Consider the following 142,923-nt stretch of genomic DNA (forward strand, 5'->3'; position numbering starts at 1 on the left):
TTTCCCAGAAAGACATCAGGGATGTAATGGCAAGGTCACTGGTGCTGGGGGAGGAGGCCTGCGGCGGCAGACAGCCGGGAAGGGAGAGACCACCCCCTCCCCTACCATTAGTTAAAAGAACAACTAGCGGGGTCTACACAGTTTTCTCCCCAGTTATACATAAAGCCTCTGCCCTGCCATCTGTTCGTCGGGCCTCGGCCTCAAAGGAACCAGGGAGAACCTCCAGCACCACGGGCCCTGAGCCCAGTGGAGTTTCGCCAGCCTTACCGGGTGGCGGGAGCCGAGCCCCCCAAATAGTCTTCCTAGAGGATCAAGCGATGAGGCAAATGATTGAAATGATGGGTGCTAGCGCTAAGCTAGGTGAGGGAGAAGAGAGGAGTGGGGAAGAGAAAGGTTTCTTTACATGATTGTTACGGAGCGGGTAATTGCCCTCACAGCCATTATGGCATTAACTATTATTTCAATAAATGTGAGGAGCATTGCTGAGGTGAAAAAGAGGACCGATGTTTTAAACTCTCTGGCTGGAATGAAGGCGGATATTATTTGTTTGCAGGAGTGTGGCATCCCGTTCCAAAAAGAATATAAAGATCTCCGGGACACTTGGACCCTAGGAGAATCCTTCTGGTCGGGGTCCAATGTGTCCCGAGCGGACGGGATTGCCGTACTCCTGAAAAACCCCTTCATAACAGTTAAAACATTTAAGGTAATAGAGGCGGGCAGACTGGCCAGCCTCGATTTTAAATACAAGGGGGCTGTATTGAGGCTGGTCAATGTCTATGCCCCCACCAGCCAGAGAGAGAGAGTCCTCTTTCTCCCTCAGCTACGCCCGCTCCTGATCGGCACCTTGCCAGTTATCATTTCAGGTGATTTCAACTGTGCTCTGAGGGATGTAGACCGGAGTAAGCCCCGCAACGATAGATCCAGCAGGGACCTCGCTGCGTTCGTGGAGGACTTTGAACTCTGCGACGCAGGTCGGGACCTGGTCCCCTTGTTCACCTGGGTGAGTTCTTCTGGCTCCTCCTTCTCCAGGATAGATCTCGTCCTCCTCAGCAAGCCACTGGAGAGGACCGCCATGTCTTCGGAGGCGGTCTTCTTTTCAGACCACAGGCTCCTGACGACAGAGGTGCTCATTCCGAGCACACGGGAGTCGGGGCCTGGGGTCTGGAAGCTCAACACCTCTCTGCTCGATGACCCTCGTGTGATTAAGACCTTTAGCAGACGCCTCGAGGAGTGGAGGACCCTGAAGGACCTTTTTGATTCTCCCATAGAGTGGTGGGAGATGATGAAGAAAAGAACCAAGGGCTACTTCATTCAGCTGGGGAAACGGAAAGCTCGCGAGAGGCGGGCGAGATATTCCCATCTAAACGGCCGCCTCCAGCGCCTGAGTCTTTTACAGCTCAGAGGCTTCGACCTAGCTGAGGAGGTGGCCCGGGTCAAACTGAGTCTCTCCGCCCTCTATCGGGAGGAGCAAGAGAAGATCAAGGTCCTTTCCAGGGTCCGTATCATGGAGGACGATGAGAAATGCAGCCGCTTCTTCTTCAAGAAAACGAAGGAGAGGCGGCCTGCAATGTCCTCCATGATCGACTCCTCGGGGCAAGAGGTGGAGGGCAGAGAGGCTGTTGAGACAGTGGTGCGGGATTTCTACAGGGAGTTGTACGACCAGAAGGTGGTGGATCAAAATCTGATCCATCACTTTCTGTCCCTGTTGGAGTCCCGCAATGAGGGGGACGAGGAGGAGGAGGAGGATCCAGAGATCACCACCACTGAACTCTCCCAGGTGATAAAGAGTCTTAACTCTGGAAGGACACCGGGTCCCGACGGGATCCCTGCTGAGTTCTATAAGATCTTTTGGGAGGTGCTTAAGGAAGATCTGGGCCAGGTCCTGGGGTCGATGTACAGAGAGGGCAGATTGGCCCCTTCGATGAAGAAGAGTATCCTCTCCCTTCTTCACAAGAAGGGAGACACGAAAGATCTGAGGAACTGGCGGCCAGTCAGCCTCCTGTGCACCGACTACAAGATTCTGGCCAAAGCACTGACGCTCCGGCTGCAGCGGCCACTCCCTCAAGTCGTGGGTCCCGACCAGGTCTGTGGTGCCCGGGGGAGATCGGCGGCCGACAACGCCATGCTGCTCGGGGATGTCGTGGCCTACTCGAACGAGAGAGGGCTTCCCCTGGTCCTAATCAGCTTGGACCAGGAGAAAGCCTTCGACAGAGTGGGCCACGAATACCTGCAGCTTGTTATGGAGGGGATGGGTCTCGCTCTTGGCCTGAGGAAGTGGGTCAAGATCATCTACAGCGGCCTAAGCAGCAGGGTCCTTGTGAACCGCCACCTGACCGAACCATTTCCGGTCAGGTCGGGGGTCCGGCCGGGTTGTCCCCTGTCGGCCCTGCTGTACGTCCTCTGCTTGGAGCCGTTCATGCAGGCGATCCGCCGGGACGTCCGGGTGACAGGTTTCCATCTCCCGGGTTCCGGCGGAGAGCAACTGAAGGCCCTGGCCTATATGGACGACGTGGCCGTGGTCTGCACGGACGCTCCGTCCGTGGCCAGGGTCGAGGAACTGCTGGACGGCTTCTGCAGGGCGACGGGGGCCGCTGTGAATAAGGCCAAGAGCGAGATCTACCTCTCCAGGGCATGGCCTGTCGGCCGGGGCCCGCCGACCGTGTTCCCTGTGAAGCCGTCTATCAAGGTTCTGGGCATCACGATCGACGGGACCAACACGGGCACCCGGAGCTGGGAGGAGGCCATAGCGAAGGTCCAACGGAAGATCCACGGCTGGAGCACAAGGACCTTGACGATGGCTGGTAAGGTGCTGGTCGTAAAGGCCATCCTCTTCCCGATACTCCTCTACGTAGGAATGATCTTCCCCCCAGACAAGGTCATCGCAAAACTAGTGACCCGAATTATATTTCGGTTTGTCTGGGGGAGCAAAATGGAGAGGCTGAAAAGAGTGCAGATGGTGAAGGGTACCCTGGATGGAGGCAGGGGGGTCCCGGACGTTGTGCGGCTGATAAAGGCGCAGGGGCTGGCCTATGTGGTCAAGAACATCCAGGCTGCTGGCAAGAAAGTGAGTTTCATGAACCGCTTTTATTTTGCCAGCAGCCTGAGACCATTCGGCCTCTGCGCCATGGATAACACCAGGCCGCACTCGTGGGATCCCCCGCCGTTCTACAGGGCGCTCCGAGCCTTTGCGCTCGAAGTAGGCCTCCATAAAGTCGTGCTGGCCTCCTGGGATTATAAGACCATCTGTAGTCAGATGAGATCTGCCCAGGAGACCAGCCGGATAGAAGATTTCCCTCCCGAAACCTGCCGGTTTATCTGGGCTAACGCTACGCACGTTTGTCTCACGAATACGCAGAAAGATGTCTCCTGGATGGCTGTGAGTCGGTGTCTCCCCACCCGAGTGTTCATGCACAGAAGGGGCATAGCTCCTTATGACACCTGCCCCTATAAGGGTTGCCTGGGGAAGGAGACGGAGGCTCACATCTTTAGTGAGTGCCCCTCCGCCCACAGGGTCTGGCTCCTGTTTTCTCCGTTCCTCCACAGGTTTGCCGTTCCTGCGCGGGTGACCGCCCAGCAGATCCTGTACGGTCCGGCCAGGGGAATATCAACATCTACCCTGAGGTGCTGGTGGCGTGTCGTCTGCGCAGTGAAGCAGGCACTGTGGGAGGGACGGAACATCTGTCTGTTCAACAAGCAGGAGCTGGACCCGATCGTCATCGCGCGGAGGGGCATGGTGTTCGTAAGAGACTATGTCAATCTGGAGGTCCATCAGAGGGGCAAGGAGGAAGCCTATAAGAACTGGCGTATACAAGATCTGGGGGAGCTCAGGATCCCATGATGGGACCCACCTCCGGGGACGGTCAGTTCCCCCTGCTGGAGCCCGAGTCCAAGATCTTTTAAAGATTTTATGGATGATTGTTTTTAAAAAAGATTTTAAAAATGAATCTTAATTGTTTTTAAAGATTTAGTTGTTTTTAAATCACATTGTTTAGGGTTTTTGGTATAGTTTTGTTATATTCTTTTGTCAAATACATTGACCGTTTTGGGTTTAATTTAAAATGCATTGGACCTTTTTTGTTTGTTTTTTATTTTTTCCTTTTTAATTGTTTCTTTATTTTGTTCAATGCATTTTCAGTTATTTTCAATGTATTTGACCTTTATGTTGGTGAGCAGTTTTTGCTTTTATCACGTTTGTTTTGTTGTTTTGGGCACGTTTAATTTGAAGTTAATTGTTTTGTTCTTTGTTAAAATCACAGATTTTAAAAATTTTAAGTGATTTTAAGGATTGATATTTTAATGATTTTAATCACAAGTATTAAAAAAATTGAATTGTTTTTATTTTATGAAATGAAAAATACTAAATTCAATAAAAAAAAAAAAAAAGTGTTTGGTCTCTCTGACCCCGAGGAGGAGCGGGCGGGCCGAGCTGCACTGCGGCTGCGCGGCCATTGATGACCGTTCCTCCCTCTGGGGCTGGAGGAAGGGGGCGCTTACTGAGTGGTCAGACTCTTTACTCTCGTCAATAACAGAGCGGCTGTGTTTGTTCTGCACACTGCGCTGCATCAGGAAGGGACACCAGTCTGGCCGCTTAGGAAGCCTGAGCCGCTGCGCATCACTGTCACCTGTTTTGGTGCGAGTGAAAGTGACAGCAGGACACCCCCAACAAGGGAATGGTTTTGCAGGTGGTGGCCACACACAATTGCTCTCTCCTTATCCTTCCTGAGTGGTCAGACTCTTTATTCTCGTCAAACTCAGAGGGAAACCAATCAAAACTACCAGGGCTATACAGTTCTGTACTAATTAAACATTATTAAAGGGTTGTAAAGCTACTTAATCTAATATGAACTGATTAAATGGCCCATTTTCTGATTACACTGTAAAGTATAAAGCTGTTGCAGCATGAAGGGAACTTCAATTGCATTAACTTCCATGTCTCCACTGCTGAAGACTTAATCTGTATTGGTACAGAAGGTTGCCTATTGGAGCAATTTAACACTAGCCAAGTAGCAGCGAAATGGTTATCCTCTTCTAAGTAGACATGCTAGATCTGTGACACGTGCACATACCACGTGCACATCCCATGTTCGTTTGTATTTGTTCTCTTAGTGATTCGTGATTTTAACAAACATCATTAATTATGTATTATAACATTCCGTTAGATGTACGTAAATGATGTAATTGCACTCATATGAAAGTTTACAATAGTATACGATGGTATACTATTGGATGTACTATGGTACATGTTTCTGTATCATGGTACTGTATGGTACAATGTGAATCGTGTACCATGGTGTACCATGGTATACAATGGTATGTACTATGGTATGTTACATTACTTTATAGTACTATGGTACAATATATAAAATGTACCATAGTAAAATACCTTGAACACCATAGGTGTTAATGTGCACATGGTACATGTCCACACCAGGTGGATCAAGAGACCAGAACAATTCAATGTCAACCTGTGCATTTACAAAAAGCTATTTGGACCACACTTAATTGTTTATTTAAGAGATGCTATTTTTTTTACGTTATGCACTCTCTCAAAATGAACTTAGTTACTAATATAAATTATTAATAAACCAGATATATTAATACAAACCAAGCAAGACACACTAATCTGTTTTAAGTGATATTTAGTACATCTGTAAAAGTTGAAAGGGTTGACAAATACAGTGTTAATGTTAAGTTTCACTGGTCGCCAAATTCAAATCACTGGTATAAAGTTAAGTCCTAATTCAGAGGTCATCTCTAGTCCATTTCAAACAATGGCATCTTAATAATGTGGAGAAATCTGTCATGCTGCAAAAGGATGCATTTTGCTTCAATTTCTTTTGATGTACACACCATCAACTCATGCGTGGTCTGAACCTAAACCAAGAACTTTGAAATATGTACATTAATAGCAGAATCATAAATAGTACATTGATTCTGCACCTTGGCCAACTTCTGGTAAAATATTAGCAGCTCTGAACAAGAGCATTCCTCTACACACTGACATGCTGTTCGGACCACCACAAAAGAAGAAATTACTCCATAGGACTGTTGTGTAGCTATGACAGAATTATTCCTGTTGTAACCTACTCCATATTCTTGAGTTGCTAGTAATTTCTTGAAAACAATACAATGCTTGTAAACGCAAGCAAGACTATTCTGCAGGTAACAATTATGTACAGTATTTTTCTCTAATGCCACCTTTTCACTGGCAGACAGTTGTCTTTTCATACCCTTTTCCAGGGTAACTATATCACCATTAATGTAGTTTGCCATGTTTGTCAGAGGAACATAACTGGTCAGTCTTTAGAAAAGGCGGCTTGCTTCTCTGGATGCACTGAGTCACCACTGCGTATAATTATTTGCTATGCAAAGAAATTCCTTAAGATTTGACAAGGCACTGCTTGTGTTCTACAGAATAAATCAAGCAATTTTCATTGGTACTTTCATACACAAATGCTGAGTTGGCCCGTAATAGACCCCGATCCCTAGCACTTTGTGTGAGATGCACAAGCAAATGAGAATAATAAGAACAGTGCTCTGGAATTTGTGACACAAAATAAATGAGACACAATTCTGTGCAGTTCAGCTGATCTTGAATGGTCACACAAGAGAGGAGAATATGAAGAGCGCACACAAGAAGCATCCAATGGTTATAAAACCTTCTCTGTAAAATATTTTTCAAAATCACTGGAGAATACAGGAGAAGAAATGCTCTCCATTCGGTCGCTTTCCAAAAATGTATTTCGGAAAGTGGTCTTGGATTACATCTCACTTCATTAGGTGGCTGAATGTTGAGCATTTCATCATCAAGAACCCTTAAATCCAAAGGCTGCAAATGGAACTCTTCTTCAAGATATTCAGGATCAACCCATAGATTTGTGAACAGCCAAACAACACCAAGGCACACTGATTGCATATAGTCTGGTACAAATCCATTAATTATGTCAAAAGAAGGTAACACAAGTAGGGTCCTAGCACCTTTGACACTCAGCTTGATCATTGTTACTTTCTAATACTGTTTCAACCATTTCAATTGTGCCAGCCATTGTTCTCTGTGGTGGTTCTTCAGAAGTCAGAGGGTACACGCTTGCGTAACTCTTCCCTTTTGCAACAACTGTCCCTTCATGACAACAGAAGCCACAGCCATATGCTCCATTAAACTGTTTAAAATTGTGAACCATGGCACGTGCAACCGCATCACAAACACATATTAGTGCACGCACTCTGCTAGTATGCTGATGTCCATTCTTATCTATCCCAGCAAAGCCATCAGCATGTAAACTCTGTAGTTCTGAAACAAACGGAGTAACATACGTGTCAATGCATGGCTTTTGTCTTCCAAACCACAACGTATGCAGCACAACATTACTACGTCTGTCTTTCAAAGTCAACTCATTCACTGTGCACAAAATAGGCCATATTGAGTACTGTGAAGACTTGAACACAGGGCTACCATCACAGTTGAATGAAATAGTGATGTTGTCTTGATTTTCAACAAACTCTCCCTGCTCTTTGTACAGATTTCCAGTACTGATGTCACATGTCTCAGCATCAGGTCGAAAATGAGACCTTATTGATGTTTGACACAAGATATTTTAAGTTGTGGAGCTAGTGGCATAACCCAAAAATTGTTTGCTAACTTGAGTAGTCCCTGTTTGTTCACTGCACAATTACAGGCCTGACGATGGTCCTTTGGATCTCTACTAAGATATTCTAAACACTTTGGGCAGTAAAAGTGGACTTCTGCAGTCAGGTTAAAAAATGCCTTATCCAAAAACCATTTTGTTTTTGGTACACATCCTGGTGCTACAGTATTTAATAAATCCAGTATGTCTTTTAAAGCTACACCAGACAAGCCATGTCTCAAAGAAAATGCCATCAGCAGGGCCAGAAAGTTGTCCCTGCAAAGATTTTTTTTTTTTTTTTTAAATGCACACAAATATAAAAAACCCGTATAGCATAATCACTGGGTCAATGTATTTAAAACAAACAAAAACCACACATTTGCATTAAGTATTTTTGCATTTGGTATTCTACCAAAAAACAAAAACAGAAAAAAGTCAGATATTCTTTATGGATTGTGCTTTTTCTCAGAGACCTCTATTCAGTTTTATTTTTGCAACTGATAATACTATAAATTAATTATAAATGGCATCACTACCTCCATGGCTTCATTTGGTTCCAAGTGGATAGTATTTTCATCCTCTTGTGTCGTAGGCACATCATAGTTACCTCGTGCAACCTACAAATGTACAGAAACATCTCAGATTAATCATTTTTACCACCATGAAGAGATCTGCACTTAGTATCATGCTTGACTAAAAGGTCAAATATACTTAATTACTTACTGGGTCATTGTAGTCTAGGAATACTGGTAATTATCCATCATTAAACTAATTTATGGCATCTTCTTCATCAGTAAGGACAAGATCACCTGATGATCCATCCTCTGCAGCAGCAGTGCGTACAAGTAACACTGACAGAGCGCCAATAGGACGAATACAGGAGCTGGAAATACATGTACATCACATGAAATGCATGTACAAATGCATTGATATGGAAATATTTTAAGAAAACTTTTACTGATTCCTCAGAAAAAGTTTTGATCATTATTTTAATTATTTTCAATTATTTCCAGACAGAAAACAATATTTAAAATTTAAAAAATATATAAATATATATATATATATATATATATATATATATATATATATATATTGCAAATAACATTAATTTGCAATTAAGTTAGAGCAGGTGTACAGCCTAAAAAATAGCATTGCTTGCTCATCAGCCTGTTTAGTAGTTATAGTAAATATTGATCAATTAGTTGTTATTGACATGCATTGCTGGATAATGAGGTATGGTTTCTGTGTCCAATATTTATATTGTGTTTTGCAGTCTCCTCATCAGGCTTTCATTACACAGTCACTGAGGGGCCGCTGCTCTAAGGTGTCTGCTGCGAGATACACCACCGATCTTCTGCACGGCCTGTACACAACCAAGCATATGGCATCCCGGTGCATGGCTGGGGGCACATCCTGCAAAACTGTTGGTGACGCCAAGCCAGCCTTACCATGAGAGGAAGGTGTTGCTATAATTGGTAAATCAGAAATGTATTCTTTACATAGAATAACCATTCAAATGTACATACTTTTCTCAAAGGTACTAAAATAAGTATTGAAAATTAGTAACAGAAATTCATATATATATATATCATCCCTGATGAAAGGTTCCCATGGTGCATGTTTAGTCCTTGGAATGGCATCTGCTACGAAAGTTAATAAGAAAAACATGTTTTAATAATAGTATTTTCACAGTTATTGTGGTTTTACCTTAATTTCCCCATGTTTCCTACGATTATAACATGCCTTCACTGTGTGTCAGACTTCTTTTTATTCTTGTCAAAATCAGATTGAAACTAATGAAAACTGTTGGTTGTCCCGTTATGTGATACATAGTTAGAAAACGTCATTAATTATGTATTATAGCACTCCGTTAGATGTATATAATTGACGTGATTGCAGTAGTTTAAGGTACATTTCTTCGTATGTTTATTTTAGTTAGTTAACAGTACAACTGTGTTGATGTGTGTTGACACTGGGGTACAATGCCGCGCTGAAGGGTCCAGTCCCGGCGCACACAGGCGCTGCGTCCCGCCACTGCCAAACACGTGTTCATTACATGTAACATAACATGCAAACCTATTGTTATAAATCGAGTTAGAAAACTTTTTGCCCTCCTTATGTATCAGATTGTTTTGGTTTTGTTTTTTATTTTATGGTTTTATTAGTTTTATGATTTATCTGATGCATTTTCAGTGAATTTAAATGTATTTGACCATATTGTTTATTTGTTTAATGGTTTTATTTGGCAGTATTGCCCTTAATCGCAAGTTTATTTGATTTATTGCACATGTTTATTTGAGTTCATGTATTTTGTTTAAGTTAATCACTGTAAGATTTTAAAAATGTTAAGTGATTTTAGGGATTGATTTAATTTTTTTTAAGTATTAAAGTATTAACATTTTGAATGTCTTTATTTTATTGAAATGTAAAATACTTTACCTAATAAAACAGTATTTTACTTAAACGATTAAACACGTAATATATGGAGGCATTTTGCAAGTAGTGTGGGGGGTAATTCAATTTATATAGGCAGTCTGACATGCGCAGAGACACAGCAGCACCACGTGTTCTTTAGCGCTCACTTTGCACAGGTAACTCAGAGTGGACATTTTGATAGAAAACTCTTTATCCCCGTAAATCAATAAACGCATCATATATACCGTGGGATTTTGTAGTGTTTGGAGTAATTCCCTTTAGAATATATTCAGTGTGTATGCAAATGATTTACCGCGTTGCCTTGTGGGATTTCACAAAAAGATAAGTACGTGTAAACCTTCTACTGGTGAGATCGACGTTTTGTACAGACTTTGAATGACTTGACTTGTCTGTCTTTGTAAAGTCAGTTTAGGGAAGAAAAGCGCGGCTGCTAAAACGTCACACCGTCAGCGGCGCAGACAGAGCGGCTCAGCGGGCGCTGTGGCCGCGGGGCGGCTGGTAAGACTATACTTTCAGGGATCATTTCTATAGTGCGTGACTTGAGAAATGCGTTTCTAAAGTGTTTGGTCTCTCTGACCCCGAGGAGGAGCCGTAGCGCCCCCTTCTGAGCGCGAAGCGGGCCGAGCTGCACTGCGGCTGCGCGGCCATTGATGACCGTTCCTCCCTCTGGGGCTGGAGGAAGGGGGCGCTTTCTGAGTGGTCAGACTCTTTACTCTCGTCAATAACAGAGCGGCTGTGTTTGCTCTGCGCTGCCTCAGGAAGGGACACCAGTCCGGCCGCTTAGGAAGCCTGAGCCGCTGCGCATCACTGGCACCTGTTTTGGTGCGAGTGGAAGTGACAGCAGGACACCCCCAACAAGGGAATGCTTTTGCAGGTGGTGGCCGCACACAATTGCTCTCTCCTTATCCTTCCTGAGTGGTCAGACTCTTTATTCTCGTCATAATCAGACTCAGATTCTTATGTCTAGTTATATAGTACTTCCGAAACAATCATTAACAAGTGTCTCAGTTTTGAATAGATTTACAGATTTCTTTTTAGAGCACTTTACTCGCATTACTATATCTATATATGTATCTGTTGTTTCTTTTCATGTTGGAAGTTTGTACACGAATATTCCACATGAAGGTGGTTTGGAGGCGCTATCATATTATTTTGAACCCCAAAAGATTACATTCCTATGCATTTTCTATTAAAAATAACGGAATTTGTCTTGAAGTCCAACTATTTCTTGTTCAATAACAAGTATTATTTATAATCTCAGGGTACAGCCATGGGTTCGTCATTTGCCCCAAAATATGCAAATGTATATTTGGGTTATTGGGGAAAACAATATATTAATGATCGTTCCTCCAATCCACTATTACGAATTGTTTATTTAAGGAAAAGCTATATTGGTGATATAATTTTACTGTGGACTGGTTCTGCAGATGATTTGATGGTGTTAAGCAATTATATACAATACTCATCACACTTTGAAATTTACTATGGAATATAGTCAAAATGAATTGCATTTTTTAGATTTGAATATTTCCATAAATACTGATGGACATTTAATATGTCAATTTTTCGGAAACCCACTGCCCGAAATAGATCTTACATGCTCATCCGAAATATATGATTAAAAACATACCCTATGGTCAATTCACATGCCTTCAAAGAATATGTGGCAATGAGTCTGATTATGAATGTAAAGCTAAAGATCTCCAGAATCGGTTTCAGTTAAGGGGTTACAAAAGTGACAAACGAAGAGAAATTTAAAAATAGGTATATCAGAACATAAAGCTGCTATTCGCAATAACAATATGGACTATGCTATAGCCAGACATTATAAAAAAAAAAGAATCATGGGTCAGCCTCTAGTTTGACATTTGTGGCAATTGAAAAAATAGCAGAATAACATTAAGCGTTTGCTAAACAGAGAAGCGTTTTGGATTTTCACTGTAAAAGCAATGGAACCATATGGGTTAAATGAAACCCTGGATCTTAGTTCTTTTTTGTGAATGGATAAGTTTTGGGAAAAATGTATTGTTCAGATTTGATTCTTTCATGTGGAATATGGTGAGTGATCATGTTTATATGAAAATGAATTGTCATTATTGTTGGGATGTAATTGATATTAACGTTTTTATTATCTTTCCAATAGTAGGATCAATATATCAAAACTATGCAGTCTATGTCTTAATTACAATGGATATTGGAATTTGATTTAACTGATTGACAAGATTGGGTAGGATAGTGGTTTATAAGATTTGTATGTTTAATATACTGTGATATGGCCAATGTATATATGATAATTGTTTTGCACTTGTTTGTAACTAAAATAACTTGATAATTTGATGGAATGTAATTATTGGGTGAGGGTGGGTTTAATTTCTTAATTGACTTTTTAATTGTTATTTAAAAGACACCTGTTGGGTGATTGTGGAGGATACCCGATGAAGACACATCGGTGTCGAAAAGCGTTGTGAGTGATTCAATAAAATTAAATTGTAAAAATATAAAAGTCTGGTCTAAATAACTAATAGTACGGCTACAAAATTTATTTTTCTTTATATATGTATAGTCACTGAATATGTACTGGTGTGTAATGCACATGTCATCAGTGGTGTCGTAACAGTGGAATGGAATATGACGCATGCTGTGTGCGGTCCAGTCTGACATGCGCAGAGACACAGCAGCACCACGTGTTCTTTAGCGCTCACTTTGCACAGGTAACTCAGAGTGGACATTTTGATAGAAAACTCTTTATCCCCGTAAATCAATAAACGCATCATATATACCGTGGGATTTTGTAGTGTTTGGAGTAATTCCCTTTAGAATATATTCAGTGTGTATGCAAATGATTTACCGCGTTGCCTTGTGGGATTTTACAAAAAGATAAGTACATGTAAACCTTCTACTGGTGAGATCGACGTTTTGTACAGACTTTGAATGACTTGACTTGTCTGTCTTTGTAAAGTCAGTTTAGGGAAGAAAAGCGCGGCTGATAAAACGTCACACCGTCAGCGGCGCAGACAGAGCGGCTCAGCGGGCGCTGTGGCCGCGGGGCGGCTGGTAAGACTATACTTTCAGGGATCATTTCTATAGTGCGTGACTTGAGAAATGCGTTTCTAAAGTGTTTGGTCTCTCTGACCCCGAGGAGGAGCCGTAGCGCCCCCTTCTGAGCGCGAAGCGGGCCGAGCTGCACTGCGGCTGCGCGGCCATTGATGACCGTTCCTCCCTCTGGGGCTGGAGGAAGGGGGCGCTTTCTGAGTGGTCAGACTCTTTACTCTCGTCAATAACAGAGCGGCTGTGTTTGCTCTGCGCTGCCTCAGGAAGGGACACCAGTCCGGCCGCTTAGGAAGCCTGAGCCGCTGCGCATCACTGGCACCTGTTTTGGTGCGAGTGGAAGTGACAGCAGGACACCCCCAACAAGGGAATGCTTTTGCAGGTGGTGGCCGCACACAATTGCTCTCTCCTTATCCTTCCTGAGTGGTCAGACTCTTTATTCTCGTCATAATCAGACTCAGATTCTTATGTCTAGTTATATAGTACTTCCGAAACAATCATTAACAAGTGTCTCAGTTTTGAATAGATTTACAGATTTCTTTTTAGAGCACTTTACTCGCATTACTATATCTATATATGTATCTGTTGTTTCTTTTCATGTTGGAAGTTTGTACACGAATATTCCACATGAAGGTGGTTTGGAGGCGCTATCATATTATTTTGAACCCCAAAAGATTACATTCCTATGCATTTTCTATTAAAAATAACGGAATTTGTCTTGAAGTCCAACTATTTCTTGTTCAATAACAAGTATTATTTATAATCTCAGGGTACAGCCATGGGTTCGTCATTTGCCCCAAAATATGCAAATGTATATTTGGGTTATTGGGGAAAACAATATATTAATGATCGTTCCTCCAATCCACTATTACGAATTGTTTATTTAAGGAAAAGCTATATTGGTGATATAATTTTACTGTGGACTGGTTCTGCAGATGATTTGATGGTGTTAAGCAATTATATACAATACTCATCACACTTTGAAATTTACTATGGAATATAGTCAAAATGAATTGCATTTTTTAGATTTGAATATTTCCATAAATACTGATGGACATTTAATATGTCAATTTTTCGGAAACCCACTGCCCGAAATAGATCTTACATGCTCATCCGAAATATATGATTAAAAACATACCCTATGGTCAATTCACATGCCTTCAAAGAATATGTGGCAATGAGTCTGATTATGAATGTAAAGCTAAAGATCTCCAGAATCGGTTTCAGTTAAGGGGTTACAAAAGTGACAAACGAAGAGAAATTTAAAAATAGGTATATCAGAACATAAAGCTGCTATTCGCAATAACAATATGGACTATGCTATAGCCAGACATTATAAAAAAAAAAGAATCATGGGTCAGCCTCTAGTTTGACATTTGTGGCAATTGAAAAAATAGCAGAATAACATTAAGCGTTTGCTAAACAGAGAAGCGTTTTGGATTTTCACTGTAAAAGCAATGGAACCATATGGGTTAAATGAAACCCTGGATCTTAGTTCTTTTTTGTGAATGGATAAGTTTTGGGAAAAATGTATTGTTCAGATTTGATTCTTTCATGTGGAATATGGTGAGTGATCATGTTTATATGAAAATGAATTGTCATTATTGTTGGGATGTAATTGATATTAACGTTTTTATTATCTTTCCAATAGTAGGATCAATATATCAAAACTATGCAGTCTATGTCTTAATTACAATGGATATTGGAATTTGATTTAACTGATTGACAAGATTGGGTAGGATAGTGGTTTATAAGATTTGTATGTTTAATATACTGTGATATGGCCAATGTATATATGATAATTGTTTTGCACTTGTTTGTAACTAAAATAACTTGATAATTTGATGGAATGTAATTATTGGGTGAGGGTGGGTTTAATTTCTTAATTGACTTTTTAATTGTTATTTAAAAGACACCTGTTGGGTGATTGTGGAGGATACCCGATGAAGACACATCGGTGTCGAAAAGCGTTGTGAGTGATTCAATAAAATTAAATTGTAAAAATATAAAAGTCTGGTCTAAATAACTAATAGTACGGCTACAAAATTTATTTTTCTTTATATATGTATAGTCACTGAATATGTACTGGTGTGTAATGCACATGTCATCAGTGGTGTCGTAACAGTGGAATGGAATATGACGCATGCTGTGTGCGGTCCAGTCTGACATGCGCAGAGACACAGCAGCACCACGTGTTCTTTAGCGCTCACTTTGCACAGGTAACTCAGAGTGGACATTTTGATAGAAAACTCTTTATCCCCGTAAATCAATAAACGCATCATATATACCGTGGGATTTTGTAGTGTTTGGAGTAATTCCCTTTAGAATATATTCAGTGTGTATGCAAATGATTTACCGCGTTGCCTTGTGGGATTTTACAAAAAGATAAGTACATGTAAACCTTCTACTGGTGAGATCGACGTTTTGTACAGACTTTGAATGACTTGACTTGTCTGTCTTTGTAAAGTCAGTTTAGGGAAGAAAAGCGCGGCTGATAAAACGTCACACCGTCAGCGGCGCAGACAGAGCGGCTCAGCGGGCGCTGTGGCCGCGGGGCGGCTGGTAAGACTATACTTTCAGGGATCATTTCTATAGTGCGTGACTTGAGAAATGCGTTTCTAAAGTGTTTGGTCTCTCTGACCCCGAGGAGGAGCCGTAGCGCCCCCTTCTGAGCGCGAAGCGGGCCGAGCTGCACTGCGGCTGCGCGGCCATTGATGACCGTTCCTCCCTCTGGGGCTGGAGGAAGGGGGCGCTTTCTGAGTGGTCAGACTCTTTACTCTCGTCAATAACAGAGCGGCTGTGTTTGCTCTGCGCTGCCTCAGGAAGGGACACCAGTCCGGCCGCTTAGGAAGCCTGAGCCGCTGCGCATCACTGGCACCTGTTTTGGTGCGAGTGGAAGTGACAGCAGGACACCCCCAACAAGGGAATGCTTTTGCAGGTGGTGGCCGCACACAATTGCTCTCTCCTTATCCTTCCTGACTGGTCAGACTCTTTATTCTCGTCATAATCAGACTCAGATTCTTATGTCTAGTTATATAGTACTTCCGAAACAATCATTAACAAGTGTCTCAGTTTTGAATAGATTTACAGATTTCTTTTTAGAGCACTTTACTCGCATTACTATATCTATATATGTATCTGTTGTTTCTTTTCATGTTGGAAGTTTGTACACGAATATTCCACATGAAGGTGGTTTGGAGGCGCTATCATATTATTTTGAACCCCAAAAGATTACATTCCTATGCATTTTCTATTAAAAATAACGGAATTTGTCTTGAAGTCCAACTATTTCTTGTTCAATAACAAGTATTATTTATAATCTCAGGGTACAGCCATGGGTTCGTCATTTGCCCCAAAATATGCAAATGTATATTTGGGTTATTGGGGAAAACAATATATTAATGATCGTTCCTCCAATCCACTATTACGAATTGTTTATTTAAGGAAAAGCTATATTGGTGATATAATTTTACTGTGGACTGGTTCTGCAGATGATTTGATGGTGTTAAGCAATTATATACAATACTCATCACACTTTGAAATTTACTATGGAATATAGTCAAAATGAATTGCATTTTTTAGATTTGAATATTTCCATAAATACTGATGGACATTTAATATGTCAATTTTTCGGAAACCCACTGCCCGAAATAGATCTTACATGCTCATCCGAAATATATGATTAAAAACATACCCTATGGTCAATTCACATGCCTTCAAAGAATATGTGGCAATGAGTCTGATTATGAATGTAAAGCTAAAGATCTCCAGAATCGGTTTCAGTTAAGGGGTTACAAAAGTGACAAACGAAGAGAAATTTAAAAATAGGTATATCAGAACATAAAGCTGCTATTCGCAATAACAATATGGACTATGCTATAGCCAGACATTATAAAAAAAAAAGAATCATGGGTCAGCCTCTAGTTTGACATTTGTGGCAATTGAAAAAATAGCAGAATAACATTAAGCGTTTGCTAAACAGAGAAGCGTTTTGGATTTTCACTGTAAAAGCAATGGAACCATATGGGTTAAATGAAACCCTGGATCTTAGTTCTTTTTTGTGAATGGATAAGTTTTGGGAAAAATGTATTGTTCAGATTTGATTCTTTCATGTGGAATATGGTGAGTGATCATGTTTATATGAAAATGAATTGTCATTATTGTTGGGATGTAATTGATATTAACGTTTTTATTATCTTTCCAATAGTAGGATCAATATATCAAAACTATGCAGTCTATGTCTTAATTACAATGGATATTGGAATTTGATTTAACTGATTGACAAGATTGGGTAGGATAGTGGTTTATAAGATTTGTATGTTTAATATACTGTGATATGGCCAATGTATATATGATAATTGTTTTGCACTTGTTTGTAACTAAAATAACTTGATAATTTGATGGAATGTAATTATTGGGTGAGGGTGGGTTTAATTTCTTAATTGACTTTTTAATTGTTATTTAAAAGACACCTGTTGGGTGATTGTGGAGGATACCCGATGAAGACACATCGGTGTCGAAAAGCGTTGTGAGTGATTCAATAAAATTAAATTGTAAAAATATAAAAGTCTGGTCTAAATAACTAATAGTACGGCTACAAAATTTATTTTTCTTTATATATGTATAGTCACTGAATATGTACTGGTGTGTAATGCACATGTCATCAGTGGTGTCGTAACAGTGGAATGGAATATGACGCATGCTGTGTGCGGTCCAGTCTGACATGCGCAGAGACACAGCAGCACCACGTGTTCTTTAGCGCTCACTTTGCACAGGTAACTCAGAGTGGACATTTTGATAGAAAACTCTTTATCCCCGTAAATCAATAAACGCATCATATATACCGTGGGATTTTGTAGTGTTTGGAGTAATTCCCTTTAGAATATATTCAGTGTGTATGCAAATGATTTACCGCGTTGCCTTGTGGGATTTTACAAAAAGATAAGTACATGTAAACCTTCTACTGGTGAGATCGACGTTTTGTACAGACTTTGAATGACTTGACTTGTCTGTCTTTGTAAAGTCAGTTTAGGGAAGAAAAGCGCGGCTGATAAAACGTCACACCGTCAGCGGCGCAGACAGAGCGGCTCAGCGGGCGCTGTGGCCGCGGGGCGGCTGGTAAGACTATACTTTCAGGGATCATTTCTATAGTGCGTGACTTGAGAAATGCGTTTCTAAAGTGTTTGGTCTCTCTGACCCCGAGGAGGAGCCGTAGCGCCCCCTTCTGAGCGCGAAGCGGGCCGAGCTGCACTGCGGCTGCGCGGCCATTGATGACCGTTCCTCCCTCTGGGGCTGGAGGAAGGGGGCGCTTTCTGAGTGGTCAGACTCTTTACTCTCGTCAATAACAGAGCGGCTGTGTTTGCTCTGCGCTGCCTCAGGAAGGGACACCAGTCCGGCCGCTTAGGAAGCCTGAGCCGCTGCGCATCACTGGCACCTGTTTTGGTGCGAGTGGAAGTGACAGCAGGACACCCCCAACAAGGGAATGCTTTTGCAGGTGGTGGCCGCACACAATTGCTCTCTCCTTATCCTTCCTGACTGGTCAGACTCTTTATTCTCGTCATAATCAGACTCAGATTCTTATGTCTAGTTATATAGTACTTCCGAAACAATCATTAACAAGTGTCTCAGTTTTGAATAGATTTACAGATTTCTTTTTAGAGCACTTTACTCGCATTACTATATCTATATATGTATCTGTTGTTTCTTTTCATGTTGGAAGTTTGTACACGAATATTCCACATGAAGGTGGTTTGGAGGCGCTATCATATTATTTTGAACCCCAAAAGATTACATTCCTATGCATTTTCTATTAAAAATAACGGAATTTGTCTTGAAGTCCAACTATTTCTTGTTCAATAACAAGTATTATTTATAATCTCAGGGTACAGCCATGGGTTCGTCATTTGCCCCAAAATATGCAAATGTATATTTGGGTTATTGGGGAAAACAATATATTAATGATCGTTCCTCCAATCCACTATTACGAATTGTTTATTTAAGGAAAAGCTATATTGGTGATATAATTTTACTGTGGACTGGTTCTGCAGATGATTTGATGGTGTTAAGCAATTATATACAATACTCATCACACTTTGAAATTTACTATGGAATATAGTCAAAATGAATTGCATTTTTTAGATTTGAATATTTCCATAAATACTGATGGACATTTAATATGTCAATTTTTCGGAAACCCACTGCCCGAAATAGATCTTACATGCTCATCCGAAATATATGATTAAAAACATACCCTATGGTCAATTCACATGCCTTCAAAGAATATGTGGCAATGAGTCTGATTATGAATGTAAAGCTAAAGATCTCCAGAATCGGTTTCAGTTAAGGGGTTACAAAAGTGACAAACGAAGAGAAATTTAAAAATAGGTATATCAGAACATAAAGCTGCTATTCGCAATAACAATATGGACTATGCTATAGCCAGACATTATTAAAAAAAAAGAATCATGGGTCAGCCTCTAGTTTGACATTTGTGGCAATTGAAAAAATAGCAGAATAACATTAAGCGTTTGCTAAACAGAGAAGCGTTTTGGATTTTCACTGTAAAAGCAATGGAACCATATGGGTTAAATGAAACCCTGGATCTTAGTTCTTTTTTGTGAATGGATAAGTTTTGGGAAAAATGTATTGTTCAGATTTGATTCTTTCATGTGGAATATGGTGAGTGATCATGTTTATATGAAAATGAATTGTCATTATTGTTGGGATGTAATTGATATTAACGTTTTTATTATCTTTCCAATAGTAGGATCAATATATCAAAACTATGCAGTCTATGTCTTAATTACAATGGATATTGGAATTTGATTTAACTGATTGACAAGATTGGGTAGGATAGTGGTTTATAAGATTTGTATGTTTAATATACTGTGATATGGCCAATGTATATATGATAATTGTTTTGCACTTGTTTGTAACTAAAATAACTTGATAATTTGATGGAATGTAATTATTGGGTGAGGGTGGGTTTAATTTCTTAATTGACTTTTTAATTGTTATTTAAAAGACACCTGTTGGGTGATTGTGGAGGATACCCGATGAAGACACATCGGTGTCGAAAAGCGTTGTGAGTGATTCAATAAAATTAAATTGTAAAAATATAAAAGTCTGGTCTAAATAACTAATAGTACGGCTACAAAATTTATTTTTCTTTATATATGTATAGTCACTGAATATGTACTGGTGTGTAATGCACATGTCATCAGTGGTGTCGTAACAGTGGAATGGAATATGACGCATGCTGTGTGCGGTCCAGTCTGACATGCGCAGAGACACAGCAGCACCACGTGTTCTTTAGCGCTCACTTTGCACAGGTAACTCAGAGTGGACATTTTGATAGAAAACTCTTTATCCCCGTAAATCAATAAACGCATCATATATACCGTGGGATTTTGTAGTGTTTGGAGTAATTCCCTTTAGAATATATTCAGTGTGTATGCAAATGATTTACCGCGTTGCCTTGTGGGATTTTACAAAAAGATAAGTACATGTAAACCTTCTACTGGTGAGATCGACGTTTTGTACAGACTTTGAATGACTTGACTTGTCTGTCTTTGTAAAGTCAGTTTAGGGAAGAAAAGCGCGGCTGATAAAACGTCACACCGTCAGCGGCGCAGACAGAGCGGCTCAGCGGGCGCTGTGGCCGCGGGGCGGCTGGTAAGACTATACTTTCAGGGATCATTTCTATAGTGCGTGACTTGAGAAATGCGTTTCTAAAGTGTTTGGTCTCTCTGACCCCGAGGAGGAGCCGTAGCGCCCCCTTCTGAGCGCGAAGCGGGCCGAGCTGCACTGCGGCTGCGCGGCCATTGATGACCGTTCCTCCCTCTGGGGCTGGAGGAAGGGGGCGCTTTCTGAGTGGTCAGACTCTTTACTCTCGTCAATAACAGAGCGGCTGTGTTTGCTCTGCGCTGCCTCAGGAAGGGACACCAGTCCGGCCGCTTAGGAAGCCTGAGCCGCTGCGCATCACTGGCACCTGTTTTGGTGCGAGTGGAAGTGACAGCAGGACACCCCCAACAAGGGAATGCTTTTGCAGGTGGTGGCCACACACAATTGCTCTCTCCTTATCCTTCCTGAGTGGTCAGACTCTTTATTCTCGTCAAAATCAGATGGAAACCAATCACAACTACCAGGGCTATACAGTTCTGTACTAATTAAACATTATTAAAGGGTTGCATGCTGGTTGCATGAGACGGTACCAGACGCAATGAGGGTCTCCATTTTGTTCTCAATGAATTACACAATGTACAGTAAAGATTTTGATCTTTAATATATTTTATTCATCAAGATCCTATGTGTGATTTAAGTGTTCCCTTAATTTTTTTAGCAGTGTAGTTAATGTATGAACTATTCACAATCTCAGAAACATAAAAATAAATCAATTATCTTTTGTGCAATAAATTCCTAGACACTAATGAACATTTTTTTAACATGTTTAAAACATATAAATGTAAATGAAAATTGAATTAAAAAAATGTAATTATGTTTTCATCATGAACAAAACAAATGGATATACTGTAAGACTCATATAAAGTAGCTTTTTGTTCCAGTTCCAAATTCCAGTGTACATAAGAAAGTTTACAAGGTCATTCGACTCATCATGTTCTTTTGGTGTCCATTAATAACTAAGTGATCCATGTATCACTTTTAGAAAGATTATTATATTTCACAGACTTACAATTGTTACATATTTTACACAAATCAGCTGGGTTTTAATTAGCACAATCACTGGGATCTACTGCAGAGTCCAGAGCCCTGACCATTACTCCATTTTGCTGCTTTAATATACTTGTTTCAGGCTACTACACAAGCAGTCTCTATTGATTAATAGAATGATAGAATGATTGTCAACATCTTCTGTGGTGGGTGCTCCCTTGCAGCATTGCTTTACAGACTATACTTCTCTTAAATGTGTGGTTTCGGAGGATAGTCAATTATCTCATACACGTGGCCTTGGGCAGTTGCAGAATCCTCCTGCGTATTCCCTGCTAGGCCCTGCATCCACTGGCTAGAGTAGTTCCCATCTCCCTGTGGAGGTGAGGCTTCATACAGTGAGTTGAGCCTGACGATGGAGTATGCCTCTGCTGGGACCTCAGCCTGGCCTGCCCCCTGCTTCTCAGCCCTGTTCTGGTCTGTCAGCTGTGACACTGAGTAGGTCCCTGGAACCATCTGCAGGTCCTTTCTCCCAACAACATAGGGGAAACCTGTGCACAGAGAAAGAACACTCTCAGACAGGGAACTGTATACTCTGTGCTTGGATTAACTAGTTTAAATCATACTGACGTACAGGTGTATAATGGAAGCACGCTGCTCACTGTTTTATCTTCATGTTAGGATGCAGCAGAAACAATCTGAAAGCTTATATGGTTGTCATGGCATTGCCCCCTTTTTCAGATGTCGCTATTGGTGAATGCCTTGTAGGGCAAGATGATGTCATATAGGGCATTTATTTATCACATTACATCTCAGTAAAATTTAAATATTGTTTAAAACATTTGCAAAAAATAAACAAAGCAAGAAAGAAAAGCTCAGGGAACAAGAAAGCCAGTTGTTGTCTGGGATGTGTAATTCACCTCTCCATAGATTGTTTTTTAATGGAATGCACTTCACACAGGTGTTCAAATTCAACAGATAATGCAAAAACTGATTGCAATGAGTTTATGGGAGGCACAATACAACAGGTTTTCTGCTGGAGAGAACAGCAGTCCTGGGATTGAGCCCAGGGGTCCCTGTGAATGATTGAAACAAGTGGTAACAAATTATAATTAAAATCGCTTTAGAAAGAATACAAATAATAATACGGAAAAGCTCTGACACATCGGAGTAGAAATGCATTATCTTGTACTTAAACATATGGTCTCTGAAACTAACAAAAAAAGTGTAGGTTATCTAACTGCCACAAAACACACCGTGAGCGTTCTCATCGCTCCTGCAGTCTCATATAGGTTTTGAAAATACTGGACTCACCCCTGACAGCGACTACCTTCTTCCTCATAAACAAAAAGGTGACCGCAACACAGAGAGCCACTGGTAGCAAAACACCCAGAACATACAGAGGTACAAACTTGTTTCCTGAGGAAGGAAATACAGATATTTATTAAACTGAATCTGGTGAGAAATATACTGTCCTTCAGGGGTATATTTATTTTAGTTGGCAGTTCTTATGTGTATCTTTGAAGCCATGACATCAGTGACTATTACAACAATGGGCAGGGTTCTATGAAAAGTTTCATCCGCCTGCTAACAGCAAACTAGCAAACCTGCCTGTGGTATCAGTTATATTCCTGATCATGATAAAGCAGCAACTGACAAAAATATGAAGCTGCCTCCGAGAACAGGTTTGTAGATTCCTATTAGCAGGTCGGTCAAAGCTTCATTTAAGCTGACCCAAGATTTCAAATACATCTATGTCTTAGCTTTATTGTTATAACAGACTGCCCTTATTACGGAGAACACGGGGCATATATATGGGCTCTTGTGCATCCAAACTCCCTGTATAGAAACAGTGTGCAAATGATATGCTTAACAGGAGATTGGGTAAGAGACAAGTATGATGCAACTCTAGCATTTACTGTGGCAAAAAAAATAAAAATCTCCTGACTGTATATACAATAATAATAAGACGCTGAGCTCATCCCGAGTTCATACCTGTTTTGATTTTTTTTAACCAGAAAACAAAGGAGTCAGTGCATACAGTGATAAAACAACCTTTCAGGGTGGTGTTTTAATATTTCATCAAGGTATTTTTGAAAATTAAAAGCTTTTTGAAAATTGCTCTCAGTGCGACAGCTATGTAACTGCACAGAGAATGCAATAGTTCACTATTCGTAGTGACCAGACACTGTGCTTGTGTGAGATTTGTGTGCATGGCTGTCTTGGTCTCATTAGCAATCAATATATAATAAAATTAATAGTTTACTCACCAGAATTTGTAGGAACTGATGCCGATGGTTCTGTGTTTTTTACATATTCGTCTAGACCATGGAAGACAGAAATAATCACAGTTATTGTACAGCAAATGCGTGTATGTATGTTTATGTAACAAGTTTAGTGTCAATTACAGTGTTTTTACTCACGCAATGTGGGTTTATTTGATGCAATGGTCGGCGCTGTGGGAGTTGTAGTTATTGTTGTTCCACTCCCATGTTCGTAGACACTGGTGAGCACGGCCCAGCTGACTTTCCTTCCTGAGGAAAGCATATTCACTGCACACACATACTGGCCACTGTGTGAGGGGGCAAAGCTGTATATGGTGAGGACGTATGTGTGCTTTGTGGAGATTCGAATGGATGGCTCACATGACAGACACACTTTCAGATTCTCAGAAACTAAGACTTTGAAAGAACTGCCTTTGTCTTGTAATATTATTTTTTGTTGGTTAGAACATCCATTCCCTTTGCATACTAGTAGTAGATTCATTAGTTTCTTACGCAGACCTTTTGCACAATCCTCTGTGTGTTTTTTCTTATTTTTGTCTTTTTGTGGATTTTTGTTGTGCCCCTGCTGTTTTCCATTTACTTTGTCTATACTATCACACACACTCAGAAGACACTCAATGTTCTCTTCTTTATTGCTGATCGTACAAAAATCTCCATAGTCTTTCAGATCCAGATACCAGACAGTGCTGGGACCTTGTGTTTGTTGACATGACAGAAGAACTGCTCCAGGATTTTCTTGGCAAAGGAAATTAATGTTTCCTTAGAGAGAATTAAAAAAAAAGTATAGGATGGGAAATCTAGAAATACAACCATAGAAAAAAAAAATACCATAGAATGAAAAAACATTATTTCAGAATCAGTATGAAAATTAGATTTACTTAGATCTAACTTATTCCAAACTTTAGACTTTTCATATTGTACTTTAAACTTGAACCTCTTCCCTGTAATAGCAAAGAAGGAAGTGAAAATGCAATTTACCATGAATGTGTTTTATTTTGATAGTATCATGTCTTTCCCTCCTATGTCTCTGATAATAAAGATAACAGAAATGGATATTCACTGACCTTGCAATTCGCCAAAGCAGAGCATCAGAACACTCCAATACACACAATCCATGGCAAGGCGGTGTGGAAGAAACTCTGCACAGTCCTGATGATCTCTTCCAGATCCTGTTGTAAAATTCAGTTTTAAATGACTGTATTGTGAAGTGCTCGGTGGCCACCTTGCAAAGGGCTCTGTGTCAAATGAAGACTGATTGAAATTGATTGATCAAAGGTGTCATGAAAACCAGAGGACCCATTGTGCATCTAAGTCACTATGGAAAGGGTTAACAGGATAAGAAGTCATCTGTCAGAAACGTGCAGCAACAAAATGAGAAGGAAGAAAATGATGGCACAGCTATTGCAGCACAGCAGGCTGGCTCACTGTGAGTCCTGCACAGGGGGACTTGTCACTAATTTAATCCAGTCAGTGATGGGCATTGGCAGTCCAGCACTTGGTCTGCTGTGTTTGATTTACAAGAACTATCTGCAAAGGACACTTTTGCCATCATGGGGAGAGGAGTATGAAACGGAGTGTCACCGTCAGCAAAAACAGAAAACTACTTTTTGGAGTTTATTACATGCAGATTATAGATTCGTTAGATAATGTCCCCAATGTTAATGCTATTTATTGTTGTGTACCAATTACATAACACACATACAAACATACATCATATAACAAATTTAGAATCTGATACAGAAGACTGTATAAAGGTTATGACACACAGTAACGTACAATATGTATCTCAGTTCTGAAAAATATATAGGTTTCTCATAAATATCACGCTCTTCAGCAGAAAGCAATATCCCCAGGACTGGACATACTGTACAAAGTCAGTGAAGCACAGATTTCTCAACTCTGTTTTGCAAGTTTCACTTAAAGTTACAGAAGAAAGTATTGAGCATCCACGTGCTTTCCTTCCTGCAGTCATCACTACAGCCTTCCACTTCCGACCCCGTTCGCTGACGCACCTAAATACACACATAATCTACCTCACACACATAATCAAGCACGCCACACCAGCTATTAAGGCATGTAAGTGGCAACTTCCCCTTTTTTGTGTAAATGAAAAAGTTGTTGACTTTTCCCCACAGCTCCAGCAGGTATGTGAAAATCAAAACACACAAACCAAAGCAAAAAATCTCTTGAACACCAAATGTGTCTTGTCAGGTTTGCACCTTTAAACACATTCAGTTACTCTCCAAACAGTGCCGCACTAAGGTTTCTAAGGTATAGGTGTCAAAGTGCGGGTTACCGCACAGGCTCCTGCCATTGCTGCCCGGCCAGTCTCTTGAGCTGTCTGATCTGCTTCTGCAACTGCTCTTTCTCCAGCTGCATTTTAGCCTCCAGGACTTGCCGTAGGGAACTGAGACTCTCATGAATGGCAGTGAAACCTTTCAAGACAAAAACACAGGATTTTCCTCATAGCCCATTGATTCCCTGGAGGGCCTGAGCCACCGCAACACACGCACACCCACACACACACACACACACACACCCACACCCACACCCACACCCACACCCACACCCACACCCACAGAGTATTGTTTTACATAGATTTAGACCCCACACATCACTGATGGGTGAAGCTGTGCTCTTACCAGCATTCATTTCTGCCCTCATGTCCTGCACATCCTTCTCTATTTTGATGATTCTGGCATTTATCTTCTCCTCCGCATGCTTCAGCTTCTGAAACTCCAAATTAATCTGCATCTCCTCCATCTTGTTCAGCTTCGCAGAGAGCTGGCTGAAATTTTTGTCCTTGTTTTCCTGCCAACAGAGAGAGCAATCCACTGGCTATGAGGACAACGGGGTGTCCTTTGGACCAGCTACCACAAATTGAAGCCCAATCTAGGCTGACATCAACAGCTAAGCAGGGCTTGGCCTTGGCCTGGACAACACAGGGATGGATGGGAGGTCTCTAAGCGAGATGAGGTGGTGGTGCTCTGAACGGATGCTATTTGTCTTATAGAAAGAATCAAAGAGTAGCACAAGTTGTGTATTAGAGTCCAAGTAAATTAAACTCATCCTCAGTTGCTAATACAAAGAGCACCTTCTTTATTTGAACACCTGTCCTCCCAAACCAGACCTGTGTAGTTAACCTCACTCGTCAGACCTGGCTATTACAATAAGGCTAGAAGTACAGTAAGGTGTCCTGCTGTGGCATATTTCGGTCATGGTGGCTTACAGTTGTGTTTTTGATGAGCTGGGAGAGCTGCTCAATCTTGTGAGAGACCCCCTGGACTGCCTTCTCCTGCTCCTTCTCCAGCCAGTGCTGAGCCGTCACGAGTCGCCCTTTCAGTTCATCAATGACTGTGTTTAACCTACAAGAAACATGATTGAATGTGTGGGAGGATTTGGATCCCTATTAGAACAAAAAGTCAAATTTAAACAAACAAATGACAAGGAACAACTCAATGAAGGTAACATTTATGATGAAGAAAAAAATCCAACATTATATAATAACGCTATATCTGTTACGTGCGCTATACTGTAAAGGGTACTGTAGGTTTTCAGAGTCGGTTTAATTGAAATAACACTTTTTAACTGTGTTGGTTCAGAGTGAATACAGCACCAGATAAACTGCAGCTGATGAACCCTCAGGCCAGACGAGCACCTCACCTTGTGTCCAGGAGGTGGAGCTGGTGAGCGCTGTGTGCCTGTGAAGCGTTTGTCTTGGCCTCCTGAAGTGCTACGGACTGCTCCAGCCTGCTGCACACCACTGAGATCTGCAGGGAGACACCAGACAACCAACGAGTAGATTAGGGGCCAGTAATAACACAAGATTAGCCAGAAAGTATGTATTTGTCACTCCTTCGAGCCAGGTGTATTTCACTCGCCCACAGCCTCTGCTCAAAAGAAACAGACTGACCTTTCTGCATTTCAAGTGTGTGTTTGATTTATTTCCATGAGCTCATCATAATGCAAAGACAGAGACAAGAACAAAATGCCTTTTGGAGGGGTATTTCAGGGGCATGTTCTCAGAACTACCACTAGATGTCACTCTCTGCACTGATGTACTGTGTATCCCCTCCAATAACCTGCCAGCGAGACCTGACAGGGAGTACCGACACAGGTATTGGCTTCTGTTGCCACGTTCCCTTTATTATTAGGGTTTTCACTATTTTGCGTGTCTTCACTTTCACCCACACAAATTGTTTATGTGCTCCACATTTTCATGTTACAACCCCCCCAATGCATATGAGACTGCTGTACTGTACTATGCAAATAAACTGGAACAAACAAATCAAGAATACAAATTCACTCTTTTATCAGATCCAAGCTATGTCTAGCTATTCTTGAAGGTTAAACTGGTAGAGAATTAGATTTTGCACTGGCAACTGGCAGCTTTACCAACTATCCTCTTTTCTATCTACCAGTTAACCCAATCCATACTACTGCATTAACTTAAGGTAACTGTGAATTATTTTACTTTGAACACCACCCTTCCTTGTTAATATTCTGTCTGTTCCAGTCTGGATCTCAGTTTTGGTTGTGGGGGAATGCAGCTGGGATAATGTGGAGTGTGAAGAGGAGGCTTCGCTAGGGGACCGACTTAATGGATGCAGCAGCGTCCCCCTCTGCCACCTGTCTCACCTGGAGCTCTATGTCCTTGATTTTGGATCGCAGATCTGCGGTCAAGGCTTGCTTCTCTTTATGGAGGACCTGAATGTCGTTATTTGTGGATCTGATGTCAGCTGATAGCCTGGCAATACTGGCGTCACACCTGGAATGGCACATGGCGGGACACAGGCATTTCGAAGTCAAGCACACCTCAATATCACAAGCACAGGTCGGCAGCTTCTAGACAAGAGAAGGCTTTTCCGCCCATCTTGTGCATTCAGTCAGTTAGTTGCTTATCTATCCCACAGTCTCTGCTGTTTTGAATTGCGTCAGCTTCATTGCAGGGTGGTTTGATCCAGAACCCTGTATTAGAGAGGGATATAAATATAGACCTATACTGGACACAAAGGGATGGCTGCCATAGGGATATTTATTTAGTTTTCTTCTTAATGTGTTTTTTTTTTCAAATGGTATTTGTTTTATCACAACACAGATCTTATTGTCACCAAACAGGTTCTTTGTAACTGGAAAACATTAAAGTCAACAACCCTTCACTACATAAAGCAAAGAGGAAAAAAGAGAAAGAAAATAAATGTATGTATGTAAATATTTCTATTCTAAAGGGTGTGTCATCACTGGGAGTTGACTTCTCTGCATAAGTTTGTGAAAGTTCAGGCAGTTATCACCTAGGAGCTGTGATCACCAGAGAGGCTTTTTGTGCTATTATTAAAACAGCTGAGACAGTCATGCCCAAATTGTCACTTGATTCCACACCCGGCCCGGCCCTGCTTCTGACAGCCCAGCTATCTTGCAGATCCACATACCTCTGCTTGTTGAGTACAAGAAACACTACACCACCTACACAGCATTGCTACCTGAGTAAGCCTGTGTGTCTGTGTATCTGCTTCTCTCAGACATTACTGTTGTTAACACCACTGTTTACACTGAATTCCCAAGTGGTCATGGTTATATTGGGTTGACCTTACTTTTCAGTTTACTTACTTGCTATTTTCGGCAACTGAAACCCTGGTAATTACCTTTAATAAGACACCTCTGCTGAACTGTATAATAATTGCTCTGGGTCTACCTGTACTGCTGTATAATGTACTTCCCGGTCATCTGCCTGCCTAATGCATGACACTGCTGTCCCTGGTCTTTGAGAGGAAATTGTAATTTTCCATTAGCCTTCGCTCATTAATGGGGACAGCTGTCCTACAAACAATTGGCGGACTGCAGGAGTTTATATGCATTGTGCTATCAACCGTGAACAAAACGTTCCTCCTTCAGCACTTTCGCTTCTTTTCAGATGATCAGCTCGTCATGTGAACGCAGTGCTTCAGCCACTGTTTGGGAAAGGCGGAGCACGGGTCACTGACTCTGATACAAAAATGAATCGAGGGCTTTTCTTTGAAAGGTGCAGCCAGTAACATGTTAAGAAGAACACACAAGGAGCCGATACTCAGAAATCTGAAATACGAATTTGACCAGTTAAAACACGTTTCACAGGAAAATCGTAGAATGAAGCCCACATAGGCCTGGAGATTTCTGACTATAAACATGGTGTGAGCTACAGATACATGTGACTCTGCCTTCATATATCCAGCTCTGGGTGCAGTGCCCAAGGGTTCAGGTATATGAAGAGGTTTCTGTATAATTTTTTTTTAGTTTTTAGTAATGTCGATTTACTTCATTGCCTTTCTGGAAGCTGCTGAAAAGCCCAGGGCACTGCTCCTCTTCACGAAAATAGTGTGAGGAAAGTTGAGGAGCAGAATGTGAAAGTTGGCAATAACGGTCTGAGCCAGTTCTGAGTGTTCCTTCTCGGAAGATAAATTAAAACAGATTTCATGACACACAAACTATTAGACATTCTTCTGTTTTCAGATTAAAATAATTACAGAAAAATACAAGTGCAATGATGCAAGGAGTGCAAGACAGACATTTTCGTTCAACAGTTTTAGCTGGGCCACAGTGCTTTAAAAAGTATATATTTTTACATTCCTTAACAGACGCCCTTATCCAGGGCAACTTACAATTGTTACATCACATTTTTTTTAACATACAATTACCCATTTATACATATGTTTTTTTTTCTGGAGCCATCTAGGTAAAGTACCTTGCTCAAGGGTACAACATGACCCTAACCACTACTCCACACTGCTGCCTGATGATTTAGGCTATACAACACATGCAGTAGTTTGACTGTTACAGACTACGGAGGAAGACTCAACGCAGAGAATTAGTTGTAAACCTCCATAATTACCACGCAGAAGAATGTATCCTTGTCCAAAATATAAGAATTATTGCAAAGTTACAGCATGCTAAAGGTATTAACTAAGAAAAGCTTCCTGCACCAGTGACAAGGTAAACACAGAAATATGAAGAAAAAACCCCCATGGCTCAGCACTGGAAAGAAAACAACCCAGCACTGCCCAGCCTGTGGTTAGAAGTCCAGCTGAGATTTATCAGAAGCTGCCTCACTCTTGTCATTGCAGCACAAGTGTACAAAACAAAAGGTTAAGAAAATAAGTTAAGGAATTCAGAACATCGCCACCCGCGCCACACACAGCCTGCAGCAAACAGGGGGAGCGCAAATCCAGTCGGGCAATTGTGTCTGGACAGTCCTGTCATGGGAAAAGTGCAGCACATTAAGCCCCCAGGCAAATACATTGACCGTTTTGGATTTAATTTTAAATGCATTGGACCTTTTTTGTTTGTTTTTTATTTTTACCTTTTTAATTGTTTCTTTATTTTGTCCAATGCATTTTCAGTTATTTTCAATGTATTTGACTTTTATGTTGGTGAGCAGTTTTGCTTTAATCACATTTGTTTTGTTGTTTTGGCACGTTTATTTGAAGTTAATTGTTTTGTTTTTCGTTAAAATCACAAAGATTTTAATTTTTTTAAAGTGATTTTAAGAATTGATTTTAAAAGTTTTTAATCACAAGTATTAAAAATTTGAATTGTTTTTTTTATGAAAATGTAAAATACTACACCAAATAAAACAGTATACATTAAGCCCCCAGGGTCCCGACCGGGTCTGTGGTGCCCGGGGGAGATCGGCGGCCGACGGCGCCATGCTGCTCAGGGATGTCGTGGCCTACTCGAACGAGGGAGGGCTTCCCCTGGTCCTAATCAGCTTGGACCAGGAGAGAGCCTTCGACGGAGTGGGCCACGGGTGCCAGCAGCTCGTCATGGAGAGGATGGGTCTCGCTCTTGGCCTGGGGAAATGGGTTAAGATCATTTACAGCGGTCTGGGCAGCAGGGTCCTTGTGAACCGCCACCTGACTGAACCGTTTCCGGTCGGGTCGGGGGTCCGGCAGGGTTGTCCCCTGTCGGCCCTGCTGTGCGTCCTCTGTCTGGAGTCGTTCATGCAGGCGATCCGCCGGGACGTCCGGGTGACAGGTTTCCATCTCCCGGGTTCCAGCGGAGAGCAACTGAAGGCCCTGGCCTACATGGACGACATGGCCCTGGTCTGCACGGACGCTCCGTCCGTGGCCAGGGTCGAGAAACTGCTGGACGGCTTCTGCAGGGCGACGGGGGCCGCTGTCAACAAGGCCAAGAGCGAGGTCTACCTCTCCAGGGCGTGGCCTGTCGGCCGGGGCCCGCCGACCGTGTTCCCTGTGAAGCCGTTTATCAAGGTTCTGGGGATCACGATCGACGGGACCAACACGGGCACCCGGAGCTGGGAGGAGGCTATATCTAAGGTCCAAAAGAAGATCCACGGCTGGAGCACAAGGACCTTGACGATGGCTGGTAAGGTGCTGGTTGTAAAGGCCATCCTCTTCCCGATACTCCTCTACGTAGGAATGATCTTCCCCCCAGACAAGGTCATCGCAAAACTAGTGACCCGAATTATATTTCGGTTTGTCTGGGGGAGCAAAATGGAGAGGCTGAAAAGTGTGCAGATGGTGAAGGGTACCCTGGATGGAGGCAGGGGGGTCCCGGACGTTGTGCGGCTGATAAAGGCGCAGGGGCTGGCCTATGTGGTCAAGAACATCCAGGCTGCTGGCAAGAAAGTGAGTTTCATGAACCGCTTTTATTTTGCCAGCAGCCTGAGACCATTCGGCCTCTGCGCCATGGATAACACCAGGCCGCACTCGTGGGATCCCCCGCCGTTCTACAGGGCGCTCCGAGCCTTTGCGCTCGAAGTAGGCCTCCATAAAGTCGTGCTGGCCTCCTGGGATTATAAGACCATCTGTAGCCAGATGAGATCTACCCAGGAGACCAGCTGGATAGAAGATTTCCCTCCCGAAACCTGCCAGTTTATCTGGGCTAACGCTACGCACGTTTGCCTCACGAATACACAGAAAGATGTCTCCTGGATGGCTGTGAGTCAGTGTCTCCCGACCCGAGTGTTCATGCACAGAAGGGGCATAGCTCCTTATGACACCTGCCCCTATAAGGGTTGCCTGGGGAAGGAGACGGAAACTCATATCTTTAGGGATTGCCCCTCCGCCTGCAGGGTCTGGCTCCTGTTTTTCCCGTTCCTCCGCAGGTTTGCCGTTCCTGTGCGGACGACCGCCCAGCGGATCCTTTATGGCCCTGCCAAAGGAATAACATCTCCCTCCCTGAGGTGCTGGTGGCGTGTCGCCTGCGCAGTGAAGCAGGCCCTGTGGGAGGGACGGAACATCTGCCTTTTTAATAAGCAGGAGCTGGACCCGATTGTCACCGCGCGGAGGGGCATGGTACTCATTCGTGAGTATGTCAATCTGGAGGTCCATCAGAGGGGCAAGGAAGAAGCCTACAAGATCTGGCACATAAAAGATTTGGGGGAGCTTAGGATCCCTTGATGGGACCCACCTCCGGGGACGACCATCTCCCCCTGCTGGAGCCCGAGCCAAGATCTTTTAATTCTTTTATGAAAGATTATATTTTAAAATGAATTTTAAAAATGAATTTTAATTGTTTTTAAAGATTTAGCTGTTTTTAAAAATCACTAGTTTGATTGGTTTTTTGGGTTGTTTTTGTTCTATTTATTTGTCAAATGCATTGGCCGTTTGGTTTTAATTTTAAATGAATTGGACTGTTTTGGTTTGTTTTTTATTTTTCTTGTTTTATTTTCTTTTTTTGATCTGTCCGATTCATTTTCAGTTATTTTCAATGTATTTGACATTTTTTGTTGGTTAGCAGGTTTGCTTTTAGCACATTTGTTTTTCTTTTTATGCACATGTTCAGTTATTTTGAATTTAATCACTTTGAGATTTTTTTTTTTTTTAAAGTGATTTTAGTAATTGATTTTTAATTTTTTTTAATCATAAGTATTAAAATGTTGAATGTTTTTATCTGTAAAATGTAAAATACTACTACCTAATAAACAGTATTTTACATTAAGCCCCCAAAGGCCACCCCCCCCCTGCTGGACCCCGAGTCCAAGATCTTTTAATCCTTTTATGAATGATTGCCTTTAAAAATGAATTTTAAAAATTGAATTTTAACTGTTTTTTTGGTTGTTATGTTCTATTTTTTTTTGGATTTAATTTTAAAATGCATCGGACTGTTTTTTTTTTTTTTTTTTTTTATCATTTTAATTGTTTTTTTATTTGTCCGGTGCATTTTCAGTTATTTTGACTTTTTTTGTTGGTAGCAGTTTGCTTTAATCACTAGTTTGTTTTATTGTTTTGTGCACTTGTTTATTTGAGTTTAAGTAATTGTTTATGTTAATTACTAAGATTTTAAAAATTTTAAGTGATTTTAAGAATTGATTTTTAAAAATTTTAATCACAAGTATTAAAATTTGTTTTGATGTTTTTTTATTGTAATGTAAAATACTTTCCCAATAAAACAGTATTTTAAGCCCCTAAAGGTCATTTTCAGTTATTTTCAATGTATTTGACTCCTTTGTTGGTAGCAGTTTGCTTTAATCACGTTTGTTTTGTTTAAGCACATGTTTATTTGAGTTTAAGTAATTGTTTACGGTAATCACTTTAAGATTTTTTTAAAACTTTTAAGTGATTTTACGAATTGATTTAAAACAAAATGTAATCATGAGTATTAAAATTTGTTTGAATGTTTTTATCCTTGAAATGTAAAATACTCTAACTAATAAAACAGTATTAAGCCCCCAAAGGCATGCTTCACAGTGCTACACCTGACAGAGTCATTCCCAGTTAGATAAATTACACTAGTAAGAAAAACCCTTTTGCACAGTGCGCATCCTATAGGGTACAGCTGACAACTGGGTCTCAAAGAGTACTTGAAATATTGCAAGAAACCCTAAGCAAATAAGAACAACAAAAAACAATAAGCTGCTGGAGTATAGGGAACAGTGCTGGGATTGAAGCACTTTAATGGGAGTAATTCCTTACTCTGCACATTCATACAGTAAAGAAACTGTTAGGCCTGTACAGAAGCTGCTTCAGTATTGTATTTGAATTTATTTATATATATCTATATATATATATATATATATATAGATGTTATTTTAATTTAATTTTTTTCATGGATAACACTGATAAGTTAAATCATTTCAAATATTAGCAATGGTCTGAGCTAACTTATGTGAACATGTGACACCCAGCTCAGTGCTAAACAAGTTACAAACTTGTACCCAATCTTATTGTCAGAGGCCACTGCTTCTAAGTAACAATGCTGCTCTGTTAGCTGGCTGGGGGCGGTGCCACGTGTGGACCCACCTGGCAATGCGGCCGCGGAGGTCGCTCAGTGTGGAGACCGATTGCAGACCCGGGGCCTTGGGTGCAGGGTTGACGCTGTGGGTCACTCCAGCTCGCATTCGCGTCTGCTCCTGAAGGACCTGCACACAAACACACACACAAATCTGATTCTGTGTCCCAACACAAGAACACACCACCACCCCATCCTGCCTAGGTTGTGCATTGTGTTAGTGGGCTATGGACAGCCAGACCAGCAGGCCCCTCTTCAACCCTCAAAGTAGGCAGTGATTTCTATCAACATGAAGCGTTTCTGCTTCATCCATGCAATCTGTGTGAAAAGCTTGCAAAGCAGCTGTGCAATGCAAGAGAGAAAAAGTGATGAACCTCCTTGTTACCTCTATATCTCTGTTCAATCGACTGACGATGGCTGTAATGATGTGGATGTGTTCCTCCAGCAACTGCCTGACCGCTTGCCCCACCCCGCCATTGCTGTGGCCCCGCCGCAGGCTGCTGGCAATCTCGTGGTTGATGTGCAGAGCCTGGTCCAGCATGGCGGAAGTGGTCTTCTCCCAACTACCCATACTGTCCTCTGCTTGGTCCCTTCGGCTCAGGAAAGGAGCTTGGAGGAAGGGGTGAGAATCTGGCTGAGAGTGGAAATGCCTGCCTGAACTTTGAGACCTGGTATGAATCATTAAATAAAGAAAGAAAAGGGAAAAATAAAATGTCACAGGGACACAGCGATGATCTGGTGTTATGTAACATGTTATGTAACATGATGGCCGATATTTCAGCATTTTTTGCACTCTAGCCCCTGTGTGGATTTTTCTTCCTCAACTGTATGTCTTTTTCCTCCTACCATACCTTTCAAAAACTGTCAGTGGTGGTAAATGTGGACCTTGTCTTGACATTGCCTCTGTGAAGAATCCAGGTCTATGCCAAAAAGAAAGTTGAAATACAATCACACTTACAGAATCACAACAGTCCAAAAAGTGCAATTCCTCAGGACCTATGAGCTCCCTTCTACACACAGCAGCTGAGCCACACAAACCTGTGCAAAACCACATTCTCTATGAGCTCCTATGGCAGGCTGCTTTGCTCCATTTTTGCATTCAAAAGTCACTAGGCGATGCAGTCCTCCCTGCATGATATAAGAACAGAGATTAATGGTTATCCACAGATAATGATAATGAACCCCCCATCAAAACCTTATATCTTCCCACAGTCACATTTATACACAGCAAAAAAAAAAAACATCCTCTGGACTCTGTTTAGGTGACCTCAGTTTACAAGTAAATGTTTACCTCTCTGAGAAACCAAAATACACCAACATAATGTGTCTGTTGCAAAAGGGTTAGCCATCAGGAAACCCATCATTGTAGGAGAGCTTTCCTAAAAACATGGGATTTGAGCTCACTGGTGCACGCCACAGAGACTGAATTCCTTATGGACAGCTACAGATATCTGGTAGGACTCCCTGATACTTTCAAATACTGTACAACTATTTATTTATTTATTTATTTTGTTGGTCGGTAAGACCTGATGAATATATATTAACATTGTAAAGTCATGCCACATTATTAATATTATAAGTCATGTCCCATCCGTTTCATGCAGGTTTACATTGCAAAGAAAACACATTTACACTGCTCTGAAATGCAACAATATACTACGTTAATTACATTACATCAAGTGAATTCGGAGGTTTGAAAATAGCTGCATAACTTAACCTGCTGCCGGGCCAGGTTTGCATATAAGCATGGTGCTGCAACCTTATGTGTGACTCGCTGTTTCCATTGACCCAGCATCGATAACAATGACACACACACATGCAGTATTTAAACTAGCCTCATCTGTGGTTTGTTTTCAATGCAACGCCAGGAAAATAACCGGAGAGAGAATTAAGTAAATATTTATCGCAGTGACTAACAAGGGAGGCAGCGATGATATAAAACACGCCAAAAAACAGCACACCTACCATTTAGAAAAAGAAAAGATACAGTCACACACAAGACAGGCAGGAGATGGTAAATGCCGTCCACACACATCCAATATGCAGTGCAGTCGGGATAATAGAAACAGGTGAAAGTGGGTAGATATCTGTGTTTTAGCTGTGCTGTGCATGTATTATCCTGGTGTACATGTATGATGCACAGTGCTGGGCATCTGCGCTGCTGGATCCCGGGTTCGACTGACGCTCCTGCTGTTACCCTGGCAACCACGGCCGGGCTCTGAATAAATCATGCGATCGCGCTCTTTCCCACCAGTTACAACTTGCAAGATTATAACACTGTCGGGGAAAGATACAATATAGCCATACACTGGCTGTGAATCTGTTACAGCTCTAGTCTGAATTGCTCATATAAAACACACAATGCATTCCTGACAGTTTTGAAGAAACCAAAAAAAAAGCAACACTATCAATATGGCAAGAATATTATGATTGCAATTATGAATGTAAGTATTACTAATACAGAAAACATACTATTGTTTAGCTGTTTAGATCCAGCTGTATTTCTAAACTGCTACTCTCTCTCTCTCTCTCTCTCTCTCTCTCTCTCTCTCTCTATATATATATATATATATATATATATATATATATATATATATATATATAAACTACATTTCCCAGAGGTCACTGCTCTACCGGCGCCGCTCGCCTCCTGGCCAGAATGAAGTAATCTGGTAGGATTTCCTTCTGGAGTGACGCGGGGAGATCGTGATCCCATTGGCTGCAGGAAGCATGAATTCTCCATTTATGGATTGTTTGCCTGGTTTGCACCATTAGCAGCCAGAACCTGGATGAACAGCAGCGATCAAAGGCAACGTGAAGTCATTCCTGCTGCAGATGAACCGCCGAGGCGCCGAGAGACCGTCCCCACGCTGCTCAGTGGCCCTGGACGCGGAGAGATGCTGGTGCTGATGAGACTATCGCGATCAACAACTGGATTTTAATGTGCAAGCGGACTGTTTTTATGTGTTTTTTTTAATTTTTCACTGGTGATAAAATTGTGTTAATGAACAATATATAGACAATACAACTTGTTAAAATATACATATTTTGCAAACAACGCTTTTGGGTGCAGGCGCAATACACAAGGAGAGGAACCATAACTTTAAAGGTGGAAATACAAATACAAGAATGGTAAGTGAACTCTCTCTTTGTTAATGTTGGACTTGAACTGTAAAAAGTCCGCCCAGCACTTTTGAGTTACCTGCCGTACACATCTAGACGTCCTGTACAGATACAGGTCACGTTGATTTGTACACCGGGGGGTTTTATCGTTTATTGCTTTTGATTGTTTGGAGAAAATAATCTAATTTAGAGTTTAGCATGCATTTTGTAAAAAAAGCACTGGTCGCTGAAATACAAATTTAAAAGCACTTAAAATAGACTTTGTCTTGGAAACATACAAGTCTGTGCCTAGTTGAAAACACTGTCTCCCATTGAAGCTGGCTGTGTATGTGGGAGTGCGGCTTACATCCTGATCCGCAGCTTGTACTTTTCTGGTTGAATACGACGTGCAGCGACTATGTATTTAGTAGTGTTTAGAGTGACTGAGTTTAAGTGTGGATAACTTAGACCGATTATATAGAGTTTCGGTTAAAAACACTAGTCTTTGATCTCCATTGGGTATGTATTATTCATTGTCCATTATGCTGCCCATAAGTAAACCATTAAGAGATTCTCCGGTCAAGTTCAACGTGTTTGTGCGTTGATAGGTGTTGCCGCTCATACGGGAGGAGGAAAGAGTAAGATGTTTAAAAGTTTATATATAAAATTAATTACTTCGTGTTAATTACTACTGTTGCAGTAAATGAACAGCAGACAGCCCTGATGTCGGCAGGTTTTCAGTGTGATAGCCCGTGTTCAGACTTACAGCAGAGTTCATATTGCAGCTCCCGCAGTGCAGAAAGACTGAAGCTTCGTTACTGTCTTTCGGCAATGGATTTAAATAATGTGTGTCGTGTTTGTCGGGCTGTTTTGCATGACGTGCAGCTGCCGTCTTTCTATGCAAAGAAGTGATGGCGAGGGTACCAGTAGCCGGACCATTGTGAAGTGTGCGGACCGCAGGCAGCTGCTCCCATACAGCGCGCAGCGGATCACAACACGCTCGCAGAGACTGAGGTCAAATCATTTTCAAGGCATAAAACACACACATGGATGTATGTACACACACGTTTGCACATCACTTATTGATAGTGGGTGGAAGGGTTCATCTTAAATAGCAAAGGAACCGTAAATATATAACCGTGCATCCCACTGTATAGCCGGCTGCATACGCGTGATCCGAGAGCACTTTTAATTGAGTAATGAAGTCCCTGACAAGAGAAAATCACTGCTGTGGAAGTCGCTGAAAAACAGTTTCCACAACGACAAAAAGCATGCGAGGTGTTTCGTGATTTCGTACTAATAGGTCAGACATCATCAGAAGTCACTGCCTAATTATGTTTTAGGACCCAAACACAAAACGATTTGAAAAAAAAAAAAACATCTTAAGTGCTATGACTCAACTTTCATTCGTGAATGAAACCCAAAACATCCTATATAGCATTATTGCAGTTGGCAGTTTTTGGAAGTTCACCAGTGCTTCAAAGAAGTGCTGGACATTTGAGATGTCAGCTGGCCCACCTTATTCACCCTGGGGTTAGAATAGCATAGGCAGTTGTGAGTGGATTACCTTGTTCTGTTCTCCCCACACACAACAACATAATAATGCAATATGATGACATGAGAAAGGTCTACATTGCTTTTGGCAAGTGACTTTATGTGTCCATTTATGAGGAAGTGAAAACCTTAAGGACACTGGTTCATGGGCCTAGGTAAAGATCTTGGAGGCAGGCAGTCAGGCAGGCAGGCAGGCAGTCAGGTGGATGAGTTGCACTCTCCTTATCACTCCAGGAGATTTCCATGGCAGAGTAACCTGATTCTACACTAAGCACCACCTCAGTTCACAAAACTGCCCCATATCCTCTTTCTCTGCCATGCCACCCAACACAGTGTATTTTACACTGCAATCTCTGGCTTTGTGAGCACTTAAGAAAACATAGGCCTAATCTTGTATACCATTGTGTTTAGTTTGTGGACCCAACAGTCAGACAATCGGTAAGCAGCTTGCTGCAAAATTTCATTTTTTCTTCCCCTTTGTGAAGACAAATGAATGATAAAGTCAACTAAGTCAAATTTAGGCTAGTTTTATATCTGATAGGCTGCCACCCCCCAGTTTCACTCTCCCACTTTCCCCCTCTCTAAGACTAGTTTCAGTTTGGTGGACTTTGCACATCAAATAGCTGCCGCTGATATGCATGAGAACTAAATAAAGAACAAGCTATGTTTTCAGGGCTAGCCGAATTAATTAGTAATTGAATCCAACGCCATTGTTTTTGGAGTTACGCGAATGACTCCAGTGGTGCATTAATAGTTTCATTGTTGCTTTCGTCTTGCGGGCTCTAGTTTGGCTTTTGCTGCGCCGGCAAGAAAATGACATTCACCCCCCAAGAAGTTCTCTGTAACAAGCAGTTGTATTTACTGGGAACGAAAACTAAACAAAACAGTTTAACAAGGCCATCATCAAATATTTTAAAATGTCAGATTAAACTGAAACAGGCTGGAGGTCACTGATGGGAAATGTCAACACTTAGGAATGCTGTGCAACTTGTGTGTGCTGCCATGCTGCTACCTATTTTAAAATGATTTGGGCATGTGTAACACAATAAATATAATTAATAATAATAATAATAATAATAATAATTATGATTTGTCCTGTGATACAAGTTAGGGTTGGCCAGTATCTTCAATACACATCTTAATTCACATTACATCATTAAGAGGTAGAGGTAATGCATGAGACAGGTAAGAGGCAAGGTGATAGATGTGGCAGGTGTGGGTTTGGCTTCCTGGTTATGACAATCAGGTGCAACCCTGAATTTAATTAACAGGTTGTTTTGGAAAGTAGGTGAGATGTACACGTGTGTGTATGTGTATATATATATATATATATATATATATATATATATATATATATATGACTTAGGACATACTGGCTGGGTTTGTCAGGTTACATGGCCTTCTTTCGAAAGTCACCTGATAGAGCTGCCCACTAAGGTTGCGGGTGAAAGGTAAAACCCCAGTCCCACCTGCCCTTGTTCTTCGATAGGGTTTCAGCAGAGCTCTGTTTCACCGAGTGAACAGGCCACTATACACGGGGTGGAGCACTTCTCTTGGACAGCTGAGAGAAAACAAAGCCACACTGTATGTCAGGATATATTCCCACTTCTTCCTTTTTCTGACTGACAAACTCTGGCTGCTCACCTGGGCTTTTGAAAAGTGTGTTTTTTCATTATTGTTGTTAATGTTGTTAAGCATTCCAAAAAGAGTGAATACTTTGTGTCTTTTTTTTGTTTGTTTGTTTTGTTTTAATGTCATTATTTCATCCCTCCCAGACCAATTAACTCACTGTGTCTCCTTAACGAAGGAACTGGTAGAGCTTGTTCTGCTGTATTGTCATTTTTGCTGTAGTAATAGTCCATTGACAAAAATATTGTGTGACCTGAAAAACTAGTTTACCGAGGGGGGTGAGGTTGGAATTCAGTTTAATTCTTACTTACTGACGTTTGCGTTCAGTCTTTTCTGTAATGTTAACCTTTGGTCTGTTTTTAAAGCAGAATATTTTTCCCCTAGAGATTTAAGTGTTTTTGTTTTTGTTTTTATGTTGTCTTTATAGTCAAGCTAACTAATCCCAGTGTATTTACCAGAGCACAAGACTTCTGTGCTGCTGGCCAAATGAGAAGAATAAACACATTCAGAGAGTTGTCAAGATTATCAGGTAGACATCTTGCTTCTTCTATTGCTCTTTATCACAGTCAGCAGTAATGTGCAATGTTGTCATGAAGTGGTCATCCTCCGTTCCCACTCAGCGCATGCAATAAGCTGCATGCACAAAATGCCTTTCACAGTGCTGGGAAACTTTGGCACAGCTTTTATTTATTTATTTAACATTTTTGAGAAAGCTTCCCTTAAGCACTGTGATTCATTCTTATTTGTGGTCTCTTTCCAGTCTACACAAATATTCTAGTTTTTGCTTTGTACAAAAATCTTTTGTATAATATGTAGACCCATGTATTTTAAACACTTTTGTTTTTCTGGACTGGGACAGCTTTCATCATTAAATTGGTCATAAAATGAAATGAAAAAACTAGTGACGGTTGCAGTCTGTGGTTGTCTGCCGAGGAGCTAGATGCGCAGACTGCCACACAGAATGCAAAGTTTGGAATATGCAGTAGGTCTGATTGTTGTAAACTTTCTGTACAAAAAACAATAGCATCACTGCCAACATCACCCTGTATATCAAGTGACTGCATTGAAGTTGTGCAGACGTAGAATGCTGACATGTCCGAGGTATTTTTTCTACAAAGAGGAAGTATTGGGTTTACTGGAAGCAGGGCAATAAATCAAATTATTGGTCTTATAAATTCAGTGGATTGTTAGGGGAAATACAGTTTATTGCTTTATTACTGTGGGACAAACATCCAAGCAGTGAATACACAATATCATACAATTATTTTATTTTTCAATAAATGGATGTGCTATACCCATTTGTGCTCTGTTTCAGTCATGTTTGACTTCCTTGTAAGCAGGGAAACCACAGCAAACCCACCCCCACTCCTTAATAAAGTTTGACAAGTAAATGGGTAAATCACTAAGCCCTATTTTCAGGAAGGACAACTTAGGTTCACTGATAAGGCATTGTTACTTTAGTCAGCCATCTTGGTAAGGGGCAGCTCAGAGAATTGACTGTGGTCTGAACAGAGCAGATGTGTGGAGGGTGAAAGGGCAGGATCTGCAAAATTACCTTCTGAGGATCTGTAAGCAAGAACCCTGCTGCTCGTTTGTGTTTTATTTTATTTTATTTTATTTACAACCTGGCATTACAAATTAATGTTAAGTGATTGGATAAAAGTGATTTAATCTGAGTGTCTTGGCATTTCATGTTAAATATTTTAAACCTCATCGGTCTAATCCAGTGATAACTGAAGGCTGATGAGAGGAGGATAAATTCAAGTGAAGGGAGAGTGATTGGTGCAATTTAAGGATGTTTTATTAAGGGTAGAATCTGTGACAAGAATATTTAAAAAGTGACCGAAGAGACCTTGACTTGTTGTCCTATCTGGGGGTACAATCCCCTTAAGTGGTGAAACAAACAATCATAATAAAAACCTTAAGTGCAAAAAATGTCTCCACATGCACATCATTGTATAATGGAAAGAATCTGAATTTAACTAAATTCATCTGAAGTGTAACTTATAATGCAAGTGCTGGCTCCTCTGACAGACACGTCAAGGTCTGCGTTTTTAAGAATCAGCAGAGATGTGGGCTACATTATTACTTTGACTAGGGCTTAGTGTGGGTGTGTTACAGACTGAGATGCCAAACATCAATCCCAAATAATGAGGGAGGAAGGAGGGTAATTTGTTAATGTAAGTCAGACATTAATGACAAATATCAAGTAGAACAAAACTTAGTTCCTACAAAAATGCAGCAGATTTATGTAACCATTTCAGACACCCCCCCCCCCCCCTTCCAAAAAAACGCCAACTGAATTAAAAAGTCTCTTATTCAGTTACTTTTATTTCAGCATGGCAAGGGTCAAAGTAATTTCCTTTCCACTGCTTTCAAGGGGAGATGTCCTGCTTTTCAGGATCAGTGGCTGAACATGTGCATAGTGTATAGTACAGGCGTTCAGTTCTCTCTAAAAAGTGGCAGTGTTCCACGGCAATCCTGTAATATGTGCCTCTAATAATGTCCACCGATGAATCTGTGCATTGATTCGGGTAGTTTTTGCATTTGGATCTCCCTTGTGATGGTGTCAGCTAGAAGTTAACTTGAAAATACTGCCTTTCATCTGCAAGCTTTGCCTCTGCAGACTCCACCTCCTTTCCAATTGCATTCTGTCTTGCACAACTGGTAGCTTTGCACTCTCTGTTTGCACCAATCAGATCGCACTGTTCTGTGGACTTTCATCCTGAGCACACCCATGGGTAAACATTTAACACTGCATTGAATCTCCTGCATGACCCCCAACATGGCCGATATCTGGCTCTACTATTCCTGTTTTGCACTATTTGGGCATAATATTATAAAGCATAGCAGAATTTGCTCATAGAGTCCAGACTGCTTATTATGTACTGCTAAGGAGACTGTATGATAAACTGGGGGTTATTATGCTAGTAGGAAATAATGTGTGGTTGTTGTTGCTACTTTTCAGCAAATGACACCTTTAGCTAGAATTACAAAACCCTCAAAAATGGAAAGAAATGGCTTTCATTTCTTTTGTATTGTGACCTTAGCTGTTGTCACATTTACTCTGCATTAAACCATGTGAGATTATTAAAATTGTTGAACACTCAAGTTTTACTGTTCATTGCAACTTTGCAAAGACTGCAGCAAATGCGAAGTAAGTGAACTCCAATATCTCAAAAAGAAAAAGAAAACTACACAAGGCATACTAGTAACTTTGCTAACCTGTTTATGAAGGAGGGATATTTTGATATTTAAATGCCTTCCCTTTAACCAAGAAACACATTTCAAATTTCCAGTGGAAGTTTCGGGTGGTGGCGTACTATGGGTCTTCCAATATTTGGGTTTCATTAAGGAAACAATACGTCCTTGCGACTGTCTGGAGTATCAGACAGTAGCATCAGTCATAGCCTTGCTTTCTGCCAGATGCTGAATAGTAGGTCAGTATGACAGCATATGGTTTATATTACCAACTCCTATTGGGAGGTGGATGCTTAGTAACATCCCCTATGTGCAGAAGTCTGCAGTTCATTTCGTACATATGCTACACCAGGACTTTGAAGGATTTTTCACATTGCAAATGGATAGAGAGATGAACCTCTGCTGGCTAGAGAACTCATTAAGTCCGGCACAATTATATAACTTTACTATTATTTTGAGCAGTGAATTGATTGTACATGACAGGGTCTTTACGGCAGGATTTGCTCTGATATAGATATTAACCAAATAATGACCCACTACAGAACTCTTGGTCTTGCAGATTTATGCTATGCAAGTTAAAAAAAAAAAAAAAAAAAATTAGATCAAGATAACGGCTTGCACTCTTTCGTAACTCAATTCTCCAGCTGTTTATGTAATTTTTTCAGGAATATTTAACGTGTGTTTGGGAATGCTGACTAAATTGTTAACCCGATATACACTCACCTAAAGGATTATTAGGAACACCATACTAATACTGTGTTTGACCCCCTTTCGCCTTCAGAACTGCCTTAATTCTACGTGGCATTGATTCAACAAGGTGCTGAAAGCATTCTTTAGAAATGTTGGCCCATATTGATAGGATAGCATCTTGCAGTTGATGGAGATTTGTGGGATGCACATCCAGGGCACGAAGCTCCCGTTCCACCACATCCCAAAGATGCTCTATTGGGTTGAGATCTGGTGACTGTGGGGGCCAGTTTAGTACAGTGAACTCATTGTCATGTTCAAGAAACCAATTTGACATGATTCGACCTTTGTGACATGGTGCATTATCCTGCTGGAAGTAGCCATCAGAGGATGGGTACATGGTGGTCATAAAGGGATGGACATGGTCAGAAACAATGCTCAGGTAGGCCGTGGCATTTAAACGATGCCCAATTGGCACTAAGGGGCCTAAAGTGTGCCAAGAAAACATCCCCCACACCATTACACCACCACCACCAGCCTGCACAGTGGTAACAAGGCATGATGGATCCATGTTCTCATTCTGTTTACGCCAAATTCTGACTCTACCATCTGAATGTCTCAACAGAAATCGAGACTCATCAGACCAGGCAACATTTTTCCAGTCTTCAACTGTCCAATTTTGGTGAGCTTGTGCAAATTGTAGCCTCTTTTCCTATTTGTAGTGGAGATGAGTGGTACCCGGTGGGGTCTTCTGCTGTTGTAGCCCATCCGCCTCAAGGTTGTACGTGTTGTGGCTTCACAAATGCTTTGCTGCATACCTCGGTTGTAACGAGTGGTTATTTCAGTCAAAGTTGCTCTTCTTGAATCAGTCGGCCCATTCTCCTCTGACCTCTAGCATCAACAAGGCATTTTCGCCCACAGGACTGCCGCATACTGGATGTTTTTCCCTTTTCACACCATTCTTTGTAAACCCTAGAAATGGTTGTGCGTGAAAATCCCAGTAACTGAGCAGATTGTGAAATACTCAGACCGGCCCGTCTGGCACCAACAACCATGCCACGCTCAAAATTGCTTAAATCACCTTTCTTTCCCATTCAGACATTCAGTTTGGAGTTCAGGAGATTGTCTTGATCAGGACCACACCCCTAAGTGCATTGAAGCAACTGCCATGTGATTGGTTGGTTAGATAATTGCATTAATGAGAAATTGAATAGGTGTTCCTAATAATCCTTTAGGTGAGTGTATGTTGCTTGTGATATGTATACAGCAGTTTCTTTGTCTCTGAAACAAAAGTGAAATAAATAAATGCATACATTCATATTTATATATGTAAAAAGCTCTCAAATGTGGTCATTTTTTTCATTAGAATAATAAATCTTGCCCTTTGTGTCACTGCACCCTTTAAAGTTCACTCCTATATGTGCTTGGCCTCTGCAGTCCCTACATGAGATGAAGGTCTCTTTTGTGCCCCTGCTGGCTGCTCGCTCGGGGCCTGGTCCTCTGTGCCTGTTCCTGCTGTATACTGAATTAGACATTCTCCTGCACTGACCTCACCCACAGCTCGTGAAGATGGCCCATTGTCCCTGCCTGACTAATGGTCAGAGGATTTTCCTACTTGCGCCTGGTCAGCTGAAGCTTGCCGGATGACTGCTTCCACAGAAATAGCATTTCAGACTTACTATAACACTGAATATATCTTTCACAGGCGAGATCTTGAGATCCATGCCAGTTGGAGATATCCTGCTGAAACCCAGCACTCTCCATCGGACTGTGAGACGTCTAGCTTGTTACTCACATTTAACTGTAACCAGTCTGGGTCAGTGGTCTCGGGGGGGAAATGCAGGGTACAGCAGGTTATGCACAGTATGCATCCTTTCTGCTCGCTCCAGAATAACACCTGGAGGAGAGGCTATGATGCATCATCCAACCACTCTTTATATTGTAAAACCAAGTTACTGGCCCAGGCTCACTCTCACCTCCCTGCAGTTCAGGATGATTGCTTTAGAGTTGTTTTGATTATTATTTTGAATCTTTGGACCAATACCCCCTTGCACAACAATGGCCCCCAACATGTCAGTTTAATGTTAGTTTATCTGCTCTGTTTACATGTATTACAAACATATAGGCAGTTTGTTTGTTAGATCTACACGCCCACATCAACATTTGCATGCATGTGGAATTCTTTTCATACAGAAAGTGGTGTCACATGTGTTAATATTTGAATATCTGAATGTAATGTGGATACAATTGAAATAAAAGCAGTGGCCATATATATCACCCATTCTTTATCTGGGCAGTGAAATTCTGAATCTGTTTCCAGTATGGTCAGAAACACTTTATTTCATTTATTTCCCAAGTGCAACAAAATAACCATTTATTTTTTGGAATTAATGCACTTTTTTTTTTCTCCATGATTTCTGACCCCGACTCCACCTTGTATCTGAAGTTGGGGGCTAATCTACACCAGCTATATCACTGTAGGACAAAACCAAAAAGTTCTGGTTATAACAGAACAGACCACTTTCCGTTCCTGTAACACGATGAGTCTACGAGGGCGGGGCCTTTGGGAACACTGGGCCGGAGTGTGCCAGGTTGGAGTCGAGCCCAGCACAGCCCCAGTCCAGTGTAGAAAACTTGCATGAGGGCCGTGTTCCCCAACCTGCTGAAAACTAGAGCTGGTTTGGAAGTGTGCTTTTTCTTTTTTTTCCCTTCACATGGAGGCCCCATATAATTCACAGCACAAGCTGGTTCTGTGTACAAATGTATTTTATTAAAAGAGTGAAGGAGAGTAGGAAAGGGCCAACTCTTTGATCATGCACCTACATTTCATGAGAGCAGAGTTTGGAGGAGGGCTGAGGGGTTGGGGGGTTAACCATTTTTCTAACACAGGCTATGTAGGCCACATTGTACTTTTAGTTGTTTTCAGTTCTGTTTGATTGTTTGTATTAATATTGTAATATTTTTTGTAACCACTCTGAAATGAAGATTTCACAGGGGCCTCAGCTACTAGGTTTCTTCTTTTAGAGAGACAAAAACAAAAATACAGCCTAACAGGAGGGTGCTGTATGCATATGTTACTTTCACAGGTTTATTTTGCCATGTGGGCCAAGGGTACTCAATAAAACCTCCATACGCCATGAATATTGGATGAGCTTCTAATGGATGCTGTTACAAGAGGAAGACCATTAGTTCCTCTCTTTCAAAATTAAAACAATAAAAGGGGGAACTGAACTTCCTCCTGCAGTCTTGTATTCTGAATTAGACACAACATCCTCCATGCCACATTGCTCCATCGTGTCCCTGAACCTGATGCAGATGCCCCCGGTTCTATTTTTTTTATATCTGGGAGACGAGCATGCTGGGAGTTCCCTGGATACTCCCCCTCTCCCCCATTAAAAAGCTGCCTACTTCTGGATCGCAGGCTCTCCTCCCACTCTGCAGAGCTGTGGCAGCGAAATAGACAATCTGAGCTCCTTGAAGAGCATCTAAGGTGCCATTACTCATTCTAGGCCCAGGCTTGGATGATAAGAGCCAAGTCTGAAAAAGTTGGCCAACCAAAGTCGCCAAAAAGGTGGACTGGACCAATCCCAGTACAAAGACATGAAAGAAAAATGTCATTGTTAAGATCTTGCTGATGGAAGTTTTCTTTTACAATCTGTGTTCTGCAATGCGAATAGATTTTATTATTATTATTATGTGATAAGTTTGCCTTAGCACATGTTTTTGAAATGGTGCTTGTGGAATATAAATAAATAAATAATAAATTATCCCCCCCCACTGCCGCCACCACCACCCATTAACTTCTGCTTTTCTTTCTCTTCTCTCTGTCTCATTCTCTAATTTAAAATCCATACACCACGGCAGTGTCTCAAATTTCCATGAAAGCCCACGCACAAAATAAACTGCAGCAGCACTAAAGTAATCTTTTTCATCACCGTTCAAATGCGTTTTCAATCTGAAACAACAGTCCACACGGTGACTGGGGAAGTAGGCAGCCAGTATCATAGTCTCTTCTTACTAACTGTAGACTTCTCATAATTGCAAGGGTATAGCAAATGCACTGTGGAGTCTAAGTCAGACATACAGAGTATACATTGAATATGACATAAAAAAACTAGAAAACATGCATGCCTAATAAGATGTCCCAGAAATATATTCTTTTAGCCCAAATCCTGGTCAGACGTTGATATTTGCAATGAAATTCATATTGGCGTATATCTTTATGTATACACTCCAAGCTGTTTAAACTCCACATCTGTCTATCCAGGTGTGTCCAAAATAAGGTAACTGGCATGGAATATATTGAGCAACTAGGTTTAGGCTACATATGAGAACCCAAAGTGTGTAAAACCCGCAGGAGCCTCACAGCCTGCTGTGAAATGGGAGGCGTTACTGTGCAGCCCTGGGTTACTTGTCTCCAGGCGAGTTCTGATTAGGAAAGGCTATAAACAGGCTGACCGAGAGAACCTAATTTACAATGAGAAATGCAAGCTGCCAAGGGGACATGGGACATGTTTAACCCCCCCCCCCCCCCCCCCCCGGCTTCTCCAATCACTCTGTGATCAGAACCCATCCTTGAATTATCACTGCTGATGAAGGAAGTTACAGGAGGTTTGGCGAGGCTGGCTGCAGTGAACCCTGTTTCACGGCACAATCAATGGCAACGTCTTTAATTGGGGCCCAAGAAAATAAGGTAGTCTTCAACCTGCTTCTATGAGTACTGTACGTGTGAGGATTTTGTGTCTTGACTATTTTCCTTACCAGCTATAGATGCTTCATAAAGCTGCTATGTTGAAGCCCTTTGCATGAAGAAGCTGTTAAAATGAGTTTGCGCAGCATCTGTTATTGATTTTTGCTATTTGGATATTATTTTTACACATCAATGGTGATAATTGGCTGCTGTTTTGGAGATTGTCAGACCCCCTTCAAGAGACGCAACAGGACAAAATGCTTTATGTTTTCCTTCACTTGGCTTGTGCTTCCCATGTTTGGGAGTGTCTTTGTCTTTGTCTTTGTCTTTGGGGAAAGTGGTGCTCATTTGAGGTTGGGCAGTCATTCTGATCATTTCATTTCTTGCATTCATCTGGACCAACACAGTTAGTAATTGGCAGGGGAAGTAGACAGTGCAATCTCATTACATAGCACAGTCAAAACAATAGGCAAGCAGGGATGATCTAACTTACTATGTAGGATGGTAGTTTAATTTCAAAGATCATTTTCTCAATGAAGGCAAGACTGAGGACCTTAAGCCCAGATTCTCAAGTACATAACATGACTCAGTATCAAATCTGTATTTTCCAGGATATTTTGTAGACCAAACAACACAAAACAAAACAAAACAAAACAAAAATGCTCTCCCTCTTCCTACATACAAAAAATTATCCCCCTAAAATGCAGAGTTTGCAGGTTTGCATTTACAGTGTTAAAATTACAAGAAGATAGTATTTTATTGATGTCCCAGAACAAAGAGACAGAGACAGCTGGAATCAATTTAGGTAGCTCTTCACAGTCTTTTTGAAACTAGAAGAAAAGAATATCTTTAAAATAGAAAACATACCCTAAAATACGTTTTCCTTCGTTTTTTCATTTTTAAGTTTAGTTTTTTTATTTCTGTGTGCAGCTTGCTCTTTGGTTTTAACTCTTTTGTCCCATGTACTGCTCCACACTATTGGTGAGCTCTGTACTGTTTTGTACATCCTCTACAACATTTGGGTATTTAACCCTCCCCACATCTTAGGTTACCACTTTCCCAAATGTGAAGCACCTCAAAGGATGAGCCTTCTCTGAGCCCCAGGATGCCTGTCTGGTAGCAATTTTGAATAATTCTGATAAGGGGTCTTCAGACAGAAAACAAAACTTAAAAAATAAATAAAACTAACATTCTACAGTTACAGAGGTCTGAGTCCTGGTTGTTTCATTCATCTACCAGCACTGACTGACTGTTATACCTTGCAGGGTGTCGCAATCTTGCATTTTGACATGTTCATGAAAAAGTCACAGACAAAACCAATATATACGATGAACAACTTTTAAAATCTTGTTGACGAAGAATCTTTTTTTTTTTCAGCACTTTCCTTTCCTTGTGAATGTGACCATAGGAAATTAAAAACAGCAGAACTTATTGCAGTGTGGAATGAAGCAGATATATTCTTCGTTAGAAACATTTGTAAATGAAACATCTGTGTTTTGGAGTATTTGTTGCAGCATTATAAACAGGAAATGTTGAACTCTGGCAGAAAGCATTAGAACGGAGTTGCAGAAATGTAACTCGAGACTTTGGGATCCTTGTCTATTGGACTGAATTATTAGAAATGTGACCTGCAGATGAACATCTGCCTTGAGACTTTTTTTTTTTTTTTTAATCCAAATGCACGTTGGGTCTTCCTGTGAGGTCACACTACGAAACACCTGCGCATCACATCTAGGATGGTCTTGGGTTGACTATTACATACAGCCGCCAGAAAATTTGGACTCCATATGTGTCAAACGTGTTTGCAAACTGCAGCCCTGCCTTTTGTTAGGTTGAAGAGACTGCTCAGAGAAGACCTGGCTGTGGATTTGAAGGAATATCTGCTGACTTAGTCTTTGAGGGGGGGAAATGTACTGGCTGAAGATGCACAGAAAGCCTGTCTTGAGAAAACTGTTTTATGCTGACTATAGATTTACTAAGATGTATGTTTTAGCTTAACATCTTCCTCCTGTTAGTAAAGCTGAGTCAGTAACTAAGTAACCTTCTGAAAACTGGATGTGTTCCAAGATTATTTTGATGAGACTAGTGGGGGACAAAACTTTTTGCAAAACAAAATGTTCTTGAACACAGACAATGAAAACCTGTTTAGAGGTGAACAGATATGAGTTTTCTAACCAACAATAATGGTAAAAAAAAAAAGTGTGTCGCTTATCATCAGTGAGGGAGGTATTTTGTCACAAAGTAAAATAATAACCTGTCCCATTACTATACTGAACAACAGGCAGGACCACAACCCTAGCCACTGTCCAATATGTACCCTCAGGCAGTGCTAGGTAACCCTGTAGAAGCAGAGCACTCAATTCCAATGGAAGTCCAATTGCTGGGAAGTGTAACCCCAACCCAGACCTGGTGTCTGATCCCTGAATAAGACTCAATAACATTACAGAGGATAAGCGTGAGTTAATTTTACATTTCCAACACCTGTATATGAAACTACAGGAGGAGCTTATGACACAGAAGACATCCACATTGCCATTCAAAAAGGCCATTTAGACTTCTCTTCTGACTGGATCCTTCTCCTGGATTTCATTTCCTTGTCAGCAGCGACCTCATGCCAGTTTTCTGAGGGTTAACCGGAGAGAACTTGCTGAACTTGGCCACATGCCCAGGCTGATTTCCTGTGTTTCATTAGTGGGAGACTGACCGACAGCACTGCAATGTAGTTTGTTAGGAGGTCGGGCAGCACCATGGATTCCTGTAGACACTGCTACCTTATGACTTGTCATAGCCACTAACCAGGCTGTGGTGCAGGACTGTGGGGAATGGTTGAGCCAGGAAGGGTTCACAGTACAGACAGAGGGGCTGTATTATAGTTGCCCAACCATGTCGTTGAAGCACACATTCTAGGAATGCTCTTATTTGTATGCTTTCTTGTATGTATAAAACCCATGAGGGCAAACATCCTCCTTTTTAATCCATAGAGTAATATTAGCAGTACAGGAAAACAATTGCAAGACAGAGGCCCAGACTTAGTTCAATCGACCCCCAGGACCTGCAAGGCTGTAATCAAACTTCCAGTGTAGCTTCTGCCTGGATGCTTCCAGTATGCGTAATTCCTCAGTTACTGTGATGTATTTGATGAGGGTGCCTGCTTTGTACACACAGTAATTTTTGTTGAACTTGCCTACAGCATGTGCTTGTGTCCAGTAGTCAGGAAAGACAAATATGAATTGACATAGATGTAGGTTTATGTAAGGTCTGTTACAAGTAAGACTTGCTGATAATTGCAGATAGCTTCGGTGCTTGAGAAGCTGCAACTGTTTGACTGATGACTGACTGACGCCCATACAAGTGTCCACAGTTAGAGGAAGCTGCTGAATTACTGACAGCTGCCTGTGTTCTCCAGGTTTCGCTCTGCGAGGCTATAACAAGTACAGTACGCAAAACCTCTCCATTTCCATGTGAATAGGCTAATTTATGACTACTAATTACAGGGCTAGCCCTTCAACTGGCCAGTGAATGTGTTTTCTTTAATACAATAAAGCACATTCCTGTAATCCCAGCTTGAATTTGTACAACAGTTTGTCCAGAAAAAAAAAAAAAAACCCGCCTCGCTGGCCTTAACGCTGCTCGTGCTTGCGTCCTTCCACACTCCTCTCTCACTGAAAGGTATTAATGCCCCCACACAAATAACAACACTGTGTGCAATTCCTCACAGCACAGAAAACCCACCTTTTCAGGATATTGTTTCTCGTTTTGTACCCTAACTGTAGCCTGCATTGCACACACCCCTCCCTCTGAACACAGTGCAGCACTAGAGAACTACATGAACCCCATATATCCTACCTTTCAAATGTAAACCCACCTCAGCTCAGTCCTGGTCTGTCAAACCTGCCTCTATTGGGATGTGCTGTGGAATTGTCTTTAATAAATAAATACTTATCTACATACATAAGTCAATACATAAATAAACAAATAAATACATAAATTATATATATATATGACTAGATATTGCCAAGAAGTTGAGCAATCCACAAAGTGAAGCAAATCCTTCTGGTTGGTTATTTTTGCAATATGACTCCCACTGACTCATGTGAGTAGTTTCCTAAATGCTTGCCTGCAGTGAGCAGACCAGTGCAATACAGGCTCCGGGCCTCAATGCTTATCTCTTTTTGACATGAAGTAAAACACACTGCCCGTTGTGGGAAGTCTGAAATCCTTTATTTATTGAATGGCCAATTAGTTCAGACCACAGACCTGACAGATTGCAGGCTGTAACCTCATCAGCTGCCTGTATAGTCTTCATTGCCCAGCTATTTAATGGCAATTGACTTTCCCTTCAAGCAAAATCTCATTAAAATGGTGCACAATTACAATACTGAAAAAGCTCGAGATTTTCAAAAGTAGCTTGTGGCTATACTCCCTACACTTCCACCCTGAAATGTCAGAAATCTTGATGTATCCTAAAGGTGTTTGTGTTTTAACTTAAGCAGTTTCTTCATTCTAAGCCTTAAGAAATTGCAGTAAGTTTTATATTTTATAGGGTAACTTTGCAAAGGTAGCACTCAAGTAAACCAGATTGAATGTTAATGAGTATTCCGTTTAAGTGTGCTAAAGGTTTTTTTCCCCCAACTATATGGTTTAGTGGTTTGTTCTATTTTAAGTAATCAAGTAATGTAAGTGAATCTACTTTAGCAATTGATTTAATTGCATTGTCTGTGTTAAAAGAATCAGGCTAATTGATGTGCCTGGTAACCCATCCTATTCCTGTCTCAAATAGTCCTGATACAGCATCCTCACCCACTTTCCTGGAAAACACCACTGCTGCAGGGGAACACAGACAAGAGCTGATTTCTAATTTTTCTAATTCTAATTTCTTATGATTGAATTTAAAGAAAACGTGCATCAGGAGGACTGGGGCAAGAAAGCCATGTCTGTTTATAGACACTTGTACTCAAAATAAACTATCCTGATTGGTTGTTATGCTGTAGTTTAGCTTCTTTGTTCTCGTGTAGTTAACTGTGTTGCGGGGCACGCTGGCCATTTCCTGACTCAAAGACCACACAAGAGAATTCATTTATAGGATTCTGCAGAAACCAAAAAAGACCAGTTTTTGGTTTTCTTCTGAAAGGCTTCCACATGGACAAGACAACTAGTTATCAATATGGGAAGAGGTATCTATGATACGAATGAGGAATAATAAAGCAAAAAATAAATACTATAGTTAATATTTTGGTCCTTATTTTGGTTTTGCCTTCCTTTCCTTAGTAAGTTAAGTATATAATCTGTAGTCCACAGGTGCCAATGGAGTAAACACAAATGGTTACTGTCAAGAGCGGGGCTGAAGGGGAGAAATATTGAATATTCCTAGTTTAACACCGGAGTAAAACAACCCTTGATGTTTAGAGAAATTCTAATTGTGCGACAAAAAGAACGATAGAACGAAATGGCAACTGGTGCAGCTCGGGGGAATTGCTTCAGAGTCAGCCTTGTTTTGCATGTCTTCTAAACAACGCAAGAGCCTGTTCCTGTGAAGAGAACTCGGTTGTTGTGGCAATGCCTAGCGATGCTGAGGGACACGATGTGGCGACCTTGGCCCAAGAGGTTTATCTTTGGAACAGATTCACTAACTGGAATCTTCTGCCAGAGGGAGGGGAAAGCATGCTACTATATAGTTCAACAAGGTGAAAGGTGGAATCAATACAGCAGCTATTTTGCATTGACTAAAGAAATAGGGATGAAACAGTCATCTTTGTAAACAGTAAGAATAAATTCTATATAAGCATTTCAATATCAGTGATATTTCAAATATGGTCAAAACATGTAAAATACAAATCTGGATTTTTTTCTTCCCTTGCATTCAAAGATAATTTGCATGGTATCAGTTCCTGCCAGAATCAAGCACAACGTGTAATTCAAATTCAGAGCCTTGAAACCCTGGATTAATAGTGAAAGTACTTCTATGAATCTCAGACTTCTGGAAATGATTGACAGGCTTATTTTACAAGATCAATCTCATTAGTCTGTATGTGACAATGCACAGAGTACTGTTCTCTTATTCTTTCATCCAGACAATGTCTTCTCCCACAGCTTTTGCACTTCAGATTGATTTTTAACCTGATAACATTAAAAAAGATTGTTTTTAAACCGATTTGAAAATGGTAAGAAAACAAAATCTAGGCCTCGGTAGCCTATCAACAGTGAGGATTTAAAGCGGTTTGAATTCTCTACCTCTACTAAAGATTCCATAGAAACCAGCACAGTTTCAACTAACATTCAACTACAAAAAAACTAAAACAACTAAATGATGGCATATGCATTTCAAAATGCTATTTACACTACCTCTGTTAATTCGTTATAAAGTAATGCTGATCCTCTCCCTCTTCTTGCGATGCAGTGTGATTCTTGACCACACTGTAATCTAGATACACTACTATTTAAAAACATACACACTATGATGATTGTAACCTACATACACTACTGCTACTATTCACCTACATACTATCTGATTGTAACTCACATTTTAATACTGCATTCATTGTCAGTAGCCCAGGGTAGGACTGTCTGCAGCCTCCTTTACTGATATTTATATTTTTCTGGATTAAAAGATGAACTCCTTATAAAGTAAAATACAAGGGTTTTATTCTCCAGGAGAACAACAAGATGCCCCACTCTTAAATGTCCTCCTCATGTCAGAGTGGGTCCAATTTTTTATCCACTGTCCTCCCCAGGGGGGGCTACTGACTTCTATCCTGGCTTAGCCACTGCTAACTGCATGGTGGCTTGGTCAGACACTGTCAAGTCCCTGAAATGGTGTTCTTGGGTGCAGTGAGGCCTGAGTCCTGCCCATTCTCTGTCTGGAAGTCTTGCACTATAGGTGTCTTTGACAGTGGACCTGGCAGCAGCTTATTGAGGCAGCTCTGCGGGTGAGGCTGCCAGCACTGACACCCTCCTCTCCCTGCGGCCGTCTTGCCCGCCTGAGCGCAGCTCCTGACACGGACCTGCAGGAGTCTATATCACGGGCCGCCCATCTAATGAATATCCCAGCTTCCTGCAGGTGTGTCCCTGTGTCCAGACGCACTGCAGGTCAGTCTTTGTTTCAGGTGTCATAGTCTCCTGGCGTCACGAAAGGCTGGAATGATCAGCTGATTGGTGATTTAATTCTCTCCATATTTTTTATTTTATGAATTTATTTAAGTTTTTAGTGTATTTATTTACTAGCTCTTTTACAATTTATCAGTAGTCAGATGTGGCTCCAAATCGCTGAGTCAGGGTTAGAAGTACACTTTGTCAGTAATGAAAAGCAGGTGGGGAGATCTGTTTACAATATCCCCACTCATCCCATCCCAAAACAAAGCAACTTCACAGACTGGGAAAAAAGGTCAAGGACATAATGGAATAAGGGTTGCCACGGGAAACATTAATACTGTGTTCTGGAAGGGTCAAGGGTCATGCCCAATTTAGGGCCTTCTGACCCCTGAGAGTCCAGGTCAGAGGAGCAGGATGCAACAGCAGGAAGACTGCTCTCGAGGGGACAGATGCATGTGGGTTCAAACTTAGGGCCGGTGCATAAGATTTCACTGGACGGGTGTGTTGCTAAAGAGCGTCTCCTGAAAGAACCTTCCTAAGCTTTCAGAAATCTTCAGTTATTTTTTTTTTTTTTATCTGTCTCTGGTAACCCTATCCTCCTGCTTTTATGCAGCTCCAGATTCAGGGTACTGACTGATACATTCCTTAATGCATTCCTATGGCTGTGGTTGGAACACAGATGCATATTACTGTAACTTGCAAGTGTTTCCACGTGCATTAATGTAGCCCCAGGATTAAATTACAGCCAGCGCAAGGGGCTGTGTCCAAAGGGGAATCTCAAGGTGCATCAAGAGTGCAGCACCAGAGAAGAGCTCATTCCCACTCCCTGTCGCCAGCTGCAGAGTGGCCAGCATACAGCAGTGACTGTCTGGCGTGTGAAGCGCAACATATGGAGCTTCAGCTCTCCCGCTGTGCAGTTTCAGTGAGCTCTCGCTGATTGGTCCCAGCCTCCGTTTGTTAATAACAACCAGGAGTCTAGCGCCTGTTGTCAGCCAAACCACAACTGTGTTGGCCAGAACATTAAACAGCAGAGGGATGGAGTCCTGCCTTCATCATTTATTGTTTGGTTATATAATATTAATTTGTGAGTTGATTAGTGCTTTCACCCAAATACATAAACAAATTAAAAAACAAACAAACAAATAAATAAGCCCTTTCAGTATAAATGTACAGTACGTTTCCCACATGCATATGAACACACTCAAAGCTGCCCACACTCATGAAGCCTGCCCACCTTGTTGGGCCACCCATGGGGTCTATGCGTTTACTTTGCCTGCTCGGTGATGAGGGGAATTATGTTTATCTGGCTGCAACTCTTTGACGATTGAAACTTTAGAGATTTATTTTTTCCACAGAAGGGCTACAGAAAGGAGCTCCAAATAGTACAGTATGTGAACAAAAAATTTAGTGAGAGCGAGAGAGAGAGAGAGGAGGGAAAAAAGTGCCGCCTGTTAGACTGAATCAGAAACCCAGCCATTTCCTGTGCCCTAGGCCTGGCTGTTTGCTTTCCATATATGGTAATGGAATTTGCATGAGCAAATGATGGCCTATGGATTTGGGCTGGTGCTGAAATTCCTGAGATGCTGATGGATTCAATATTGGAAATGGTCTGTTACCAAACTGGAAAAGACCAGGAAATGAACCCTTGTATTTTTGGCGCAATCCTGAAATCTCCCTATATGCACTTGCTTCATGGGTGAATGCTGAACCTTTAAATAAATAAATAAATAAATAAAATATGTTTTGCTTGTGTACAGATTTATTTATGTATTTATTTATTTATTTATTTAATCGTGTTAAGAGAACTACTAACTATATAGTAATTAATAGACCAGGAAAGCTTCTTGGTCAGCATTCATCAGTGCAGTATGCAGTCCCCAGTGGATATGTCATTTTCACCATTCGGTTAACCAGAATGGTCACATCCTACAATTAAAGCCTTGTTGGAGTGTTACAGGTATAGCTGTATCCCTAAACATATCCTATAAAAAAAAACAAGAAACCATATACACTCAATTATGCGGTCAATTATGTTATATTAATTCATAGTTTAATGTTCTATTGTTCTATTATTATTATTATTATTATCATGGATGAACCATAACCCAAATTAATTCATTTAAAAATGAGCTACTTTCCCCCACCCCATAGCTTCATGTGATAGATTAGTAAACGTCATCATTGGGGAGCTGCCTAATATAGTCTATTTAAGTCATTGCTATAAATGGCATGTGACCCTTTGTTTAACTGCACCCCCACAACCTCAGTTCCTTTAGGGTATTAACACAACTCCAGATTTAATTTATTTTTTATTTTATAATGTATGTATAAATAAATAATATGGCTCCATCAGACTCCAGGGAGTTGGCAGTGAAAAATTCATGTTCTGCTTTGACTAATACTTTAGAACAACATCTGGGCCTGCTACAGTTCAGCACCCTGGAGAAATGCTGCTCACAGCATTTACAGGACTGATATAGTAGGCCAGATGACCGTGACTCACAGCTGATGATAATGACTTCAGCTATTGAATGGGAAAAGAAAAAGAAACATACTTCCAAAGAACAAAAAACAAACCAACAACAAAAATAGAAAACGTACTGGTTTGTAGAACTAGAGAGGAGGTTTCTCTGCCTGGCTCGACCACTGGCTCGCTGAGAGAATTGCTGAACCTGTTTGTACTCCAGCCTCCAAAGGAGAGGTCCAAGGTGCCGTTGACCAGAAACTCTGCACCCACAGCCTTAGCAGCATAGCCCATCCCCCACCCTCCATCCCCAGTCCCTGCAGTCTCTGAAAATGACTCCTACATGACTAATGAGTTATTTTAGACTGTACCCCATTAACAAGAGTAATACAGCGGGAAAGTCCACTGCACGGATCGTGTGTCATTGCAGTGGTGTAGCTGGTGGGCATTTCTTTTGTTGTTTCTGTTTTTTTGTTGTCTATTGAAGACTTCTCTTTTGTCACGACAGGGGAGCAAAGGCCACCGGTACCACTGGCAGAGTCACAATGTCAAGCAGAGTGGAGTGGACGACATGGTCCTGCTGAGCAAGATCAATGAGGATGCTATCGTGGAGAACTTGAAGAAACGCTACATGGACGACTGGATCTTCGTATCCTTTTTCTTTTTTTTTTTCACCCCCCCACAGGTTCACTGCTTGTATGTGTATGTGTGTCTATATTCTAAAGTGTATATCCTGGTTTGCAGGATTTGTTAGTTATTCCAGTCTTATAAGATTATTTATGAATTGATTTAATAATCATGAAGACCATTCATCAGGGAAGGATAGTTACTTATGAGGCATATCAGGATCTGCTCATTGTGAGAACTAAATGGTGATGCTTGATTTAAAAGGCCTTCTGTTGGGATTCTGTTGAGCATCCTATTGTAAAGAGCGAAAAGCCTAGTTAAGTCAACTACTGGAGAGAAGACAACTCACAGCAGCTCCTGTTAAACACAATTAACTGTAGCTCGCCTGTTTGGTTTGTCAACAGAGCAGCAGTCAGAGCTGGCACGTCGAAGCAACATTCTCAAAAAATCGCAATCGCTTCAGCTGTGCTCTGTGTGCGCAGCGTCCCATTACAGCACAAACCCAGACCATCGTGCAGACTTACACTGTCATTTTAATTTAGAAAGACTGTATGAATCTGTCACTTCATAAATCTAATTCTACATGCGAATCTGTGGACCTGGAAGTTAAATGTGCTACAGTGTCTGTCTGGAAACGGTTGAGGCTGCATTGCAGAATTACATAAAATGAGATCTTGACTTCGCACTTGCTTAGCTCACTCTGATGCTGATGCTCACTCAAAGTAGTAAAAGGTCATTTAATGTTCACAGATTCAGGAAAACATATCACGGAAAGGAGAAAGCCAAGGGTTAAAAGAAGTCTTGGTGAAGTATGACGAAGCTTAGCTGCATCGCGCTCGCTTAAACTCTGAATCAATTCCCTAATTGTTGCAAAAACATGACAGTGTGGCACACAGTACCACTTCATCTGGGGATTACTACAGCAGGCCTCTGAATACAGCCTTTATTTGTCAATAGCGGACTGGAATACTCGATGCAGACACAGCGGCTACTGTCGGCAGGAGTGCAAGCTGTGTCTTTAAGTGGCTTTTGACCCCATCAAAAACCACTCCATGCCGTCCCTCAGGAGTCACTGGGCTGATCTCATTTCCTTATTAGCAAGAGTTAGATCATTTTGCAATGGTGCAGCTTTTTCACACTCTAAAAATATATTTTAAACCCCTGATGGGGTGAGAGACACTTTACAAGGATCAGCGGTTGCAACTATTGCATTACTTTGATGTCTGATCTTTATTTAATTTTTATTTATTTTTAATGGAAAATTCAAGCTCTGTTTTTATTAAATGATGTAGTCAAGTGGTGTGCAGCCTGTCTTACACAGTCTTAAAAATCTGCTAATTAGTCACATGTGATGAGTATATTTATCTGAGTATATTAAGCTAAGTAAGGGGATGTGGGGATGCAGGTTAGCACATACAGTTTTAAAACCACTCCGAATGTCAATAAACCATCCTACCTGAAGGAACTGCACGCGGTTACGCCTAGATGTTTAAAAAGACAACAACTCTGTAACCAATGGGAACTGAAAAGGTGCACAGCATTTATCTCTGCAGGGAACGAACCTTAACTCGGCTGCACAGACATACATTGGGCCTGTTCTCATCTCGGTTAACCCGTTCAAACAGATGCCTTACTTTGGAGACAAAGAAGTGGAAATGTACCAGGGAGCGGTGAGTACATGACAGAAATATTTGAGAGGGTGGTTCTGCCCAGTCCTGAGGGGTAGGAGACAGGAGGAGGTTCAGGATAGAAAGTCTGCTCAAACAAAAACTCTCCCGCCTAGCTGTGTCCTTTCATGGTTTCATTTTTTTTCTAGCTGTTTCTTTATGCTGCTGCGATGGCAGAGAGCCCCCGCGCTGAGCACACTGTTTGCAGCAGGACTTTAGTTGCGTAGAATAAGATGGTGACTCCAGAGGGTGTTGTGACTCCTCTCTCTGCGGGCACAAACATAAACTGCCCAGACCTGCACTGCTGCATTTAAAGTGGCTGCTGCTGTGATGTCAGTGCAGCCTGCCTATTGGAGTTGGGAGGCTAACAAAACAAGGCCACCTAAGCCCCCAACACTTCCCATCCCCAAAAACCTCAGCCTCTGTAGACCTGAAATGTGCTTCAAGTGCATCATGATGAAAGTCTGGCACGTAAACAAATACATAACTGGTAACACAAAATAGTTCCAAAACCTCCATTATAGTGATACATAATTTCAGACTTGTGACATGCTGCCAAACTTGGGATGACTCTGTTGTCTGTCTGTCTGTCTCTCTCTCTCTATCCATCTTTTCAGGCGCAGTATGAGAACCCTCCACACATCTATGCCCTAGCTGACAACATGTACAGGAACATGATGATCGATCGAGAAAATCAGTGCGTCATCATCAGGTAATTGGTTTTCTCCCTGCAGTGTGGCCATTCATTGTCCGGATGTTTGCAATAGAGGAAGGAGATGCTATGTACAGCACTGGTATGTGTGTGTGTGGGCAGGGATGGTATTGTGCAGGAGGAGAATGTGCAGATTAGAGATTGTTGCACAGAAACATCTCACAGCATACAGGTGGCAATGGTTTCAGAAACCTGTAAAAACCAGTGTAGATAACAGGCTATCTAGCCAGTTAAACTGGTTTGTTGTACATACTGGTAAACATCCAAAGGTACTTCATAGCTGGTGTTTTGTAGTCTATTTTGTAAATACTGAATGGTGGTGGACCAACCAGTTGCTGAGAGTGTTTCATTTGCATTTCATGGCATATTTAAGCAGTGCTGACAGAACACATGGTCAGCACCAGTGGTCCACAGTGCCCTCTCCGTATCTGCCTTGTGAGCCCATGTGACCTGATGGCTCAGACAGCGGTAATTCTCTTGCAGAGTGTGTTGTGTGTTAGGAAGCTTTGCTCTGGGAGCTGCAAGAGTCTGTCTGCATGGTGTATGTGTGTGTCTCTCTCTTTGCAACAACTTGTTTGGCCTGTGGTGTGATCCAGCAGTGGCTCTGCCAGGCAGAACTATGAACTCTACTGCTTTGACAGTTGGCAGTAATTTGCGTGAGGCCAGGTACACTGTCGTTAAAAGCCACAGGCCCTGGATCTGGGGAATGTTACTGTGTATATTGTTTCACGCTTCTGCGCTGTAGCTGAAGACCACCCATCGGGGGATAATGTCTACCTTGGAGGCCACAGGGGAGGGACGTAAGCTGTGCTGTTGTTTTGTCTCCAGATATAATTGAAAGCACTGGGAAACAGGGGTGGGGCTTTGTCAGGATTGGGAACTGTCAGATGAGGGTATATGTTTGTTAAGGGTTTTGGAGGGCACAGCTTTGATAATTGGCATCTCATGGTTTGAGGCTTTATTTGGTAGGAGTCGGGGGCAGTTGCGGCCTGGTGGCAAGTGCTTACCTCATGGTGATTTGGTCCTGTTTCAGCAGTTTCCCTTGTTGTTGCAGAGTGAGTAGCTGCCAGTACAGTATCCCACATAAAAAGAAGTGGAACGGTAATAGCAATGAACCAGATTAGCAAACAAAACTGAGCATGCAGCCGAACAAGCATGTGGTCAGCAGCACAGAGAAACATTTCTAAAAGTGTAATACTCTGCAAAATTCGCTATTGGAGGCAGTTAGTGGAGTGTTGACCGTGCTTTTTTCCCTCGCCACTCCACTCCCCATTGCTTCATTGTGATTGCTCAGGCCTGGAGTTTCCCTGGCTTTCCGTGCCAGGGATAGATGTATAAGCATTCTCATACCCTGTTGTGTTGTTGAATCCCACATACTCTATCCTGTTTCCTGTCACTGGAAGGTATACAAGGTCTAGTTTACAAACTGATGACATCGAGATGCATTCCTCCCAGCTTGGAAAACGATGTTTGAAATACATTATCAATGCAATCTTGACTGCTTCCAAAACTCAGGAAGAACACATTCTGACCAGCATGGCAGCTGATCCATGGAATGTTTTGTACCTCGATACAGAAGACTTCTCATAGGTAGCACTGCACCAGGCTGCCAATGTAAGATTTTGTTTTTCATGTCAAGAGAAGAAAGTAAATGTCTTGCTCCAAGCCAGTGCAGTGCTGTTGAGTTTGGAGAAGGGTGGCGTCTGTGTTCCCAGTTGCACACAGAACTGAACCCTGAGCTGCCAACATGGGCTGCCTTAGGTTGCCAGGGTTTGCCTTCTGATTCTGAATTATTTCCCACACTCCTAATCTTGGCAGTATCTAATGATATACCACAAACGTCTGTTTAACACTTTATAATAGTATTTCTTTTTTTAATATACAAGTATACATTTTTTTTTTTTTAAATAACAAAATGTAAAAGCTATACTTGTCTATTAAAGGTAGTCTGGGAAGACCACAAAAGCATTTTATTTATATATATATATATATATATATTAATACTAAACAAACTAAACAAAACACTGAAGAGTGCTGTGTCTTCGCAGGGTGGAAACAATGGGAATGCAAAAATGGGGAATTCCATGGCAATACAGGTGGTTTTAATTGGGGAGGAAGCATTTGAAGGAAAAGGGACATAGTGCCTTGCCTCCGGTGCCCATGTTGTTGGAGGAGGCAGATGGGAGTGAGCCTGTACTATGTCTCAGTGAATGCAGTTGTATTCTTTTGTTCAGCTAATAAATCTGAGAGGAAGTCCCAAATGTGTTTAGCATCTGACTGCTGCATAATTACAGCATGCAATGGGAACACCCCTGCAGCGGGTAAAAATAGGACCAGCGAGCCTGACTCAAAACCTATAAACGTAGGGCATTTTGGAGCGTCTCTGTTGCCAGTGTGTAGCTGGAGGAAAAAACAACAAACAAAAAAAAAGCAACAACACACTGCATTCTGGGTAAGAACATTTAAAGCAGGACATTGAAAAAATGACAAGACAGGAGAAGAGAGCACCACAGACAGAAGATCGGTGTGTGGTTCTGAAATGCTCCCTTCCCCCTCATAGAAACAGAAATCTGACACTGATTTCCAAGTGAAATTGGTAGCGAGGCTTCATATGCAGTATGCACTTCCGGATTGTACTGTAGCTTGTTCTTTTTTTTATTTTTATCACACTTGATGTTCAACTAGGCAGTGTGACGGTCTGTTTGGAACTTCTTCCTTTAAGACGCAAAGCGAAATGGATTATTTATACTGCATCGTGACTGAAAATGGGATTAATGAATGTCTACACCACAACAGACTTCGTGACCAGCCTCCAACGTCCCACTCAATAGGTCCCTGGATTTGGGCATGACTAAAATGCAGAAAAGTCATGTAAAACGCAGGACCCTAGAAATCACAGATCTTAGCCTCTGTCTTTTTCTGACTATATTTGTTTCTTTTGCAAGTCTGAAAGGGTGCAGATTTGTGTGTACATGGGAATGTAATTTGTAGCCAAACAGTGGAACGGAACACTACAGAGAACAGTGAATAAAGTTCCTAATATTCCTCCAAGAGAAGCCCCCAGAGTTACTGTAATGTGCTGGCAGTGATACTTCCCCAGACTTCCTCCTTATAACTGCCAAGCATCCAAGCCACAGCTGTTGCTTTTCAAAAGGCATGACTGCAATGACAAACTGTGAAGGCATACTACTGTAATGTCAAGCCAAGCCAAGTATGTTCACATACGTACAATTCAGCAGCGATGTTAGGAAGATGGTGGGATGGAGGGAAAAAAATCTTGATGTGCAACTGCTCAATTATGATTTTGTTAAACTGCAGTTCTGTCAGGGGCTGTGTCATCTGAAGGTGCATAAACCTGCACATGTGGAAAAACTGAAAGCCAGGAAACGACTTTGTCACAGGGGCTCATCTCTCCCTCTCAGGACAGGACGGCACAGGGCAGGAAGCGTGTGCTTCACACAGCCGGGATGTGATTAACAATATTTCATCTGGCAATTCAGGAAGTTTTAAAATAGGCTGCTCTTGACCAGCTTCCAGGTTGCCATTCTGAAGTGAGTGGTCTCGTTCATCTTTTTTTCTTTTTCTTTTCCTTTGTCATGCTGCAGTGAGATGAACGTTGAAACTGTTCTGACTACATCTGAGGAGCGGCTCATGTCACTTGACTCGAGTTTGCCGTCATCATACCAGTTACCAGTCGTAGCTCGGTTTTTAAAGCAAGCAGTAACTTTTTTCCCAGGGACTTGGGGGTTGGTGGGTGAAGAATGCTAATCTGCCTGGCAAGAGGCATTAAGATTCTTTTAAGAAATCTCCCCAGTACTCCCTGAATCCTTAATTTGTATTACTTGGGGATAAGTGTCCACTTACAGTCATGGATTTGTTAAATCCTGTAAGTTTACTAAAACCTGCCTTAACAGGCCACAGCCATTCTCAAAGCATGTGGTCTAAAAAATGCATCTCAATGTAGGCAGTTGATGTGTTTTATATGTACAAACTAGGTTGTGCAGCATCAAGGTTTAAGAATAATGTGTCACTGACACTGAGAATAATTAACTGCTGTTTATCTTGTGGAATGAAATATAAGCTATGAAACAAAGGACCCTTGAGTGTGGTTAGTGTCTAATCACATCTTTAAGTCAGCGGAAAACAGTACTTACAATGAGTTTAAACAACTTGCAAAGAAGTCTTGTAAAGTCTGACCCCTGAACAAACACAATAGGGTGCTGTAGGAGTAGGTGGTAAATACTCACTATGTAGTCCATGCACAAAAAAGGAAATGTATAGATTTTTTGTCATGCTCATGCATGATAAAAATGACAATACGAACAGCAATAACTTAATTTTTGTGCTTCATTTCCTCAGTGGTGAAAGTGGTGCTGGGAAAACTGTGGCAGCAAAGTACATTATGAGCTACATCTCCAGAGTGTCGGGCGGAGGGCCCAAAGTCCAGGTGAGTGTCTTACAATACCCCCGCCCCACCGCTACATCTGTAAGTAAGGTTTAGTGAACTGCCGAGACCAGCACTGCTGTCAATTTTTTGGCAGCCCACAACATGTTTGGAAGGATCTTTCACGATTCGGTACCGGTGGGAAATTCTTAATACAAATCTGATTTGCAAAAGAAAACAAAAACAAAATCATCCCCCTCCCCTCACAAAGAAACATGGGTCTCAGCCTTCTTAAGATACTGGTGTACATTGACTGAATTGACATCACCAGTCTTGAAACCCTCTGGAAATATGATGTCATGATGAACTTGAGCTTCCTTCTAAAAAAAGTCTAAGTTATCCATTCCATTCACCGCGGCTGTCATACGTCACGCCCCTCCCCACCTCCCGCCCATTAACCCCCATCCTGGGCCTGTCCGAATGCAAGGCTACCAGTCTGCCACCAGTCTGGGCCATCTGCTCAGCACTCAGTCAGCCAGATGTCCTGCACTACGAAATCTGGCCTGACGGACTGCAAAATATTACCACTTCGCAATCAATCACAAGCTGCCACTTGACATCTTTCTATGGGGCTGCGAGCTCAGTGAAGCAGGGGCTATAATATTAAGATTATAACTGTGGGGAGTATAATCACTCCTATTTGCCGATTATTTACCTTTTTTTTTATTTGTATGTTTTCTTCATAACTTACTTCATATTTATTAAATATGACCTTTGCAGTGTGCTTAGAACTTAAAATGAAAAAATGTATTTGGCTCTTTAAGGGTCTGCCATCACAGTCTGAACTTCTGTGTAATGATACTCTACTGCTGGGGAGTTTATGAATAAATAGAGCAAAATTACAGCTTCCACTTTATTATTTCATATTACATAACAGGAGGTTTTGTGTGAGTATGTATTTGTGTGTGAGTGTGTATGAGTGAATGTGTGTGGATCTGCCTTTAACGTGTTGCACTTTGGGTTATTATTCTGAGGGAGTTGCCCCTGGGATGAGTAGCTTTGTGTTACTGAACAAAGATCCCCATTGTCAGAGGAAAGCGCTCTGCTCTGGGCCAGAGGGCCTTGCTTTGATTAGTCTCGGTGTCACAGTGCCGAGTTCCTCACGTTCACTTTCAGTGCTGTGGCAATGTATTCACTGCAGATTTCTTAAAGCTCATTTTATTTTATATATGCTATGCGATCACTCAGAGCCTGTCCCTGATAATGACCGACCCATTCCTAAGAAATACAGATGAGCCACAACTTTGAGTGTATCAATTCAAAGCAATGTAAATTAAGCTGGGAACTGATAGCCTAGATTTTGCAGATCAAGCTTTCAGCAACTGTCAATCAGACTTCCGTTTCTTAAAGTGACTGCTGGAGAGAGCGGGGGAAGGCAAGGGGGCAGAAAGCAGTTTCTGGGAAATACAGCGTCACCCATGTGCACTAACACAGAAGTGAATACATGCATAAATACATAAATAAATAAATAACCTACTTGACTCGGAAGCATGGTGAAGAGTTCAAAGGCATGGTCCCCAGATCATATACATAATCGGCTCCAGATGCGTTGTTAGTTTCTGTAATGTCGCAGCAATCAGCATTCTGGGTGCTATTCTGGATGTGAGACAGTGTTCAGATTCTTGCTACCTACTGTACAGTAAGTGCTGGCTGCTCTTCCTGCAGCACGTCAAAGACATCATCCTGCAGTCGAACCCTTTGCTGGAGGCATTTGGAAATGCCAAGACCCTGAGGAACAACAACTCCAGCAGATTTGTGAGTATTCAGTGTTTCTGGTAACATCCTGTTTGCACTGTCATGTCCTGTGGTTGTGGCTATATAAATGAAATAAAATGAAAAGAACAAAAATATTTTTGTACAAGCAGTTCACAAGAAGTCAGCGTTTATTTTAGTTTTATTACTGGGTTCTCCCTTTCTCTTTGGACTTGGTGAAAGTTATGTGCAACCATTTAAATAGAGGCAATGGTCATGCATGTAAACCTGAGTACCACAGAGGCGGCTGCAGTTCCTCCTTGTTTAATATTGCTAGTGACTGAAAACAAAAGACCATTAACCTCCCTCCTCACCCTTCAGTTGTTGTTGTTTTACTTCCATTTCTTTGGGATACTTTTTCGCGCCAGTAGGAGTGGGATAAGTACAAAGACTAGGCTCTTCAACTTGCTCTTTAGATTAAAAAAAAAATAAAATATATATATATATATATATATATATATATATATAAAAATTTAATAGTAGCTACTGTGTCCTGCATATCTTCTCTCTTCTCTTGGAAATATACTTTTGTATACGGACCACAATTAGAATTAACTACCATAAAAGGGCTCTTAGGCATTAACAGCAGCCAGACACACGAGGCACAGACAGGTGTGTCCCTGAATGGACAGAGACTGTGGGACATTTTTGAGGTCTGGATTGTGCATTCTCTGCCTGGCTCAGGACCCTACAGCTCTACTCTCCTTTCCCTTACAGGGAAAATACTTTGAGATCCAGTTCAGTGCAGGAGGGGAGCCAGATGGGGGGAAAATTTCCAACTTCCTGCTGGAAAAATCACGGGTAGTTATGAGAAATCCTGGTGAGAGGAGCTTCCATATATTTTACCAGGTGGGTGATACAGACTCTGGAGGGGGGGATATCCCCAATTCCAGTAGTTTTTAAGGATATTGCAGTCAAATGCTGGTTAGTTGCTAAAAAATTGCATGTAGTTCTCTCTTAATGTGTTATTGAGGTATGTGGGAAAACCCAGAAGTGGTTTCACTTTCCTATAATATAATTTCCTGTAATTTTGTGCAAGGATCACATTTTTGAATGCCAGATATAGAAAAATGTTTGAAATGAGACACTGCTGGCTGATTGGTTTGTGACCTGTTTTTAAATCTTGGGAATCTAAGCGAATTAAAGATTCTATGATAAGTGCACTTTCTTTGGGAGGGAGAGCTGCAGGAATCTTACAAAAATCACAGCATGAAATGTACTTATTTTGGAAGAGTTTATAATTACACAGGGCAAGGTGTCTCCTCTATCGCCTAGGGATTTCAAAGTAGAAATGTAATTATTGGTTTTCTTATGCCAAACTTGTACTTTGCAGCTCATAGAGGGAGCCAAGGAAGAACAAAAAAGCAGCCTTGGAATCACTAGCCTAGATTATTACAGTTACCTCAATCAGTCGGGATCCTACAAGGTGGACGATATCAACGACAAAAGTGAATTTCAGGAGACGATGGTGAGAGCCCTGGATGTTTCATCATGTCACCTGGGGACTGTTTACAAGACTGGAGCAGGCAGGAAGAGGAAATATTTTTAGAAGAAAACAAACAAAACATTGAAAAGCGTTAAAACGAGTCGAAATTCTATAGCTCTCCTTAGTATCACACTGACATTTATGCAGCTTTGTGGGATCTATACCCATGTGTTTAATGACATTATAGTTTAAATTTAAACTATAATTTAAATCAGTTCACAGATGTACAGTGCCTTCTGTACAACACTCACTGTAAAGGCCATTGGAAGTATTGTTGACTTGACTTCCAAGTGAAACTATCATCTACTGTTAAAGCTGAAAGATGTTTGGGGAGCATATCTGTTAAGCAGATGTTTTCCCAGCTGAGATTCACTAAAACACAGAGGAAGTCGTTTTTTAAACATCAATTTTTATATCACTATCACTTCTGACTTTCAAGATTACTTTGCCATGGTCCATACCCCTGTTTTATATCAATAGGTTACCTACCCCCATTTTAAACTGCCTGAACTGCAACCCTAGACAACATTAAATCTGAAGCTAGGCCCATAAAAATCTATACCCAATCAATTTAACTCGGTTAATCCAAACCTTAACCAAAGTCTTACATTTACTGCGGACTCTAACCCTTGCTCTAGCCCTGTATGTAATCAGACAACCATGTTAACCTTCATCCGTATTTCTAATTAAAATGTATCAGATTGAGTTTTCAATTTGGTTTTAGTTGGATTTTGTTTTCTTAAACATCCCAATCCTCAGTTAATACAGGTATAACTATACATTTTGCCTTTTAAAAGCCTTACAAAAGCCTTAGTAGGTTATTTTTTAATTTGTTTGTAAATCTCCCTGACACACAGCATGCCATGAAAGTGATTGGGATCCCCCCCGAAGAACAAACAATGGTCCTGCAGATTGCTGCAGGGGTCCTGCACCTGGGCAACATCAACTTCAAGGAGTCAGGGAACTACGCAGCTGTGGAGAGCGAGGAGTGTACGTAACCCTGCCGGTGGGGGGCTGTGTGGCGACCCTTGGCCAAGCAATCACAGCAGAATGAAGTATGAGGGTCCGGGGCGGGTGAGCCTGGGCAACAACCCCAGGGGCCATTTTAAAACTCCTTTGCTGCCAGTTCAAAACGCACACCTGTTTATCTCCTTCATTAGTTAACAAACACAGTGCGGCTGTGAAATGAAATGAACATCTTCTTGGATGGTAATAAAATTGTTATTTTGGTTCCATTAGGAGTTGCGTGTGTATATCTAGTTATATAGGATATACTGTATATATATGAAGTGGGTTCAGTATAGTGTAACAGAAATATCATGAAGAATTGCTTCTGCCCAGTGCTGCTTTGTGTCCTGGGTGTATTTTAGTCTCCTTCCTCAGCTGATGATATTTTGCTTCAACAGTGTTAATCCAGGTGTGAGAGCTGGCAGTATGACATCACTATCTAGAACATTGCAAGGAAATTGTGTATTTCTAGGCCTCAGAGATGTGTAGTGGGGTATTAAAGAGCTTTGATTGTCGTCGTCCGTAACCCCCCACAGTTCTGGCTTTCCCTGCCTTCCTCTTGGGCATTGACCAGCACCGCCTGAAGGACAAACTCACCAGCCGCAAGATGGACAGCAAGTGGGGGGGCAAGACGGAGTCCATCGACGTGACGCTGAATGTGGAGCAGGCCTGCTACACACGTGACGCACTTGCCAAGGCTCTGCATGCACGCATCTTCGACTACCTGGTGGAGGTGCGCATGTCCAGCTGTGGCTCTGCTACAAGAACAGAGAGAAAGATTAGAGAAGAGAGAAAAAGTGGAGAGCAAGCCACACAGTGTCATACTCATTAAAGGAGGCATGCTGTGTTTCAGAGGTGTGAATACATCTGTGCGGGTGTGCGTTACTGAGTTTATGTTTAAAACCTGGAGATATTAAACACTGAATTAATCACGCCAGTGTTTGGTGTTCTACCTCAAGAGGGTTCACTCTAAACTGGATTAGAACTCAGTCCTCTACTCTGAACACATTGCCCCTGTGAGCTCCAGAGGGTTTCCATCTTAAGCCATATACTCCAGTTTGGTTAAAACAAAGCTGCTAAATTTTAGTTTTTTAGTCTGAATAATCTGTCAGAGAGAATTGAAGTAGCAGATAGGAAGGGGAACAAAGTTATTTTTAATGGAGTGCTAACATCTGGCTAACAGGCTTGCACGGGCATTGGAAGCCTGGCTGAACTGACTGTGAGTGTACGAGTCGAGTGCTGAGGTCTATGGCCAAAGCGTCCTTAAAAGCACTGCTGTCAGCAGCCTTGTATTTAGTGTTAATATGTGACCCGTGGGCTTGCCATGTTAGGCCTGGGGCCCGAGCTAGAGAGAGTAACTGGATTTATAACAAGGGAATGTCATCTTTTAGTTTACAGTTATGGTTAAGTTCCCAAAAAATTGAGAAACAGTTTTGTTTTGTTGCTTTTTGAGATTCTGCCCATGCAAGGATTATTTTAATTAACTATATTTTATTAATGATACTGCAATTTAATGTAATATGCAAACCAGCTGAGCTATGTTGATTTAGTATACCAATATGTACTGTATGTAACTTTTATTTTTCTCTCCCCCATTGCAGTCAATTAATAAAGCAGTGGTGAAGGACCATCAGGACTATAGCATTGGGGTGCTGGATATTTACGGGTTTGAAATTTTCCAGGTAAACACAACTTATTGATAATGGCATGGTAATCATTTGTCTTGCTTAGCTCACGTTATGAAAATACACATTCCAGTACTTCTATTTCAAATTAAACTGTAACACGCATGTTAAATAACAGCTTGGGCTAAACCCTGACATCCCAGAGGCTGGAGGGCATGAACAACAGGACAGGCCACATGTGATGAGGCAGTGACTGGCTGCTACATCCATCCTTCAAACTCCACAAGAGGCCAGGCCTATTACACTATTCTATCACTGTTAATAGTGTCATTATTAAATCACACACAGCTACGGGCAGTATAAAGGTGCTTGCAGAGCATCACATTGCACCCCCCTTCTGTGTCGCTGTAGTGTATTTGAGCCTGGAGTCCTCTGTAAAGCTCGTGTACATTCAACAACACAAAACACACTTTATCTGTTGGTGCAGATTTAGTATAATCCCACCCAAACAGGTTGAAACCTCGTAAATACTTTAAGAGCTGCAGAACGACGCCTTGTTCCCTGCTGTAAGATCCTTGTAATACTTACAGCTTCACAGTGGCCTAGTGTTTGGTACAGTATGTGAGTAATGTCTTTAACAGTCCATAAAGAAGAATAATGCCAAGGCACTGATTGTACAGGGAAGCTGCGGGTTACAGGAGATAAAATGTGCAGAGAGCAGGTTACAGCAATGTTGTGCTCTATGATTTCCCATCGCAAGACAGTGGTGACTTGTAGATAACCTTTTCTGTATATACACAGGATGCATAAAGCATATCCACCATCTGCCAAATTTCCCCACAGGCCCAGGTCATTACAGCTCTTGTGTCTATTAAACTTGTGGTTTATCTACCTTGTCAATGAAAACAACCTCCTTTTATCAGGGTCACTTCCGTTTGTTCCTTTGTTTATGAGCAGGTGTCAAGGCAAAAGTGACGGAGAGTTACTGCTCTCTTCCTGTCATCTGCTTTTGTTCTTTAGGAATCTGACTTGCAGTATCAGTGTCCAAGACACTTTACTACTGCTACAGAGCACACTGTATATCTGGATCCAACCCCCACTATGATAATAATATATATATATATATATATAACATTTGTAACTAAGCGGGAGGGTAGGTGCTGTTTTAAATGTTACTTCATATGTTCTCTTCTAAGATACTGTGTGAACCTGCCTGTAGACCTCTGTATGGTACTCTAGTTAACAATGTTTTTTGCTTGCAGAAAAATGGCTTTGAACAATTCTGCATCAACTTTGTGAATGAGAAACTTCAACAGATTTTCATTGAACTCACCCTGAAAGCTGAACAGGTAACATGGTTCTCTTCTATCTAAAGACATTTGCACTCCATTATAATTACCATATTGTCATAGAAATCAGAAATGCCTAAAATAAGATTCAACGGCAAAGATTGTCAGAGGAAGTGTAATATCATTATGGTGAAGTTTCATGTTATCATATATATGCATAGTTTGTAAAATGTAAAATATATTTGTAAAATGTATTATTATTTTGAATTTCTATGTTTTAGCTAAGTTGAATTTGTAATGATTAATGCCTTGTACTTCTCTGTATTTTTGCACTTATGTTGTAAGTCACCCTGGATAAGGGCGTCTGCCAAGAAATAAAAAAAAATATATATATAATAATAATAATAATAATAATAAATAGTTAAACTGGAACAGTTGTGTGTAATCTCCCTTTGTTAAGTCAGTTCAGGTTTAATTTAAGCACTTCCCTCACACAAAGGTCGACAGAGGAAGTGGAATATCATTCTGGCATTTTGGTGTATGGTGAAGTTTCACGTTATCATATATATACCTAGTTAAATTAGAGCAGTTGTGTGTAATCTCTCTTTGTTAAATTGGTTCAGGTTTAATTTAAGCACTTCCCTCACACAAAGCTCTCTGTTCTCCCCCCCCCCCCCCCCCCCAGGAGGAGTACATTCAGGAAGGCATCAAATGGACTCCGATTGAGTACTTCAACAACAAGATTGTCTGTGATCTAATAGAAAGCAGAGTTGTGAGTACTTTGTTTAACAAAAAAATTGCAATGCCACTTTGTAGACATTGAAAATGTAGCATTGCTTTTGCTACATTTCAGCCAATTCCCCCCTGCCCCCCCAGCACTACTTCTCCACACTGCCAGACAGGCAGACAGGCGGACACACTCGAGGTCCTACACAGCCACTCTCTGAAGCCTGTGCCCTCCCACATGTCGGCTGTGCTTCCCATGACTGTCTGCCTGAGATCTTCCCTTGTACCCATGTTTCCAATTATTCATACCTGCTAATCCAGCTAACCATGGTTTTTATCCGTGAACAGGAACAGGAAAAAAAAAATGTATACCTCTGATTTCTGTCCCAAAGGTCCTGTGTAGGATTCTGTGTGAAAGGAAACCTGCATGGCAGCACATTTAGTGTAATTTGAAATGTCACACCGCTACTGTTTCGTCCTGAACAAATGAACCAGAGCAATTTCTACTTGGGAAACCTCTGGGCTGCGCTTCCCTTACAGCTGGGGCAAAGTTTTCCTTTTAATCTAGTTAGGCAGCAGCTGTGGTTTTGACATACTGCATTTGCTAAAAATGGAAGGTGGCGCCTCCCATGAAAACACGCTTTGTGTTTGTGCCTCATAGACAGCCGAGCAAATGGGACTGCGCTAAGAGACGGATTCCTTTCTTTCATCAGCACCTGTATTTAGTTTTAAAGCATGATGCCAGCACTATTTGTCAGCAGACATGTTGGCTTATGTGTAAAGTGGAAATCTTGGGCTTAAATGCAAAACAGTGTTTTGTGAAAGTATGAAAAAACATAATAATTGATTGCAAACCCTATTATATTGTAATGTATTATTGTTTGCTTTTCTATGTATAACTACATGTCTGTAGATGTAGATTAACTCTAAGATAACCTGTAATGACATACCCTGCATTAAGATAGCTCATTGCACAGCACATGTTTGTGTCCACTCAACCAGTGCAATTCAACATCATCAGTGAATTAAATTAAGTTTAAGGTCGCGTCTCCTGCTGATTTGAGCCACTTTAAAAATGACGCCTGACTGGCAGGGGAGAAGGCTGGGTTATACACAGGTGCCTGTAGTGCAATTGGAAATGAGGCCATCAGGTGCCTCACTCTGCTGCAAGGATGGAGCCTTAACTCGTGTCCCTGTGCCGCTGCGCCTCCCCAGAACCCCCCGGGCATCATGAGCATCCTAGATGACGTGTGTGCCACCATGCACGCGGTGGGCGAGGGCGCAGACCAGACGCTGCTACAGAAGCTTCGCATGCAAGTGAGCTCACATGAACACTTCAACAGCTGGAACCAGGGCTTCATTATCCACCACTATGCCGGCAAGGTAAAGGAGCCACGGTCACACACACCCCTTTTTGCCCACTGTTTATAATTTTTCGTATTTGGGTTATTCTCCAAAACCATGTACCACTACTATTACACGAGAGTAAAAAATTGAACATGTCATTATCTATTATATTCTTGTGTTTTTTAAATTATTAAATGCCTCATTTAAAATGCCTCATTTCATTTGTATGAAAAAAGATGATCAGCCAGCTACATTTTGCGCTAGTGGCATCTTTTTACCACCACCCCTAGGGTTTTGATAGGAACAGACACCAAACCGGTGTACGGAAAGTATATTATTGTGTTCTTTGTTGTGTGATATGTTCATTTTAACATATCAACAATGTCTGTATGCATTTGTGGGTGTTCATGAAAGTCTGAATGGATGGATGTCACATTCTTTAAAAGGTGCATTCTGTGGCCATATCTGGGTATGTGTTTCATTCTCTGGCACACCCAAAATAACATTTTGCTACCTTCTAGCATTATTTATCATTTGTTTCTGATGTTTTACTGCTGTAGACTTGCACAAAAAGGGTTCACAGTGAAACAGTGAACAATGAACTTGTTAACTAAATACAGTGCTTGAGATCTGTGGTCGCATTTGTGAAGCGCAGATCTGTGCTGCTCCACCAATGGGATGTGTGGAATTGTGCAGAACTGTGGAAATCTGAGCAACACGAACGCGACATGCAACAAACATTAAAATAAGCACACAAACAAAAACATTTTCATTGTTATTAGATTGTATTCAATATGTAAATATTCATGGCCACTGAAAACCACCTTAAATTACCTTCAATTAATTTAAGTCGATCTTTTTTGCTGATGGAAGTCACAAATAAGACACCACGACTAAATCGCCCATTCAACTCCTGACACATAGTAACCCTTCTAAATTTAGCAACTGTAATTTTCCCACCAACAGTAGGTTATTTATAAATGCAGAATAAATGGTCTTATTGGATGCCTAGTGCAAGAAACTACGTCCAATTCACATACCGATCGAACATGATTTTGGGAGACAGCACTTGCAGAAACAAATTATTTTTAATGATTGCATAACACTGCACGCATTCTCATTAGATTTTTTACAAACCCGACTGTATATTTGTGCGGTTATATGCATTTGATAATATATCACGACACTGTAGGTTCTATTCAATACTATATGCGACACCACATGTTTCGAACACGATGTGGAAAGAAAATAGTAAATAACTAAACGATTAATTTCGTTATCAATTAATATATTATAATATCAGTCAAAATTCTGCTTATAATTAATAAGTAATGCAGACAATAATTCTGATCCATTTTATTAAAAAAAATATACTCTGGTTTGTGATACAAAAGCATGTGACAAAATGGTGTCTAAAAAATTGCAACTTTTCATGATCAAATTACTACTAGTGAAGATTTCACTATAGAAACTATCATTTATTTTTTAATTTTTATACTAAAAACCTATGTTAAGATATGTATTAATGTTTTGTTTTTTGGAACTATTGCCAAGTTGATGATCATCCTCAGTGGTACATGTTTTGGGACAATGACCCATTGGTTGCTCACAGTCAGTGGCAATAACATTTAGCTCAGTGTACTTGATTGCATTCAGACTTTAACCAAAAAACTCTTTAGGGTATCCATTATGAAAGTTTATTGTAGTGCAGCATGGTGAAGCATGGTGAAATCGGAGTAAAGCATGGAGCGGCCATGTAAACGGTTATACACACCAAGGGGAAAAACATGGAATTCATACATGGGATCTGTGATTAATGGGTTTGCAATTGCTGAGGAGTTTTAAAAATAAATAAATCTCCTTGACTTTATTGTAACTTACTGTACACACAACAATACATAACTTCCCAAAAAAAAATGATGTGAGAAAGATCCTCACGGTTACTTATGTTATGCGTCTCTGCCTGCAGGTGTCGTACGATGCAGACGGGTTCTGTGAAAGGAACCGGGACGTTCTGTTCACTGACCTCATTGAGCTGATGCAGAGCAGTGACATGTAGGTAACCACTGGCCTGCTAGCTGGCCCCAGTGCAGAAACATCTTGTTAGAGACTGAAACAGTGAAAAGAGAGCAAAGATGGGCAGGGAGGGGGGTGTGAGGTCTGTGTTTAACTCTGAGCCCCCCTGTTTTCCTCCACACAATTGATGTTCTCCATATGGAGAGTGCTTTGCGAAAGGCTTGCATTGCATTGTATGCCTGGCCCAGCCCTGGCGCGCCGGTGGCAGCATCTCCACAGGGGCTCCACCAAGGGCTCCCCCAGCTATTCTTGTGCCCCCTGATGGCTCTATTCAGCCAAGTCTGCCATCTGTGCAAGCAGGCCTAGTTTAATTGTGTGCAGCTTTTGTGATGCAAGGCTGAAGCATGCTGGGGACACACACGCACTCCCCGTCAGATGACCCCGGCAGCCTTGAGACAGTGGGGCGGCACACCTCTTCCTCAAGTTCACTTCCAGAATATGAGCAGAAGACGAACCTTGTAGTCAGTGCTGTGCTTTAACCTAGTATGGCACGGTGTGTCCCACACTGGAAAGTCTTGTCGCACTCTCAGATTCAGCTCTGCAAGGCAAACTAAAGAGATTGGCAGTAGATAAACTCCCAAAGAATTCAATTAAGAATTAATCTCCATAAAATTTCCTTTTTTCTCTGGTTTTCACTTTTTTTGTTTTTCCAATTACTTATAATCCTTTAACATGAAAAAATAATAAGAAAGAAGGAAAAAGGCGGGGGGGGGGCAGGAATGCTGCAGAGAAATTCTTACATGGTTAGTTTTATTACGTTGTGACCATCGTTAGGCTGGCTTTGTTCAGTCTGGATAAACATAACCCAACACAATCGACACGGAAGAATGCACTTTTTGTTATTGTCTGTATTACAATCCACATTTTTTTTTTTTTTTTTAAAGATTAAAATATGTGGAAGTTACTTTTGCCACCACACCAACATAAAGCCACAGTTATTTTATTTTTTTAATTATGGGTATTGAGGCCTTAACTCATATGAAGCATGAGCCTCGGCTATAACCGATTCCTAACACAGTTTATTTAAGAACTGTCCAGAGAGGTCAGTCTTTGAAAGTTTGTCTTGAGTGCACTTCTGAATGCATCCCAGTGCTTAACATTCTTTCTTTTTTATTTTTTTTCTCTAAGATCTTTCATTCGGGCAATGTTCCCAGAGAACCTCCAGGCTGAAAAGAAGGGGCGCCCGACAACTGCTGGGATGAAAATCAAGGTGATGCGAATTAATGTAATCCTCAGTCACAGAATTGAGACTAAAGAAATCAAACTGCCCTTTTCTGCCAGGCAGGTGCAGCCTCTGGAAATGGATAAAAGCTCTTTGGCTGTATTGTTAGTCCTGGGTGTTTGGGCCCCATGAGTCATCCGTCTGTGACGTTGATTCAGCAAGGAGACGCAGCTCTCACCACCACAGCCCAACAATCTGATATGACTTTATTATAGTCATCCCACTACAATAGGAACACATGAGAAACTTCTAGAGAGGTCTGCTTTTATGTTGGGGAAGGATGTGTTCTATGGTGAATAACATATTCTCGGACATTAGTAGATTTGTTTATTTTATTTTATTTTGTTCAGTTTGTCTTTGTTTAGTTTTTATTTATTTTGTTCAACTGCCACATAAAAAGAACAGAGTAACTGTCATCCATATCTGAAGCACATGCTTCAAAATGAATCTCTCTCATTACACACTGAATGTTGCTTGGTGATCGTTTGGCCGATTTAACGAAAACCACCCGTGCAGTGCTGCACTGCTCTCTATGAGCATAATATGCTTTGAGTGTGGTTCTATAAAGGGAGTAAAACAAGTTTCAGGCTGTAGGAAGCAGTCAACAGTTTTGCCCATTTAAGTGCTTGCAGTCACGTCTGGTTCTCCCGATTCCTGTGTCTCTTCCAGAAACAAGCGAACGATCTTGTCAGCACCCTAATGAAGTGCACTCCCCACTACATCCGCTGCATCAAACCCAACGAGACCAAGAAACCAAAGGATTGGGAGGAGGCGCGGTAAGGCCAAGCATTGCACAGCAGATGTGTGTCCAATCGGCAAATGCTTAATTTCGTAAAACTAAACTGCTAACTGAGGGTCAAACTTAATCAGATAATGAAATAAGGTTTAAAGATTTTGTTTTCAGCTTTTGATACTTGCATTTGTCCACTAGAAATTATCCCTGAACGACAGTGTGTATCAGCGTTTTGTGCAGACTGGCAGTTATATTCATTGATTTATGTGAAATATTGAAAGATTGAGTATGAACTTAAGAATAGTATTTTACTGTTTTAACTTTTTAACCCAAAATATAATTTTCACAGAAAGCTATAAAAAATAGGAGCAGTTAGTCTGTGTAATTTTGTGTTTTTGTGTAATTTATTCAGAAATATTTTGACATGGACTTCCAAGTGTCCATGAGTTCCTTGTAGAGTGGTCTCTCCTAATACATGAGGGGTCTGAAAAGGAAAAGCAGGTGGAGTTGGAGCCGCCGGCTCTCGGGCCGTTTGTATTTTCTACCGCGGCAGCCAGGACATGATGTACTGATTTAGAGCACTTCATTGTTCAGGGCGTGATCGCCTTCCTGTTGTGTGCAACAATAGTACATTGGCCAGGATTCATGATACAGGGAGCTGAAACACAAGCCTTCCCAGAGGAAGCACGTGTTTAAAAAAAAAAAAAAAAAAAGTGCATTCAGGGATTCTTTCCATTTACTTTGGAAATAAAATTGCACCACTTAAAGAAATAACGGAAGCTTTAGCCACACAGTCTTAAGGTCGGCCTAAGAGCCATTTAAACACTGACAGGTTGGGGCTTTGATCCTCTGTTGGGTGCTGGGAAGTGGACCCTGATTGGTGAATGGGTGGTGGTGTCACTTATTAAAGGATCTGCTGTGAGTGAAGGAGCAGAGGCAAATCTTGAGAGAGTAAAGACACATACTGAGGCCACCCTCACTATTTTTTCATGCATCTGTTATGCTTTAAAGATAAGAGTTTCTATCTGATTTCCATTTTGTTCGGCAAGCCAGTCTTTCTGCAAGCAGCATACAAAGTCAGTAGATTTTTCTAGAAAGGTTTATTTGACAGATAAGAACCCACAAACCTCTGTATTACTGTCAATGGCCTCTTGGAGCTTTCCTTAGGCCTATACAGTACAGGGGGTAAGGAATCCACCAACACAGTAGGACCTGGTTCATCTCTGCAGACACTGACATCACTGATTTCTGCTGGTGTGGGTTATTTCTAGAGTGAAGCACCAAGTGGAGTACCTGGGTCTCAAGGAGAACATCAGGGTGAGGAGAGCTGGCTATGCATACAGGCGGATCTTCCAGAAGTTTCTCAACAGGTAGTATTGATAATTATTTCCATTATCTTTCTTTCTTTCATTCAGATTTTTTATGTTGTTGTCCAACACCTTTATGCAATTCAACTCGCATTTAAGAACACTATTCTGGGGCAAGGTCACCCTTGTGAACGAGACAGAGCATACAGTTCAATTGAGAGCGTACAGAGTACAGAACTAAGTAGAGGGTGATGGTGAGAATAACAGCCAGAACAGGCTGCTGGTCACACAGTTCAGTCTGCTCTCTCCCCCCGCGTGAGGACATGGGCGTCAGAGGGAGACGACCAGGAAGTGCATACTTTGCCATTGTTTGTGTTGGCTGGTTGCTGAGAACAGCCTATGTGCTGCAGCCAGTCAATAGGGCCGTTGGAGGCCGAGGGCTGCGGAGCAGGGCTGAAGTCACTCTCCCGCCAGCTCTCCAGCTCGCTGGCTCTTCGACTCTTCCCCAGGGAGGAAACGCAAAGAGCTGGCTCCACCGCCGCAGGCCTGGCCTGACTCTGCCTGGCTGGAGCTTTAGAAACCCAGACGCAGGCTCGTGGCGCAGCTCCCTGCTTCCCCGCTAACTGCTCTGCACACACTCCCACTCCCACTGCCACCCTGTGTGTGCACTCTCTCTCTCTCTCTCTCTCATTCTGAAGGCATGCCATATATCTCTTTTAGGTACAGCAGTTCTGGCTCTATGTATGCATGTATTTATTTATTTTGCAATTAAAAGTGAGGTTACATTTATGTTTAAGCTGGCAAATGAGATGGTTCCAAACAAAATGTATTTAATTCTAGGACATCGCTTAGATTAGGTGATAACAAAACTATGTCAAATCCCTCATTCTTTTCCCCCACTCATTAAAAAAAGAAATAAAAAAAAAACAAGCTCCATATGTAAGTTCCCATTCTTGGCTCTAGCCCCTTGACTCCTGGGGCTCCATCCTGTCCTCACTGCGTTCTGTTCTGTATCTATTTCCCAGATACGCCATCCTCACCAAGGAGTCCTGGCCTAAGTGGCGTGGCGATGAGAAGCAAGGGGTTCTGCACCTCCTCAAGTCCGTCAACATGGACCATGACCAGTTCCAAATGGGCCGCACTAAGATCTTCATCAAAGCCCCAGAATCGGTAGGCTGGTCTAACTGAACTGGGAGGAGATGGAGAAGGGAGGGGAAGGGGATTCTCCTATGGTAGTACTAAGAACAATAATGCTGTTCAACAGGATGCCTGATCCGAGCTTTGTCGAACTGAGAGTAGCTTTCATTTTCATATGAAAACGTGTGGCAGAGCTCATCTGTCCTGCCCCCTGCCCTAGCATTATGTCAGCTGACCTTCATACGAGTGTGTCACAAGGCTGTCTCTGGTTTCAGCTATGGTAGACTAAGTACACAAAAAACATATATGTGTAGCTATATTGCCAGTGTAATAACATTGAATTAACAAAATCTCAAAAACCTCTCACTATCATCTGATTCATATCATTCATATCACTATTGAACGTACAGAAACATGAGCTGGTAGGCTGTCTGCCCCTGGTCTAATTTAGAGTGTGACGCAGTGATGGAGGGTGTGTCTTTCTTTTTTTTCCTCCCTCAGACACAGAGGGCTGCAGTTTTTGCTATGAAAGCTGTTTTTGTCACTTGGTGGGCTGGTGAGCTCACTTGTTGACATTTCCAGACACACACCTGAATCAGCCCTTGTGATGTGTGAATGCCAGGGATTGTATGACAGTGTGTGATCTGGGAGAAGGTAGAACCCAGACCCCCCCCCAAACACCACTTCCACCCCACCCTCATGGTCCGATGGAGGGCGGTGGGCTGGTTTCTGAAACACACCTTTGATTCTTAGAGAGGTTTCTCTGTCACAAGCTCAGCTGGTTGAAATACACTGATAAGGCACAATTGACCATTAGTTACTTTTTTTACGGCACTGCCAGTCAGCATGTGGGCGCTATAAATCAGACAGGATGTTTAGTGTCTTGGAAAGCAGGATTTAATTTTGGTTGGTCATAGCAAGTTGGCGCAGGAAATAGCAGCGCAGTGGGAAAAGCCAGCGAGCCGTTTCTACGTCAGGGCAAGCGTTGCCCATATGAGCTGTGACTCGAGGCTCGCTATTTGCTTAGAGGCAGACATTCCTTAAATCTTAGGCTTTTCGCTTACAGTGTTTGTCTTTCAGCAGCCTTTTCTTTAACTTGGTCTGTCTTCCCAAGATGTCACTTTTAGCTTCACTGACGTGGCTTTTTTTGTGTGTGGCTTAATTAATTTTAAGAATACAAAAGTGGAAAAAAAGTATTCAAATATCCACAGTGAAGCCATGGAGTCCCTCGCCAATTATTGTGAAGTATTTTACACCTCATGTATGGAATCAGTTTTTATAACCAAAAAAAAAGTATTTGAAGATATACTGCATAAGTACATGAAGAATGTATCATTTTTAACTTAATTCACTCGGCTGTGACACTGCAATGTCTCTAGCTTACACAAGTTAATGCATTTAGATGCTGCCTATTGTCTTTATTGTTGCATGTGGTCATTAAGGGGTGTCAGACACATTAACATTACCACTGATGGCTAGAAATAAAAGGCTTTTGCTGTAGTATATTTGTCCAGCATTGGATTTCTGTCACTGATCACTGACATAGATATTATAGTTTAATATCCCAACATCTCTTACCTGGTCAAATGCAATTTGCAAAATGTAAGACTGCAGGGTTGTAAAACTGTAATAACACATCATAATTAATCACGTATCACTTTCCCCAAGCAGCTTAATGCGATCGTCCATCCACAGAAGAATTTTGTAATGACTCATTGTGGATCTAACATCTAACAGCCTTCCCTGTAGCAAGAGATTAAGAAGTTACCTTTGTTTTTGTTTTTTTGTAGCTGTTTCTGCTTGAAGAGACGAGAGATCGGAAATTTGATGGCTATGCCCGTGCAATCCAGAAAGCGTGGCGGAAGTACATGGCCAGGAAGAAATATGTTCAGATGAGAGAGGAGGGTACGTTTTCCCTTGAGCCTGTGAAGCCACACTCACTTTGGTCACAAATGATGTGAACACTGGAATCTTCTGCACCCCAGCCTGACTCATGACGATCACTTCACTGGCATCTCAGCTTCTTTCCAGGCAGAAACACAAAAAACACCTGTCCACTGTAACAGTTCAGTTTCCTCACTGTCATGTTGTAAGCCGTGAGTTTTGGCCTAGAAGGGAAGTCCAAAACCATTCCATCATTCTTGTGATGTGGCAACTGATGCTGACACTAACAATTTTGTGCTCCTATCATATGGCTTTTTAACCGCTAGACTCCCGAACATCAACTCCTTTCCATTGCTGGATTTCTGAAACCCAACTACTGCAAGCCTACTATGCATGGATATGTCTGTTTATCTATATATACACACACACAAACACACATATATATATATATATACATATATATACACATATATATACGTATATATACATATATATATTTATATATATATATATATATATATATATACTAGAGAATTAGAGATTTTGCATTCCCCTTACAGAGTTCGATACAGAGCAGACTCTAAACTCCACTGTTGCCAATGGTTTCTGTTTTGGTTCTGTGTCTTTCCAATAGCTTCTGACTTGCTGCTGAATCGCAAGGAAAGGCGCAGACACAGCATCAACAGGAACTTCGTGGGTGACTACCTGGGCATGGATGACCGGCCCGAGCTGCGGCAGTTCGTTGGGAAGCGGGAGAAGATCGACTTCGCAGATAAAGTCACCAAATATGACCGGCGGTTCAAGGTACTGGCCACACACTCTATGTATTCCAGCTTCAGTTTTTTTTTTTTTTTTCTTCAACCGTTTAATTCCTCTGCTGCACACATCATTTAAACCAAGCACAGTGTTCTGGGTCATAAATTGAAGAATTAAGAATTTGACATGGACAGAAATGACTCGCTATCACTACCACAAAAGCCTGTTAATTTGGCTGCTCTGGACTTCTCCCGCTTCCTGCGCTTCCAGACAGCTGTGATATTGTACAGGAAACCCCAAAACCAAAGCGGTTTGTAAAGGAGAAACTTGGCTGAATGTGGTATCTTCACAGTGACAGTGTGAAATTCTTCAGCACACTCTGCCTGTGACAAGATGAGCAAAGGCGCTGACTTTCTGGTTGGAAGCTGGTTTCTGTGGAAGGTTAAGTGCTGTAAAGTAATAATTCCTTTTTAGTTCAATATTAGTTGGTAAGTTTTTGGACCAGTACTCCTAAATTCTTATGCTCTTTACAAAAACAAAGATATATCTCAAGGGTACCCAAGTGTTTTATCTTTGTTGGATTTACACTCCAGTCTCAATTGTGTTTCTTGTTTGTGTTCAGGAGATAAAGAGAGATCTTATCCTGACCCCGAAGAGCGTGTACCTCATCGGCCGCGAGAAAGTAAAGCAAGGCCCTGACAAAGGCGTGGTGACTGAGGTGGTGAAACGCAAGATTGAGGTGGAGAGAATCCTGGCTGTATCCCTCAGGTAAGGGGTTGCTGGGTGGGGCAAATGGAGACACAGCACAGGATAAAACTATTGCATCCCCATATGTTTTCACACGGTGGAGAGTGTAGGGGAGTGCATCTACAAAGAGCAGGTGTAGAGTAAGTCGTAAGGCAATTGTCAAAGCTAAGGAGCAACAGCAGGTTAAATAAAGCCCATCAGCCAAGAACATTTCGTCTGTTCTCCATGGTTTCTTACGCCTAGCCGGAACCTTAATCAAGGGAAAATCCCATTGAAAAGCATTATAATATCATTCAGTGCTAAAGCACTTTTAACAAAGCCCAGGATTCGGACTGGTAATTACAGTGACACTCCTCCCAAATCACGGTGGGTCTCAACCTGTTGTCGCTCTTTGATCCGTGGCCTGTCTTGAAAATTGTAGTCATCCATGGATCTATTAGACCAGGAATAATGAGCGACTTCCCAAGAGGGAAAGCATTGAAGGACAATAGTCCAGCTCTGCAGGACAGAGTACCAGGAAACTTCAAATGCTGCAGACAGTGGTTAAGGTTGTTCTGTTTTTTACCACATTTTAAAAGCTCCATTAATACCAGGCATCTGCAAAACATTTCAGCCATGGGGTGTGTATGGTAGAGCACAACAGGGCTATAGAAGGCAAATTATTGAATCCAGTAAAATGTGCTGTTTTATAATTTGTATTATTATTATTATTATTATTATTATTATTATTATTATTATTATTATTGTTTTTACTGTAGGATTAAATGAGACCTGAAGAACATTGTAGGATGTAGTTCAAAGATGCTTTAGTGTTATATAAGTCTTCAGTCCCTTTCTCTATCTGAGCGCTATGAAGGAAACCAGTACCATCATCTTAATTAGCTGGAGATCAAATGAACAAGCTTGAAAATGCCCCCTTCCCTCGCAAACAGGTTTTAATGGGAAAGCCGAGGCAGGCTCACCAGCATTGGGATGCGGTTTACAAGGATTATAAAACGTATTAGTTTATTAGTCCTGTGGATATTTAGTCTAGTGAACAAGTAAAGGAGTGCTTGGCTGAGGCTACAAAATGGTAGCAGGGTAGCAGCTCAGGGCCTGAGGGTAGGCTGGGCTGGCAGGGAGGCAGTGTGTGTGTCTGTGTGTGTGTGTATGGGCTTGTGAGCTAGTGTTTCAAGCTGGGGGGGCTTTTAATGTAAAGCAGGTGTTGCAGATAGGGAAATGAAGGATCATAAAAACCTTATTAAAAAGAGTTTGAGTTTAACAAGGAAACGGTGCACAAAAACAGTGATGCCGAAGGGCTACGAAGGAAACCGTTTCCACCAGTAAGCTACTTCACAAGTGATAAGCTTTGTTTTTAGTTTTTTTTTTTAGGTTTTTTTAGATACTTTAACTACTATAATTTTGGTTTGTTTTTACTCTAAAGGCCCCGCCCTTTTAGACCTTTGTTTTGCACATGCGCACTATGGCACTTCACATTTTCCTTTAAGTTGCTGGCAACTGCTGTATAAGCTGCTGCTCCTGAAAATATAGCATCTGCTTTACCGATAAGAAGGTGTTAATAACTAAGGATCACAGCTGCCAGTGGAGGGAAAAATATAATGTTTATAGAGCAATGCCTTTTGTCACTGCTGTGAGAAACTCTGATAACCCAGGCCTCTACAGCCTGTGTTTTGTTGGCAGAAACAAGAGCAACTGTAGTCCTTTGCAGCAGTCCAAAGGGTAAAGCCAAGCATACTTGAATTAGTATGATTAAATTACAACCTACACATTTAATTTCATCACTGGTTTGGAGATTTAACACAATTTGATATCTATATTGGACTAGTTATAAGAACACAGGATCCCAAGCAGCTTCTTCACCATAGCTTCAGTTAAGGCTATATAACCTCCTCCTCTTCCTCCTTATTCCTTTTCCTCCTCCATCATTTGACTCTAAACTCCTCTGCTGTTGTGCTGCTACGGCCTGGATCCCGTTAGACAGTCAGTCAGTCAGTCAATCTCCATCTCCATCCTTCACTCACTTCATTTCCCAAATCCACACCGGTTACCTCATGTCATATGAGCCGATGTAAAGCACTGGGTCAAAGTGTTCTTGCAGTAACGCGGTATTGGTTGATGTACTACCGGGTGGCCTGCCTGCTTCAGCGAGTAATCAATAGGATTCCTGGCGTGTGGCTATATAACACTCTGCCCTCCTATAATTCCTCAGCACCATGCAGGATGACTTCCTGATTCTCCACGAGCAGGAGTACGACAGCCTGCTGGAGTGTATCTTCAAAACAGAGTTCATCAGCCTGCTGGCCAAGAGGTTTGAGGAGAGGACCCGAAGGAAACTACCTCTAAAGTTCAGCACCACGTGAGTGAGAGAGAGCAAGGGGTCGGGCAGACCAGAGTGCGTACAACCACGTCTGGTCGTTCAGAATATCATTAAAAAAAGATGTTCGCAAGCAAAAGCAAATCTGTGACATTGTGTTATGTTCTCTTTTTTTTTTTAACTTATTGCCTCCCCTAGTGTCAAAATTATATAAAGGTTTCTTTTATTGCTAAATCAGGATGTAGTTTTTAAGTGTTGTTTGATAGCTGGAATTTTATTTTGATCTGGGAATGCCCAAGGCACGCAGAACATTCCTACACACTCCCAGGTGTTATGGAGCTAAGATGAGCTGGGCTGGACTGTGCTTGTGGTATAACAGCAGGGCTCTCCTAGACAGCCGGCTGTAGGCAAGACCAGGCTGTAAATCACTCATGTTGAGTACAGTCCCCAGAGCTTTGAAATCTATTCAAATTCGTCTAGACCAACTCCAGTGTTTCCTCTCAAATGTAGCTTACAGCTGTGACGGGTCATGCTTAAAGCACATACCTGTAGCCCCATTATACAGACTAGACCTTTTACCATAGGAATTGGCATGGGCGTTGTGAATTGGGGGGGTAGAGTAGGGTGTATTAGTGGTGCTCATTGCTGCGCTGTTTGCTTCCTCTGCAGACTTGAAATGAAGTTAAAAAAGGAGAGCTGGGGTCCCTGGAGCGCAGGGGGATCTCGGCAGGTGCAGTTTCTGCAGGGGCAGGGGGACATGGCTGTCCTCAAGCCCACCAACAAGATGCTGCAGGTCAGCATCGGCCCTGGGCTGCCCAAGAACACACGTAAGTCTGCAGAAGATGCCTTTCACTTGCTGTATAGGAGCATGCTCACCTGTTCACTGCGTGCAATGAATGTGTTTGACATGTGGTTTCCAGATTCTCCCCAGGCTCATGCAGTATGCATTGGAGATGCACAGATCATTTTTTTGACCTTTTCTTCTGTTTGAACTCTGAGATTTCTGTGACTTCTGATGACTTTCACCTGCATCTGTTTCTGATCAGTAATGGTGAAAAGCAAGGCTGAACCCCACTGTGGTGGCGGGAATCTTATGAATGTGTGAATATGGGACTCAGTGTTTTCTTCCTCTTTCAAGGTCCTACCAAGAAGGCCTTCACACAGAGCAGGGGCATCTCTGGAGCACGGCACAACTACCCAGCCAGGGCCGCCCCAGGGCCGCCAGGTAAGACGCTTCGCACTGCTCAGGGTGAGATCATTGAAAGTGGACATTGTATTATCCTCAAAGTGGATTTATGTCTTCGGCAGCTTCCCACCAGAATGGTGTGTTGAAGACTGCACATAACAACGTGTCCCAGAGGCAAGCCCCCATGCAGCACCCCATGCAGCAGTCCACACGGCAGCCCTACCTGCCCACGCCAGTCACCCTCAGCCAGCTCAAAGAGAGGAACAACCGGCCCCAGCCCAACCTGGACTGTCTCCGGGTGCCTGACCAGGGCGCAGCGGGGTGAGTCCCACACAGCCTGCCGTCTGTATGGCATCTGTAAGCACGGGAACACAACACCCAGCTTAGAAAGAGCTGTTCACACCAGATCACATCAGTTCACACATCACTTCATATTGAGTGTGTTATGTGCCCCACCAGCCAGCTAGTCAGTGATTCCTCTCTAAATGATGGTGGTGTTCTTGTTTTATGTTGTTGTTATGGAAAAGCAATCGTTTGCATCAGTCCAGTAATGCTGGTGTTGTATTCTGAATGATGTGTGGTTGATGGGATACTCTCAGAGGTGAGTGCATTTCATAGTTTGATTTAAGAGTTCCCAGGATTATTCTACGCTTCGTGCCTTGGGTGCAGCCACATTTCTCAGCACAGGTTGTGTAGAAATGCTGACTGTATGGCTAAGAGGCCCTGTGGGGTGAGCTGGCTGGAGAGTGTAACTGGATAAATCTGTTCCTTTATAGTAGCCGAGCAGGACAGCCCAAAGCAAACGGAAGAAAGTGAGTCCCACAATGAATATTTATGTTGGGTGATGGTTGTGGCCTAGCAATCATAGCAATCTTCACTGGCATGTTGTAGTCCCTTCTCTCTCTCTCTCTCTCTCTCTCTCTCTCTCTCTCTCACACACACACAATAGTAGTAGCTTTGATTTGGTTGTTTTTAATCTACTTCTAACTGCCCATAGAAGAGAAACAACAGGGTTTTACCCATCCTGCTTATTAGGACAAACCCTGGCCCTTGTAAAAGACAAAAACAAACAAACAAAAAAAAAGTCAACGCCTATGACAAGCCCAGCCAAGCTTTGCGACAAAGAGTGAAAAATGCACACATTCATCTATGGTTAAACCAGTGAACCAAGCTCTCATGATATTAGACTTCTTAAACTTTTGACCATTGTTTTCCTTTAAGCTGAACAAATGCAATACAAATGGGGGGGGGGACACCACAGAATTGCAACCAGTTTATTTTTGTATTCAGTAATCTTTTCTGGGTGATTCAAAGAAGACTTTTTCCAACAACAAGGTGTTTCTCACCCCAGGAAACCTTAACCCATTGAATTTATTTATTTATTTATTTAATCTGTTTATTCTCAAATCTTCCCAGCCATTTTACATTCATCATGCCTTATACTGTATGTAAGGAATTGGGCTTCAGAAATATGCTTTAAGGCACAAAAACTAAACAAAACAACAAAAATGTACCTTCCTGTTTGTAAAGGCTTTCATGGGACCAATCTAAGACTTCACAGTATTAAATAGAAACAATGGGTTAACCTGAATTACTAACACACTGCTTCTTACACTCGCCAATTTAGATGCTGCTGCACTTCATTGCGCTATACATGGTTGGAAATGTCTTCTTGGTCACTCACATAAGCTATAAGTGAAACTTATTTTTATGAAGCAACCATAAACTCCTACAGAAAATTACTGAATTCATAAGGATGTGTTCCCCATAGTGCTGGGCTGTACACTTTTTTTGTTGGTTTGTTAAATTCTGTTCAATTGACATAACAAATGTACAGGGCAAATTTGGCTGGTGGTGCTTTAGCAGCAAGAAAATGAAAACGCCTTGAAAGACATTTTATAGATGTCTTTCTGTACGTGGCATTTTGGTTTTCTGTGTGGATGTTCCTGCTTATATATATTTTTTATTGAGTGTTGTTGGTTTTCTGTTTTTGGTTTTGGTGGTGTTTCCCCCCCCCCCCATTTGTTTTCCCAAATATAATACAGTAGTGGAAATACAACGCTATGACTGTCTGAAATAACTCATAAAAATGTTTTACATTGAACCCCTTTAGACACATTGTTAATATCCATGCCTCACAGAAGTGGTGTACACAATTAGAGACCAGTGACTAAAGGGGTTTTAATGAAAAAGAAAATTGGAGCTCTTCCCATCATTTTGCTTGCCTGATGCTCTGTTAGCGAATACAGCGATTGTGGGGAGAGATCGCCCTCTGCTGGTTGCTGCTCTGTCAGCATCCCATTTCTACATTTCATGCTCAGTGCAAAGCGGCAGTTATTTCAAGTAATTGGACTTTGTGTACAAGAGCACAATACAGCCGGTAAACAATGTCATATCTCCTGCAATACAAAACGACTCATGTAGGGATACAGAGCAATATACTTGATATGTTTGATATGCAGGCGATGGGAAAAGTATACTATGAACTGTTCCAAGGTAGCGGTTCTTTCGGTATTTCTTATTTTATATAATTTTGGACTGCATTTTCTTGTTGTCTGAAATCACCAGATAGCAAATTATCATTAACATTTAAAAAATACATGTTTACTGCACTGAACAAATAACTTTTTAAAGACAAATCAAACCGCACTTACGTCCGTTCCCTTGGTTCCCTTTCGATCCTGCGTGTTTTGGTTTGGCTTGCTTTTTCCTGTAATGTTTCACGGCAAAGACATATATGTTGCTGATAATTGTGTCCGGGTGTCTTACTGTACATTTGCCTTAAGCAAGGACATTAATACATAAAAAAGCCCATTAAAATCCCATCCCCGTAAATACAATTTTGAAGTAGCGGGATCGCGTATAACGGCGCTAGTGGGCGGTTTGCGTCAGTGACGTCACCCCCGTCTCGCCGTGAGGGATGCGCACATTTCCATTGAGTAAGAAAATCACAGCGGATCCAAGAACAACCAAGGCTACAGCGATGAAAGTGTTATTATCGATTCGATTTGTATGTATTGTTATCAGGTGCCAAAGCAGGCCATAACATCTTAAAAGGTCTTCACAGAAGACCGGGCGATTCACTGAAACTGAATGCTAAGTGCCAAGGTGCCAGGATGTCACTGAGCTTCTGTACCTCCCTCAATGTGTCCCCTCTCTCTGATGTCAGCGCTTACAGGCAGACTGACCACCGCCCCCCCCCAGGTGGAGGCCGTCCCAAGCCCACTCCCAAACCCAAACCACAGGTGCCGCAGTGCCGGGCACTGTACGCCTACGATGCCCAGGACACTGACGAGCTCAGCTTCAACGCCGAAGATGTCATTGACATCATCAAAGAGGGTGAGTGTGTGTGTGTGTGTGTGTGTGTGCGTGCTGCCCCACCGGCTTCCACTCCTAATGAACGTGCCTGAGTCTCTGAAACGTTGGCTTGAGATTAATTCTGGCCAGGGGAAGGAAAAACATGGCAGAGAAAGTGGTGTGTTCAGCCTTATGCTTTTCTTTCTAGCTCACAATAGAGCAAGCTATAACATCCACATCGATATACAGAATCATCTTCTCCATCCATTGTTCCTCCACCAGGGTATATTGGGTTAAATGTGGCCTTGACTCCCCACTCTGGTGAGACTTGGGGGGTGTATGGGAGCAGGTAGGCAGTACAGTCTAGACCTCTGGTATGATGTGGAACATGCCTCCTACCTTCTGATCCACCCTGATCTTAAATTTACTTTAATTCCAAAGTTATGGAGACAATCATCTCACCATTTGTTTGTGTTTACCAATATGGGACCAAATCCTTTAGGGCGAAAGGAATTCCTGCTGGAAGTGCAGACACTACAAGAGGGGTTTTTTCAGAACTCCGGAACGCCAATGATTCAATTTTAATGCCAAATAAGGATAAACTCTGATGAGGGGATATGCCCCACCCAGATGCAGTTCAGCTATGGTTCTGGAAGTCTGCGGTGAAAACCCCACACTTATTTCACATGCCTCAGTAAACAGGACACATGCCTGCCCCTGTCTTTGTCTACCCCCTCCTTCTGTGGATATTTTTAAAAACAAATGTGTTATTGTCTATAATGTTCTAGTTCCGTAGAAGAATCAGTTACCAAGGCCATGGTGTGTGCATTATAAACAGCGCTGCGTGTGCCTGAATTAAGTCTGCACAGAAAAAATAAAAGGAATTTTTTGGGGGGGACAGCTGGTGAAGTCCAGCCTGTAGAGGAAGAAGCAATGGGAGGGTTTGGGGTTTGGAGTACCATAACTCTGCTTTGCCTCATGGCTCTCCCTCTTTTTTCTGTGTGTGAGCAGATGCATCGGGCTGGTGGACAGGGAGACTACGAGGGAAACAAGGCCTGTTCCCCAACAACTATGTCACCAAGATCTAGGTCCACGGCCTGTCCTCCCGGAGACGCACATGAAGGAGCTCTCAACAGCTGAAGACGAGAACTGCGGGGAAGGGGGGGACAGCAGGGGTGGCTGTGTTTCTTTCACCTGCAACAAACTCGCGCGGCCCACGGTCCTCTCTTGCTGTCCGGGACGAGATGAGGACTGAGATGCCTTTGTAGAGGGCTGTGTTTTGGGGACTTGAACAAGATGGCGATCTTCCTGCAGAACCGATCGCTAAAACAATCCCTGAACTGAACAAAACTATTTATTTTGTATTTATAGCTTTCTTTTTGAATTTTAAGTCTTAATCTTTATTGTAATTCTCCTCCCCCATGCATATATAATGATGGTAACTTGAGTTATTTTATTGACGATATGAAGAATTTGTATGAGAAGCTGGGACCAGTAGATAATTTTGCTATTAATTTAGTTTAAAATGTATTTTCTTGTTTAAAAGGGGTGTTTCTATTTTTTTGGAGAGGTAGGTGCCTTTCTTTGTTTGAGTCACTGAACGCAGGTCAAGTTATTCCTGTGTCTGATTGGTCTGCAGTTCTCATTCCAATCCACAGCTGTTGGTGTTTTTGTTGTTGTTGTAGTTTTTAGATTAAGAAATTTAAGTGGGAATATTTGCTGCTACAATGGATTTTATAAATAGTATTGGCTATCCAAAGTTATTAGTTAATATGTATTCTACCAAATATTGTACCATGACATCAATATTTATCTTATTTCATTGCAGGGCTTTTTATTTTTTATTTTCTAATTCCAGATTTCTCATTTTAAGAGTGTGTGAGTAGACTACCAGTCAGATCCGGACTATATTTTTAGAAAGTAAGAGACAATATAAGGCAGCCATTGCCATAGGTTGAAGGTTAATTGTTTTACTTCTTCACAGTATCTTTATCCTTGGTGATATTAGAACAGGATTGATTAAATCAACCAATTGTCCAATGTTTGTCACAGGAAGTCCATGTCTGTGCTACAAATACCAGTCTTATACCCCAGCATCTGCCTCAGGTCCTGCTTAAATGTAAGAGGCCAGAGTACCATAAACAGATTAGTTCATTCTAGTTGCTTGGGGTTTTAGTTGCACTTGTATTACCAGTGTCAAGACTGCTGATTTGAATGTGGTAGGACTCTGTGCATATATTTTTTCTGAGATTGTGTTGTCTGTTCCTTCATCAGCAGGAATGTTTTTTGGCAAAAAAAAAAATATTTTTACCATTCCATAGAAAATGTTATTGCAGCACCTTGCACAGACTCCTGGGTGCTTGCTTAGGGCCATGGAGCCCCTGTCCCAGCCCCAGACTCTCTGCAGTCCCAGCTACGCCTTCCTCCTGAGAGCACCAGTTGTAAACCACAGCTGAATTCAACAAAATATGTGACAGTGACTGTTATAGAGGGACTAGTATGAACCAGGACAGGAAGTCAACTTGACAGTCTTTGCTCCAGGAGTAAGCAGAGGGACATTATGGCAGAGGACTTTCAAAAGCAAGCCAGACTTCAAAGCACTTTATCACTACCTGGGACAGCTGAACAGATCAGTGTTGTCAAGCATCTGAAGAAGAAAAGTACCCAGTCTTGTGTGTCAAACTGCAGTCTCAGAACTGTTTATTCCTAAGAGGAAAGCAAAGGATGCATCCGGTGGTTAATACAAACAATGACACAGGCTTTTTTTTCCCCCTGCTTTCTTGGTTTACTTTTATTATACAGGATTTTTTGTTTTAACTTTTTCTCTGTGTCCTTGTGATCTCTGGAGTTTCCTTTCTATCTTGATGTAGTGGTCCCTAGGGGAGGATGTATATGATACAAAGGAGCAAGGATTGTTCACTTCTTGGAAGGAGTTGAAAACAGCAGTCTGGGAGGAGTATAGCTTCCAGTTGCCAAAAGTACCCTGAAGGATTTTAATTGCCGATTCATTTTTTTTCATGGTGGCACAATTTTTTTCCCCCCTCACCTCATCCCACCCCTATCCACGTTTGTGTTTCTTGGTTAGTACCAGCAAACACTCACCCCCACCCCCATTCCATCAAGTTGTCTTTCATGCCCACTTGTCTCACAAGAAGTACATCCAGTGTGGTGCACTCAAGAGATTCAACCATTCGTATGTTTTACAGCACTGAAGGACGTTCTAAGCTGATGGTAGCAAGCAGCAATAAAATGTCACTAACCTTGTTTCCTGCATCTGCTTGGTGAAGGTTTGCATGAGGATATGATGCTGGTCCAGACAGCACTGCAGGGCACTTTTGTTCATGGATTATGAGAGCCGCAATAAATGTGTGATAGCTGGGGCTTATGGTAATGAGGCACATTCCTACACTGTAAAGTGTGCTTTTACTCTCCAGTACATAGATAACTAGAAGGGTAGGGTTTTGTAGTAGATTCAACTGTTAAGTCCAACAAAAGTGCTTAGGACATACCAGAGGCATGGAAATATTGCTGTATACATCCTCCATGAATTTATACCATGACTTTACAACATAAATGAGGGCTGAATAGCAACACATCGTCAGAAACCGGGGCAGAGCCAGGACTAGTGAATGTGTGGACCTCTATTCAACCAGCACCTTGGTGGTGTTAATAATCCTGCTACTGATAAAATTAACTGCTTTTGGCAAACTAAGGAAGGACTTCCCTTCGGATGAGACCTCAAACTGAAATTCTGGATCCCCGTGGTCATTAAAGGCAGATTTCAAAAGGGGTGTAGCAGATGGACCTACTAGTCCAAAAAACTGCTCAAAATAGATATCCCTATAGTAGAGGGGAGGGAGGAGCAAGTCCCATCCTATTGAACCAAACTAGACCAATACATGTACCAGTGTACATCTGGCTTGGGAAAAAAAACCCACTACCTGCAGCTACAAATCATACATTCCACAATTAATTCAGAACAAAGACAGCAGCTCATAGACACAACGACAAAAGGAACCATCAGGAACACACAAAATACATTGCAAGTGGTGGGATGGAGAAAAAGCCTTTTGGAAATTATATACTTCAATATGGCTGGTCCATATTTCATGTGCAAGTGGCCATGGGTCTTTAAAATTGTACATTAAGATTGGAAACTTACACTCAACCTGTATATGAATGTATTGTACTTTATTCTGTAATACAATTTCTGCAGAAACTTAAACTTGGTACGGAGATCCCTTGACAGAGCTCAGCTTTGTTTTTATATATATAAAAAAAAAAAAAACTTGCATCTCATGCAGTTTTCAGCTGTGGATCAAGATCTAAATTAAAAAGATACTAAATGAAGTTGTCTGTGTAGTGACTAATTCAACTTATGAAATAAATCTCTCTTTCAAGTCAGATTAACCCCTCCCAACAAGTGGACATACACCAAGCACATTCGATCCATTTATTAAAAGTTCACAAGCAGGATTTACAATTACAAAACATTTACAGTAATAAACGGTAGTTATTGTATGGCTCAGTGTAATCAGCAAGTCAAAGCTCACAGATCAGGCCATTTTGGTAGAAGGGGTGAAGCACTAAATGTAAACCACAAACCTGCCAGCTGGACTGAACAGCTTCCCCTCATCCCTAGCCTCACTTGGAATAGGAGGCCATGAGGAAGGAAAGCATAGGATGGAATCTAAAAGTACTAGAACAAAATTAAAATAAATCAAGACCACCCTGCCTAAATCTTTACACACCAGTTAAGGGCTACATCAAAAGTCAACATTTCTGAATTCTTGCTAAAGTAAAAAGTTAAAATTTGAGGGGGAGGAAAACAAGTCTCAAAAAAAAAAAGAAAGGTACAGAAACCTATTTACAATAAAGCAGCAATAACTTTCCCCAGATAGTGGAATAGTGAAATGTCTTTTAAAAGTGCAGAAGTCAGGAGTCCATAGTAAAAACTAGGTCAGGTTAGGAGTTCTCCAGCAGTGGTGCAGCCATCTCCCGGATGACTGCAGACTTCAGCTGAGGAATGGTACTGATGCTCATCAGCTTGCTGCTGGCATACTTATTCTTGATAGCCTGCACAGAAAGTAGTTCGACTTCAGAAGAATGTTTTGGAAGCAAACTAGTTCTAATCCAGGAGATCTAGAGTCCCCCTAGGAGGGGCAACATTGCAATTGAAGGAAGCAAATACTTACAGTGTGTTTGGTGAGCCGGTCATTGACCTTCACCACATTTTTGGCAATGTGTTGCATGATGGGCTTGAGGTGGTCTTCAGTGTAGCCACTATAGCACCGCTGGGTCATTGACTGCAACAGGAACGGGTGACAAGTAAGCCAAGAGACACTGGTTCTGGACTGTCCAATAGACAAATCAACTACTGGAATTTGTGCAAAGCGCACAGTGATAGGAGTTGGATTGCCAAGGACCACCACACTGCTTAGAACTAGGGATTACAGAAGACCATTGGAAAAATGCTCTAGTTTAGTCTGGTTAGCAACTCAAATTCCAGTCTGCATGTAGTCAGAAGCAAGTTCCAAGCTGCCCTTTAGACTAGTCAACTAAACACTAATGCTCAGGCTCACCCATTTGCTTCCATCCAGCAATGTCTGGGAGAGGTTGAGGGCTGCAGCTGCAATTTCAGAGGGGTGATACTGCACCATGTCATAGTCCATCAGGGTCAGCTCCATGAAATACTTGGCTAGGGTGTGCTTCTCAGCATCAGCCTAGAAAGATGGCAAGAGGCATAAACCAGTTTTAGGAGGTGTCAACAGACCAGCATGCTCAAGCAGTAGACCCATAGGGTCTATGGAACAAGTGGATAGAGACTAGCCTTACATTGCCAGCTTTTGATGCCCTCCTAAGGAAGTGAAGAGGCAGCGGGCGTCCCAGCTGGAAGTTCAGCTCCTTGAGAACCAGCATCTCCATCTCCCGAATCTGGGCTTTGGAGAAGGCATCATCCGTGATGTAGACAAAGTCACCAATCGCAGGGGCATACATCTCTTCATACTTGGCAGCGATAAACATGGCAGTCACACCAACCAACTGCAGTTTTTTCCTGGAGATTTCCTGCACCTAGTGGGGGAAAATAAAGCAAGCCAACATTGAGCTCCCTTGAGTTCCAAGAGCCTGGACTTCATATTGCTCTGATAAAGTCCCATGGCCACTAAAGTTAAACACAGGCAGAAGAACCCTTCTGCAGTGACTTACCTGAAGGAACCGGTCAAGGATCGCAACAGTCATGTACAGGGTCTCCTGCAGCAGATGAAACCTGGAGTGCACCTGGATCAGCCAGTCCACAAGGATGGCCCGCATGCGCGCGTTGATCTCACAGTCTTCTAGGTATTTGGGCCGGACAGACTGCTGTACCTGCAGAGTGGGGCATGGGGGTAAGTGTAGCTCAGAATGAAGGAGTGCCTTACACAGGTTTAATTGCTGGGGGGAAACTGAAGTTCAAGACATTCCTATGCAAGAGATTTACACAAAAACCATGCTATATAGAGCAGTTGAGTTACAGGTATGCAAATTAAACCTTGATTGCTTGGCTCAGAACTGCCTCAAATGAATTGCCAAGCCACAGTAGCTTGAACACCCCCCACCCCTGGCCCGGCCCCTCGACCACTTTCCACCTAACAAGTTTCCAAAACCTCCCACTCCACAGTTGAGATCTTACCTCAATTTGCCTCAGATACACATATATATCCTTCACATATTCAGCACAGAGCTGGGGCTGTTCAGCATCAAATGCATCAATGTCTTCCACATTCAGCAGAGTGTCAGAGAAGGCCTGGCACAGTTCCTCCTCCTTCATGGAGACATCCATTGGAGTAACAGCCTGGAGGGATATGGGGACATTTTAAACATCCAAGACAGTAGGAGCAGCCTGCTTCTGGAGCAACCACTGAGGCTTTGCTGTAGCCATCTTGTCCAAATAGGGAATGCCTGCATTTGAGCAGTGCATCACTCACTTGACTTTCAAAGATCAAACTAAGCAAAGCCACCATGTACTGCACAAGAGGCACATTGACAATGCCATTACATTATACAATTGCAGATCTAGAAGTGCTCACATAACTTAAATTGGCAAGAGCCAGGAAGAAATCTTAATAGATGCACACTTCTAGGCTAGGAGAAGAAAGATTTACCGGGACCTCAGGCTGCACTGGAGGCAGCTTGGTCTGGACCAACGCATTCGCCTGGAGCTTGGCGGCAACAGCCTTGGAGGACGCTGGCTTGGAGGACTTCACAGCATGGCATTTCAATGACTCGGTTTTCTATGGTAGCAAAATAAGCGTCAGTGGCGAGTTAAGACCCTGCAAATACATTGAAGAAATAAAATGCAGTCAGCACTTACCTTGAACGGGCCTCCTTTGTTTGAGAGATTGGAGATCTCGCCCAGCACAGCCCTTTTGGCTCCCATCACGGCCTTTCCCATAGGTACGGAGTTCTCAGCATTTCGGATGTTCTGCAAATGCCAGAAATAATTGAAGGCATCGGATGCAAGCACGACTGCGGTGTAGTTACAATGCGGTCATCGCTGCACAGAAAGTCCCCCAGAGACCGAAGTTGGATGGTGGGAGAAATGCCAGCGATTAAAGGAACTAGAATATGCAGCTTTCCGTGCAAGCCAGTTCTATGGATGGCGATAGGAAGAAAAGGTGGCACGGCTGTTTTGCTAAACGTAGTAACATGCATTCAAGCTCAAAACACCAAGGCCAGCCATTAAATCACACTATGGTGAAATTCGGTTTCGATACCCAGCAAAACAGGCACACACGCTGCAGAAAACAGATCAGCCTCAGGAGCATACTCACCACCGCACGGGTTGCCAAAGCCATTTCGATTAAAGCAGCAAACAGTATCGCACTAAACGAAATGCGATCACAAGGTCCAAAAAAACACCAGTGACTAACGACACCGTAGGTTTTAAAAGGCCCTCTTAAAAGTTTCAGATCAATCTCCACAAAGCGAGTTGCTTGTACTGCACTCACAGGGCATTCAAATACCGCTCCGCGCGTTCTCATTGGCTGCGGCTTCATAGGACGCGCTCTTCTGATTGGCTGACGGAGACGACCCGGGAATGCGTTGCCACGGCGATCGTTATTATTAGATTGACAGCGCTGTATTCTAATTGGTATCTGTCCGATTGGGTTCTGGCAGCAGTGCGCTTTAATCCACACCACAGTGAAACATCAGTAATAAAATAAATGTTACTGAAAAATAATAATAACGTGAATATATTAAAGTGGTCGTTCTCGCGATATAACAGCACGCTCAATCATGTTGCATTCTGGGATTTGCAGTTCTGTGGAATCTAATGAAATCTTATTTATTATGTGACTGACTGTTGCCTCGGAGTTGTGCTTTTCAGATGTTTTGAGTGATTTTTAGTCTGTATAGTGAATGCTATATGTCCACCAGTGAAGGGATTGGTGTTCATGCATATTTATTTTTAAAGACGCAAGACTGATGCCGTTTTATCGCTGCAGCCGACGAGGTGCCGGACTTTTCTATTGGTGGCCGGACAGATTTCTCGTTAGACTTTTGGACTTGTGTTAAATTGTTTTTTTTTTTATTATTATTATTATTATTTTTATTATTATTATTATTATTATTATTACAATTTAGTCTAATCTATTGTAGTGGTTTTCATTGTAGTATTTTATTCTGTGTTTACATCTCTGATGTGTTTTAAGAAACAGAAGAATACCATCTTAATTTACACAGTCTCCTATTGTGCAACTGATGCTGCTCCATCGATATATAATACAAACAAATAACCAGCTTATTTGCTGGTGTATTTCCATTGAGTCCCATGCCCACTGAGCACTACTTGCCCATCTAAATTGTCACACAACCGAGTAAATATCTTTAATTTGTTTTGTATTCAATAAAGTAAAATCGTATCTCACAGTACAGTACAACAGGGGTCTCTAAAAATGCTCCTGTTGTGCTGCAGTACACACACACATACAGTACACATACTGCCCACATATGTGGACACTTCAACAGGAAGGGGAAGTATTCTGGACGTATGTTATGGCAATATTACTGATGTGTACAACGCTCATGCACACCCGCCGCTTTTAAATGCAGATTACAATGTTATCTTCCTACTTCCGCCGTACAGACATGGACTCAAACGTCACAAGCCACAAACCTACAGCATCCATCAGTGGTCGGAGGACGCCACTGCATGCACAGACTGGTACATTTTTGATGGCGATTTAAATGAGAGGGTTTCTGTTATTACAGACCATGTTACATTCTGCATTACCACCACCATACCTGTTAAGACCCTGAAGAAATATCTAAACTCCAAACCCTGGATTACTCACCATATCAAACACAGTTTAAGGGTACTACAGTTGGCCTTTCAACGCCAGGAATGGACCTCACTCAAAATCATAAGCCACTCAATAAGAAATTAAATACTCAAATACAAAGAGAAACTTGAACAGGAACTCAGCAACATGAACACCAAACAAGCCTTCCAAAAAGTGAAAACACTCACCGGGCATGATCTAAAATATGGCCTATCAATTATAACTGACTCTGCTTCCTTTGCTGAAGACCTGGACACTTTCTACGCACAATTTGATACCATCAACTGTTCAGATGAGTGTGAGGAATTGCTGAGAGCCCTACACATCCTGGAGCCTACACATACTGCCCCCTTTTTACGGAGGAGGATGTTCGCTGGCAGCTGAGCCGCTGCAAACAAAGCAAGGCCCCAGGGCCAGACGGCATCCAGGAGAGGGTGCTTAAGGTCTGTGCCATGGAGCTCTCTCCAGTTCTCCACCACATCTTCTGGGAATCCTACAGGACTGCTTCAGTACCAACCCTCTGGAAAACATATACTAAGAACATAAGAACATAAGAAAGTTTACAATCAAGAGGAGGCCATTCGACCCATCATGCTCGTTTGGTGTCCATTAATAACTAAGTGATCCAAGGATCCTATCAGCCACATCGCTGGGGAGTTTGTTCCAGATTGTGACGACTCTCTGTGTGAAGAAGTGTCTCCTGTTTTCTGTCTTGAATGCCTTGAAACCCAATTTCCATTTGTGTCCCCGGGTGCGTGTGTCCCTGCTGATCTGGAAAAGCTCCTATGGTTTGATGTGGTCGATGCCCTTCATGATTTTGAAGTCTTGAATCAAATCCCCCCATAGTCTTCTCTGTACTATCACACCCAAGAAACCCCACCCCTCAGAACTAAACCACTACAGGCCAATTGCACTAACATCGATAATAATTAAGTGCCTGGAGAGACTGGTGCTGAATTTCATCCTACCAGTTGTCAGACCACAGCTGCACCCCCATCGGTTCGCCTACAAGGCTAAAAGGGGGACTGAGGATGCTGTGTCTCCTCCACTCCCTAATACAACACCTAGAATCACCAGGTCATCCTCTTCATTGACTTCAGCTCTGCTTTTAACACCATTCAACGTCACCAGATGATCAGGAAACTCCACTATCTAAACGTCTCACCACTCCTCATTCACTGGGTACAGTTTCCTCAGCGACAGATCACAAATGGATCACTACTTCAACTACTCTGATGATACTGCCATACTTGCACTCCTTAATGACAACAGATTTCTTACAGACTATCTACAATCCATTTCCCACTTCACTAAATGGTGTAAAGACAATAACCTGCAGCTAAATGTCACAAAGACAAAGGAACTGTCTATTGGCACTCCTGGAACACACTGCATATCCCATAACCCCTCCTCTCTCAATAATGAGTCTCGAGATGGTGGAGAGCTTCAAATATCTCGGACTCACCCTGGACAACAGACTCAGATTCAATCAACACACCACTGACATTCATAAACGCTGCCGGCAAAGACTCTCTGCCAATCCATAAACTTAATGCACCTTCTGTTATTACTCTACAGAAAAAATAATTGAAGCTGTATTACTTTACTGTTCCCCCTGCTTCTTTACCATGATAACTGCCTCCAACAAGAAAAAACTCATCCATATTACACACTCTGCTTCCAAAATCATTGGCCTCCCCACCCCCAACCTCTCAGAACTGCAGAGCCGTCACAAATAGAGCCCTCGCTATAGCACATGAGCCCGGCCACCCCCTCAACTCACTCCTTACTCTACTCCCATCTGGTCACAGATACAGATCCCTAACCTGGAAAAGGGCCTGCTTTGGCAGGCGTTTTGTGCCCTTTGCCATACAGCTATTAAACAAAACTCCCCACTGAATATCATATATGTATGTATGCACATATGTATGTTTGCATGTAAATATGAATCTGTATTTATGTGTATACATATGAATAGACTATTTATATTTGTTCATGTTAAAGCAATACAAATGTATGTATTGTACAGACTGTAGCAATTAATAAACATTATTATTATTATTATACATTTAACAATGATCAATCTAAGTGTATAGTAACAGTAATAATAACGGTGTTGGTATACAAATATACTGTAGTGTTAATTGGTGGTAATGTACTGTTCTAAATCAGCATGGTTGTGCTTGATCTATTGGTATTTCGGTTTAATTTAGATTGTTTGGGGAAGGAGCGAGAGAGATGAAAGAAGGAAAGGTATTTTATATCTGTCTGGATTTAAGTCAGATGTCATTTTATAACCATCCTTAAGCATGGTTCATCTGGAAGTGGGTCAACAAGCCACGTACCTTGCTCACAGCTATTTATTTGTGCTGCATTTTAAACGTTTTAATGACACTTTCATGATCAGCATCGAAAATATGATCTTCATTCGAAACACAAAATGTTGTTCTTGTAACCAGATAACGACCTCTGACAGCACAGCAGTCACAGTCACACTTCTAACACATGGATGGTGGGTTTCACATCCACATCACAATCAATACAATCAATAAAATACTCTGACCATTACACCTACAGGAAATCACCAACCACTCATATCTCATTACAGCATGTGACTTGATCGTGTGTTTAAATCAGGAGGAAATCATGGTAAAAATATGGTAACCTAGTATACCATGGTGGAATATATTTAAAGTGTAATGTTGATGTGGTGTACCATCTTAAAATGTGTTAAAGTGTAGTACAAACATGCACTCAAGACTATATAGGTCAGAGTTGACCATTGTCCACATGGAACTCTCCAGTTTTTCGGAGTACCTGGATTTAAATCCATTGAAATCACACATTGCTCATTCAGAGCTCATTAGAAAGCAGAGACCAAGAGTTCAATTGCCACATGTTAAATGTGTTTAAGGAATATAGGATAAGCATACCTATAGGGAATGGACAAAGGTATGTACCTTAATGATTCTGACAAAGTTCACTAGCACAAACACAGAGCAATGATCAGACCGGAATTATAAAATAAACTTCAGGAGTACGGTACAGTATTATTACTAAACTATATAAATAAATAAATAAATAAATAAATAAATGGACAAAGGTATGTAGGCTGTGATTCTGACATTTCATAGCACACAAGGTTGTGGCAGGAGGGGTTGTCAGAATGGAACAATAGCTACTAGATCCCCATATATACCAATAGCATTTCACATTTTTTGTCATTTTTAGAGAGAAAACTATGTTCTCACATGCAGACTAACAACCCTGCAAAAGAACAGTGCTCTACCCATGGTCACATACAAATACAACTCCCAGGCAGGTGATTCAAGCAGGCAGTCAGTCACATTAGTCTCCTAGGGGACAGATGAAATACATCTATAAATCACTGCTGTTAGTTACAAATTTCAGCTAAATGCTCATTATAATTTATACATAGAAGGCATTGACGTCACCATAATACACAATACTGCACTGATGCACTGTACTACAATATCCTGTAGACTAACATCACAAATCAATTATATTTTTGGTTAAAATTACAATGGTTGTTTGGCAAACTTTTTGTATTTGCAAGCATATCTACTACTGTTGTAGAGGATGGTGTTGGGCGCTAAAGAAAGACCAGACAAGACACAAGAAAGAGTTACCTAACTTTATTATTTTTTTTTAAAACTAATATAAATCCCTTGGAAATGCTTCCTGGGGCCATTAAAAGTCTATGAATGCATGGATACCTGCCATTAGCACTGCATTCCAACACTCCATTCAAAATGTTACAATTTTCAGAATTCAGCAATCAGAGCAGAAACACATTACCCAGACGCACTTTTTGTTTTTTCTCTCCCCTCCATAGGACCCAACCCCTCCCACCCCCCCTCCCTGTCTTATTTATTTCACCTTTGATGTGCAAGTATATGCAATTTAGCTAGTTGAGAATAATTATTAGTGTTAAGTTCTTCATGGCAGCAAAGGAGTTTGTTGTTAAAAAGAGATGAAGGGGGAAATAAATCTGTGACAACCAGGTTTAAAAAAAAAAAAAAAAAAAAAAATACAATCGTGGCTGACTTGCCAAGTCATGTGGAGATCTGCGACTCAGCTGTCGACCACAAAAAAAAGCCAAATTCAGTTCTATTGAACACTTTCGCTGTGGGTATTGGTTGGCGTAGAACTGGTTCCAACAGCAGGCCTGGTATCACATTTTAAGTCCAAGAGCCAGTCCCCAGTGTTGGTCACCTTAGACTTGTGAACACAAACAGAAGCGTGCGATCTATTAGCAGTGGTGACTCGCTGACCAGGCAGCCCCCCCATGCCACGGCTCTCCTACGTGCCTTGAGAGGTCCAACAGGAAAAAGAACAGTCAAAATACATAAGTGACATTCATCATTATTTTCTTCCCCCAAAATGCATTAAGTGTGGTAGGTGAACATTTAAATAAAGGCGTGTTAGGAAGGGAAATGTCTTTTGAATGCATTTCCTTAATTGACGCGAAGGACACGTTCTCAGTTAGTTCCCCACTCGATGGACACTGTGCGATGGAGTACACAGACGCAATACAGCAGCTGTTCTTATAGTCTTTGTCTTCTTTCCCCTAATTAAGGAATGTCTTGATTTACATTGTTGTTGTTTTCCTTTACTAGCTGATCACAATTTCTATACATAAACTAATTATATCATGATCAGATAAATTAATCCTGCAGTGTTAGTAATGGAGGTCGACATTTTATTCCAGTAAAGCAAGGCATTGTGTAAAAGATAAAAAATAAAATCCAAAATCAAATTATATGCTACTTTACTAGAGCAGCTATTCTTGCCTGCAAGTCCTTAGGCCCTGAAGCCTATTTCATTATATGTGCAAAGAAATGCATTACAAGGACCCATGCAAAAATAAAATGACACCGGAGGGAACAATTAAAAGCTACATAAAAAAGCTTTATAAATACAATAAAATTTAAAATCTATTCTGAAGGTGTATCTCTAGCAGTATCGGTACTATGTGACATAGCTGGCACTCCAGGTTCAATGCTTTTATTGTTGTTTTTGTATATTTTGAATCTGCGCAGGTAATTCATGCCATCTTTGGTTGACTGCAGTACTGAAGAAAAACAAAAAAACAAAACAAAAAATTGTTGTTGAAAACAGCATCAACTTTCAGCAGAGAGCTGCGCCTCTATATCCACTCTGCAGATCGGGCATTTCTTATTAGTAGTGAGCCACTGGTCGACACATAGTTGGTGGAAAAGGTGCATACAGGGAAGGCGTCTGAAAGGAAAGGGGAAGAAAAAAAAACACAATTTAGAAATCTATTACATGTAGCCATTGTGAGAACAGTACATAGTGGGTTCACAATCTTGAACAGTATTTCACAGCTGAGGACAAACAATTGGTGCCACAGTCAGAGCAGATTTTGTAAGCAATCTTGAAATCACAGCTTGCTTAATGCCTGGCAGTCACGCTCGGCTTATTCAGAATTGCTAACGACTGCTTAAAGTAATTTGAGAGCTCAGATGAAACCAAACATATCATCTGAGCACCGATGCGTATCGGGGTACCCCGGCAAACCAGCTGAAGAAATGTACAAATCTATCAAACACAAGGTACTGTATTTTTGCACTTTGTATTGCGTTTATGTTTTGTAAGTCGCCCTGGATAAGGGCGTCTGCCAAGAAATAAATAACAATAACAATAATAAGAAGAAGAAGGTGCAACTTAATCCTGATACACCAGAGGGCAGCAGAAAGGACGCATGTTTAGATCACACGAACAGTGCTAGAAACACACCAGGAAGGTGTATTGAGGGAATCATTTCAGATCCAGAGCCAAGGTGGTTATTTGCAAAGGATGTTAATTTGTCTACAAAGAAAACATATACAGTACTGTGCAAACGTTTTAGGCAGGTGTGAAAAAATGCTACAATGTAAGAATGCATTCAAAAATAGACATGCTAATAGATTATATTTATCAATTAACTAAATGCAAAGTGAGTGAACAGAAGAAAAATCTAAAATCAAATCCATACTTGGTGTGACCACCCTTTGCCTTCAAAACAGCATCAATTCTTCTAGGTACACTTGCACACAGTTTTTGAAGGAACTCGGCAGGTAGGTTGGCCCAAACATCTTGGAGAACTAACCACAGTTCTTCTGTGGATTTAGGCAGCCTCAGTTGCTTCTCTCTCCATGAAATCCCTGACAGACTGGATGATGTTGAGATCAGGGCTCTGTGGGGGCCATACCATCACTTCCAGGACTCCTTGTTCTTCTTTATGCTGAAAATAGTTCTTAATGACTTTCGCTGTATATGTGGGGTGGTTGACATGCTGCAGAATAAATTTGGGGCCAATCAGATGCCTCCCTGATGGTATTGCATGATGGATACGTATCTGCCTGTACTTCTCAGCATGGAGGAGACCATTCATTCTGACCAAATCCCCAACTCCATTTGCAGAAATGTAGCCCCAGACTTGCAAGTAACCTCCAGCATGCTTCACTGTTGCCTGCAGACACTCATTTGTGTACCGCTCTCAAGCCCTTCGACGAACAAACTGCCTTCTGCTACAGCAAATATTTCAAATTTTGGCTCATCAGTCCAGAGCACCTGGTGCCATTTTTCTGCACCCCAGTTCCTGTGTTTTCGTGCATAGTTGAGTCACTTGGCCTTGTTGCCACGTCGGAGGTATGGCTTTTTGGCCGCAAGTCTTCCATGAAGGCCACTTCTGATCAGACTTCTCCGGACAGTAGATGGGTGTACCAGGGTCCCACTGTTTTCTACCAATTCTGAGCTGATGGCACTGCTGGACATCTTCCGATTGCAAAGGGAAGTAAGCATGATGCGTCTTTCATCTGCTGCACTAAGTTTCCTTGGCCGACCACTGTGTCTACAGTCCTCAACATTGCCCATTTCTTTGTGCTTCTTCAAAAGAGCTTGGACAGCACATCTGGAAACCCCTGTCTGCCTTGAAATTTGTGCTTGGGAGAGACCTTGCTGATGCAGTATAACTACCTTGTGTCTTGTTGCTGTGCTCAGTCTTGCCATGGTGTATGACTTTTGACCGTAAACTGTCTTCAGCAACCTCACCTTGTTAGCTGAGTTTGGCTGTTCCTCACCTAGTTTTATTCCTCCTACGCAGCTGTTTGTTTCAGTTAATGCTTGTGTTTCAACCTACATATTGAATTGATGATAATTAGCAACTGTTTATTATAATTGTTTAATCATACACCTGACTATATGCCTACAAAATCCCTGACTTTGTGTAAGTGTACCTAGAAGAACTGATGCTGTTTTGAAGGCAAAGGGTGGTCACACCAAATATGGATTTGATGTAGATTTTTCTTCTGTTCACTCACTTTGCATTTAGTTAATTGATACATATAACATCTATTAACATGACTATTTTTGAAAGCATTCTTACTTTCCTGCCTAAATCTTTTGCACAGTACGGTATATTGTGGTCTTCAGGTGCTTGTGGATACGCAGGGAGTGCAATCATTAAACTACAATAACCCTTTTTCATATATATAAGGCTACACACTAGAAAACAAATCAAACCCAGTTTCTACTCATTACAATTGAGGAATTGTGTGGAACAGGAAGTGAATGTGACAAGACCTGGTTACTGAAAGGTTCGTACGAGCTGATATGTTAATCTACAGCCCTGCAGTTACAATGTACTAGACAATTACTGTAGCTCCACACAAAGGGAACAGGCTGCAAGCTAACCAGACATGAGGCTGAACAAAGCTGTGGGGGGTTTACCTGACATCTTCCCCTTCCTCCAGTATAGAAAGACAGATGGTGCATTTCTCTTCAGTGTCTTCTTCTGCTCCCTCGTCATCATCATGTTTACCGTGCAGCTTTCTCTGTCGACGCAAAACAATCAACTTCAATGTCATGCTTTACTACTTCATATAGGTAAAGGGTTATTCCTCCCAAAACTGCTAGAAACAGACGTGTATTTCAAATTAAATGTAATATAAAAAAGAGTAGAAAATGAACCTATCAAAATCAAGACATACAGCTGAAATGTAGGGTTTTTATCTTAGTCACCACAACAAAAATAGTTCCCCCAATCTGACTAAGAATACCCCTGAAATGAGTGAGCCTGCTAGACTCCTTTGGAGCTCTTTGCTGGGCACTGGGATAAAAACAAACAAAAACAAGTTCTAAGAGGCTGGAGTGAGCCTAAACCCCAAATCGCAGCCCTACTAGGAGGAGGTTGGCGCATGATGGGAGTGTCGATCGACGAGAACGGATTTACGTTCTTGGGACATTAGGCAGAGACCCATGCAAACAACTTGGCAGCTCTACTCAGATGCACACTGCAGGACCAGTATTGGCTTTCCCAGGGCGCATCTCTGAAACGCTTCCTCACAGTTCTCACCTTTTTGTACTTGTGAGGGTAAGTACACCTCTCAATGGTTCCCTGGGAGGCACCACGGTTGACGTTTCCTAATCGCTCCTCTAAATGCAGAAGATCCTGCAGGAAGTGAAAGCAGGTTGTGAGAATAGTATCCACAAATACATCACCAGCAACGTACATTATACATAAATCTCATCATCTCAGCTATTTACAGAGAAAATCGAACATGCAAAATTATTATTTGTCCAACAAAATGTTCTCACTGAAATCTACACCGATCAGCCATAACATTATGACTACCTGCCTAATATTGTGTAGGTCCCAAAACAGCCCTGACCCATGGACTCCACTAGACCTCTGAAGGTGTGCTGTGGTATCTGGCACCAAGACTTTAGCAGCAGATCCTTTAAAACCTGTAAGTTGCGAGGTGGGGCCTCCATGGATCAGACTTGTTTGTCCAGCACATCCCACACATGCTTGATTGGATTGAGATCTGGGGAATTTGGACGCCAAGTCAACACCTTGAACTCATGATTCATCAGACCAGGCCACCTTCTTCCATTGCTCCGTGGTCCAGTTCTGATGCTCAGATGCCCATTGTAGGTGCTTTCGGCAGTGGACAGGGGTCAGCATGGGCACCCTGACTGGTCTGCGGCTACGCAGCCCCATACGCAACAAACTGCGATGCACTGTGTGTTCTGACACCTTTCTATCAGAACCAGCATTAACATTTTCAGCAATTTGAGCTTTAGTAGCTCGTCTGTTGGATCGGACCACACGGGCCAGCCTTCGCTTGCCACGTGCATCAATGAGCCTTGGCCACCCATGACCCTGTCACCGGTACACCGCTTTTCCTTCCTTGGACCACCTTTGATAGGTACTGACCACTGCAGACTGGGAACACCCAACAAGAGCTGCAGTTTTGGAGATGCTCTGACCCAGTCATCTAGGCATCACAATTTGGCCCTTGTCAGAGACTCTCAGATCCTTACGCTTGCCTATTTTTCCTGCTTCTAACACGTCAACTTTGAGGACAAAATGTTCACTTGCTGCCTAATATATCTCACCCACTGACAGGTGCCATGATAACGAGATTATCAGTGTTATTCACTTCACCTGTCAGTGGTCATAATGTTGATTGGTGTAAAAAAAACCTAAAGGATACACATGGAGTATCACTGGTGTCTTTGGACAGCAAAATATCAGTTGAAATAATGTGTTAAGACACAGCAACTGTGAATAATGCAGCTACATATAAAAACAGAGGCAAAGTTTTCAGACTTACTTCATAGGTCCGTCCAAATCCGGTCATCCGGGATGAGATATATCTAATGTGTGGGTAGGTGACCTCGGACATACCAGGATGCTGTAAAGAAACCAAATGATGGGATTGAGAAAAAAAAAATCAACAGACTGGGTATAGTCGCTGTCGTAAAAGCTGTTCATTCCGATGAAAACCCCTCCAAAAAACAAGTGCCACCAACCCAACGTAGTAGTCTGAGAGGGTGTTTACAGAGAACCCAGGCAATGAGTTACTGAAACAAAAAACAGAAACCAAGCAGGGCAGGAGCATCCAACCTGCAACTCACCATGAAGGGGACAATGGGGAAGTGGTGCAGCCTGGGGGGAGGGTGGTAGTGAGGCAGATGAGGGTGCAGATGGCCTGGAGGGTACGGGGCAACCGTCACTCCCGCCTCAATGCCCAGCTCCCTGCAATGAAAACACACAGTTCAGGCACAGAGAACTATACCTTTAATGATCAGCAGAATGACCCTGGTGTCTCGAGAGTCAATATCAAGCCACAACGCCCTTGCAAAGCAAAGCCACTCCATCCCACTGTAACAGGCCAGGGAAATGGATGTATGATAGTAAAGCTACCTATTCTCTTACTGTCCTATAAAAAAAAAAGTTAAATTAGAATTACTGATGTGAGCCGGCTCATATACTGTAACCCCTGACATCAGTAGCTCTTCAGACTGATTCGATTTAACAGGAGAGAAGCAAGCTTGCAGAACGCGGCAGTATTGTACAGAGCAGCTCTGGGAGGGTACTGACCAGGCTGCCCTCTGGTCTGGCTGCCGGGGGTGTGTGGACATTGTCTGCGGGACGTGGATGTGGTGCCCATGGCCATAATTCGGGTGCATCCTGTGAGGGTGGGGAGGCGGGCGCTCATGTGCTCGTCTGTTTGGAGAGTAGAAACAAACGAACAAATGTCACATTAACAGTGAAAATCCCATTCACACTCCTACTAAAGCCAGAAAGCAGCACTGTAAGAAACCTGCCTGACAAAGACATCACTCCTTCTGGTAACAAGTCTGGGATCACCTCTTTTATCAACAATGCCAAACCAATGGAAGGTAATCACAGAACAGTAGTAGTTTAAGAAAGTATTCATCGGGGGGGGGATGGGGAATACAGTCGTATAAGAAACCACAAGTAAGGGTGGCTCAAGTAATGGAAAATTGATTCACTAAAAGGAAAGCACAAGCATAGACACTTGGGGGGGGGGGGGAGTTCAGTAACCAGAGAAAAAAGCTGGCAGGGAATATAACCGAGACACACAGGGAGCAAGGGAACTCACGTGGGGTGCTGCAGCATCCTCCGTCGCTGTACCTCCATCCTCTGAAGCATCTCGTGGGGGTGGAGTCTCTGAACTGCGGGGGCCAGCGTGGACATGTGGTGGTGGGAGAGGGACTGGTGCTCGGTGGGCAGGTGCTGGGGCAGCGGGGCAGTGGGTGTGGGGAGGTGGTGGGAAGGTAGGGATGGGGGAGGGGCTGGAGGCACAGCGTGGCTGGGGGCGTGGGAGGGCAGCGGTGGGTGGAAGGGGTGCACAGGGTGGGGGATGACATAATCACTCTGGGAGGGTGGCTGTGGAGGGGGCGGGCCGTTGCTGTGTGAGTGGGGGCAGGAGGACGACGACTGGTGGTGCAGAGATCGAGCCAGGGGACCATCTGTACACAGGAGGAAGGGGGGAGAAACAGAACAGAAAGCAGGTTAAACGCATGACAGCCAAATTTCACCACCAGTGACCTCATCCAGAAAGATGCTCTTGAAAGGAGAAACATCTCTGGTGCCCCAACCCATTCTTCAGAGCTGTGAAAACCAAGAACTGAACTCAAATGTTACACTTTGATCGTCTCATCTGGAGGGCAGCTGGTAGGCATTGGTGGATGTACAATATAAACTGCATTGAAAGTGACTGAAGGGCAGAATGCGAACCAGTTATCCTGAACACGCACAACAGGAGCAGCCAAGTTGAGCACCTCATGAAGATTCTTGTCCAGTTTAAAAGAATAAATCAGCCAGGTTTACAGCAAGATGCTTCAACCATTTTCAGAATATCCCAGTATGTCATTCACACCCTGGTGTGCAATTGTAACAATCCTTTTCCAGACCTCACAAATCTGAAACATCTATGACATAAGCAACATTGAGACAGACCACAGCCTCAAGGGAACATTCACATACACAATCTTGCCATGGACTGTTGGTCTGGGGTCTAAAAACACATGCTTGTTATAGAAACAGTTAAAGACACATGGTGACATGAAAGATTCCTTTTTTTTTTTAACCATAATTATGTTGGGGGAAGGAATCAAAACAATCTGCAATTAAAGTTCCCTTAGTACCTGCAGCACTTACCTAATTAAACACCAGGTGTTTTGTTTGTTTATTCTTTCGTAAACAGTCAGCATTTTCTTTAAAGTAATTAAACATCTACCAGGCACTGGCAGTCAAGGGCCTTGAAGACTCAGAGCACTTATCTGCTTTCAAAAAATAAATACAAGCAGTCTTTTCTGGTCCTTAACATACAACCACAAGTAAAAAATGCAAACACAATAGAGCAATTCAGAGCTGGCCCCAGAGCTTCATAGTAACAATACCAGCTCACATTTAGTATCCCAGAGGAAAATTACAGTGAGGTCTGTCTGTCAGTCCTTCTTTCATCATCTAAACATCATCAGTGAAACATCATTTAACATCTACTTTGGCTCTGGAGAAACCGTGAATAATAATAATGAAAACATGAATCTCTCCAACTACAGATTCTGTTGACCTACATAACGCACTTTGACGTGAAGGCATAGAGAGAATCTGCTGAGTCCATGTGTGTGCACTGCATACCTAGTCCCTAGTGTGCTCATTTCAGCAGCGAAGATATTAGGAAGCCTGCAAAAACATTTGAGTATGCAGAATTACAACACCTTTTTGAATTTGCCTTGGATTTGTGTGGCATTTGCCTACAGATTATGCCTCAGCGCTCCAGCATATGCAGGTATTGGAAAGACGCTTCCTTCAAATCACAATGCATAGCAGGCCTTGGCGGATACTTTCTTGATCACAGGGGTTATAAGGAGACTTGGAGTGTCTGTGATCGGTCACGCAGATTGCATAATAAAGCCTACAGTTTTGCTTCACAGAGTCACCTGGCTGATTTCCTATACTAGCAGGGTGACTTTCAAAGATTCGTGCTTCAAAACAGATAATCTCCACACAATTTTCTAAAGGAGCAGATGCATGAAGTGTATGCGCGCACATGATGGGCGGGGGGAGGTGGGAGGTGGGAGGTGGGAAATCCTACACCGCCTTAATTAAAGGGTTTCAAATCGTTTATGCCACCGTGTTCAAAGATCTATCTGAAAAAGCCCTAACTAAGAGTTAAAAGGGTTGCAGAAACTGCCCATTTATATTATGGCAACCAATTACTGTATTCCTTGGATTCATATAAAACTAAGGGGTTTAATATAAAAAAATAATTAACAAGATTATTATGACACAAAAAGCCTATTTAGAGATCCATCAAATACACCATTAAGCAGATGGGGGTGAACTCAGAGCTGCCATTTGTGGTGAAATTAAGAGAACAGTTCCCACATAAACAACAGGTTTTAGATTCAGGTCTATAAATGGTTGGGAACACTGTCCTCCACCGATTCTACAAACAGGAAATCCAGGTAATTGTATACATCTCACAGAACCACCAGCACCACCACCAAAAGCAATTGCAAAATAAAAAGAAAGATAATACCACAACAGACAAGGTGACAAAATGTTTGAAGAGGAATTCCTGGACATTTCTACTAGAGACTGGGATCACAGGCTGGAATGTTTAAATTATTATTTACCTGACGGTTACCTTTGGTGACCTTGTTTATTTCAGTTATCAGTGGAATTATAAACATGGCTGCGTCTCTAAACACATACAAAATGAGGGGATTGCGTGAAAAAAATGCAAAAAGAATAGGCTAATTGCTTTAGGGCAGTGCACTATAAAAGGTATTGGTCTTGCCAAACTGAGAAGTTGTGTTTTGCATTAATAATAATAAAATGTGTCTGACGCATCCCGTTTGACACTTTTTAGCTGGAGTTTTTAATTGGAATCAGTGAAAAAAAGAGGTTGTATAACGTGTCCCAATACTCTAATAACCAGTACTATTAAATACTACCACTTGGTGACTACGTAAAGTTAGGCTTTGGAGGGCAGAGATGTTACCGAGGTGGTTGTTTGACACACATGGAATTTCCCAATGCATTTTTATGTGGAGCGAATATCGAGAAAAGCTTAGCTGGGTTAGAAACGCTACAAGCAAGTGCACGCCACCACTCACACACTGCGGTCCAGAGGGGATCAGCACGACGAATCGTCCAATAACTGCACTATGCATCATATATAAATGAAGAATTTAGACAAGTCGGGTTAGTTGTACCGAGTTGCAGACCAGCGTTAGTAAAGATGTGCAATGTGTTACAGCAGGGACTTCCCTGTTACGGAAACCAACAGCTCGACTCCCGACTCCTCACAGCCAAATATAACACGTCCACAAACACCGGAACTATAACACGCAAACACGCAGCTATAAGTACACAGTGCGCATGCCCACAGTAACTACATTGGATTTTCTATGGTACACACGTTTGGCGCTCTCTTTAGCCACACACCATTTAAAACACTCTCTACCAACACGTTCCAAAACTCACCGGTTTATTCAACGATAAAAGTATTTAGGTGGCTGTTTACATTTTTATTTAAAATTGCAAGTGCATTTAACTCCAATACAAACTCGTGAGCTATATACTATATCGTTTCTGATACAAGTTAAGAATACCCAGGCAGCCGTGTGATTAAATAGAGTTTAGGATTTGTTACACGCCAGTCAATACACACAAATGAATACACACACGCTGAATTACGTCCGTCTCGTTCACGTAAGAATACGCTGGAAAACTTTATATAGAAAAAAATCCACATCCCATACCTGTGTAAATGTCATAGCCATTGATTGTCGAATAAATACAAGACAAATCCACAGAAGTCATGGTTTATCGTCCTTCAGTTTCCACTATTCTGTGACCAACAGCCAAGTCCTGCAAAGTCCGATTCTACCCGCAAGACTCTCAAAGCGTTTCAGGCAAGCGACCTATGGTGGCCCACCGGGGTCAAGCAACCGTTGGTGGCCAATGGGGTCAAGCAGCGCTACGAGGCGGACAAAAAGCGGCCAATGGAAGACGGCGTAACTGCTGCGAGGGTCAGTGTGTGATCAACAATGCATTGGCCGTGTGATAAGGTCGTGTTTACGATCGGTATTACGCACCGAGGGCCACGCAAAAGGTGGGGTGTTTAGGACAAAGACTTCTTCCTTTAAAGCCCGTTGTATTATGGCTGAAGCCAAAGTCGTAATGCTTAAACAAACCGGACTGGAGACACAAGTCTGTCTCCTACTAGAAGCAAGTGTTGCTTACATAGCATTGCGAAAACACTATCAATCACTGAATTTGGGCAACGTGTGAGACTGTGGTTCATCAAAGGGGGGGGGGGGGGGGGGTTAGGGTGTTTTTCTTTCAATCATTTCAATCTTAAAACGATCATGTATATACAAGCTGATTAATCCAAACATACTGAGGTAGAAGAGACCACAGAGCAGACTAACAGGCTACCTTAAATACATCATGGATAGAATATAAGGGAGGGGGAGGGCAAAAACGACTATAAGGATTTACTAATTTATTATGGCATTTAAGTACACTCACCTAAAGGATTATTAGGAACACCATACTAATACTGTGTTTGACCCCCTTTCGCCTTCAGAACTGCCTTAATTCTACGTGGCATTGATTCAACAAGGTGCTGAAAGCATTCTTTAGAAATGTTGGCCCATATTGATAGGATAGCATCTTGCAGTTGATGGAGATTTGTGGGATGCACATCCAGGGCACGAAGCTCCCGTTCCACCACATCCCAAAGATACTCTATTGGGTTGAGATCTGGTGACTGTGGGGGCCAGTTTAGTACAGTGAACTCATTGTCATGTTCAAGAAACCAATTTGACATGATTCGACCTTTGTGACATGGTGCATTATCCTGCTGGAAGTAGCCATCAGAGGATGGGTACATGGTGGTCATAAAGGGATGGACATGGTCAGAAACAATGCTCAGGTAGGCCGTGGCATTTAAACAATGCCCAATTGGCACTAAGGGGCCTAAAGTGTGCCAAGAAAACATCCCCCACACCATTACACCACCACCACCAGCCTGCACAGTGGTAACAAGACATGATGGATCCATGTTCTCATTCTGTTTACGCCAAATTCTGACTCTACCATCTGAATGTCTCAACAGAAATCGAGACTCATCAGACCAGGCAACATTTTTCCAGTCTTCAACTATCCAATTTTGGTGAGCTTGTGCAAATTGTAGCCTCTTTTTCCTATTTGTAGTGGAGATGAGTGGTACCCGGTGGGGTCTTCTGCTGTTGTAGCCCATCCGCCTCAAGGTTGTACGTGTTGTGGCTTCCCAAATGCTTTGTTGCATACCTCGGTTGTAACGAGTGGTTATTTCAGTCAAAGTTGCTCTTCTATCAGCTTGAATCAGTCGGCCCATTCTCCTCTGACCTCTAGCATCAACAAGGCATTTTCGCCCACAGGACTGCCGCATACTGGATGTTTTTCCCTTTTCACACCATTCTTTGTAAACCCTAGAAATGGTTGTGCGTGAAAATCCCAGTAACTGAGCAGATTGTGAAATACTCAGACCGGCCCGTCTGGCACCAACAACCATGCCACGCTCAAAATTGCTTAAATCACCTTTCTTTCCCATTCAGACATTCAGTTTGGAGTTCAGGAGATTGTCTTGACCAGGACCACACCCCTAAATGCATTGAAGCAACTGCCATGTGATTGGTTGGTTAGATAATTGCATTAATGAGAAATTGAACAGGTGTTCCTAATAATCCTTTAGGTGAGTGTATATGGTCATGTGTCACGAAAGTCTCTTCTGGAAGAAAAATAAATTAAAAAGGGGACAGGAATTATTTGCCTCAGTCAGAGGGGAAACATCACACCTTCACGTTTGCAAATTTCTCCTTGTCCATCTGGCCTTTCTGTAGGTGTCTTGTGTATAACAGTGCAGCAGGATGTTTGTGCAAATTTGCCTTGGAGCAGATCACTGACACACCTTCCTGAATGATTGACTGACTGGGTAACTGGACATCAAATAGGGGAAGAACAGAATGCCAACCAGTCTCAGTCGATTCTGTACAATTCTCATTTCGATTCAGGAGCTGGGGAAAAGCATCAAGTCTCTTTGCCAAGACTAGGCATCGTATAACCTGGCTGGCTATTATTATTTATTTATTTCTTAGCAGACACCCTTATCCAGGGCGACTTACAAGATATAAGCGCAATACAAAGTGCAAAAATACAGTGCAGTTCAAGGCATAAAACATTACAAATTACAGTGCAATAATAATATGCATGGTTATGCATGGTTGAATTGTTTGTCTACACCACAACCCCCTCCCCACCACCTAACCTAACCAACCCTATTTGGTCAAGTGAAAGGTGCTACTCACACGAGGGGTGCATGTAATGCCTGCAGGAGGAGAGCTGGGGCTGGGGCTGAGGCTGGGGTACCATTCCTGAGCCGTAGCCCTCCGTGGTGACCGGCTGGCTGGGCCCGGCCGCCGCCTGGGAGCTATACACTGCTGGGCGAGATGACGAGCCTGGACAGCAGGGGTCAAAGGCTGAGGTGCCGTGGAAGCTGCTGCCTCCGTGACTCCTCACACCACTGTTGCTCAGATCCACAGGCAGGGTCTGCTGAAAGGACAACACAGCACAGCCCCCACAACATATTACTATTATTACCATTATCAGAAGTAGTATGATTAGAAGTAGCAGTAGTAATAGCAGTGCTCTTATCCATTAATTTGGATGAAACATTTACTCAAGGTATATCACAAGGGTTCCCCACTATAAAGATACAATCAATTTTGCACATACACACACCTATATGCAGAGACGCGTGAACTGAGATGTGCAGTTTTACATGTACTTGCTACAAAATATGCCGAAGTTCATGTTCTTGCCAGGAGTTTATATAGCAACAGGATAAAACACTTGTGTACTGAATTAAGTGCTCAAGAAAATGTGTGACCTCCCCCCCAGTAATTCAAAAACATTTTATAAAAACTAAATAAAATCAATAATAAAATAAGTATTATTAATTATGTCCAATGTTGTCCTGCACTGATAATCTACTTTGAGTGGACTGACAGAAAAAAATAAGCTATGTAACAAATACCTATAATGAAAGGCGAAGCTGAGTGAAACGTGTGCTCAGTGAATTGAACAAAAACACAGGAGTTCTGAAGCCTGTCAAAGAACCCTCCCTTACTGACTATGGGAACTTTTAAAAACAGATTTGTGAGAAATATAAATACATAAATTCAGATATGAGTCGGCGCCTCAGCCCCCAGCTCTACTTGAAAGCGGGCTGGAGTGCACTACAGGACTGTGCAATGCCAGGTTCCCTTTGATCTGTGGAGTTTCTGAATATTTTAGCTCCAAGATGCTGAAAGACACACACACACACACACACTTACACACACTTACATGCATGCATGCATGCATACAGACATACACACAGAGCTTTTAAACAAGAAACAATACCACAGAACCTTATCATAAGCTTGCTTTGAAAAGTAGGAGATAAAAAAAAAAAAAAGGAATGAAAAAAAAAAAAAAAGAACCCTGTCACATCAGTTGAAGAGTCTACTCCATATTCAAAGAGATACCCATCCCATTTTAAACAGGTTTTTAACACTTTGATGTATAATGCATACCTCATAACCTACTCTGCAGTATGGCTCGTGCCCATATACGTCTCTTTAATAACCCAGGGCATTTAGCTGCTTGTGGCTAGTTCATCAAAATGCGGAACGTCTCACAGAACACATTTGACATACAACCACTTCCTTTTCATGCTTAAAACCTGACGCCTCATTCTGAACGCATATCCACCAATGAATTATTGAAGCAGTGCATTTAAATGAAGACGAGGCAGGAAAGAGCCCCAGACCTCCCTTGCAGAAAGAAAAAAAAAAAATCTCCCCTTCCCCATCTACCCACCACCCCTTCATATTCATTAGATCTTAAAATGCCTGATTGAACCAGGAGCAAAGTTTGATCATAGACGATACAATTTCGGCAGCTTCAGCAATTAGCTAAATTTGAATTATTCATACACATATCTTGAATTCTTAATCTCATAACCAGCATGGCCTTGCTTCTAGTGGGGCTTCCGGCAGTTTTCGGTGAAACAGTTTTGTTCAGAAATAAATTATGTCAGTTAAAGGTGCTTCATATCATATTTCTTCCAATTATTAGCCAGGTCTGTTGTTAGGGTCTCCTCTCTTGGAACTCTAATGGAAGATGATGATACCCCAGCATTCTACCGAGATGCAACATTCTTTCTGGGGGTAAACCATTTTTGGATGAAATGGGTTCGCAAGTGTTCAGTTTACCATCCGTGCCTGCACAGAGAACTTGCAATACACTGTCTTCCCTGATGTGATGGGTATGCACATGCCAACACAAATGTGAGGCAGGCTGGACCAATATCAGGCTGGACTTGATCCCTTATGGGCACACTGTGCAATATCAGCTACAGTGCAGTTGGGCTATCTGTAAAGATAAGACTCATCTGAGATTATTTTAATTTTTTAATTTTTATATCATCTCTGCACTGGTGGAGTGCACGACAACCTTGACAGCAGTCAGCGTAACAGGATGGAAGTAAACCAACTTGATTTACCCAGCAGTTGCAGGCGATACAACGGTTTTAGCAATTAACACCTCTAGGATCTGGGCATACAAGAGACAATGCTTCTGAGACACGGCATGACAGCAATCACAATCCCTCCATCGCCTGCCTCTGGCTCCTTGAAAATTATGGTTTCATACAGATTCAGTATTACTGTTCCATTTGACTGGAAAGAAGTCAATATGCAGGAGGAGAAAAACAAGTCATTACTTATTTATCTGAAGATGCACATGAATGGAAGATCAAGGTGCGTGCACAGTTGTTTCATAAGAGCCCTCTCTCCATGCTAAAGACCCAGATAGAAAAGACCCAGATAGAAATCTATCCAGAGCAAAGGTTCTCAGAAGACTGACTTCCAATCAGAGCCCCAGCCACAAAAAAAACTCTTTGCATGATCTCCAGGTTACATTGTTCACACTTTCAAAGCTTTTGTTGAACTGCAAAGTGGCTTGCTTCTAAAGTTGTATTTCAGGAACTGCTCAATGTTTTCTCTCTCACTAATTTACAAAAAAAAAAAAAAAAAAAAAAAAGCAGCATGAAGAGAATGAGGAAAGAGAAAAGAAAGAAAAGAGAGGGACGCCAAAAGGCTAAAGAAGCAGGGAAAGGGCAGCAAAAGGAGAATGAGGGGTGCCTACCTGGTCATGGTACTGGCTGCCCGATGCATTTACAGGGCCGCAGGGGGCGGGCACAGCGGTAGGCCTCTCCAGGGGGCAGCTGGGCTCGGGGAAGGGCTGCAGGGGTGGGGGCGGGGGCGCGTGGTGGTGATGATGGTGGTGGTGGTGCTGGAAGTGGTGCGTGTGTCCAAGCTGTGCAGACGGCGGAGGGGGGGGTGGTGGCTGTGCCTGCAGGCAGCTGGAGTGGGCGTGGCTCAGGGGGAGGTGGCCCTGCGAGGGTCCACTACACGGGGAGTGCTGCGGGCAGCAGGAAGGCAGCCTGGGCATGGCTGTGCCTCCGGTCTCACCGGCCAGCCCCGAGGAGCCTCTTCTGGCATCGTCTGGAAGAGAGGGGAATTGCATGTTAAAGAGATGGAGATTATCATGCAGCAGGCATCTCACATCGAGGAGGACCTATGGCCAGCTGTGTCCTTCAAATGTGGAAGGACTTCAATGCATGGAGGCACTTTGTGCGACAGCATTGAACACTCTGGAAAACTGAAGGAACTGCCAAATTGCTGGGGGCCAGAAACAAACCCTTTGCATTGCTGCAGACTAGAAAATGTGTGACCTGCTCTCAATCACCCCACCCCACCCCAACCCACCATACTCCCTCTCCTCACCCCTCTTGCTATGGCTCAAGGCCCATCCATCCTTACCCCCTATGGCTGGGCCCGCGGTGCTGCTGTGCACTGCCACCCCCCCCAGCAGAGGCTCGGGCAGGGAGTCGAGGGCGCTGGTGGAGGGGCCGGGCGCGGCGTCGGGGGGCTGCTCTGAGGTAGAGGCATTGTTGGAAGAGGAGCTGACAAGCTGGGGGTGTCCACTGTCAGATGTTGTTGGCACTACTGTGAGATCTTAGGAGGAAACAAGGGGGGTGGGGGAGGGAGAAAAAAAAAAAGTTACATATTGACTGTTCAAGTCATTGTTCGTTACCATCTTTCTGTGATGACGGTCTCATCTGATCTGGCTGCCTCATGTTTACAGGGTGCTGTAAAACATCTCATTAGCATGCTGGTGGAAGCCTGTATCCGTTTCCCCCCCCCCACTTCTTTCTTAATATTCAAAAAGGATATTTTCTCAAAGAAATGCAAATAACAGCCCTTGATATAATTGAGAATGCTGTTGTCTGCAAAGGTAATAAAAATATAATAAATTGGAGGTGGGGGGGGTGAAACATTACTTTTAATATTGCCTGCAGCAGGGAGCAAACCACCCAAAAAAAAAAAACAGCTGAAGTAACCCATAGTGATAGACATGCTGTAAGGTGCTGACTGAGACTGCTATTTGCAGTGCTGTCAGTTAGGGGAACAGATAGGGCTTCTTCGTTTTTTCAGCAGTACAGAATAACGCTTACAGCAGCTGCATCAGAGCTACCGGAAGGTGAAGTATGCCATTGTAAATACGACAGTGAAAATCGCATTTTGAATGCGAAAGGTTAATACTGGACTCCCTTCTCTCTCTGGTTTGATAAGAGGTAAAGGATTAACCCAGCATCTCATTCTCACTCAAGCTTGCACATGAATACATGGTTATGTAAACTGATACATACAGACTATTCTTATTAATATAATTAAACAAGAAAACAACATACAACTGCAGAATCATCCATACTGCCATCAAATCCTCATGAAGTTAAGTTAATTTAGTATGATGTCTAAAATTTTTGTTCCTAGGTTGCTTAAGTCAATATGAATATTTGACAACGATTTGCCCCTTTGAATCAGGGAAAATGGGGGGGACGGACGGATGGACAGACAGTTTTTTCAATCAGGGATTCAACTTTGACCAAGGGCCTTTCCTTGGACTGTGGATTTAAATTGTATTTCCCAGCCTGGCGTGGGAGAATGTCAGTAGATATCTTGATTGTGAAAATAAATCTGTGCCAGGCCCCGCTTTAAACGAAGGGGAAACATAGCTAACAGCATGTGATTATGGATATACTACCTGCCCCCTGCCCCCACCCCCTTTCTCCTGCTTCTCTTGTTATTGCCAGTTCACAATTATGAACTAATAGGCCCTGCCACTGAAAGAGCAGGATTCTGATGCTTCCACAGAATAACACTGCAAAGCTTAGCTGGGGGGAGGACAGGCACAGAAGTGCAAGAGAAGGGGTGACAGACAGGTGGGCAGAGTGGCAGTGTGTGTGAAACACAGAAAAACTTACCATCCTCGTCCATGGTGAGGTCCACCACCTCGGCGGCACTTTGCCGGAGCGGCTGGATGACGGTGGACAGGCGGTGGCGGCCTCTGGGCTCTGGGCCACGGCTCTGGGAGCTGCAGGGGGGGCCCCAGTGACCCCGGGGGTGGTTGCCCGTTGACCGTGACCTGGCAACACAGACCCCAAAGCATGTCAGTCACAAGCTCAAGGAAATCGCAAACATACACTGGCATTGCTGTCACCCACCCCACACCTCTTCCCTGCACCTCCAGAGCTCTCAAGCTCAGTTCCTTGAGGAAGGGGGCACAGGGTCTTCTGGTTTTTGTGCCAACCAATTTTCCCAGTTACTTAATTAGCCTGATTAGCTAATTAACAATTAAACTTAGTACTTAGTGGATACAGGTGATGCATTTTGAAATCAAAACCTTATTGAAATATTAAATCCATTTCAGATGCATCTAATGGTAAAACCAAAACAAAACAAAAAGATTAATGAAATGATTAAGCGCTTCAGCTGGAATGACAATCAGAGGATATCGCACCCCCCAGGGACTGAGTTTGAGACCCTGGTATAACTGTATTTAGATCAATAACATGTGCCTCCGCTCCAAATGCAGTGCTCTACAAGAAGGAAAGAGGGGGAGAAAAAACAACAAAACAAAAAAAAATCCTTAATCAAGCTCCAGTAATGAGAAACTGAAAGAGAGGGTGTTGGGGGATGAGAACAGAACACATTCCACACCGAGGATGTGAAAACCAAAAAAAGACTGCGTCTGAGAGAAGTACACGAAAGAGCATAGTAATTAAAATATAATTTAAGCTCTGGCCTTGGCAAGCTGCCATCTCAGGTAACTGGAGAAGCGCTAAATGGCAGAGCCTACACCTTAAGGATCTGTAGCACCATTCACAATTTCTATTGTGGAGACTCGCAACTTGGGTTCCCACAAAAGAGTCACCTGACCGGAACATTCCAGGACGATTTTCGTCCCTGGCAACCTCAGCTCCTTTCTGCCCTAATCTTTCCTTGCGTTTAGTTTTACTCCAGGTTTTGTTTTCTGAAACACGTGCGCGTGCGCCTGCCAGTATGTGTGGTAAACATTAACCAGTGTGAATCAGCCCAAGATATACCCGATAGCCACACTAACCCATATAGTAAAACGAGCCACATCAAAGACCACATCAAAGAAGCGTTATCCACTCCTGCGGAAGTCCTTGTTGTGCATCACAAAATAGTTCCTTTTCAACCGTGGCAAAGGTTGTAAACTATATCTTGGCTAACAAAACATCAGATTTGGAGAAAAGATTGAGGGAAATGCAAGAGAAATTGATAAATAAATACAGCCACCCATTTTGGGATTTCAGAAAGGTTGTCAGTAAAGCTGGCCAGGGTTACACAGATACAGGGGCGGGCTGTTGATTGCGGGGCAGGCGCAGATCAGTGGTGTGGCAGAGCAGTTGGAATGTAAACAAGGCTGGCCTGACAGTGGGGCCATGATGGGCGGGCAACTCCGGGCAGCAGGCGGGCCTCAGCACATTCCAGGGCTGCACAATACAGGACCGGGGGTGGCGGGGGGCTGGCTGCAAAGGCCACAGAGTTGCCATGGGTGTGACAGGGGTTCACTGCAAGTCTGCATTCACTTTTCAATGGCTGTTTTTTTTTTTTTTTTTTTTTTTTGCTGCCTGGTTTGTGCACCAGCTCCCTTGTATCACTACTAGTGTACAATTTGTATTTTTGTGTGATCGACACCTGAAGTAGACATTTAACCCCCCCCAATGTCACCACTGGGATAGATGAGATAGATGATAGAGGGGAGGAGGTGAGATCTGGGCCTCCGCAGTATGGCTCAGTTACTTCGGTAGACAGGGGAGCTCTGGGAATCTATTCCCTCGGCCTCCCAGCGCTGAGCCGCAACCCCTAAACCGCAGATTGCATCATTAAGACATCATAACAAAATGATTAACTAAAGTGGGGGGGGGGAGGGAGGGGAGATGTAAGTGATAGACACCCACACCATTAAGCTTCCTCCTTTCTTTTCAGGTGTTATCTTGGGGTTTTCTAGCTCTTATGTGAAGTGGGTCAGGCCACTGTAGGAGCTGGACCAAGTCAGAAGATTTCCCATCAGCCACATATTACAATTCCAATGCCTGGTGGTAGCTGTTTATATTTATTTTTAAGCCAGAAATCTCTTCCTTCTACCTGATGGAAATGCACATAAGTGTTGAAACTGAAAATTAGTTGTGGTCCTGGCCTGGACTGCACCTATGAAGATGCCCAATTAGCTTTCCTAGCAAGGAAACAATATGCTGACAGGCTGGGGTTAATCTGCTGTGCTTTGATCGCTTCCCCACATGAAGAGTAGCAGAAGCCCTGTGGTTTTCAGTTGTCCTTCTCTGTACTGGATACTGCATATTGGGGAGTGCAAACAGAAATTTTCCAGTGTGCCTTCTGTTTCCCATGCCTAGCATTTTCTCTCTGTAGTATCAGTGCCCTGTGACCCAGCCCTGACTGCAGAAGGTTGCTACCCAGTGCTGCGCACCCTGCCCTCTCTGGGGGCCCCCCCCCCCGAGACCTGTGGAGCTGGAGTGTGGAATGTTGAGAAGTCATGCCCTCAGCTCGACTCACACACACGCACACACACACACAGAGGGAGGGAGAGAGACAGAGATGTCAGAGAGTGCACAAAAGAGAGAGGGAGAGGGAGGGAGAGAGAGAGGGGAGGAACACAGAGGGGTAAATAAAGTGGGAAACACACCAAGGAACAATTACACAGAGAGGGAAAGAGAAAGAGAGTGAGAGAGGAGGGAAAACTGACACACATCGTATGGCATCAGCCGGCTCTGTTGCCGTGCTGCGGGAACTCGGGAGCAGAGGGCCCAGGAGCTGTATCCAGCCCTGGTGCTGCTGGGAATCTCTCTTCTGCATTCCCACCAGCTAATGCTCTCCCACCGGGTCCCCCACGCTCCCCGCGCTGGAGAAATGCATCAGGCTGCTCCATAATTGGTTCGCGTTCGGCTCCCAGAGCAATGCGGCAGCCTGGCCTGGGGGAATTCCTAATTGCCGTGAAGCAGATGTGGGATTATTGTGGAATACCTGTTTACGATAGGTCTTTAGGAAGGGAGGCAGAAAGCGATCAACACAGAGGTAGCAGGAACCGGGTGAGGGGCCGTATCTACACAACAGTCCCAGCCTGGCCGGTCCCGCAGTATCAGAGCTTGGCAACAGCTGGGTCTCTGCCAGCCTGGTGTTTATGGACTTGCTGCACAACAGGGAGGTAAACAAATGGGACCTGCCACAGCAGTGCCACTGTGTTGTTACCGCAGGCGGGTGTTCGGTGTCTAAGATTGCACTCATATGCAGGTAGGCTACATGGTGAAAAGAAGAAGGGGAGGGGGGACGGGGGGGAAAGAGGTGGGGGGAAAAAAAAAAGGCTGCACGCGCCTGTGTATTTTTAATTAATTAGTGTAAGCAACCCAACGTCATTATTGCACAGAATTGCATAATTGAATATGTATTATGCATGAGATTTTGAACAGTTTCCCCAGCATACTACCAAGGAACACATAGGCAATAATTAACAACCTACAAAAAGTGACACAAAGTATTCAGATTGGAGACAGTCCACTGGTACAATGGGCTGAGACGAACCACTGAAGAGCACTCCAGCTTCAGTGATTCAGAGACTCTGTGCCAGTGGATGTTGCAGTGGTATGGATTTCACATCGCTGCATGTAGACAAGTCCAGGTTTACAGTGGACTGGGTTTTCCTGCTCTCCAGGTAGTACTACATCAGCTATAGTGGATAGGGCACAGTGAGCCACTGAAGTGTGATAGATCAAGCTGGGGAGGACTGAAAATGACCCTGCCTAACTGAAATGGAAACCTATAATCAGTACACATGTGTGAAGAACAGACTGTGGTAGAGGAGACTGTAAATGTGACTGGTTTCAAACACACAGTGCTTACCAACGCCACACTGGTGGAGAAATAAGAGACCATGTTTTCCCTATTTCATAACCAAGTGCATGCACATCAAAGAGCCCATTGAAAACATCATGACACTGGGCTGCCTCCCAGAGACAGACAGACAGACAATGATCGTCAGGAAAAAGCACATGTGAGTTTTTAGGAAGTGTGTTTTTGAATCCATGGCCATGAACTGTACAGCAATATATGGTCTGTTTAAGAGCAACCCTCTCCAGCTGCCAAGGGGGGGCAGTAATAATTACTATCTTACAAAACAGCAGTTTCAACAGTTTTTGACAGAGCAATATACATTATGCTTAGAAGAATCCCAGGGAACTATTCCATTAGAAGTGCTGAATAAGGGCCCTTTAAAATTGAGCATTTCTCCCTCTTTAGGAAAAAATATTTACTGGCTGGTTTTACACAGGCTAATGACGAGTTTGCCTCAGAAGACGATATCTTCAGTGGATTTGAATCCCCTCCCCCCTGCTTTCCTAACCAGGCCTAGCAGCACAACAATATGGGGGAGGATAAGAGGATGTAGCAGTACAGCATAACTAATGCCTCGGTTCCACTGGCTTAAGCGTCTGTGCCATGCCGTGCCGTGCCGGGCCAGACGGACACGTCCCAGAGCTTTTTGTAAAACCAGGCCGTTGTCCATCCCCTGTTGTGGGAAAGCTGACCAATTGTGGGTTTGGTTTGCGTTTTGTTTTAAAAACAAAGACAGAAAACAATACTACGATGGATAAAGCCTGTGGAAAGGACTTTTGTGTCTATTTTATTCTTTACTACGCTGTCTCCAATCACGTAAAGCATAAATACACATTTCTATTAAGATATACACTCACCTAAAGGATTATTAGGAACACCTGTTCAATTTCTCATTAATGCAATTATCTAACCAACCAATCACATGGCAGTTGCTTCAATGCATTTAGGGGTGTGGTCCTGGTCAAGACAATCTCCTGAACTCCAAACTGAATGTCTGAATGGGAAAGAAAGGTGATTTAAGCAATTTTGAGCGTGGCATGGTTGTTGGTGCCAGACGGGCCGGTCTGAGTATTTCACAATCTGCTCAGTTACTGGGATTTTCACGCACAACCATTTCTAGGGTTTACAAAGAATGGTGTGAAAAGGGAAAAACATCCAGTATGCGGCAGTCCTGTGGGCGAAAATGCCTTGTTGATGCTAGAGGTCAGAAGAGAATGGGCCGACTGATTCAAGCTGATAGAAGAGCAACTTTGACTGAAATAACCACTCGTTACAACCGAGGTATGCAGCAAAGCATTTGTGAAGCCACAACACGTACAACCTTGAGGCGGATGGGCTACAACAGCAGAAGACCCCACCGGGTACCACTCATCTCCACTACAAATAGGAAAAAGAGGCTACAATTTGCACAAGCTCACCAAAATTGGACAGTTGAAGACTGGAAAAATGTTGCCTGGTCTGATGAGTCTCGATTTCTGTTGAGACATTCAGATGGTAGAGTCAGAATTTGGCGTAAACAGAATGAGAACATGGATCCATCATGTCTTGTTACCACTGTGCAGGCTGGTGGTGGTGGTGTAATGGTGTGGGGGATGTTTTCTTGGCACACTTTAGGCCCCTTAGTGCCAATTGGGCATCGTTTAAATGCCACGGCCTACCTGAGCATTGTTTCTGACCATGTCCATCCCTTTATGACCACCATGTACCCATCCTCTGATGGCTACTTCCAGCAGGATAATGCACCATGTCACAAAGGTCGAATCATTTCAAATTGGTTTCTTGAACATGACAATGAGTTCACTGTACTAAACTGGCCCCCACAGTCACCAGATCTCAACCCAATAGAGCATCTTTGGGATGTGGTGGAACGGGAGCTTCGTGCCCTGGATGTGCATCCCACAAATCTCCATCAACTGCAAGATGCTATCCTATCAATATGGGCCAACATTTCTAAAGAATGCTTTCAGCACCTTGTTGAATCAATGCCACGTAGAATTAAGGCAGTTCTGAAGGCGAAAGGGGGTCAAACACAGTATTAGTATGGTGTTCCTAATAATCCTTTAGGTTAGTTTATTAAGAAGAGCTAAACTTGTATAGCTATTATATTTAGACATTACCGTAAGAAAACGTTTCCATATGCAACAATACAAATTTGCTCTTTATTATTGTTATTATTGTAATCATCATCAAGATATGTGCTAGTAGATATGCATTTTAAATGGCACAACTTGACTCCCTTAACTGATTACTCTTACTATAAATTCGTAACTGCAAACAACACTTTTTGCCGTATTATTTTAAATTTACTTAGCTAATTAAATCTAATTTACTTATCAGACGTCCTTAACCAGTGCAAGTTACAGTTGAAACAAAATACACATAGTTCACGATTAATCATACAGTAACAGCAGCTACAATATAGCAGGTTTAAAGTGTGCAGGTTTCAGTCATGGCATTTATGGAAGCATTTATTAAACCAGTCCTTTATGTTTTAAAGAGAAACCGAGATCTGCTGTATTTATTCATTCATTAACTTGTCAATGGACACACGTTAACTAAATCGTGTTCACCTTCATACTGATTGTCTCTATGGGGCTGTTATACAACAGACCTGCCCACCATTCACAGGACAGCCTGAAACACCATCCAGTTGTTCATAAAATATTAATAAAATCGGCTGCTATCGATTTGATTATTATCCTTCAGTTTATTTTTAACTAATCACGGCACTGCACCGATGTCCTGTGATATCCAAGTTTTTAATATGCTTGGATTTTAACTGTAAGCAGTCTGTTTCTGTATGTGGATTTCACTCCATGCTGCTAATAAAACTAATTTTGTGTGATCCCACATGGCACTTGAGATTATATCTTCCAACAAACTGTAGCTGATTTCTTCCCTGTCTGTCTACAAGTCAATCACACATCTCCGCTTCTGAAAGCAAAGTATTTCCTTACTGGGCGTGACGGACGCTTACGATGCTTCCGGCACCAGATAGTTAACAGCCAGTGGAAACACCCATTTAAGTGTCCACCTCTGGAAACGGGGCATAAATGGGGAAAGAAAGGGGTTGGGGGGGGGGGTCAGGGAACATCTCTTGCTTCTCTCTTTTTCCACCACTCCATATCCCCTCCCCCCTTGAATTATAAACAAAGATCCTTTCAGTGAAAAACTCTCATCCTGCTGAACTTCGACCCCTTTGTGTCCACAAAAAGGTCAGGTCAAGAGGAGAGCTGGACAGGCATTCTCAAACAAGCCAGGCCATCTCACTCATGTGATCTGAAACTAAAAGCTCACTTCTTCTCCTCTTCTTGGACTGTAAAGCACACACTCATTTCCAGGAAACACCTACCCCCCTCCACCTCGAGAACAATGCAAACAGAGCAACGAGGAAGCACACCGCAGCTATAGCACCTACAAAACCCGACTTTATATGACTCTGGGCAGTCAGCGGGTCGGCGCTTTTCTCCTGAAACACTATCCTTTTAAGAACGGGGAGTGAAAAAGGGCTTTCTGTGATTGTCGATGTTGTCCTGTTCAATTATCCCAGCTAAGCCCCATGGTTTACTTTATCTTTGACTGAACAATTGCCTCCATTTAAGATCATTTAAGAGTAGAGAGATCAAATTAAGCAACTTTAGTTCCATTAAATTATGTCAATCTCTCAATCTAGTAGTTAACGGCTAAATTTAAGGAGGGGAGAAGGAGGGGGAATAGAACTAAAATAAGAATAAAGACAGGGCAGTCGGACAAGACTGCCTACCCTAAGCTGTATCCTAACCTTCCCTGGACATGCTGTTGATGATGGAATCGAGGTTTATTAATAACACATCATAAGGGGACCTGCAAGCTTGACATTCAACTTTTATCAAATGCCTCTGCTTTTCTGTATCCCAGGCTCTACTTTAAAGGACCCGACGTGCAAAGCCCCTCCCCGACCATTCACCCCGGCCTGTCTCCACTCATTACACCTAAGCTTCCAAGTTTGAGGAGAGGTTTCACCGTGTCAGGTAATAATTTCTCCAGTGGCACGTGGCTCTCGGTTTATCACACTTCACATACACTCATGCACCCCAACAACACACTCTACACTCACAGGAAGAATGAGAGCCCGTTGCTTGTCTTGTATGACCTTTGAAAGCAGGTCACTCATTTTCCACAGATGTCAAACCCCCACCCCCCTACTCCCACCCAAACCTATGATGGAAAATAAAAAAAATGCTTCCTTCACGCTCTCCTCAGCATTCCAGTCACATTACAGGGGCTTTGGATGAGTCATAGAGAGAGATTGAGAGAAAAAGAAATATACGAAGAAAACACAATGCAACATTCCCAAAGCCCTTCTAAAATAGTTTATTTTCCCATCTCTGGGCCTTGTACTCTGCAGTATAGTAATCCAAGAGAGTGGGCTTGAGACTCACAACCAATCACTGCAAGGAGAGGGTAAGAAAAACACACCAGATTCTCAGTCCTTTGTTTTTAGGTTTAGTTCCCTCTGAATGTCCTTAATATTTAAGCATTTGTTAAGTTTTTAAATAAGGCCCATTTTGAATCCTTTTTCTCCCTTTACAAAGAATCATAAACATTGTTTATGGAGCGGGAAGGCAGGGCAGGGGGACTGGTAATGCAGAGGAACAGGAAGTGGTGTCTTTCAGTGACCATCTTCTCGACTACGTGTTGACTCTGCATAAGGTGAGGGGGAGGGGACAACTCACTTTTCAGTGCCAGTGAACCAGAATATAGGCTCACATGACTGAAATGCTAGGACCACTAGACACAGGAACATTCGGTCAGACTGGATAGAAACACTGATAAAAAGGCTGCTGACCATTGTTCCGACTCCTCATTCAATCGAGGCAATTCTGGTTCCCCTTGGCACAGCCTGCCAAAATCACTGGAGAACAGATCTCAGTCAGGGCCTTAGTGATTACTGCTTAAAGGGCAGAGGAATGGACCTTTATGCAGGCTGCGACACAAAAGCAGGGCCAGATTGTTGGCCGCTACAGAAATACATCCTGCCACTTGCTAATGTTTATATTTGTCAAACGAATCCAAGACACATTTCCCTTCAATATTTTTATTGTGCGGTGGCAACAGCTGCCACTTCACTGAAGTGCCACGGCCACGAGTTTGAAAATCACAAACGAGTGGGGATGATAAACGGGTACGTTGCGGCTCTATTGCGGGCTGTTTGGTTTTAAAATTGTAAAGAGGGGTGAACAGCATTCATGAATCTGGAGCATTGTACAGTGGCAGGCCTCTCCGAACAGGTGCTCCCCTTCGTTTGTGAAATAGGGACAGGGGGGGGAGGAGAAGAGAAAGAAAAAGGTTCACTCAAGCAGATGTACAGGGATATGGATTCACAGCAGGGGGCAAGAAAAGTAACCCATTACTGATTCCATTACCGGTAATTTTCGCCTCAAAAACCAGACTGGTAGGAGAGGGAGAGGCGCACATCACAAGCAGAAAGCAATTAATCTGGGCTGACAAAGTGACTTTGCTAGCAGGCCAACTCGCCAGTCGTGCTATTTCTGGAACCACTGAGCAGGATAATGGAATCAAGCCTTTGGATATGATTTTAAGCACCATGCATTGAAGCACCTCAATAACAATTAAAGGGAGGCAGAGAACTGGCTCCATGGAAAGCCAACGGACTGAACAGTGACACTGCGATTACACCAATTGAGCATCTCGTACCCTGACTGCTACACTGCCTTCTTGCGAAGTTTAAACAGTTACTCTGTGCCGCCTCCCAGTGGAAAGTCCCTCTCTGGAAGACCAGCTGAGGACCACTGCATTCCACCTCACTCTCAGAGAATCATGCTGCCCATTGTGACGACAAAGCAAAATAGATCCCTAGATTTTATACCAGTTAAACTTTCAATTTAATTCCGTAAAAGCACAGGTGCATAACAGAAAACAAAGTAGGAAAATAAATAAAACTGATGCTATGAAAATAAAAATCATAATACAGTATCTGTATCCAGAAAGGTGTAGAATGGTTTTCAAGCATGTTGAATTTAATATTCTGCAGTTACACATGTAATAATGATAACGAGAACACAGAGAGAGGTCGAATAGGTAATTTCAGTGAAATCACCTGGATTTAACATGGTGAGTGTCATTCCTCAAAGCCAAATAAGGGGACTTTCAAGAAACATCTTTGCCTACAAGGGAAATTCAGTGACCCCAGGCCAGCTATAGGAGATGAACGGGCCTTGTTGGATGGTAATTTTTACAGAAGAGAAAAAGGGGGGGGGTGGGTTGGTTGGGGAGGCAAGCACACTGTAATGAAACCGCTGTGTGCACAGTGAAGTGAGTGTACACACAAGCGTTCGAGTGACTGAACTCAACACCAAGTGCACGTTACCAATTAACGACAACACTTCAATACAGACCTGAAATGTGCTTGAAACTGGCTGATCCGGTTAACCTGGTAGCCCACTACTCAACATAGAAACACCATTCTTATTATGTAAAGGACCATGTACAGCATGCACACACCACACCACCAGTTATAGTGAGAGAAGTTTGAGAAGTATAGTAAGGAACTTTTTTTTTTTTTTTCAGGCTTTTTTAACCAGTTGTGCTGCAGCATGGGGTCAGTGGCGTGTAGTGAGGTGAACTGGAACATATGCTGCCACTGGGATTTTCGCTCTGGTCTGCAGGCTGCACTTGAAGGGACATCACTCTGCGTTACCTGGCCTGGCGACAAACTTCACACTAGCGATCCTCAAGTGCGGCCCCATGAGGGCCGAGACATTTCTCAGTTTTCACTAAAGTAGTGACCGTTAATCAAACTAATTATTCACTCCACTGAGTCAACTGAAGCCCTCTCCAGGGTCCCAGTGCAGGTGGCGATCGAGAGAAACCTATTAAACCTTGAGGACTGAGGATCTGATGAACGCACATTGAAACCAACCAGCACACACCCAGGAGGAAGCGGTTTGGTGCTCACCTGCAGCTGTCCCCCACAGTGACGATCTCCACCTCGCTGTCAGTTGAGGTGACATTGATCTCCTCGCTGGCATTGACTGGAGGGCCGGGGGTGGCCTCTATCACAACCACATCCTCGTCCAGGGCTCCTGCACGACACAAAACACAGCGCTCAGAGGGAGGAGATGGGAAGCTGGGAATGGCTGTGGGGGGCGGGGTTCGTGAGAGTGACAGGATTCCATGTTTCCAGTCCTACCACTCTCAAATTCACCCACAAAAGAGAGCGAGTCACAGGTGGTATCTGGGAGAGAGAACTGAAGCACAGGACGGGGCCATGGCAGTTACATTTTATTATTATTATTATTATTATTATTATTATTATTAATTTGTTTGGGGCAAAGTCAATGGGTATGACATTTACTACTTACAGACCAGGCAGTTCAGTCTTATCCAGGGAAGGGGACAGATAAGAGTGGATAACCTTTCCATGAGGAGGAAGATAAACCACTAACGACCACCAGAGAAAAAAAAAAAAAAACCTTGGTGTGCTTTTAGAAGAGTGTGATAATTTTTCCCACAGACCAATTTTAATTATCCCTCAGTAGGCAACATTAGAAGGACGTTTTGAAAAAGTAAGAGCAAGAACATGCATCCCTCCCAAACCACTACAATATGCGTTATCTCTGATACATAACAAGATATTACAGTCACTTTTGCATTTGGAAATGTGATGTGTTAATTATTCCTCACATTCTATAATTAACTGAATTCACTTATTTGCCCTGAGGTCTGACTTTTTTTTTTTTTTCTTCACTCCTTTCTTCTCCCTGTTATTGTAGGCGTTTTTGTTTTTTATAACCTTCTGTTCGGGGGAGGGGACCTCAAGGCTACCAAACAGGTCCCGCTGGCCTTGAGTGGGCACACAGGGTGCCTTTTGGGAAGTTATTTTTACACCATATCCCACACGGCCCTGTGTGTTGGAGGAGAGGTCAGGAATGTTTCTGACTAGGCCGACTTGCCTGCCCGCCTGCCTCTGGATCTGTGGCGTTACAGGTAATCTCACAGACTCCGACAGGGTGGGGGTGATGACATCAGCCCTCATAGTGCACACTCTTCCTCTCCCTCTCTCCATTCTTCCTTCCAACTTCAGTGTGAAAGCGTGACCTAAATCTCTCTGGGTTTTTCAATTGGCAAAGATTAAAAAGCAGGGGTAATAGTACGGGGTCTCTATCCCAGCAGAAACACATGCCATTATTCTACTGCTTGCAGACAAGAGGCCTTGTGGCTTTGTTGCTATGGTGCTGCGATTCACCTTTCTTGAGGGGGTTCCTTTATCAGATACTAATGCCCAGGTGTTCTCCTGTACTGCAACTGTGCTACAGATGATCTGGGCACAGTGTATATTGAATCATATAATTTCCATCTAAAATAAATAGCCCAATACCACATTTATGGGACAAACTATCCAATCAACCTAGGCTGCACCGATCTCCCCATTTGGGAAGAAGTCCAAAATACAACAAATGCCCAGCAAAGTCTCCAGTTCCTTTTCGGAGAACGAACAATCTGGTGTTTAACCCACGAATCACCAAAGGGTTTCTGTACCTTCTTCAAAATGGGGAACTGCAAGGCAGCATCATTCAGAAAAAGAAGTGCACACAGGCTACGCACGCACATGCATATACATGCACAAGCGCACACCCACACTGGTGGCCTTGTAAACCATCTGTTCTGAGTATACAGCCTACTTTTCAGCAGGCTGTTTCAGGATCTCCACAAGGCGAGCTCCGACATGGCCAAGCCTGGCAGAAGACTAACTTACAACCTATTAGCAACATCTATCCCGGGACAGATGTATGCCTCGCAATTTGCAGATAGTATGGTATGCTTATGGAATCACTATTACAATACACCAAAACCTAAAAAAAAAAAAAAGAAAAAAAAAAAAAAACTCCTTTTGCACAGTAGTGTGTGTGTGTGAGATTATATTATATATATATATATATATATATATATATATATATATATGGGTGGGATATATTAGGCAGCAAGTGAACATTTTGTCCTCAAAGTTGATGTGTTAGAAGCAGGAAAAATGGGCAAGTTAAAGGATCTGGGCGACTTTGACAACGGCCAAATTGTGATGGCTAGACGACTGGGTCAGAGCATCTCCAAAACTGCAGTTCTTGTAGTGAGTTCCCGGTCTGCAGTGGTCAGTACCTATCAAAAGTGGTGCAAGGAAGTAAAAGCTGTGAACCGGCGACAGGGTCATGGGCAGCCAAGGCTCATTGATGCACATGGGGAGCGAAGGCTGGCCTGTGTGGTCCGATCCAACAGACGAGTTACTGTAGCTCAAATTGCTGAAAATGTTAATGCTGGTTCTGATAGAAAGGTGTCGGAACACACAGTGCATCGCAGTTTGTTGCGTATGGGTCTGCATAGCCACAGACCAGTCAGGGTGCCCATGCTGACCCCTGTCCACTGCTCAAAGCGCCTACAATGGGCACGTGAGCATCAGAACTGGACCATGGAGCAATGGAAGAAGGTGGCCTGGTCTGATGAATCACGACTTCAAGGTGTTGACTTGACCTCCAAATTTCCCAGATCTCAATCCAGTCGAGCATGTGTGTGATGTGCTGGACAAACAAGTCCGTTTTTAAAGTTTTTAAGAATGCTTTCGAAAATAGACATGCTAATAGATTATATGTATCAATTAACTAAATGCAAAGTGAGTGAACAGAAGAAAAATCTACATCAAATCAATATTTGGTGTGACCACTTTTTGCCTTCAAAACAGCATCAATTCTTCTAGGTACACTTGCACACAGTTTTTGAAGGAACTCGGCAGGTAGGTTGGCCCAAACATCTTGGAGAGCTAACCACAGCTCTTCTGTGGATTTAGGCAGCCTCAGTTACTTCTCTCTCTTCATGTAATCTCAGACAGACTGGATGATGTTGAGATCAGGACTCTGTGGGGGCCATACCGTCATTTCTAAATGATCATTGACTAAATCCCCAACTCCATTTGCAGAAATGCAGCCCCAGACTTGCAAGTAACCTCCACCATGCTTCACTGTTGCCTGCAAACATTCATTTGTGTACCGCTCTCCAGCCCTTTGGCGAACAAACTGCCTTCTGCTACAGCAAATATTTCACATTTTAACTCCAGAGCACCCAGTCCAGAGCACCTGGTGCCATTTTTCTGCACCCCAGTTCCTGTGTTTTCATACATACAGTGAGGGGAAAAAAGTATTTGATCCCCTGCTGATTTTGTACGTTTGCCCACTGACAAAGAAATGATCAGTCTATAATTTTAATGGTAGGTGTATTCTAACAGTGAGAGACAGAGTAACAACAAAAAAATCCAGAAAAATGCAGTTCAAAAAAGTTATAAATTGATTTGCATGTTAATGAGGGAAATAAGTATTTGATCCCCTATCAATCAGCAAGATTTCTGGCTCCCAGGTGTCTTTTATACAGGTAACAAACTGAGATTAGGAGCACTCCCTTTAAGAGAGTGCTCCTAATCTCAGCTCGTTACCTGTATAAAAGACACCTGGGAGCCAGAAGCAATCAATCAATCGGATTCCAAACTCTCCACCATGACCAAGATCAAAGAGCTGTCCAAAGATGTCAGAGACAAGATTGTAGACCTACACAAGGCTGGAATGGGCTACAAGACCATCGCCAAGCAGCTTGGGGAGAAGGTGACAACAGTTGGTACGATTATTCGCAAATGGAAGAAACATAAAATAACTGTCAGTCTCCCTCGGTCTGGGGCTCCATGCAAGATCTCACCTCGTGGAGTTTCAATGATCATGAGAACGTTGAGGAATCAGCCCAGAACTACACAGGAGGATCTTGTTAATGATCTCAAGGCAGCTGGGACCATAGTCACCAAGAAAACAATTGGTAACACACTACGCCGTGAAGGACTGAAATCCTACAGCGCCCGCAAGGTCCCCCTGCTCAAGAAAGCACATGTACAGGCCCGTCTGAAGTTTGCCAATGAACATCTGAATGATTCAGAGGAGAATTGGGTGAAAGTGTTGTGGTCAGATGAGACCAAAATGGAGCTCTTTGGCATCAACTCAACTCGCCGTGTTTGGAGGAGGAGGAATGCTGCCTATGACCCCAAGAACACCATCCCCACCGTCAAACATGGAGGTGGAAACATTATGCTTTGGGGGTGTTTTTCTGCTAAGGGGACAGGACAACTGCACCGCATCAAAGGGACGATGGAAGGGGCCATGTACCATCAAATCTTGGGTGAGAACCTCCTTCCCTCAGCCAGGGCATTAAAAATGGGTCGTGGATGGGTATTCCAGCATGACAATGACCCAAAACACACAGCCAAGGCAACAAAGGAGTGGCTCAAGAAGAAGCACATTAAGGTCCTGGAGTGGCCTAGCCAGTCTCCAGACCTTAATCCCATAGAAAATCTGTGGAGGGAGCTGAAGGTTCGAGTTGCCAAACATCAGCCTCGAAACCTTAATGACTTGGAGAGGATCTGCAAAGAGGAGTGGGACAAAATCCCTCCTGAGATGTGTGCAAACCTGGTGGCCAACTACAAGAAACGTCTGACCTCTGCGATTGCCAACAAGGGTTTTGCCACCAAGTACTAAGTCGAAGGGGTCAAATACTTATTTCCCTCATTAACATGCAAATCAATTTATAACTTTTTTGAAATGCGATTTTCTGATCACTTCTTTGTCAGTGGGCAAACGTACAAAATCAGCAGGGGATCAAATACTTTTTTCCCTCACTTGGCCTTGTTGCCACGTTGAAGGTATGGCTTTTTGGCCACAAGTCTTCCATGGAGGCCACTTCTGACCAGACTTCTCCAGACAGTAGATGGGTGTACCAGGGTCCCACTGTTTTCTGCCAATTCTGAGTTGATGGCACTGCTGGACATCTTCTAATTGCGAAAGGATTAAGCATGATACGTCTTTCTGCAGTAAGTTTCCTTGGACGACCACTGCATCTACAGTCCTCAACGTTGCCAGTTTCTTTGGGCTTCTTCATAAGAGCTTGGACAATACATCTGGAAACCCCTGTCTGCCTTAAAATTTCTGCCTAACAGAGACCTTGCTGATGTAGTATAGCTACCTTGTGTCTTGTTGCTGTGCTCAGTCTTGCCATGGTGTATGAATTTTGACAGTAAACTGTCTTTGGCTGTTCCTCACCCAGTTTTATTCCTCCTACGCAGCGGTTTCTGTTTCAGTTAAAGATTGTGTTTCAACCTATATATTGAATTGATGATAATTAGCAACTGTTTATTATAATTGTTTAATCATACACCTGACTATATGCCTACAAAATCCCTGACTGTGTGCAAGTGTACCTAGAAGAACTGATTTTGTTTTGATGGCAAAGGGTGGTCACACCAAATATGGATTTGATGTAGATTTTTCTTATGTTCACTCACTTTGCATTTAGTTAATTGATAAATATAATCTATTAACATGTCTATTTTTGAAAGTATTCTTACTTTACAGCATTTTTTCACACCTGCCTAAAACTTGTGCACAGTACTATATATATCATCCAAAAGGAGTTTGCAATAAGTATCCCCCCTTGCCATCTTCAGTCTTCTGTTTTCTTGCCACCAAGCACCTTCTAAAAAGTCATGAAGCACACAGTACAAAAGAGACTGACACCCGTGCCACTCTCTGCCCCTGGCAGGAAGTGGCATGTTGACAGCTCAACGGCTCCATGACAGATGCGCTGTTCAGGTGCCCAGGCAGATTTCACTTCCTGCACAGCCAGAGCCGGCATCGGCGAGCGAACCTGGAAGGAAGTTTTAGTGAGGTGAAGAGCACGACAAGGCACTGCAAATGTCTGTGGTTTTTGGGTTTCCCTTTTATAGAGAACAGACCTCCCTTGGACGGGGTTTTGGAAGGGAGGATGGCTCTCATGGGCAGTGTGGGATCTGACAAAGTGTCACAGGCATGTTTTTGGCTGAAGCATTACTACCTGCAACAGTTTCCAGCAACACATCTGCCTCTCATGGGCTGTGTCTCCACAGCACAACCGCTTTCAACCATGCTTGTTTTGCCCGCTACTCACTAAAAGTAGCATGCTGCCTTCGCAAGCTGCCACTGGGCTGTTGAAGCAAAACTAGAGGCACCAACTCGCAGAGACTAAAGAAAGAGCAGTGAGAGCCGTATCATGGTTTACAAGATCAACGGCATACATCAACCCCACCCCCATAGGCGAACACCCCAGCTTGCCTTTCTAGAGCTGATGGTATCTTAGGGGAATTTCCTGCAACGCAACAGTATCGAAACATCCTCGCAGCTTGCTTTCAGAGCCACAGAAGCAACCTTAAAAAACAGGGCCATGTTACTGCAGCTACGACTAAAGGGGTTAAGACACACAATCATTGATCACGCTGCTGTCATGCTTAAGGTCAGGCAATAAAAGAAAAAGAAAGGAAAAAGAAAAGAAAAGAACAATACTCTGAACTTTGAGGAGAGATCCTGCCGTTTCCAAACGTAAACTGTAAGAAGTGAATAGAGCTGTTTTGGGAAATATCTTTCATGTCACTAATCAATGTACACTGTATTGTGAAGTAGTGACATTTTGGGCAATAAAGGTCCAAGACAGAAATCTTAAGGGAAGCTGCTTTTAAGAGGAGCAGAGATGGGGACTTTACAGAAGTACAGGCTTGTGTGTTAAACCAGTGTCTAATGAACCGGCAAAAATAAACAAAAAGCTCTTTAAAAACAAAAATCACCAATAAGCAAAAATTGCACATTATGACCCCTGCTGCACTGTGTGTCCAAACCAGACCTTTCAAAGCCAATACAGCACAGCTTCCCTCCCCAAGACTTAATAGAACCACACTCAGGAAATGGCAAGACGGAAAGAGTCAGGTTTAAGATCTCCTATGATTTTCAAATACATTTGGATACTATGCTTTCCAGGTCACAAGAGTGCTGTAATTTAATATGGTTTTGAATTCAGCTCCACTTGCATTTGGACTCTATGTAGGTCAGCTAATACAGATGCTGTAGAGGGCTTTTGCTATCCAATCACTAATCTGGCTTCTTATTGGACCCAGGGTGGATCACAGGGCCAACAGAATGCTTCCATTCAGCTTCCAAAGCAGAACTACAGCATACCACCATGGAGGAGCAAGTTGTCACGCCAACAAAGTGGCGGTGGCGGTGGCGGTGGCATTGGCGGGGGCGGGGGCACAGGGGGAAATCCAAGCATTCCAGATTTAAGTTTGCTACAGACAAATGTCTCTTCTGCTTCACTGTTCTACAATGTCTGTCTTTTAAAAATTAGGTGGAAGAGGGGAGCAAAAAAAACAAAAAACATGCTACTATTGTATATATTTTTCATGTCTTGACTCTAGTAGGATTTCTATTTTAATGATATATTATAA

General features: G+C 42.4%; 4 protein-coding genes, 5 non-coding genes and 1 pseudogene across 12 annotated transcripts in view; 7 read left to right on the plus strand and 3 right to left on the minus strand.

Annotated features, from left to right (window-relative positions):
* Positions 1-4,329: 4,329 nt before the first annotated feature.
* LOC136748978 (uncharacterized) lies at positions 4,330-4,502 on the plus strand (annotated as a pseudogene).
* A 6,059-nt stretch (positions 4,503-10,561) lies between these two features.
* LOC136748960 (small nucleolar RNA U3) lies at positions 10,562-10,762 on the plus strand. The gene has a single exon (XR_010816680.1). It is a non-coding gene; the product is annotated as a small nucleolar RNA U3 (small nucleolar RNA).
* A 2,355-nt stretch (positions 10,763-13,117) lies between these two features.
* LOC136748961 (small nucleolar RNA U3) lies at positions 13,118-13,318 on the plus strand. Its single transcript, XR_010816681.1, has one exon. It is a non-coding gene; the product is annotated as a small nucleolar RNA U3 (small nucleolar RNA).
* Positions 13,319-15,673: 2,355 nt separating this feature from the next.
* On the plus strand, positions 15,674-15,874 carry LOC136748962 (small nucleolar RNA U3). Its single transcript, XR_010816682.1, has one exon. It is a non-coding gene; the product is annotated as a small nucleolar RNA U3 (small nucleolar RNA).
* A 2,355-nt stretch (positions 15,875-18,229) lies between these two features.
* On the plus strand, positions 18,230-18,430 carry LOC136748964 (small nucleolar RNA U3). Its single transcript, XR_010816683.1, has one exon. It is a non-coding gene; the product is annotated as a small nucleolar RNA U3 (small nucleolar RNA).
* A 2,355-nt stretch (positions 18,431-20,785) lies between these two features.
* Positions 20,786-20,986, plus strand: LOC136748965 (small nucleolar RNA U3). Its single transcript, XR_010816684.1, has one exon. It is a non-coding gene; the product is annotated as a small nucleolar RNA U3 (small nucleolar RNA).
* Positions 20,987-21,204: 218 nt separating this feature from the next.
* Positions 21,205-37,430, minus strand: LOC136747945 (protein FAM81A). The gene is made up of 14 exons (XM_066701292.1): positions 37,253-37,430; positions 36,326-36,415; positions 36,139-36,207; positions 35,673-35,955; positions 35,299-35,417; positions 28,700-28,829; positions 27,725-27,831; positions 27,291-27,426; positions 26,704-26,872; positions 25,126-26,496; positions 24,200-24,858; positions 24,047-24,097; positions 23,091-23,195; positions 21,205-22,327 (listed from the first exon to the last, which is right to left on the minus strand). Exons 3-10 carry the CDS (start codon positions 36,183-36,185, stop codon positions 26,354-26,356), a joined length of 1,134 nt encoding a protein of 377 aa, XP_066557389.1. The 5' UTR covers positions 36,186-36,207; positions 36,326-36,415; positions 37,253-37,430; the 3' UTR covers positions 21,205-22,327; positions 23,091-23,195; positions 24,047-24,097; positions 24,200-24,858; positions 25,126-26,353.
* Positions 37,431-38,064: 634 nt separating this feature from the next.
* myo1ea (myosin IEa) lies at positions 38,065-97,395 on the plus strand. Of its 2 annotated transcripts, XM_066701293.1 has the most exons (29): positions 38,065-38,419; positions 60,212-60,352; positions 61,911-62,000; positions 62,615-62,709; positions 67,069-67,156; positions 68,819-68,908; positions 69,623-69,754; positions 70,239-70,373; positions 71,249-71,381; positions 71,936-72,132; positions 73,001-73,081; positions 74,287-74,373; positions 74,999-75,085; positions 76,255-76,422; positions 78,356-78,441; positions 79,591-79,672; positions 80,354-80,460; positions 81,689-81,787; positions 82,750-82,894; positions 84,652-84,766; positions 85,380-85,549; positions 86,124-86,269; positions 88,458-88,604; positions 89,232-89,389; positions 89,701-89,787; positions 89,871-90,069; positions 90,525-90,560; positions 92,918-93,087; positions 94,057-97,395. In XM_066701293.1, the coding sequence occupies exons 1-29, from the start codon at positions 38,417-38,419 to the stop codon at positions 94,131-94,133; spliced, it is 3,351 nt and encodes a 1,116-aa protein (XP_066557390.1). In that variant the 5' UTR covers positions 38,065-38,416; the 3' UTR covers positions 94,134-97,395. The 2 variants fall into 2 exon arrangements, with proteins under 2 accessions (XP_066557390.1, XP_066557391.1); XM_066701294.1 differs by lacking the exon at positions 90,525-90,560.
* Positions 97,396-97,484: 89 nt separating this feature from the next.
* Positions 97,485-101,045, minus strand: ccnb2 (cyclin B2). 2 transcript variants are annotated; one of them, XM_066701296.1, is made up of 9 exons: positions 100,857-101,045; positions 100,397-100,507; positions 100,194-100,316; positions 99,716-99,877; positions 99,253-99,411; positions 98,881-99,117; positions 98,628-98,768; positions 98,241-98,351; positions 97,485-98,121 (listed from the first exon to the last, which is right to left on the minus strand). In XM_066701296.1, exons 1-9 carry the CDS (start codon positions 100,878-100,880, stop codon positions 98,011-98,013), a joined length of 1,179 nt encoding a protein of 392 aa, XP_066557393.1. In that variant the 5' UTR covers positions 100,881-101,045; the 3' UTR covers positions 97,485-98,010. The 2 variants fall into 2 exon arrangements, with proteins under 2 accessions (XP_066557393.1, XP_066557392.1); XM_066701295.1 differs by having other exon boundaries at positions 100,188-100,316; positions 100,857-101,044.
* A 4,964-nt stretch (positions 101,046-106,009) lies between these two features.
* The window catches only part of rnf111 (ring finger protein 111), a 57,117-nt gene continuing 20,203 nt past the window's right edge, over positions 106,010-142,923 (minus strand). The window contains exons 3-14 of one of the 2 annotated variants that reach the window (XM_066701299.1): positions 135,550-135,676; positions 124,643-124,803; positions 123,138-123,332; positions 122,461-122,819; positions 119,577-119,817; positions 113,309-113,678; positions 112,783-112,908; positions 112,317-112,437; positions 112,013-112,093; positions 110,749-110,844; positions 110,124-110,227; positions 106,010-107,630 (exon numbers count right to left, since the gene is read on the minus strand). In XM_066701299.1, the coding sequence (XP_066557396.1) occupies positions 107,513-107,630; positions 110,124-110,227; positions 110,749-110,844; positions 112,013-112,093; positions 112,317-112,437; positions 112,783-112,908; positions 113,309-113,678; positions 119,577-119,817; positions 122,461-122,819; positions 123,138-123,332; positions 124,643-124,803; positions 135,550-135,676 (2,099 nt within the window). In that variant the 3' untranslated portion in view covers positions 106,010-107,512. Of the gene's footprint in view, positions 107,631-110,123; positions 110,228-110,748; positions 110,845-112,012; positions 112,094-112,316; positions 112,438-112,782; positions 112,909-113,308; positions 113,679-119,576; positions 119,821-122,460; positions 122,820-123,137; positions 123,333-124,642; positions 124,804-135,549; positions 135,677-142,923 lie in introns of both variants that reach the window. The other variant, XM_066701298.1, reaches the window with a different exon arrangement.

Source organism: Amia ocellicauda, chromosome 4 (assembly GCF_036373705.1).
Source record: "Amia ocellicauda isolate fAmiCal2 chromosome 4, fAmiCal2.hap1, whole genome shotgun sequence".
Classification (NCBI taxonomy): Eukaryota; Metazoa; Chordata; class Actinopteri; order Amiiformes; family Amiidae; genus Amia; species Amia ocellicauda.

What these genes read in the sequence shown, in the direction of transcription:
- myo1ea (XM_066701293.1), top strand. An exon ending in TGTTCAGATGAGAGAGGAGG is followed by an intron (nt 84,767 to 85,379) that starts GTACGTTTTCCC and finishes TCTTTCCAATAG; the next exon opens with CTTCTGACTTGCTGCTGAAT. An exon ending in AATATGACCGGCGGTTCAAG is followed by an intron (nt 85,550 to 86,123) that starts GTACTGGCCACA and finishes GTTTGTGTTCAG; the next exon opens with GAGATAAAGAGAGATCTTAT.
- LOC136747945 (XM_066701292.1), bottom strand. Translation starts at nt 36,185, where the DNA reads ATGTCAAGACAAGGTCCACATTTACCACCACTGACAGTTTTTGAAAG. An exon ending in CTCCGCGGCCGCATTGCCAG is followed by an intron (nt 28,830 to 35,298) that starts GTGGGTCCACAC and finishes GTGCCATTCCAG; the next exon opens with GTGTGACGCCAGTATTGCCA. An exon ending in CTCCACCTCCTGGACACAAG is followed by an intron (nt 27,427 to 27,724) that starts GTGAGGTGCTCG and finishes TGTTTCTTGTAG; the next exon opens with GTTAAACACAGTCATTGATG.
- ccnb2 (XM_066701295.1), bottom strand. Translation starts at nt 100,880, where the DNA reads ATGGCTTTGGCAACCCGTGCGGTG. An exon ending in TCCTTGACCGGTTCCTTCAG is followed by an intron (nt 99,118 to 99,252) that starts GTAAGTCACTGC and finishes TTCCCCCACTAG; the next exon opens with GTGCAGGAAATCTCCAGGAA. An exon ending in TGCTGGATGGAAGCAAATGG is followed by an intron (nt 98,352 to 98,627) that starts GTGAGCCTGAGC and finishes TTCCTGTTGCAG; the next exon opens with TCAATGACCCAGCGGTGCTA.